General features: G+C 40.5%; 8 protein-coding genes and 2 non-coding genes across 15 annotated transcripts in view; 3 read left to right on the top strand and 7 right to left on the bottom strand.

Moving 5' to 3' along the window:
• The window catches only part of sla1a (Src like adaptor 1a), a 4,169-nt gene extending 2,426 nt beyond the window's left edge, over positions 1-1,743 (bottom strand). The window contains exons 1-5 of one of the 2 annotated variants that reach the window (XM_068333190.1): positions 1,566-1,743; positions 1,166-1,245; positions 796-895; positions 528-614; positions 323-453 (exon numbers count right to left, since the gene is read on the bottom strand). In XM_068333190.1, coding sequence (XP_068189291.1) covers positions 323-453; positions 528-614; positions 796-895; positions 1,166-1,238 — 391 coding nt within the window. In that variant the 5' untranslated portion in view covers positions 1,239-1,245; positions 1,566-1,743. The remainder of the gene's footprint in view (positions 1-322; positions 454-527; positions 615-795; positions 896-1,165; positions 1,246-1,565) is intronic. The other variant, XM_068333191.1, reaches the window with a different exon arrangement.
• A 14,902-nt stretch (positions 1,744-16,645) lies between these two features.
• ccn4a (cellular communication network factor 4a) lies at positions 16,646-21,753 on the top strand. Its single transcript, XM_068332304.1, has 5 exons — positions 16,646-16,911; positions 18,479-18,761; positions 19,330-19,584; positions 20,336-20,529; positions 20,614-21,753. Exons 1-5 carry the CDS (start codon positions 16,864-16,866, stop codon positions 20,911-20,913), a joined length of 1,080 nt encoding a protein of 359 aa, XP_068188405.1. The 5' UTR covers positions 16,646-16,863; the 3' UTR covers positions 20,914-21,753.
• A 324-nt stretch (positions 21,754-22,077) lies between these two features.
• Positions 22,078-34,149, bottom strand: ndrg1a (N-myc downstream regulated 1a). Of its 2 annotated transcripts, XM_068332302.1 has the most exons (16): positions 33,996-34,149; positions 29,558-29,632; positions 28,836-28,871; positions 26,691-26,796; positions 26,303-26,423; positions 25,783-25,845; positions 25,622-25,682; positions 25,087-25,173; positions 24,878-24,934; positions 24,679-24,782; positions 24,514-24,570; positions 24,368-24,419; positions 24,220-24,267; positions 23,831-23,866; positions 23,457-23,508; positions 22,078-22,808 (listed from the first exon to the last, which is right to left on the bottom strand). In XM_068332302.1, the coding sequence occupies exons 2-16, from the start codon at positions 29,612-29,614 to the stop codon at positions 22,579-22,581; spliced, it is 1,167 nt and encodes a 388-aa protein (XP_068188403.1). In that variant the 5' UTR covers positions 29,615-29,632; positions 33,996-34,149; the 3' UTR covers positions 22,078-22,578. The 2 variants fall into 2 exon arrangements, with proteins under 2 accessions (XP_068188403.1, XP_068188404.1); XM_068332303.1 differs by lacking the exons at positions 28,836-28,871; positions 29,558-29,632; positions 33,996-34,149 and adding an exon at positions 27,312-27,465.
• Positions 34,150-54,103: 19,954 nt separating this feature from the next.
• Positions 54,104-54,175, bottom strand: trnaa-ugc (transfer RNA alanine (anticodon UGC)). Its single transcript has one exon. It is a non-coding gene; the product is annotated as a tRNA-Ala (tRNA).
• A 340-nt stretch (positions 54,176-54,515) lies between these two features.
• On the bottom strand, positions 54,516-63,798 carry LOC137607309 (catenin beta-1-like). Its single transcript, XM_068332984.1, has 17 exons — positions 63,649-63,798; positions 62,642-62,691; positions 61,558-61,767; positions 61,201-61,451; positions 60,831-61,069; positions 58,324-58,525; positions 58,099-58,243; positions 57,833-57,936; positions 57,477-57,611; positions 57,170-57,373; positions 56,892-57,050; positions 56,684-56,803; positions 56,436-56,586; positions 56,224-56,345; positions 56,003-56,063; positions 55,561-55,756; positions 54,516-55,466 (listed from the first exon to the last, which is right to left on the bottom strand). The coding sequence occupies exons 2-16, from the start codon at positions 62,652-62,654 to the stop codon at positions 55,566-55,568; spliced, it is 2,307 nt and encodes a 768-aa protein (XP_068189085.1). The 5' UTR covers positions 62,655-62,691; positions 63,649-63,798; the 3' UTR covers positions 54,516-55,466; positions 55,561-55,565.
• Positions 63,799-65,795: 1,997 nt separating this feature from the next.
• dync1li1 (dynein, cytoplasmic 1, light intermediate chain 1) lies at positions 65,796-72,910 on the bottom strand. Its single transcript, XM_068332886.1, has 13 exons — positions 72,787-72,910; positions 72,474-72,547; positions 71,145-71,261; positions 70,811-71,041; positions 70,454-70,608; positions 70,061-70,154; positions 69,323-69,458; positions 69,057-69,168; positions 68,807-68,866; positions 68,637-68,681; positions 68,447-68,534; positions 68,241-68,363; positions 65,796-67,257 (listed from the first exon to the last, which is right to left on the bottom strand). Exons 1-13 carry the CDS (start codon positions 72,888-72,890, stop codon positions 67,139-67,141), a joined length of 1,458 nt encoding a protein of 485 aa, XP_068188987.1. The 5' UTR covers positions 72,891-72,910; the 3' UTR covers positions 65,796-67,138.
• Positions 72,911-73,410: 500 nt separating this feature from the next.
• trnaa-ugc (transfer RNA alanine (anticodon UGC)) lies at positions 73,411-73,482 on the bottom strand. The gene has a single exon. It is a non-coding gene; the product is annotated as a tRNA-Ala (tRNA).
• A 1,004-nt stretch (positions 73,483-74,486) lies between these two features.
• cpne4b (copine IVb) lies at positions 74,487-97,480 on the top strand. Its single transcript, XM_068332749.1, has 16 exons — positions 74,487-74,675; positions 78,436-78,626; positions 81,755-81,934; positions 85,000-85,071; positions 85,309-85,383; positions 85,948-86,031; positions 86,122-86,211; positions 88,189-88,287; positions 90,160-90,246; positions 90,470-90,529; positions 90,631-90,764; positions 91,307-91,361; positions 91,485-91,536; positions 92,102-92,235; positions 92,629-92,865; positions 96,546-97,480. Exons 2-16 carry the CDS (start codon positions 78,456-78,458, stop codon positions 96,675-96,677), a joined length of 1,662 nt encoding a protein of 553 aa, XP_068188850.1. The 5' UTR covers positions 74,487-74,675; positions 78,436-78,455; the 3' UTR covers positions 96,678-97,480.
• Positions 97,481-99,421: 1,941 nt separating this feature from the next.
• On the top strand, positions 99,422-107,940 carry mrpl3 (mitochondrial ribosomal protein L3). Its single transcript, XM_068332913.1, has 10 exons — positions 99,422-99,620; positions 101,336-101,517; positions 101,606-101,697; positions 102,483-102,581; positions 104,753-104,852; positions 104,976-105,036; positions 105,220-105,331; positions 105,463-105,540; positions 105,674-105,751; positions 107,697-107,940. The coding sequence occupies exons 1-10, from the start codon at positions 99,550-99,552 to the stop codon at positions 107,844-107,846; spliced, it is 1,023 nt and encodes a 340-aa protein (XP_068189014.1). The 5' UTR covers positions 99,422-99,549; the 3' UTR covers positions 107,847-107,940.
• Positions 107,941-118,457: 10,517 nt separating this feature from the next.
• cspg5b (chondroitin sulfate proteoglycan 5b) lies at positions 118,458-130,320 on the bottom strand. 4 transcript variants are annotated; one of them, XM_068333285.1, is made up of 7 exons: positions 129,868-130,320; positions 125,206-125,983; positions 123,972-124,160; positions 123,537-123,615; positions 122,973-123,035; positions 121,025-121,189; positions 118,458-119,118 (listed from the first exon to the last, which is right to left on the bottom strand). In XM_068333285.1, exons 1-7 carry the CDS (start codon positions 129,947-129,949, stop codon positions 118,519-118,521), a joined length of 1,956 nt encoding a protein of 651 aa, XP_068189386.1. In that variant the 5' UTR covers positions 129,950-130,320; the 3' UTR covers positions 118,458-118,518. The 4 variants fall into 4 exon arrangements, with proteins under 4 accessions (XP_068189386.1, XP_068189384.1, XP_068189387.1 ...); XM_068333283.1 differs by having other exon boundaries at positions 123,453-123,615; XM_068333286.1 differs by lacking the exon at positions 122,973-123,035.
• Positions 130,321-136,027: the final 5,707 nt, after the last annotated feature.

Genomic DNA, 136,027 nt, shown 5'->3' on the forward strand with positions numbered 1-136,027 from the left:
CATACGACTAGTGTCTGTGGATTTTTGTTTCACAAAGGAAGAGATGTTTTGTTAAAACCATGATGACTCAGATTCCAGTCAAAAAAATTTGCCACATTAATTTTGTCACATCCAACATCCTGAGTTTGAAGTTTATCACATATTCAGACCATTCTAGCAGGAAGTTAGTTCTAGCAGGAAGATGATTAAATGCTAATATAACTTTATGTTTGAGAGTGGCTAATATTATCAAACATGTTGTTTTACATTAAAATATGGAATAATAACTGATCTGAACCACTATATCTGACTGCAGACGCTGCTGTAAGGAAAAGGTACTCACCCCTCTCCCTGGAGTTCTCCCGAACCAGGAAGGAACCTATTTTGTTCCCAGGTAGAAGCAGCAGCTCCTCAGCTTTCTGCCTCTCCACCCCCTCAAACAGCCAACTGGCAGAACAAAAAAACTTTAGGCTGCTACATTGGGATTAAAACTGACAAACTCGGCCAATAATAGAGGATATGGATATGGTCAGTAAACTTTTACCTACCCGTGGTAGACTTTTGCCACGTGGGTGTTGGGTATATAGTTCTCCTTTTTTGTTTGGACAGAGCAGACTCTCCACCAGTAATCCTCCCTGACCACCATAAACAGAGGAAGAGAACTCAACACTGACCTTCTTGTGTGAACACTTCTCCATTCTGTGTACTTTGAGCACCAAAGAACAAAACTTCTTTTTTTGGTATATTTTCGTATCAACCAAGAGAATCTGGATAATGACATAGTTTTTAATCAAGACTGCAAAACTATAATCTTACTGAGCGATGACCCTGATCCTCTCTCCCATCCTGTAAAAGGGCTTTCCCATGTCAGCAGATTGGTAGTCCTGAATCACCATCACCGTGTCGTCTTCTGAACCTGCCAAAACATGTCAATCTACCAAGTTAATTTGAGATACTTTTTAGCATAGCTTTCTATATTTTCATTTTTCTAATGGCAGTGGATTTTAATCACTGCTTAGCATATTTTAACACACAGCATATCTATCACACATGAGGTCAGTGGCTGTTATCCATAAGTGAATGGTTGTTACTGATGTCACTGGCAAAACATTTCACAATTTACTCCAAAATTTCAATTCATTTTTTACCAAATGGTCTAATAACAAATTTATGAAGAAGGTTTTACCTTTTAGGGAACCATCAAAGTTGTCTATGTTGTTCTTGTCTCTGGCGTTCACACCTCGCATCGTGTTCCCCATTCTCTGACTGAAGGCAGACACAATGATTGTACTCCTCAAGTCACCCAGATTTATTTTTTGTTACTACATACAAACTGACCACTTATCAGAAATCAATGACGTTGAATTCACATACTGTAAAATTCATTCCCCAGATGACAAAGCCATGTCAGAAAGTTACTTTTACGCATAATCAAAAATACTTACCTTTCAACACATCCTGTCTGTACTCTCTAAAGTTAGCCCACTCTCTGCTTAGTCAACCAGTGTGGAGTAAGAGGCGATGGGCAGTACAAAACAGCTGGTTTGGTAATTTGTAAAGAAGCACCTGTTGGATTTGTAGCTCACCTGTTTCAGTGACATCAACCGTGCAGAGCGAGATGGTGGTCCAAACAAGACATGGTGGCAGCAGCAGCAGCAGTGGAGTGTTGCTCTAGAAGAGTACTGTGTTCACAGACATTCCAAAATTGAGCCGACAGAGTGTGACTAGAGCTCTGAACTGCACAGCAAGCTCACTTCCTGTAATGAAATGAGGAAGATGACTATCAAACGTGTTATGAAGGTGAAACTGACCACGAAAGAAGAGGGTACAAGTGTTTTTCTTGGTGATTAGGGTAAGACGTTCTGCTTTAGACTAGTTACGAAAGGCTACAGAAGGAAGGGAAGTCTATTTTCCTACATCGATTGAGATCATTGATGTTGAAATGCTTCATCTCTAATATTTTCAGTTGTGTATGTAAAGTCAAAAGATTAGCTTATTATTCCACCTTGTTTTTACAAGGTGGATACCCACTGTGCCACCGTGCTACCCCAAAATTAACATAAAGAAAACAATTATTATCTATGGAGCTGGCAGATATGGGTGGATCCAGGCTGAGACCAGAGGTGTTATGGACTTTTAATAAAAAGTTATGACATTCGTAATATATCAAATTGGTCTTGATTCGACAAATTTTGATTTCATTTCTTTGGAGCTGCACACGACTAGTAGGAAAACTTGTTTCAATTTTTCAGCCAGACTTCATTCCCTTCTCTCTCATGAATGACAAAGCCTTTCACTCCCTCTCTCCTCTCATTCATCCCATGGTTCATCATCTCCCACTCATTTCTGCCTTTGAGTTTTCCTTTAAGGAGTCTCCGCTCCACAAATATGCTCCTTTTTTTGATTACTTAGAGCCTCAGATCACTAGTTATATAAGAATGTTCCTTTATGACACATTTTATTATCCCTTTCCATTATAATTCAGGCAGTTTAGCTTCATTTTCCACTCTAAAATCCAGATTAGACTGCTGCAGACCATTTGGTTTCTTTTCTCTGCCACATTTCTTTTATGAGGTGATACAAAAGAACAGAGCAAAAGATCACCTTTATTGTTAAAGTGAATTTATCTATGGGGGTTTCATAAGTACCTGAATATATGTCATTCAAATCTGTTTCATGGTTTGTAGATATGGCATTAGACAAAAACACCTCCTTTTGCTGGCATTCAGCTACCTATGTTTGACAAGGGGAGACAGAATTACCAGACTTTTACTTCACATCACGTCTAATGTGAACTTCAGGAGGTTTTCATGATGATGTGGAATGAAAGAAGCCGCAGTGACGATGGGTAGCAGCTAGCAACAGATAGCAGTTACTAGAATGTTGTGGCTAGAAAGAAGGAAGGAAGTCTTCATCGGCTTAGGATAAAAATAAACACAAGGTCAACATGTAGCTTGTGTGGTTCCGGTGTACACAGCTCAGTTTTATCTTTAGAAGAGGATTTACTCCATGTTTTTGAGGCAAGTTCTATGCATTTTTTTTTTAAATTCCGAAGTGGATTTAATTTTATTTGCTGTGATGAATGTTGCAGAGATATTTATGAACTGTTCATTGAAAGTTTGCATTCTTCTGCATTACAAAAAAAGCAACACATTTTCTCATATACCTCAAAGCAATAATCACATGGATGCTCTCATTGTAATTTGACCTCGTATTTCTGCATTACATGTAGTTATGTAGGCATTATCAGAACAATGTATTTCATCAAGAACAAAATAAGATAAACCTTTAATAGTCCCACAGTGGGGAAATTTGCGAGTAATTTATTACTTGCAAAAGTAACAAGTAATTTATTATGAAGGAGCATTCCTCAGAAGAGGAATCGCCTTTGGTGTTAAAATCTTCTGAGGAGTCCTTATTTTTTTTCAGCATGTAGTTACAAAAATACCATATTTCAAAGAATTTTGCATTTTGTAGCTTGATTCTAAAACCTATTAAATTATCTTCAATAAGAAAATGAAAAGAAGTAAAAGATATTAAAGTTGTAACATCATCTATTGAAAAACCACTGACTACCAAAAAGGGGAAACTGTTAGACACTTTGCTCTTGATTAGCAGTACTGTGTGTCTGAATGAGTCAGCAGCAGACATAACACAGGTTAAAATAAAACCAACCACTGGGTCTGTCCCAGTGACCTCCTGTTCAATGCTGTCTTTGTAATGTTGGGATGTGACACATAATCAATATGAAGGTAAAATTGTTAATCAAGGCTTCTCATCATCATCTTCTCAATGGTCTTCATTAATAATTGATTGTAATTTGGATTTAATGGGTTTATTTAGCAAATTGCTTTCATAACAGTTTTTAGTCTCGCACAGTTAAAATAGGATAGGATAATTGGTGGAAATTAGCAGCCATACATGTCATTATTATCATGTTCATTGGTCCAATTCAGCACATAAATTATTTTTAAATTATTTTTTATTCCCAAAATGCTCACAAAAGCAGTGTAGCAGGTGTCACACACAGCATAAAACTAGTATTTAGCAGTCAGAGTCTCTCATGTGTATAATTGCTAGACTGGTGTTCATGATTGATGTCCCAGCGCTTGTTTTATAACACATGTTGGGGTTAAGTTGAGTTACAACTTTGAAGATGGTCAATGATTTGTGATGTTTTTTAGGCCAGCACACTCGTTCTCTGTCTCTCATAAAGACAGATGCGCTCTGTCTGTGGCTGATGTTGGCCACGGTTGCCGGTTGCTGCTGTGTAGGAGACAGGATGTGTTTGATCATTTCAGGGAGAAGTGACTTCCACACCCTCTGTCTAAAATTACAAAATTACTGACTGTCAGGAATTCCCATTATAATTTATTTTTTCTGGGAGTCAAAATCAAGACCCGCTTGTGTGGATTTAAGGCTTTTTGGCAGGGAGTGGAAGCAAGAGGTGTGTTGTTATAATGGATTTTTTTGCAGTTCCTCTTTTCCTAAAAACAATACACATTCCTCTCTGGGAGTTGGTACTTATGTGGTTGTTGTGTGCTCTGGCTGTAATGAGCAGTATCTAAATACAGAAGTAAGGCTGAACCCGACGAACTCAGAACCACAGGATTGACATGAACGGGACATGTGTTGGCTATAGGTGCAACTGTCTGCATCTGCAGCTTCCTTGCCTACAGTGTTTGTTTTGGCACACTTAAAGCCTAAAATACTCATATAAAGGACCCCAAATCCTCCACAGTTAAACCTGTAATCATCGATGTGATGCAGTTGCTGTATGTGGGTCATTCAGGCATTTGTAGCATTGCATCCAACAAACATCTGGGTAAGTAGTCAACCCTCCCTGTCTCTCACATCTATCAACACATCTCCTCATGCTTTCACATACAGTCCCCAGAAATAATCTGCTGATGAAGTTTAGCTTTTTTTTCTCTACTTCACATGTGTCAAACTCAAAACCCGGGGTCCAAATGTGTCCCGCCACAAAAGGTCGGATTGTATAAAAATAAATAGGTCAAAATTGTGTTTTGCCCAAAACTACATTACCCACAATGCAGTAATTCAGCCTATTTTAACTCTGACAAAAATGTTTCAAACAAAGTTAATCTCCCAATTTGTTCAAAAGTTAGGACATTAACTTTTGAACAATTTAATGTCATAATGTTGTTTTTCTTTTTTCACATGGATAGTTTTGATCATTGATTGATGGAGTTATGTGGGTTTTTTCATTACCTGACAAATTACAAAGATTTGTGTTATAACAGAGCAACAAGCAAACATATTTTTTCTGTGCAACTGTAATGTTTGTAACTTGAATAAGTAATAAATTCAGAGTTATTTAATATGAGGAGTAGTTACATTTAGTTACATTTAAAAGTTACATCTGGTCCTTTGAGGACAGCCACGATGCTGATGTGGCCCTAGGTGAAAATGAGTTTTACACCCCTGCTCTATTTGCTTATTTAGTGGCTGAAAAATAATGAAGAAAATAAAAAATAAAATTACAAGTTATATTATCTGCTCTACAAATTTCAGCAGAATCATTTTTGGGATCCTAATGGTGACATAATTGGATGAAATTGCATCAAGCTTGCAAACAACTGCCTCATTAAAGTAGAACTTGTGAGTCATTACACCAAAGGAGAGCAATGTTGTCGTCTGTTTATTCATTTATGTCAGAGAAATCTAATAAAGCTCCTCATAGGATCAACAACAACAACAAGTCTAAGACTGTAAAACCATCCCAGACCTGAAAAATTAATTCCTGTTTGCTGCACTAATGACTTAATGGAAAATATTACTCTTGCAAACTGCATCACTAACGTTTCTTTGAACCGCAGTACTGGTTCATTTGATGGCATGAAGTTAAGTGGAGGCACTTAGGGGAGCTGTGGCTATGGTCGCTCCTGGCAAAACGAACTCGCATGAACAAAAGATACAGTAATCAACATCTCAGCGGCTCCATTCTCCAATTTATTAATATGCAGTTCGTAGTTCATTCTAATCAAATAACCCCACCCATTTTTAATAGGTCTTTATTTATAGTCACTCTTTCATTAAGTCATTTAATGCCATTTTTACAAGTTTGCTCTTAAAATAAGGATTTTAAGCCAGTTTTAGAATTACTTTTACCTCATTGTGTTATTTTTTTCCTCTTCAACAGCTTCATTTCAATTTTATTCATTTAGAGCTAAACTCAACATGTCCTGCTGCCACTGATTCTCATCAAAAGAATTAAAACAGAGTGACTACCAATGCTACTAGCTATTAAAGCAAAGAGATTATTTGGCTTCAGACCACTTATTCTTCTAATCTAATTCTAACAAAGCAGCTGCACAGGTGTTTTTCATGATGTCTTTCCATTCCACACATCCAGGCATTCCGTTCTAAACTGTCAGCCTCCGAATCCAATCCAAACCCAGTCCAAAATAAACCTGATGAATTGTCAGGGTTGTTTTCTCAGACTCAACCAAACTCAATCCCGAGACATTATACAAATGTTTTCTCTAGCTACACAATACTCCCCACGATGACCAAAGTGACTTTGATGTGTAGAGCCTTTGGAAAGTACTTTAAATTCGGAAAAATCAGCATTTCATGTTCTTCCAGGACAGGTTTGACATTATGCATCCTTTACTGTAATAGATGAGGTGTTGCACTAATTGCACCATTAAATGATCAAGTCCCCCACAGATGTAATCCCCGAGGACGTTCTGTGCAAAGAGAGAAAAGCGGCTCTGATGTCATATTGTAACACCATTATCAGTGGTCTACCCTCCATCTCCACGTGCGCACTCACACGTGCACACTTCAAGGATAATGCCAGCCTTCGCATCCAGAGTAACTATTGGTTACCTCTCCAGTCAGCCATTCCAAGCCCATAATGAGAGTCTGCATCAGTGGATGCAATCGCTCTCTTCAGCATTTACTGCTGCATCATCATCTATTACAACAGTGATTATAGGCCAGCGAACTATTTATATGATACGTGTTTTCACTGTGCACCTGTGAGAGTTCATGCAGCACCCCGCTAACATATAGCAGCACAGCTGGTTTTTACTCATAAATTCCAAAATAAGCCCCACAGCTTAAAGCTATTGTCAACTTTGCTTTAACCATGTGTTTGCCCACTATAAACATATGTATTACAGTCTTTACCCCGTATCCCATGTATAATGTGAGAATGCCTGCCACATTATCTTCACCATTTTTACGTCTGTCAGTCACTTAGATGCAAAATTCAAACTAGACAAACACTCAGGAGAGTACATGCATCCCCCAAGGTGGAAACGATCCCTTTCAATTAATAAAATGCCATCCAAATTCCAAAAGGACATGTGCTCCATCAAAATAGCTGCCCTCCGGGTTCCTTTAAAGTTAAGGGGGTTAAAAAAAAAAAGTCATAGATTTACTCTGGATACACGCCAGAATTCAGTGGTTCCTTCTTCGGCACATGCCCCACTCGACGACTCAGAAGTGAAAAACCAACATGTACTTGTGGTGCTTTTGATGGAAATGCTGAATGTTTAAAAATGTAAAACAGGATCCGCCTTTTTAACCAGGACCATGGTGCCTCTGATAAAGCGTGAACTGAATAGAAAGATCTGTGGTGCTTGCTGTTGTTTATAAGGCTATTGATAATGAACAGTAAGGTATTCTGGCTGTTCAAACTCGTTCATGTAATGCAAATTAGTATACATGATCCCTATGTCAAAACCTTGTAGATGACACAGGATGGGATTCACTTCTTCTGTGCTGACATCAGGCTAACCTGTTAGCTTGGTGTTTCCTCAGCTGCACCCACAATCCAACTTTTTACTCCTTTTTGGATTAGTCAGGCGTTACGTGGAGTCGGTCGCAGCCAACATGGCATCAGACGGCCTGGAGCAGACCCCTTGAGCTTCACGTTCCACTCCTGAGAAACATGAGTGAGGTGAGGTCACCGTGGCTCCATCCACGACGGACCTGCCAAGCTGTACCTCTTCAGGAAAATGAATGCAACTGTTACATAATAAAGGAAACACTGAACATATTTTTTCCACTGGCTGGTTTTACAAATCTTTCACCTTCTTCTGGCATTCGAGGTACATCATATGGTTTATTACTTTTCTATGAAATAGTCCACCACGGAACTGTGAAAATTAACCGCACAAAATTCATACACGTATTGTCCATTTAGTGTCTGACTGTGGGTCTTTAAGCTTTCAGGTTTACTAGACTTTATAGATCTTATCGTGGCTGCACATGTGAACACATTGGTGTGTTTAACATGACACAGAACCAATTGAAATGCAGTGTGTGATCGACTGGCAAAGCTCAAAGGCCCTTTATGTGGAGGAAATGTCATTTATTGAGTTTGCAGGTTGAAATGAATGGTCAACGTATATTTATTTTTGTCTTTAAAGTGGAACCGTGTCACTTTTAAAGAACGATAATACAGTCCCTTACTTGCAAATGAATTTTGAATTCATAAATTTAAAAAACAAAACAAAAAAACCCCACACACTTAAATAATGCATTGGGTTTTTCTGTTGCATCCAGCTGTTATGGTGGTGAAAATGAGTTACTGCTAACTGCTTCTGATATTTATTGCTATGTAGGGTAACTAGCATGGATGTGTTGGGATGTGGACTCTGATCTGCATATACAGTATAGGTTTTAGAAAATTCCTTCATCTTATACTTGTATGAACACATGCAGGGTGTAGTCCAGCCTCTTGCCTGCACGTCAGCAGGTGATAGGCTGCTATAGATACAGGGATTACTTGAACTAGAGTTGACCTCATTGACTACAAGTAATTGTTTTGATATCTCTTGTGCATTTGGAGGTTCATTGCGGAGGGTGAAGTTGTTTGTACTGTAGTAACTGAACATCTCTCGCCACGCCCTCGACTATGGTGGCTGCTAAAAACACAAAGAGGCCTTTTCTTAGAGCTTGTGTTTTGTTTAGTCTGTTTTGGGAATCATGTAAGAGGGATGTAAATCCACTCTTAGATCCAAAAGGAGTGTTCCAAGGTAAAGAACACACATTCATTTCAAGTTTAATGTGATTATAGAAGTAATTATGAATATTATACTACATTTTTGGCCAAAATCAACTGACAACAAACTGGACCTTTAATCTATCCATCATAACACTGAATCTTGAAAGTCTTTGCAGTTGATTTAATCATTAGTTATAAAGCAAAACCATGTTCAATGTCTGCATTTTCTCTGAGTGGAAAAAAAGTGCTGTCTCTGTTTCATTTCACGGAATACATACATGTAATGCGATTCCTGTTATTTCCCCCCCGTTCCTGAAATTCCTGCTGGATTTTTTTAACCTTGGAATTCACCTTGTCATCTCTAAGGAATCGACTCAGACTGACCAACACTCACTCACATTCCTTTATCGGAGTATAAGATAAGTGATTCTGGGATATTACTGCTAACGAGATGCTCTATTTGATTTGTCTTTTTCACTGAAGAAGTTGTTGCTTTTAATTTGTTCATAACTAGACTTCCATGATTGGATGAATTGTGATACCAAGGAAAACACATAAGGCCACTATCAAGGGCCACATGGACTGAAGAGAAGAAGTGCTTTGCAGCCTTTTTTTATGCATTATACAATTCAACGGCTAACTGGAACCCTGTCATATGATTCCAAATCTTGCTTTCAGCTTTTCCCTACAGGTTTGGAGTTTGATTGCATAAACAGACACTGTGTGGTTTTCTGCTGTGGCAGCTTCTCCAGGGACGACCTCAACCCTAAATCCTGTTTACAGCCTCACTTCACTTTGAGAAAATCCATTCGGCTGCAGCATCTCCAAGATTTCCCCTTAGTTGTTGAGTTTCCCTACAGATGGCCAAGATAAGGCAGTTTTACAGTATTTTTTTTCCTATTCTGCTTCTTCTTGTATAACTGTTGTTGCAGTTGATCCTTTAAGTCCACCAGCATGATCAAAAAATGTGACCTAAATTAAAATTACCCAAACTTGTGCTATCATGGCAGAATGAGGCTAAATGCCTGCAGAGATGTCAATGACTGAATGCTGACAGGATGAGAAGCAAACGTAAGGAATCTTGTAATAAAATATTCCCATACCGTCAAGTGTTTCAGGCCTGTCAGTCAGTTGGATATCTAGAAGATCCAGAGGGATTGCAAGAACAGTTTCTGGAAAGATTGGACAGATACCTGAACTCTGCTCTATGTACACATCTGTAAGTCAAACAGCATGTTGTGGCAATTCTTGGCTGCAAATGTTAAGTTCTCAAAATCACATATCCCGGAGCAGCAGGCCTCCAGAGATAGCGGGTCAGCCAGGATAAACGTGGTGAGACAAAGCATACCGATATAGGGTTGGGCTAATGCATGCTGAGACTTAAATATATTAACCATTTATCAGTGACACATACCAAATACAGTTATTTTATCTGCCTTTGCAACTTAAAAGCGCTGCAAAAACTAAAAGGGCCTCAGTCAGTGTTTAGATTGAACTGCACCCAAAGGCATACTGAGCTGAACCATACACACCTCACTGAGCGGCTATGTGTTGACCCGCACATAGGTGTTCTACAGGGCGGCTTTTGTTCAAAGAATGATCTTGAGAGCTATCCAGATCTCACAGCATCTTAAATCCCCCGCTTTGTCTGTACGTCACCTCTTGTTTACCAGAAGTCACGCAAATGAACACATCAACACAAAAAACATGATGCCTTAATTCACGACTTGTGAATCACAACATATGGTGTGTTAAGGTATGTGTTCACACGTAGACAGTAATGACTAATTGCACATCTTTTTTCAGTATCACACACATGGAACAAGCATGTGTGGTTCATTTAAAAGAAATGTCTGAGCCTGGGCTTGAAGGCTGACGTGAGAGGAAAAATTTAATCTACATTACCTAAACACCAAAGCTGTATTCTTTCAGATGTTGATTTTTTGATAGCATACAACTCAGCACAATGCACCTTTAAGACATAAAACTCCATTCAGTCGGCAAAGCTAGCTCATAAAATTCTTTCGTAATTCGATTATAGTGTTTGAACTCTTAGATTTCACCTGATCTTGATCCAAAATTACATTTAAGGTTTAAAAATATAAAGACAGAACTGGAATTGATTTCATGCTATTCATGTTTATTGGAGTCATCAGCCTTGAAATATCATACAAATAATAGAATAAATTAGGTAAAGCTGGCACAAAACGAAGTCAGAACGACAAAAATGTTTCTCTATATAATATTTGCTGAAATCTGATTTTCATATTTAATTCCTTAAGCTTTTTATTTCCAATTAGTTTGACTGATGTCTTCACGATGTCTTCTCTGCAATGGCAAAGATTTAAAGATATGATACTGAAACAGGAAATGTCAGACAGAATTGTTTCCAAAAAGTTATAAGCCCAGCCTTGCTGGGTCAGCCAATGGAAACAAGATGCTTGAAGAGAATAATGATAGACATTAAAAGCCTATTTTAATCATTTGAAAATGATCGTTCAGCTTTGAGTGTACTTTTGTGGGGCGATGTCTGCACGAATTCGAATGTACAATGACTGTATAAATCACCTCTATCACACAGAGCCAGTGATACTGGACCTGAAACAAATGTTGTTGTTGGCAGGACTGTGGCCTAGTAAATGTTTGTCAGATGGTGTGAATGGAGACTTGATTTATACCAACATTTCTCTCCAGTAACTCCAAGTTATTATTGAGATCAGAGTTGAACAATGTTTCAGAAAAATAATACGTCATTGATTAAAGTATGTATTTAATAAACAGCTTTTCTCATATCTGACATGTTGAGAGAGTTTCGTGTCACAAAGCATTTCGAGAGACGACTGTGGGATCATTTCAGGGTGACATTTGTTTGAACTGTGCCTGTAATAAGCATGCTAACAAAGGCTTTACGTTGCTTCGTTGTGAGGATTCACCCACTATTAAACTGCTTTCAGTTCCTGTAGGTTTCTATCTCTGGAACCTCACAGATGTTTTCCTCAGTCCATGAATCTCAGACCACAGCTATATAAAGAAAGTATAATTACCGGACTGCTCTGAGCGCAGCCTGCCATACCCTCTCTCGGTCTCTCACACACGTAGAAACGACTCATATAGTTTAAGTACAGCAACAACAACATATGGAAAACAGAGTTGTTTGAGATCTGGGGAAACATGTAACCAGTTGTTCTTTCTGATGGCTAAAAAAGATCATGTCTGCATAGTGCATCTCATCTTAAATACAACATTGAGCTTAGCCTAGCGTGCAGGCAATGTCTATGCAGCAAAATGCTCTATTTTCTATCTAGCATCTCTGATCACCTGGCTAATTTGTACAAAAATACAAGGAAAGCAAGAAGTGTTGTTGCCATTAGATTTTATTAGGTGACAAATAGGGCCAAGGTAGTTGTCTAGGACCATTTTCCACATGTTACACAAGCTAACTGTTCTGGGATCTGACTGTTCACACAAGTTGTGGCTATCTTCACCTTAAACTGTCAAGCAAGGAACAAAAAGATTATTTTCTTACATTTTATGCCTGAATGAGACATTTTATTCTAATTATTCTTCTGAGTTTAAAAGAATTAGTTGCATTCCCAGCACATAGTACTAATTGCTGCATTTCATTTAGCTTCCCAGCTTCCCATTCCAGGCATGCAATCAGTATGTTTATGCAGCAAGACTGATTGCTCGGATCTTTATTGTGTTTCTTCAATTTCCAGAGAAAACACACCACGATTTTGATCAAATTACTCCCTGTTGTAAAGCAGCTACCTGCAAGTAAGTGATGTGATATTCAGAACATTTTCCCACACTAGTGTTGTGCTGGCATGGAACTTTTTTTTTAAATGTATCAGCAGTTTTTGTTCACCCCATGATGCTGTAACCTCCCATTCTAAGGAGGATTACTGCCTTCATTCGGCTTTGATGCTAAAAGATTTCTAAAACAGGATTTGACTTCAAGCCCTCTTTGTGGGTTGAGAGGACTTTAATGTGGAGATTTTAAATTTGACATTTTTTATACCTGGACTTTAAAGTTTACTGCCTCCCTCAATTAAACAGATCATGTTCAATTATATTGTCTCACATACAGGTATGTGATGCACCTGAAGAGTCCAGGAACACACATGCTAACGGCTGACATGGTGAATCAGTGGTTAGCTCACCCAGACTGCATGTTTCTTTCCAGATGTTTCAAATGTAGAATTTTGGACCATCATTAAGAAGAATGAGTGAGCTCTCCACCCAGTGCATACTAGAATATCTTCAAGGTCTAACATTTTGGGAAAAGGTTTTCTGGATGAAAAGATGATTTAGTTGTAATCTGTAGTTAAATGATTGTCTAATTCATTGATTATATGAAAAGCTCATAATTTTGGGACTCTTTCATTACTGTCTTAGAAAAAAAAGGATATAACAGCTATGATGCAAATAATGGGATGACTTTGGGGTGGTCCTCGACATTAACGGTCCATTGTTTCTATCAAACACCCAAATAATATGCTCATCCTTGTGTGTGTACATATTTGTGACTAAGTGTGCATTTTTACACATATTTTTAGATCTATTTTAATATATTTATTTAGTTTCTTTCCATTGGGGAGGGATGTCTTCTTTGCCATCAGGGGTTTTGAACTGTTAGAAAACAAATTAATATTTTGCTGAGGGAAAATACTATACTGTATAATACACTTATTCACTTTCTTTCCTTAACTTAAATGAAGAAGTTAATACGTGTTGCCACGTGTTGGCAAGGAAATTGTGTTGGAGTGGATCTTATGCCAATAAAGAAGTGAGAGTTTGAACGAGATCCAGGTGGTTATTGATGCTAAATGCATCTACAATGCTAGGAGTAACTTTTATTACATTGAGCCAAGCAAACCACTTTCTTCATAATTCCTGGACGGTTTTAAAAATTGCATCAATCTTCTCACCTAAATCATAGAAAAAATATCATATTGGAGTATGATGTCAAACTATATAGCTTTAATGAATTCACACACTGGTGCTCTTTGTCTCTGCTTCCATTCTAATCCTTCCACTAAAACAACCTTCAACTTTAAACCATGAGTAAATCAAACACCCTGAAATCATACTGGCTGACAAACTGAGCCCTAAATCCATTTCATGAGGGAATTTGGCAGCAATCACCTCAGACCTGGATTTCATCACAAACCGTTCTACAAATGCACTTCAACCGACAGAAAAACAGCACAGGCGATCTGGCATGCTGTGACACTTTGATTGACGTCACCTAATGATGCATAAAGCCCGTTCATGTAAAGCTCTGTAGTTAACACTAATTACTGCTATCGAATCAGACCATAAAATGAAGGACAGATGCTGACATGAGCCTGAATGGTACCACCTGCGGTTTGAGACTGTCCTCTCCTTGTCTTTGTGTTGCTAACGTGGACGATGGTGAGGTGTTTGATGTGTGAGAGAGACGCCATTACATAAGGTTAGAGGGTAGGAACAGACCATAAAATAAAGGGCAGGTTCTGACGTGGTACCCTAAGTGGTCTGAGATGGAAAGAGCAAGATTTGTAGTTCCAAATTAATCAGAGGTCTTTTTTTAATCATCTATTACTCATCATCTTTTGCTTTTAAGTTTTTTTTCTTAGCAACTTAAGAATTTTGCTGAAGAACATGAAAGTCTGAGGCAATCCGTAAATATTCATGCATAAATTTGTAGTAACTTTCTAGGACTGCCAAATCTTTTGACAGTCCAGAACAGGATAGAATGTGCAGACAATCCTGTTCTAACTGGCAATGAAATACAAGGATTTTCTATCAGATTTCTACATTTAGTCCCAGAGTGTTTCTAGTTGGCATATGAGAGAAGTCAAGTCAGATTTATCACAGTAGCACCAAATCACAAAAGTAATCTACACACATTTCCCAAAAAGAACAAGTCTGAACTGTGATCTTTATTCTTTAGACACAAAACAAGCTCCCATGAACAAAAATGTGGCGGCAGTGGCTATGAAAAACTCAAGTTTTATCAAGCAGAAATCTTGAGCATATCCAAAATTCAAATCTCTGCCTCATTTTCTCAATGAGGCAGAGCTGGATTGATGGAGAGAGACAAGAAAGAAATTTAACTGAATGAGAGAGGCTGAGTGAGAGAAGTTGAGATAGAGAGCAAGAGAGTAAAAGCAGTGAAAACATACAGTAAGTTAAGGGAATTTGTCTGATCTGAGAGACACATTGGGAGAACAGTGATGAAATAGGTATATTGTGCTTGGGGGGTCAGGATGTCCCAGTCAGAGAAATGATGCTCATATCAGCTCCCAGGCTGACAGATCTCTGACAAGAATAAGAGGGCGCTCCGTAAATAATAGGGGTTCTAACCTGGGGCACATCGCTCCGTGACAAAGGCCTCATTTCTCACCACTCTCTCCCTCTGTTTGCATTGCCATTACAGTCCCCGATTCGTGCAGTGTTAAAGGTTGGCCAATGAAATGAGAGCTCCAGGAACACATTCTTTTTTTCCCTTTATGGTTGAACGGCAGTTTAAAGTGGAATTCTTGCAGCTCCTTCCTGCTTCCGCACTTATAAAAGCATTCAACGCAAAACTTTGAGATGGATGACATCATTAATTTAACCTGGACATCTGTGAGCCAAACTTAAGTCTGTAGGTAGGAGGTAGAGACCAAATGTTAGCTATATTTATCGTCATCCTAAAAGCAAATGACCTTTTCAATAGATCATTGTTGCAGCAGCTACAGCAGAGTCACCCAGGAGCTCATAACAATCTAATATGAGCATTTCACATTAAACACTCATTGGGATGCTATTAATAAATAAAATACAGTTAATAAAGTTGCAGCTGGCTCAGGTTTATTAAATCAAGCATTGGTATAATTTAAACAAAATTTGTAACATGTGCTAGATCATCATTTAAACATGTTGAAAACACAAAACTTGACCAAATTAAACACGATCTTCACAGGAACTGCTTCCTTTCTGTATTTCTGAACCACCTCAACCTGATCAGTTGAACTCAGCCTGACATTCAGCTTATTAATGAGCCAGCTCAGGACCAAACTACAGTGGGTTATTGGAGGATTTGATAAAAATCTGAGTTGCAGCTTTGGTAAATTGTAGCCCAAAAGTTTTGATACACACTAATTTTAGATGTCGGTGAAACCAGCTCACTAAATATTTGTAAAAAGAAGGATTAAAAACTTATCTACACTTCGCTCATGCACACACACAAGTAACCATATCGGTTTCTGGAGACAGGCATGAATCTTTTTTACACTCCTCCTGGTGAATATTCCCTGTAGGCTATCGGTGATATAAGTTAAACACTTCACCCCTATTTGAACCCTCTTATTTATGTATCTCTATCTGTTATTCCTGCCTTAAATTTTTTCAACACCTTGTGTCCCCAAGGCACTTAGGAGTTTTCATTGTGTATTAAATGCCACACAAATAAAGTGTATTATTACCATCATAAAAGGGAAACTTGATGTGAATAGTGGCTTGAAATATCAAAGGAAAGAAGAAGGTGGATTATTAATTAATACTTTTATGCTGTAATTTCTAACTGGTGGTGGCTGAAGCGTTAAGGGGGAGGAGGACGACTCTGCTTGGCCCTGAGTGACTCCGGCTTTCGGTCACGCCCTGACCGCAGGGGCCGCCACAGCTCCGAGGAGGAAGAGGAGGAGAAGGAGGAGGAGGAAGGAAAGTGGAATGGAGGGAAAAGTGAAGAAAAACGGTCCCTACTCATAGGTATGTGGGGCTCGTCCTCGGGTCTTACGTCAGCCCGGCCTCTTTAACAGGCTGTCAGTCCCGGTCCGGCGCTCAGACGGCGACGCGCGGAGATGACAGGGACGGGAGGATGTAGCGCACGGAACTAATTCTGGACTCGATGCATTTGGAGCTCCTCACCAGTGATGAGTTGGCTCCTGTGGTGGATTCTAGCAGTTGGCGGAATTCAACAGGTGGGATGGAGGAGATTACAAAAAACAATATGTATCAGGCGCTTTTAGATGAATAATTAATGTTATTATGAGAACGTGCGTTTCTGTTACCCTTTAAAGAGTGTGAACTGTGAGAAATTAGAAACCTCCTTCATTCTTTTTTTTTTTTTTAGACTTTTTTATATTTCTTTTTCTCCTCCAACTCTTTGTGGTAGCCACGTCGTTCTTCCAATAAATGAAATAACACCAAAACTAGATGGGTATTACTTAATGATGCTTGATGTTTAACTATGACCTCATAGTTTTGGGTAGCTGATAGCAGATCCTTCCACCCATTATGTTGTTTCCATTGTTACTCATGCGTTTATCTGCAGATTTAGCTCCAGAAGATAAGTCAAATCTGGCTTAGCGGTGGAAAGTTGCATGAACATGGGGTGGTGAGGTAAACCTGACTCACTTGACGGGTCAGTTGTTGGTCTGTCCTCATCTCAGGGGGTAATTGTGCTGCAGCGTCAGCTCAGGAAACTGAAGCCTTGGTTTCCGTTTGTGATAGTTGAGCACCACCTCGTGGTCATATAAGAAAAAGCACATGCGTTGGTGTTAGTCATGGCATTAATTATGTTAATATCTATTATTATTATTGTTATTATTCTCTATTTACCAGCCCGATAATTTCATAACAAAAACATTGCCTCTGAATATTGTTATTGTGATAAGATGCTGGGTATTTAATTATGTCCCGTTGGCAGCTTGGTTATATATAATGGGATGTTATATTCATTTTTGGATGTGAAAACATTCAACAGTAATTGCATCTTTTAACTTCTGACAACAGAGGCATTACAAACATGACATCTATTTGATGACAAACAAGGAAACATTTAAAGACATGATTTGACACATATCACCAAGGAAGTATGAAGCCACCTTAGCGTGTGTTGTGATTTTTGCTGATAGAAACTTTTTTCCACTGAGACTCCAAACGCTTGGCTGCTGATGTGGCTCACGCGTCTCTTTTTTCCTCTTGAGCGTCTGCCATTAAAAGAATGAAAACACTGTGAGGAAGAGGTTTACAAAAAAATTGACTGGCACGACTCTGTTTAGCACAGCTGCTGCTTGTTAATATTGTCAGTGAGAACTCCTAGAGCATTAGGGTCATATCAAAATCACAGATTTAACATGATTACCTTCACTTGGTGTTTAATTCATTTCAATATTCCTACTTGATTATTTGCACAGCGTGATTAGACTTAAAGAGGTTTTGGGCCTTGTACTTCACACATCAGGCAGCGAAGCAGAAGTGCTCAGATCAGCTGAAATGGAAATGAAATAATTCTTGATTAAGGATACTAAAAGTGTTGCACGTGGGTTTATGTAATAAAAAATGGCATTATGACTTTGTGCACAGACAAAGAGTCTGATTCTTATTCTTTTATTGAAGGTTCGTTCATAAAGGTACAGACATCAAATTGCATAGCACAAAGGTCCTGATCAAGCATTATTGTAATTAACCCTAAAATGGATTAATTTCTTTTTAAGAAAGTTGTTTCTCAATTTGGTTTAATATCTGTTTTTTCAATCTCTCCAGGCCTACTCCCAGAATTCCACTGCCATGCCGCGAGCTGTCTCAACCCCAGCTGTGGACGTGTACAACCGGACACAGTTCTGCAAGTGGCCATGCGACTGTCCTCAGGTCACCCCCACCTGTCCGCTAGGCGTGAGCCTCCTCATGGATGGCTGCGATTGCTGCAAGACATGCGCTCGGCAAGTGGGCGAGGTGTGCAACGAGGCCGACACGTGTGACTACCACAAGGGACTATACTGTGACTACAGCTCGGACAAGCCTAGGTACGAAAAGGGAGTGTGTGCATGTAAGTGTCATTCACGGAAAGTGATCAAACAAACTGCTTTTCACACACAATGTTTGATATTCTCTTCTGACGTGGTGTTTTATGTGTAGCGTCTACACTGCTGTTCTATACATGCTCTATGTGACCAAATTATCATTTGATATCAGTTCTTTTCACATCAGTTGCATGTCCACAAATATGATTTTATTGCTAATTACATGTGAAAGTAACTTATTAATTGATTTTTACACAATGTGAAACAATATCCAACGAAGGGACATGCAGTGGAAGCTCTTGATCGTGTTACTTGTCACTGACGAAGGCCAATTTTATGCTTTTAAACACTTAATCTTTCATTTTTCATATCAAAAAAATTTCAATGATTATTTAATATTTTTAAATTTGTGATTTAATAGGCCTGCTTTACCTAAATTTGTGTGCATTGTATTATTTTGACAATTTCTATTCATGCTAATTTTGCAGGTGAGTATTTACACCATACAAGTTAAGATGTCAATGCAGCTGCAGTGTGTTGGTAGTTCTCTCTGCACGTCTCTCAACCAGACTGGTTGTCCATCCCCTCTGACAGATATGGTGGGAACAGGCTGTGAACACGATGGCGTGATCTACCGTAACGGGCAGAGCTTTAAGCCCAGCTGTAAATACCAGTGTGTGTGCGTTAACGGTGCCATCGGCTGTGTGGCGCTGTGCACAGAGTCCCAGCCTCCACGGGTATGGTGCCAAAACCCACTCCGGGTCAAGGTCCGGGGTCAGTGCTGTGAGCAGTGGATCTGTGATGAACCCAAAAGAGGGCGCAAGACGGCTCCACGACATGCATTAGAGGGTAGGAGCCCTTAGATACCAGCAGCTCTGATGATTGTGGGCTTTATTTTGTATACTTGTAAATCTCCTTCCTGCTGACTGACACAACACACAAGTTGTTCAATAGTTAGAAGAAAATATCCAGACTCCAAAACGCTGGGGAATAAAGTTCTCTTGTTTTAATAACTGGGATTTCAGGAATCTCGATTATTCTGACAGTTTCATTGTTTTAAAAGCAGGATTATATAAACTGATTAGTAACTTGATTTGTAGAAAAAAAAAAAAAAAAAGAGCAGCAGCTGTGTTTTGAATTGGCAGTCGAGACCGGGAGGATCATGAGGTTTGGGTGTGAATGTCTGCAGAGACGGACCAGCCCTTTTTTGTGGAAGCCCTCACACTGTTTTCTGAGTCCTGTTTAATTTCCATGCATTTAGTGCAGCAGTGCAGTGGAGAGAAACAGTTCAATAGGGATCTCCTCGTGTTGAATTAATCTACTGATCAGATCCAGATGTGTTCCAGAACTCAATCTGTACATGAGATTAAAAGCAGAGATGGTTACAAATAGAACATTCCTCAACATTGAGTATCCAGTATGTAGCTTGTGAATGAGTCACATAACAGCTTTCTATCTTTGACTCAATCTGCCATCCTGCACCAGTTTATGAAACCAGCAGTTTTTCATTTTTGTCTCACATTAACCAAGACGGAGCAGAAATATCTGTTGCGGTTTGTAGGCATGATCTCCTGACCTCACTTTTCTATGTTGAAACCAGCTTCCCCAGCTGAGACCAGAAGCTGGCACAAGAACTGCATTACCCAGACTACCTCATGGAGCCCATGCTCAAAGACCTGTGGCCGAGGCCTGTCCCTCAGGGTCTCTAATGCCAATGAGCAGTGTGAGCTGGTCAAAGAGTCTCGCCTGTGCAACCTGCGACCCTGTGAGGTCGACATCACCAAACACATAAAGGTAGCAGTTCTCTTTTGTATCTTGTGCTGGATGTTAAGTGGATTCCTTAGACTTAATGCTCTTCTTCTCCATCCCTCCGATCAGCCAGGAAAAAAATGTCTCAACATCTACAGGGAAGACCTGCCTTCAAACTTAACCATCTCGGGGTGCACCAGCAAGAAGCAGTACAGACCCAAATACTGCGGCGTCTGCACAGACGAGCGTTGCTGCATCCCTTACAAGTCCAAAACCATAGATGTAGAGTTCGAGTGTCCCAACGGGTCAGGATTCACCTGGAAGAGGATGTGGATCCAGGCCTGCTTCTGCAACCTCAGCTGCAGAAACCCCAACGACATCTTCGAAGAGCTGGAGAGTTATTATGGAGTACCAGAGGTCATGAATTAGCAGATTTTACCCTCCCTGTCAACCTGAGGGATCACCCCACCTTTTCTCATGCAATATTTTGGACTCACAATGTGTCTGATGATGGACATAGTCTTTTTTTTCCTATTGGAAAAATCTGTAAATATGAAAAAAGTAAAAAGGATACGTGTCTCCAGAACGGATTCATAAAATATGGTGCATCTTTGAAAAATATTTAAGGTGCTGCTTCGCTAATGCAACAATATAAAGTCTGTGTGTTAAATATTGAAGGCTTTAATTTATTTATATGGCTTTTTGCTTATGTAATAGCAGATGCAATGTTAATCAGATCCTACAGTTAAGTAAGTCATACTACATGAGTCTTTTCTGGACATATTTGCTTTTAAACCTCAAATGAAAGTTTATAAAAAGGCAGGACTCATATTTTAAAGACAATGTTATTTTAGTGTCATGTTTAAATATTCAATAACAGATTCAGGAAGGTTCAGTTACATGTTTTTTTATTGTCTTTTTTTTAATAAATACAAACTGTTATGTCATTGTAATGCTTTTCTACAGCATTAGAAACTTGTGCATCACATCTTTACAAAGCTGTGCATGTGTTCTACAAAGCATAATGTTGTTGTAGTGCAAGTAAAACAAGGGAGTAGAGGGTGATGGGCAAGTTCTATGGCTATCCTCATGTTAACATGCGGATCTACTACTTCACTCACCCCAGAAAATCACAACCACATAGGAGCATCACACCCAAAAAGTGAACGATTCAATGGCACGTCTTTGTTCTATTGTGGTTGATTGCATAGAAATAAATGTAAGGAAAAAGAAAAAAAAATTGCCTGAAGCCATGAGCCATTAATAAAGTATATGATGCAAAAGCTTTTGAATTTGTCTCTAGGATGCATTTAAATCAACTTAACCAAAGCTGAACCGCTCACATAGCAGATATTTTTGAGAATGAAACTCAAGGATAATGGACATTGTAAAGATTAAATAATTTTTGCTTTATGTACACAATATACTTGAATCCTTTCCCTTAATTTTCAAAGTTATGTAGGAATTTGTGAGGCAAAATGCCATCTATATTTACCCAAGTGCCTCACCATCCTGACCACATCTACAAATCTCCTACGTACAAACGATAACAATTTGAACATGGAAAAGAATAAATGAGAAAATTACAGTAAGAACAGAAAACAGTCATTTAATCTCAGGTATATTTGAGAAAGCTGTGTCAATATGTTGACAATGGATAAAAACAGGGAAATGGAATTTTTAAAAAAGTATGAGATTATGAGATGCATGTACAAGCTGATGCACTTGTAGCCACAGCTACCTCTTGACATTCTCTGCTTCAGTGTCCTCAGAGGCTGCGCTGCCCCTCACCATACACTCACCTGACTAACCAGCTCAGAATGACAATTCAGGAACACAATTGATCCTGATCTTTTACTCAGTATTTCCTATTTTTCTCGGGGAATCTCAGATGAGTAAATGGTCAGTTGATGAGTATCCATTGTGCGTCTTAAAAAGAAATACATATATTTCCAGGTATACCATCTTAACTTCACCGTCCACATTGTACGTGTGTGTGTGTGCATAGGAATGTGTGTGTCTGTGACGGTCAGAGGCAGCGCAGCACAAACTAAAAAGGACCTCGAGAGGTTCGGGTGTCTGGAGAGGTTTCACTTAGCAGGACACTTCGGTGGACTTGGGCACGGATTGGTCCACACCGCTGGTGGCCGTGCCGTCCACGGAGCCGCTTGTGTGGGAGCGGCTGCGCTGGTTGTCAGCCGTATGGCTGCGGCTGCGGTTTCCCTCGCTGGTTTGGGCACGGGAGCGATTGCCTTCGAAGGAGGTGACGCTGGAGTTGGAGGCGGTGCGGGAACGGACCAGGCGAGTCATGCTGGCAGACGGCACTGAGGGGAGAAGAGGAAGACTTTATTGGGCTTCTGTTGTTTTATGTTAGTCTGTGACTCCACTCCCTAACATTTCAGAAGTAATACTATTGTTTGCACAACGTTATCTAAAACTATAAGCTATAAAAATCTATAATGAGCATCCAAACTCAATTCATTATCAGTCAGTAAATTAAACCACATAGAAAACTTTATACACTGCATGTACTTGACTTATTAATTTATTTTTAAATATTTTTAAAAAGCTACAATCAGTTCCACATCAGCTAACTAGACCAATACAATATATATTTATTTATAAAAATATGTATTAGTAAGGGCTGTCCATGAATAGTAATAACTTATTTAGGGCTGACTGGTACAACCCCAGAACATTATCTCGACATTTCTAAAGCTGTCCTTTGTACATCTTGTCAAACAATAAATGTTTAGAGTCGACCTCCAGTCGAGTTCGAGTTGCGCCACAGTGAGTACATAAGTCATTTATTAACTGACACCCAGGAGCGATAAGGACAACGAGAGGCCTGAGGCTTCATCTCACCTCAGGGTGGCAAAAAACTCACCTTGTCAAGGTGTAAATCAGAATTTTCACACTCATACTTTCTGTAAAGTCAAATAAAAGAATGCTTGAATTTCTGGAGTACTTACTATATCCCATGCCCTGGATGAAGTACTTGAAAGCTTCTGTCAGTTTGGCAGGCTGTAGAGAAGAAGAAAAAAATAATTCATGATTACTACAATAAGTTACGTAACTCTGTCTAACTCAATCTCTCCTCCAGGGTGTGAGATATGACAGCTGCTATGAACAGGTGCAGCACAGGGTGGAGGATTACAACCTGACAACTGTGGTTTGTATCTGCCACTTGTTAATGCTCTTATGTGTAACCTTCTTATGCCATCCACTAGTCCATCTGCACCTCAGCAATGATTTTTTTTTCCATTGCTGCACACGCAACTGCACATAGTTAATAGATGTTTTGCAGCCCCCCCTTCATTTCTTTTGCACAAACAGACATACACACCTGGTCGACCTGGGGCATGCCGCCGCAGTCAGCCATCTGTTGAAGAGGGAAAACACAAAAAGAGGCCATTAGCATTTAGCATACTGGCCTTTGTACATAAGCACAGCAGTGGACACACGCCATTACCCCCACTATTACGCTCTACGCATCCCTTTTTAGCACGCCAAACACCATGTTCCTGCTAGTTGTGGCTGATAATAGGTTGCCAGAGGCCAACACAGGTAGGTCAGCTGCATACATACATCCAGTACATGCGCCTGCCTTCTGGGGGTGCATTCACTAAACCTTGTTTAATATGTCACTAGGTAAATGCTGAGCCTGTGAAGTCTTAGCCAATGAGTTTCAGCAAGGATTTTGTAATCTGAATGAGGACGTGACAGGACGTTTACCTTGAGGAGGGTGGTCTTTGTTGGGTCCAGCTTGGTGTTGCATTCAACCTATGTGGGGGAGAAAATGATCTCTTGAACAGTTTCTTATATAATTAGAAATCAGTGATATCATCAAGTATTAAGCAATGCAAATTATGCCATAACTCACCACAGCCTCCACAGCGGGAGAGTTGTCACCAACCACCAGTAAAGAGGGGCACCTACATGTAAAAAAAAAAGGCATGAATCAGCACTAGTGATTTTATAATGAACATAATACTGCTAAAAATTTACTGTTGATGGCCAGCGACTCACTTTAGGGTTCTGACATGACTTCCAGGGACTGGCCTCTCAATTTCCAGATCTCTCCGACTACAGACCAAAAGAGAGACATATTTTATAGACAAGGTTACATTTTATTCCCTTCCAACATAATCAACTTATTTAGAGCTTTCTGCAAATGCCTCACATCTCCTTTACCTTTCGTATGACTTGACAAAGAGATGCAGGTTGAACTGGTTCATGTCGCTGTTGATGTGGTGGCGGTATGTTCCCACCAGGTCCTGGTTGTGATGGATCTCTTCCTGTGGTGATCAGTTATAAAGTTTCAGTCAAAAACACACGGCCTTGTACCACTGGAGTGAAATCTGGGTGAAATCATGATGAATTGGATCTGTACCTTTCCAAAGAGGTGGCTGATGACCATGTCAGGCAGGTCATGAGTCAAGCCGCTGAGCTGTTATCAGACACAAAAACTAAATTTAGCTTTTGCTCAACATTCATTTCTTCTGAGCTTCACTAGTTCACAGTTTCCTGTTAGCTTCTGGTAAGAATTATACAAATAATTTACTATATATCTGCATGGATGAGGCATTAGCATTACGTTACCCTGTGTGCAGCCCAGTCCATCCATCCCTCAGCACATGGGTTGATGTTGATGAGCATCAACCCCTCCACCATGGTTGGGTAGTCCAGCTAAAAAGGCACAAAGACCAATATGTATAAATGCAATATTTTGTCAGTATTTATTTTAAAATAGTGTCTAAATGTTATTTTCATGGACAATGGGTCTTTAATGTAACATACAGACATCAGAAGGTTAAAAAAGGCTTTTTAATACATTTTTAAATAAATAAAATGCACAATGGTGCACAATTGGGGGTGGGGGGTGGAGGGTGCAAGAAGCTTTTAGCTGTTTATCTGTCAGCTTTGTGTCGACAGCATGAGACTTCCTACTGAGCACAGTGTTAGTGTTGAGCTGATCTAGTACATTCCTTCGGCTTCTGTGGCTCAGCAGGCTCAAGTAATAAGCAGCATTATATTTCCAAAATCAACAAAAAAGGAGAAACATTAGCTGACTTTGCTAATCCTAAAATGATTAAACCCCAGACCCATTACGTCTGATTGAAAATGGAAAACTTACAGCGAATCTAGTCAAAATGTAGGCCCCAGCTCCAATGCCGATTCCAATAAAGGTCTTGAGTCTGCAGTGAAATATACGCAGACACTGTTAGAACAACAGGTAAGAAAAAAATCCTAAAATAGAGTGGAAACTGCTGGGATGAAAACTGCAGGTTAACGTACCCAAAATGCTTCAACACCAAGGGGAGGGTCTCAGAGATTTGGTCCATTGAAGGGTATTCGTATCTGGAAAACATTGCAGCAAACTTTAAGAATCATTGTCATGTAATCAGTGATTTATGTTAATCAATGGTGTCGATATCAGCTTGTAGTAGTCATCTATGTTTTTAATTATGTTTTCCATATTACAATAAGTCTGAGCTGCTTTAAGGCAAAGTCCCGCAATCGGAGCAGAGATTAGGTCGAACAAGATAAACACACATCTCGAGGAAAAAACAAAACAAAACACCTGCCTAACTAGGTCGTCTTAAGTACATCCGCTGTGATCTACCTGTCGAGTCAAAGGTCACAGACTGCTTGGCATATATTAAGTGCATGCGAGTGTGTGTGTGCGTGTGTGTGTGTGTGTGTGTGTGTGTGTGTGTGTGTGTGTGTGTGTGTGTGTGTGTGTGTGTGTGTGTGTGTGTGTGTGTGTGTGTGTGTGTGTGTGTGTGTTCTGACTGTGTTTGTGTGTCTGGCTCACCCAGTGGAAAAGGTGTTAGCTCCCTCATGCTGCCCAGGGGCATCAACGTGACAAACAGCAAAGTGCTGCGTGATCTCCGACATGTCCTCGTGGTTGAACAGCGTGTCCCAGCAGGTTTTGTCTGGAATGAGGCGCATAAATGACCCTTAGCTTTTAAGTAGAAATAATAAGTGTGTCTTATAATGCGCGACACGCAGGTGTTCCAGCTCATCATCATGCAAATCAGGGTAGTTATTGGAAGATGTTTGATACGGTAATGTAGTAGACTTAACAGTGTGAAGTTTAATTGAGTAACCCAGTTGGCGCAAGCTTGGTGTTTCAAAATGGGTCAGGCTTTAAGCACAACAACATATGTTTCACTTAAATCTGCAGAAGGAGCCAGGCTTACGGTTCAGTCCAATGTCATGCATGGTGAGGAGGAATGGTCTCTCAGCCTTAGCAATCCCCTTCATCGTACAATGCACCCTTCCATAAGGAGTCTCCACATCATGTTCCTATAGGTGCAAGAAAATTAAACTCATTAATTTTCCAAATTCACTCGGTTAGAGAGTAATTTGATCAAATTCAGTGTAAACTTCTAATTTCACTCATCTAATTTCACTAATTTCCCTGCGGGGATTAAAATCAGTATGTAATAAAAAAAATAACAACTTCATGCTCAAAAATCGCACCAGAAAACTTTGTTAAGCAACAGAGTAATATTTCCAACAAGATCATATTCACATGTCCTAACCGATATGACCCGAATGAAGAGGATCTTTATTCTTGTTTTATGCATTTGGTTCATTTTATTCATGGAATCAAAATTTAAGCTTTAACTATTAAACACCAAATTAAAAACGAAACAATAAATGTTTTAAAAATGATTAAAATCCAGACAATTCCTTCCAAAAAAGCCTCATGAATGTCTAAATATATAGTAATTGCTTTGAAAACAGATTCCACAATCCAAGGGGTAATATGAAAATTACCACTGTACACACAAATAATTCAATGTTAATCTACTCACAGTCACTTCAATTTCAGTGACGACAATCATTTCCACGTCAGAACCCTCCAACACCATGTTTGTAGAACCAGAGTTCACTGCTGCTCGCTACTCAATAGGTGGAGTTGCACTTGCTCCCAGTGCTGTAGATCCAAATGTTGGTAAAGCCTCTGAGGGTTAAGCTTTTATACCCCGACTTACCAGTTAGCCTAAGCTGCTGGACTCCCATGGAGCATGCAGGCTGGTCAAAACAAGCTAACTCTGAACGAGGAGATCCCTAAATTGGATCAACAAAACTCCAGACAGAGGAGCATTGGCAACTGAACCGTTATGATGAGTAAGTGTTGGATGTTCATCAATGGGAGAATATGTTGAATGATTAAAGGAAGGGGAATATGAATATATTCCACACAAAAAAATATTTTTCAAGTAATGCTATATATGAATTTTTTTAAAATGTCAAATGTGACCTAAATTATATTTCTTAAGTCCAACTTTTTGTCAGAAACATTTTGCTTAAAAAGATAAAACGGTCATTGTCACAACAATGTTGTTATAGAAAAAATTGTATTTGCATAAAACCTATATTTTAACCTAAATAGAAGATGAAAATCCAATTATGTTTGTAGACTTAGGTCAGATGGTGACCTGACCTGTATGTCATGTAAAATATGTCATGACCTGTCAGGTTTTTTTTTTTTTTTAACCAGTTCGGACTTCATTGGATCTACTCTAAAAGGAACATCCTGGAGAGGCGTGTAACCTGTTTACTGGATGTAATGTACATGTAAACATCCGAGGATTCACCTTGCTCCACCTACCCTCCGCCTCTGCAGTACATGAGCACGTAAGCTGCACAGACAAGATAATCCTGCAAGAGCGCACGTCTGCAACTGCACACCGTTGTTTGTGAATGCATCCAGGAGGCTCAATGAATGTCTGGAGTAAATCCTTATCACAAATAAACATGTGGCTGAACAGATGACCTGTAAGCTCACGCACTCTAACTTTAAAAGAGTCATTATGTTAGAGGTAAAGGTCAGTGTGTCTTTGAAGCTGATAGGACACATGCTTAATACCAAGACTGCCTTGCGGATCAGGGGTCTGAGCCCTGTACAGTGTTCTGCAACATCCACAATACTCAATAAAAATGTGTATGTGTGTGTGTGTGTGTTTGTGTGTGTGTGTGTGTGCGTGCGTGTTTGTGTGCATTTGAGTGTGGAGGGGCAAGTGAAAAGTTTGACAAATCCACTCCAAAGTGTGTTTTATCATTTGCAGTCACTGAGTGAATTAGTGGCGGCCCAATTAGATTTCAGTCCTAATAAAATCCTAGAGGATGAAAGGTCATCAGCATGATTAATGATCCACTGTGATGGCGCTGCTGTTCAGAGGCCGGGTGTTTCTCTTCAACCACTAGGTGGTGCCAGACCAGGTAAATAGTGAATAGTGAACCAGTGGAAGTCCCACCAACTTCAAATGATACAGTTTGGGTTCAAAACCTTGGGGGAAATACTGGATCGTATGTCTTGTTTGTGCAAATCTCACCTTGATAACAAGCTTTTGGACGGCTTCTCTCAGGCCCTGGAAGAAAAAAACGAGGAAAGTGATAAAAAATAAATACAATCAAAGCAGTAATGTCCTATACTGCATATCATTATACAGTAGTTGTAAGCAAGCGATTAATGATTCCACCTTGTTCTTTGAAGCCTGGGGCAAATCGAACAAAGGTGAGTCTAATATCTTCACAACTAAGTCAAGGTGTACAATAAAATTCCCTTAAGTCTATTCATGCTGTGTTGCTTTAGAAGAAGAACAAAAACAAATTACAAAATGAGCAATTTTGAAAATTAGGATTCAGATAATCATATGTTTGTTACTGTACTTGAAGAGATTCAACATCTTGTAAGAGAATCTTACAGGATGTTGAAATGAAAATAGAAAATATTTGGATGATATAAACATGGCTGATAGCTTTATGTGAGGTATCAAAAAATTCACAAATTGCTATGTGCTTAAAAATCACTTGCTCTGTCAGACTGGCTTATTGCCTGTTTGAACAAAACAAAACTGGCATACATATGATTGTATACAGCTGTATTTTAATCTTAAGAATTTCACTGCTTTCCTCTCCAAGTTCTTACCACAGTAGCTTGAAAAATATACGTTGCACATGTATTCCATCCATTATTTCTTGCACAGTTAAAAAAATAAATAGTTGTAAAATGTCTATTTCAGACTTGGTTGTGTTTGGAGTACAGAGTACATACCGCCAAGTCCCTGTCAACCAGCAGGGGTTTGGACTCAATAACCTGGATCTCCTCCATTTCAAAGAGCTGCAAAGCCTGGTGAGAGAGAAATCAGAAAGTTTAGGCAGTGATTTGGTCACCTCAGCCAAAAAGAACGAGTTCTCAACATTCATTTGAGCATTCATGGAATTTCTGCTATATCACAAATTGTTATGCAAATTTCTGGCTGTCGTCCTCAGTTATGGATGAATTATTACAGATATTCATCAATATTGCCATGCTAAAATCACTGATTTTTGAAATAGATAATGGAACCAGGTTGTTTGTTTTTACAGTTCTTTTATCAATAGGAAAACCCTGAAGGGAGTCATTCTGACAGCTCAGTCTGAATAGCTGAGCGTCTCGTCATCTGAATTTGGGACTTTTTTTTTCCTTGTCAGAGATCTGAGTGTCCTTAGTTGAACCTGTAGCACCTGATGCTCATGACAAAGGAAAGGCAGATTTAGATAGTTAATGACAGACTGATTGATTTTACTCAGTCATCTAAGGGTGGTGTACAGGTGTTAATGAGAAAATATTTTAATTGCTGTTGCTTTGGAATTTGGTATTTAGAATTCCAACGTCTTGTTTTTCTGGGTCATTTTCAAGTACATATAGCCTGTGTTTCCCATCATACAGCATGTTTAGTGGAAGTCAAACATCATTCATCATCCATTCAGTCATCCATTCTACTACAGCGAGTAGGAGATCCTAGATGTTTAATAAGGTCTGATCCTGGACGTGAAACTCTCGTTCCCTTTTTCTTTGTCTTTCCCTTTCCAACATCAGTTTGATATTGTTGCATTATAAACCTGTATCATACCCACAGTGCTGCAATAGCAGCTAATTGTCATTCCAAATTGGTGAACTGGTCATCCCATTGGGCTAACATTCCTAGGAGGAGCAAAGGTTAATAAAACAAAAATTTTTTGGAATGCTTTTGTCCTCCATTGGTTCTTTTTCTTGCACATGCAATGAAGTCTCTTGCTGTCTGGACCTTGTATGCATTGTAAATGATAAATGGTTTGATTTTATTCCAGTTTATATTTTAGTTATATTTATTACAAAGATCTTTTTGTACCCATGCACATAAGGACCCCAAAAAGCCCCTTTCTGTGGCCTTCCAGCACTTTGCCGTTTGAGCCATAGATTGTGAAATACTATGTACTGCGGTAACACAAGCTACATCATTAGCATCTTTTACATCCCTTAAAAGTTTCATTTACAGGAGAACGTTCATGAATATGCAGTATGTTTCTGGATTGTATCTGCCTGCTCTTGCAGTAACTGTATTTAACGCACATGTGCTGCGCAAAAAAATATTAACGGGCTGAGATGTTATCATTTCACACAGGATCGTAAACCTCATAAAAGTGAGGCAAAGTTCGATGGGGCCACTGTTTGAACATTAGAACGGGTGTGTTTCTTAACTACACGACACTTATTTTAAAAAAAGGACATGAATAAGGTACGTGAGCACAGTCACGCACACAAAAGGTGTAGAGAGACAGGAGCATGCAGAGACTTGTGTCGAGTTCGGCGGTTCACATGATGGGCCACCACACCTTGAGACACAGACAAACTCATGACCCAAAGAGGTAAAAGTTGAAGCAGGAAAACGAAAAGAGAGAATCCAGACACTGACTTCTATCATGTGTCTAAATGTTGGAGATCAAGGAGACGACGGCTCTGCATACAAAGCAAATCAGTCAGTTCAGACGTCTCTTTGTCTGTTGGAACCAGCAGCTCCTAAAAACCAGAGCCTTGTCTTCCTTTCCCTCCCTGCTGAAGGGACACCCATGGTCCCCACCAACACACCCCAGTTCCTCACTTCCCCCTCTGTTGGCTTTCTAGCTCTGTGTGTTCTGCACATTCCTTTTCCATTTGTCTTGGTTTCTGCTTGCTTGCGATCAACTGTGTTTGCTCCTTCCAGACTCCATATATCTGTTCGGCACTCTGTTTCTGTTCGCCTTTGTTTACCGGTACCAGCAGAAACCTAATCACCAGCAGAAAACTGATCAACCTACAGGACCAGTGGCGTGCTCATCAGAGCAAGGTAGTCCTTTTAGAGGAAGTCATTCATTACTTTTATAATGCGGAGATGTTTTGCACAGCAGAATACACCCTTGACTCATGCACACACACACACACACACACAGACACACGCATACACCACACTGTCAGGGAGAACAGAGACCGGAGCAAACCAGATCGCACAATAGCACAGAGGAAGAGTATCACACAACCAGTTCATTTTTCTGCTGAGGCTCTCAAAAAACATGGCCGCCACCACCACACTGCGGGAGCTTTGTAAGAGAGGACATGAAATCAGCCCCCGGTGAGATTCCACAGCCATGTGAGAAAAGGGCTTGTTCATGAATTACAAAATGAAAGGCCCGGGGACGTTTCAGGTCAGGGGGGAAAAAAAAAAAAGGTGGGGGAGGGGAAAGAAATGACTTCCTGATGCCGACACATCACATCAGACCAGAGACAGCTAATTAACCATTATTTACCAACCACTTGAGGAACGCAGTGGTACATGCATACCATGCCACCTGTCAGCAGGTTGGCAGCAGAGAGAGTCTGGCTGGGGGAGTGAACTGAGGCAACTAGGTCGCCTGCTGTTTACACCAGCAGTGCGCCTCCAACCGTTCACATTGCTTAGCTAATGTTTCACCTGGCCAAGGGGGAGGGAGGTGTGTTAGTTTAAACCCAAGGGATCCAAATCCAAAGCAATGAGATATGATTGCAGCTGCCTTGACATTTCTTATGTTACAATTTTTCACATTAACTTCATAGATGATTTAAAATAAACACATGATCTACAGTTGGGACATGAAGTGTTTCTTTGCTGTTCTATTTCTCTCTCTCTCTCTTCACCAAGGTAGGGGTGGGTTTCTACAGCATAGGTTAATTCCAAACTGGCTTGGTGACAGCTTTAATCACACCAAACCAGTTCTTGTGGGGGGGGAAAAAGGCAAACTATTCACTCAAACATCTCTGGTTTGGCAGAAGTGAGACCTTGTTATGCAATCATGAACAGGAAACAGGGGGAGGATAGAGACTCGGGACGATCTGAAATGGATAGCACAATATCAGCAGACGAACGCACTGCAATGATTAGTGAAATAATGGTCATCTGTTTGACTTGAAGTCTCATGAAAGTAAGTGAGGCGCAACAGTTAAATTAACTGTCATTACAGGACTTCTGTACTCAAAATCCAACTTATTTTTCAAGCTTCAACAAATCCCATGAATATAATTTAACTTAAATGTCAATTCCTGAAAAGGTGCCTTTTTTTTTTTGATTGTCTGATGATTAAAGGTAGCAAAAAGATCATATGATTTGAGCTGAGAAGGGGAAACACTTTAGCAAAAATGCATTATTACAAATTTTGAGATATGACACCACTATAAACTATGTTTATAATCGGTGAGCCAGAACCAGGGCCGGGTCATCCTTCCTCCATCGACTTGATGCAGTTTATAAGTGCAGGGGGCCGCCGCATCCATCTGCAGAAACAATGATTGCTTTCCTAATCTTTGGGAACTCGTTTAATCTGTTAAATCCCTGGTTTTGAAACATCAACAGAGCAGCAGCAGGCCTGGTGGACTAAGCTGACTCAGACCTACATTTTCAGATTGTAAGAGATATCAAAATGTTGACAGGGACTCTGCGGTGTTACAGTAAATCTATGAGGAGGGTGTCAGAGTGGTCTGGGAGGACCATTGCTCAATAGCAATTCTTGTGATCTGTTTCTTCTAGAACCACCACGGCTAAGACAGAACACCAGAGATCAGGTTCTTTGGTTTCTGTTTTTAATTTGCAGATTCAAAAACAAAAGAAGCAACAAAGTATACTTTATTTTTGCAGATGGACATCACTTCAATCATTTACTCATCAATCACTTATTAATTGTGTTAAAGCCCCTTTCACTCGCCAAAATGCAAGTATGTTAACTTAGCTGGTTTTATATCGAGTCTATCATTAAAAGAGGATTTGTAATTAATAATTTGGCATTACAATGCTCATGTAGGTTCCATTTATCACAAACGCTTCCCTGTTTGGGTGCGCCAAGCGTAAAAAGAAAAACCCTATAACCTCTGATCCTCTTCCAAGTACACGCGTCAGAGACTGGAGCGCCTCACCTTACCACAAAAATACGCGCGTCATCATTCTAGAAATATGTTTTTACATAACTCACATTTTCTAGATCTGCAAATCATTAAATCAAAGAACCAAATAAGTTGCTTTATGTTTTGTGGGACGTGAGTTGAAACATCTCCTTGACGCAGACAGGAACACGCAACATGTCTCGACACGCTGACAAAACCAGCCAACACATGCAGAAGACAAGCGTCCAGTTCTCTGGGAAAAAAAAAAAAAAAAAAAAAAAACGGATTGGATTCGAAATCCTACCTGTTTTAACTTCGAATTTTCCCCGATCTGAGCACTTCCAAGTTCGCAAAACTTTTTTTTTTTCTTCCCCCCGCTCTTCAAACTGCGCAGGACGCACACCACTGGCAAAAAGTGTTTCTTTGTTTACACCGTGAAGCGCAAGGCGGATGTATGAGGGAATTTTATAAAGCCTTGGGGCGCGCAGGCCGGCCCACTTTCCCTGCTGCACTGTCTATTGGGCAACAGCAGCTGTGGGATTGACACAGGAGTTTGATTATTTCCAGCAGTTGCATGATGAGGAAGCTGAGGACACAGATGAGCCCTCATGATATAAAGTTATAACCCCCCTCCCCACCCGCTGTTCTAACTACAACTAATCTGTCAGTGAGACTTCCATGTCTACTCATCTCTACTTAAACTCTCACTTGTCTTTTCTGTTTTCTTGTTCTAGTTATCATTGGGTGTGGCTGTTTGTTTTTTTTCTGTCCACACGACTGCTGGAAGAGGTTTGTGTGGAAGTATCAGATGTCTTTACTCTCTGTGCATTGTCACTGCTGTCCTGACTTCTGGGGGGGGTTACTACGACTTCATTCACTGTGAATTCATGGGGTGTGGACAGGAAGCACAGCAAGGCTGCTTGCATATCATTTCATACCAATGTATTACAAGAACCATTTTTACTCACACTCACAGCAGAAGATGTATTTCACAATGTATGAATTATTTTCTGATTGCATAAGGTGAGGAGTCAGGAATGCGGCCAGCCACCCCAGACATGATTTGAAGCCAAGAGAAGATGAGTCTGCTGTAGGAAGCTCTTCACCCTCCCTTAAGTGTGCAGCTGCTGTCGTACAGGTGTAACAGTAAATACCACGGAAGGAACACAGCGTGACGGTATCGTCGACTAAATTACCCACTGTAATCTTCTGAAACTCACTTCTCTAGAATCACCTATTTTGTGGTTTGGAACACTTTCACATGCACACAACATGTGTCATCACAGTGCTTAACTTTTGTGCATATAAATGTCCAACACATCTTCAAACTACAGAGTTTGTGATTTTAGATCCTTACAAAGCATGTGCTACAGTCATGGATTTTACATGGAAATTTCAACACCTGCACAAGTCTTGTGTCTAACACTGCAAATCGGCCAATAAGCGCTACTTTTGGCGACGAGTGTGTGAAAGGTCCTTGTCAAGATACAATAGACGCACTGTGGGCTTGTAATGTGAGGCCTCTGATTGGACCACATTGTACAACAGAGGCATTGGATGACAAAAAACACTGCTAATTTGATGTCAGACTTTGAACATTAAGAAAATTCATCAAGAAATAAGGATAGAGGAAATTCAAACAGAAATTATTCACTCAGATATGCCAGTGCATGAAAACAATGTACAGTATAGTGAATGTGAAAGAGATCATGTGGCTGGCTCCATGCTCTCTGTCCAGCTATCATTGTGAAACAAAGTGAGCGATCAAGTGCAGCATATTTGGGCCACAGTGTCTCATTGCTTGATAAACCAAGTGGACTTTCACCTGGCTGATTGCAGTGTTTGTAGGCAGCTAGCTGTTGGCTTCTTAATATGTTCTCTTATCATTAAGCTTCGAGGTTCGTTTAATGTATTTTATTTATGTCGATAAAAATAAAGCTAAGATTATACTTGTGAACATTGTAAAATAGGTAAAGACAAAGAAATTGCTGGATGAGTTAGTGTTAAATCACAACACGTACTCAGAACGACCATAACAGGAATGAACTACTGTGAAGGAGTTTTACAGGAAATTAGATTTTTCTGTTTGTTATTTTTCTCGTCTTTCTGTTCTCGTTCCCTTTATGACAGTTCCTCTAATAAAATAGTAAACTCTACATCCAGCAGTAATTCTGTGTAAACTGCTTCTCTGCTGTGTGCCAGTTAGGAGTCACTCAGTTGAAGGATGTTTGATTTCTAAGTTCATGATCATGATGAACCGCTGCCTACTGCAAACAGTAGATAGACAGCCTGTGGCCCTGGGGGTCAAAACCCAACCAGTCTGGTCCCTATAGCTGAGCACCAAATATATTTACAATAAATATAACATGATTATGGGCTGTTTCATGACATCTGTTCTTCACCGATTCACAACATGGTCCTCCTCCAGGCTGGATTCAACCAGTCAGGTCAACAACAGCGCTACACATGAAATTGTACTGGATTTCACGTAGGAAAGTATTTGTGTTTCTTTTCTATTAACAAAAAAAAACTGTCAATGGTTAAGTGTGGCGTCCTGCTCAATCATTACCTGCAATGTCTGGCCCAGTTTTGTTTCTTGTTAAATATTCTGAGTCTGTTAATAAATGGGAAGCGAACCTGAGGTTCGTTTCACAAAGCAGGTTTAGTGGATAAGTTAACCCTGAAATCAGGGAAAACCAGGGTTTCCAGTTACTCAAAGGGAGGTATTTAACCCAGAGTCAGAGGAGGAGCCCGAGATTGTTTGTCAATTTCCCTGGAGATAAAACAGTCAGAATCATCAAGGAAGAGTTCCACAGGATTCCAGGTGAATGATGCAGAAATTTGATAAATTAGTTGGAAATTATATTCTCTTAATGACATTGTGTTGCAACCTCAGAATTGGATTAGTAACTTCAATTTCTTTTAGGATTTTCCAAGGCTCTCTCACATAATGAAGCTGATGATGTGAACAGGAAGTCCAGTCCCAGCATAAACGTGCGCGGTCATGGAGATTGACTACTGTTTAAACATGTTAAAGGTTGCATCATAGATAAACTAACATCTGTTCAGATCGTATGTGAAGCTACAGACTACATTTCTGATGTGGAGGTAAGGTGTTCTGGGTCGGTTCCTGACTCACGGACGTATGATGAGTCTTACCTGAGCAATAGACTGTAACATGGTCAGTAACATAAAGGTTTGCAGTAACTTACTTGTCTCTGTCCTTTAATCCACTTAAATATATCCACTATACATCACAGGACACTTTGATGGCTTTTTTTCTGGAGGACAGGGGCTACCTATGGCAGCCGAGGCTGTTGACCCCTGACACTGAAGCAGTGGCTTCAACCGCGGTCACTGCAGGACGAAACGTTGCTTTTTCTTCCAAAAATGTACTCGAATTCGGCATATGTGTACATTAAAATCTATACTTCAACTTTTTGTTCTAGTATAGCGCGGAGCGCTTCTTGTCCGTCGTCATGCTGACTCGTCAAATTGTGGCTCCATTGATATTGCCTTATTAGAGTTGTGTCGCACCTGCTAAATTCCGGGTGAACTTACCCTGGGCTGCAGGGTTGTTAACCCTGCTTATTGAAACGGATCTCTGAAGGGAACAAAATAGATGCAACTAACTAACTAACAAAGTATGTGTTAGTAGTTTAACATATTCAGCAACCAGCCAGTAGTTTTCCCTTGTTTGAGCAGGTTTGCTAACACACTCCTGACTCCATCTTCACATTGAACAGACACTTACACAGCTTGTTTCGACCTTCTCATCTACTCTCATAGGAAAGTGAACAAGCACATATTCAAAATGTGAAACTATTTCTTTAAAGACTAAAGATGATATGTTCCATCCCATTCACGTTTTATTTAGTCATGTTTTGATTAACAGCCATATCTTTTCCCTTTGCAGACAGTGCTTGTTGTAATCCTCTTGTATATGATAGCTGTGGTTTGTTGTCCCATAAACCTTACTAACAACACCCATGCGTTTTAATTGATCGAGCAACATCCTGTTCAATAAGCTTCTGCATGGTTCCAATATTAATTTTTTTTTCTTATCCTGTCCTACATTCGATGTTGATAATCTAAATAAGGTGCAATAACTGCGATAAGACTGTCCTCTTTTCTCTTGATGTTGATAAGGTTGGTACTGAATGACTGAGTAAATGTTGCTGTTGTACAACAGTCATCATTAAACAGTAAAGCTTTACAATGAAGTTTGTTTGGTCTGACTGCTCCTGGGGACAAAGGTTAAACTAACTGGTCAAATAAGGAATGGGAGCACACCCCCTTAGTCTATTTCTACTCCTGTCAAATGCAGGTCAATGTTTAAAACAATTTAAAGTTATTTCGAGTCCTGAAATTTGTCAAAAATCTGTTGATACATTCAAAAAGCAGTGTGTGGAATAAGTCTATCTAATTATTAAAGGCCTATCTTAAAAATGCATAAAGAATGTTTGGTGTTTTCTCAGAAAGCAAAGTCACAAGACTTGTAACTAATTAACATGTGCTCTTTCGTGTATTTTAACTGCTGAACTTAACCAAAAAAAATTATTTTATACAGTCGACTGACATTCGGTAAGTTCCACTCCTGTGTCCTTCAGAAGAATATCATGAGGACATTAGTGAATAAGTGAAATTCAGCCAGAAATGCAAGGGGAGTGGTGGTATGAACAAGCTGCCTGCATTCATTGTTGCCTAAGAAAAGATAAACAAAGAACGAGTGGACCTAATCCTCCCAGACCTCCAGTATTATTTGTTAGATTCTGTACTGTCGCCTCGTCTTTATCATTGGTGTGTTTTTTTAGATGTCATGACAGAGTGAGTACTGAAGACACAATAGAACAAAAATGATGTAAGACACTGCATTGCTTTCTACACTGTGCATTATTTAGATTTGTCTATATTTTAGATCTATGTAGCAGTAGCTGTGTAGGCATGACAAGGGCAGTAAAAGATTAGGAGACGTTAAATTCAGTTAAATTGGTAATGGAAGGAAAAAAAGGAAGGAAAAGGAAGAGTGTTGCATGACTTTTAGGAAGGAGTTAAGACAGGCTCTGGGTGGTCAGGAGGACAACTACAACTAATCTGATCAGGGAGAGTATGTGGTGTGTCATCTGGAAGGACAGTAGAGGAGGAGACTTGGTGGTGGAATGAGGAGGTACAGGAGTGTATACAGAGAAAGAGGTTAGCTAAGAAAAAGTGGGACACCAAGAGGACTGAGGAGAGTAGACAGGAGTACAGGGAGATGCAGCGTAAGGTGAAGGTAGAGGTAGCAAAGGCCAAACAAGGGGCTTATGATGACTTGTATGCTAGGTTGGACAGTAAAGAGGCTGACAGACGAGGTTAGATAGGAATCTCCATGGACTATGATGTTTGCAGATGACATTGTGATCTGCAGTGAGAGCAGGGAACAGGTGGAGGAGAAGCTAGAGAGGTGGAGGTTTGTCCTGGAAAGAAGAGGAATGAAGGTTAGCCGCAGTAAGACAGAGTACATGTGTGTGAATGAGAGGGACCCAAGTGGATGAGTGAGGTTACAGGGAGAAGAGATCAAGAAGGTGGAGGATTTTAAGTACCTAGGGTCAACAGTCCAGAGCAATGGAGAGTCTGGAAAAGAGGTGAAGAAGCGTGTACAGAAAAAGAGAAAAGTGTCAGGTGTGATGTGTGATAGAAGAGTTTCAGCTAGAATGAAAGGAAAGGTGTACAAAACTGTGGTGAGACCAGCGATGTTGTTTGGTCTAGAGACAGTGTCACTGAGGAAAAAACAGGAGACAGAGCTGGAGGTAGCAGAGATGAAGATGCTGAGGTTCTCTTTGGGAGTGACCAGGAAGGATAGGATCAGGAATGAGTACATCAGAGGGACAGCACATGTTAGAGGTCTTGGAGATAAAGTCAGAGAGGCCAGACTGAGATGGTTTGGACATGTCCAGAGGAGAGATAGTGAATATATTGGTAGAAGGATGCTGAGTTTTGAACTGGCAGGAGGCCTGTGAACATGAAGGTAGTTGGTGTGAGAGAAGAGGATACAGAAGACAGGGTTAGATGGAGGCAACCGATTCGCTGACCCCTGGAGAAAAAAGCTGAAAGGAGAAGAATAAGAAATTCAGTTAAATTGGTAACGCATTTTTGCGTGTGCTACAAAACGCATGGTGTTACTGCTATTTTACGCATGTACAATTATAAAGTATTTTTACTGCATTCAGTCCTGGCTGGACTGCATTCCAGCCCTCACAGATAAAGTTGGACCAGTTCCTAAAGTGGAAACTACACCTAATCAGCCTCTGTTTTGATTCCTGAGGAAAATATGCAAGGTCAAGTTGACAGGAACTTTAGCTTTTGGGCGACTGCAATGCATTGGATTATAAACTCAAAGTACAAGAGCAATGAACGCAGTAGTATAGAAAAGTGTTATTCATGTAACTGCTTGGTTCACTGATGCAGTCATTTTCTTTAAGACAAAACAATCTTTAATTGTCTCATCTTCATGGTCTTCTGAATCTGGGTCAGGGTTTAATGCTGAAGCTTGTCCCGGCTGTGAGAGGTGGGGTACACCCTGGACAAGTCACCAGTTTATCGCAGCACCACGTAGAGAGACTTGCTGTGAAGCGAAAGTGCCACCATCCTGCCCATAGTTTAATTCAATTCCCATCAAACTAATTGGTCTTATAATTAATTTAAGTATGGTAACAGCTACTGCTGTGTTGGAGATGGGACTCCATTTTTTTATGTACAGTACTGCGGAACAACATGGTTTGTATGTAAATGGTGAACCTGGCTGTTATTAGAGTGAGTATGAAATAGATGAAATGGTTCTGGTGGTTTGTTGTGGATAGAGGAGAGGGACTTCAGTAGAAATAATAATGGAAAGGAAACAGCAGGCAAGGAGTCTCATAGACATAGATAAACAGTGGAAGAGTCAACAGCAGACTTTCCTTTAAAGAGTTCCTTGACATTTTGGGAAACACGCGTTACTCATGATAATATGAACCCATAACCCACACGAGGAGGAAACAGTCCCTTTACCTCTGTCTGACCACCTATGGGTGAAATTTGACTCATCCTAAACCTTTAAAGCAAACTATTGCATTATTGTCAGAGGTTGTCAGCAGTCACAAACTTCAGGAACTAATCTTCCTGCTGAAATATTCAAACTTGTCAAAATTTATTACATTCAATAAATATATAATTAATGTAATAATATACATGGAATCAAAAAAAGTGGAGATCTCTAAGTGGGTTTTTTTTTTCAAGACGGGACTGTCAGACTTTTTTTTTTCCTCCTCACCATTCTTTTGAAGTTTTATGAAAGGTGATACAGAAGGAGGAATGAAACTATTTGTGACTGAGTTTTTTGAATGGCAATACGTCCTTAAGTTACAAATTTACTGTCAAATTAAGTTAATAGTGCACACCAATCCAGACTGCAGGGGAGTGAATACTGTACAATATTTTCAATGATTGATAGTTTGCTCTGGGCGAAGCCCTGTGACTGTGTTGCTTCGTTCACAGTCTGAGCTATCGTTAATAGTTAGTAAAGATTTGGTTGGGGACCCACATAAACCTGCTGTTAATTATTCTTTGTTAACCTTGTAGAAAGGATAAACAAATGTTGAGTCTTCAAACGGCTGGAAATATAATCCCACTGTTGTAAATCAAAGGTTACTCCTACACTATCGGAGGACAAAACATGTGTCAGCTTTGTTGATGAAAGTTTAAAAAAATGTAGATAAAACTTAAGTTTCGTTAATCATGATTAGTGCATTTAAAAGTTCCCAAATTTCTACTAAAGGCCTCCGTGTGATGGGCAAAGTTCAGAGTAGGATCAAAGGTTAAAGCAGAAACGAATAAGATGATGCCTTTAAATGAATTATTGTTATAAAAATTGTCATTGGCCTTATTTATTAGCAAATTGTGTCAAGTAGCGTGATATGGCCTTCAAAAACAAAAGTTTAAATGGATTGAGCCACTGTATATGGTTTTTACGTGCAGTACCTGAACGCACCACAGCGTGCTGATTTAACAGTCTTTACAGACGATTATCGATGACATCATCAGCTGTGGGCTGGAAGGGAGGAACCGGGACGAGGAAGACGAGCTCGACGTGACTTCCCTGATTGATTGTCGTGAAGGAATGCCAAAGAAGAGCGTGTTTATTTAGTGACATTCTTCCAAACAGAGCCACGCCTTTAAAAAACCTCCAGTAGGCAATGCTTTTTCAGGGCATGGCAGGGATGAGAAGAGAGTTCAGTAAAGATGATTAACTTTATTTACAGTTTAGAATTGTTAATGTTCTGATAGTTACCGGAATAACTAAGAATTATCTGAAAAAGACATAACACCACCTAGATTCTGCAAAGAAGCTCAACAAATGCACCAATAATCATTTTACAAGTCTGAAGTTTATATTTATTCATTTACACAAAATAGAGCAAATTCAAAAATGAAATTGCCATAAATAAAATTACTTAGATAAAACTAAAATTTGATGCTAAAATGTAATTTTTGTGAGACATGCTCTGATACAAATGGCAACCTTCAGAGTCACCCAAAGAAGCATGTTTCCATGGATACAACAAAAAATAACTAAATAGCAAGTACATTAATTTATTATAGTTAATATATGTGTACACTGGTGATCCAAATATGTTACATTATTTATTGTGAGCAATAATGACTGTAATTAATGAATTAATTGATTTCTGTCATGCAATTCATGTCAAACCCCTTGACTGTGTGTATAGAAGTGAACCAAGGAGATTTAAAAAAGGCTCTGTGGTGTTCACTTGCTTAATATGAAAACAACCAGTAATTTGTTTCTTATTAACTTGTAATGATCTACTTAATCTAATCAGTCACTAAAACAAGGGGAACCAAACAAAAACACAAGCATCATCTATCACAGGTGATGCAACTGGAGTAAACATTATCTTACACAATACGTGCATCCCATCACCACTGATTACAGCAGTAATCCTCTTCCGCACGGACAGGTACAAACTGCATGATGTTATCCTATTGCTATCGCTCTCTCAACCAACGCCATGTTTTTCATGGGGTTTAGATCAGGGCTAATCTCTGGCTAGTCCAGAACAGTCCCGTCTTTGTCTTCCAGAAACTCTGCACACAAGAGACAATGTCACACCATCAGCACAGCACCAGCATAATGCCATCGAGTTTGAGGTCCATTACTCGTCAACCGTTGGGCAGATGACTTTCTCCCCAGTCCCCAATAAAGCAGTTCCCCTAAAAATAGTTTATTTCAGATTCAAGACCCCTTAGAAAAAAATAAATCACATATAAGAGAGAATGTATTTCTCACATCGGGACAAACTGTGAGTACATTCTAAGACACTGACAGTGTCTTGTCAGTCACTGACGGTGACGCTGAGTCACTGTCAGTGACTCATTCCCTATTAAACTGTTAAAATGCTGTTCATTCATACAATGTGGCAGACTTAATATGTACTCAATGTAAGTGGAAGGACAGTTTGTCATGATCTTAGAATAAAATAAAGAATAAAGTGCTCTGATAACATCAATGCAGGACAATGGAACAGATTTTTTTTTTACACTTAACTTCATATATCTTTTCAAATTACAGTTCCAAGGGTTGTACTGTAGTGTAAACAATACATTTCTTAATAATTTTCCTACGGGGGTCCATAAAGTAAATTTAAATTTTAAAAAAGCTGGGGGGAAAAAAAAACAAAAAGTTGACTGTTTCAAAATAAAACATTTATCATTTGTAAAAGAAAGAAATACTACACATTTGTCTAGTAAATATAATTGTGTACATACATCATGTAATGATCTTTTGCTTGAAATGTATGAAGAAAAAACAAATACAATTTAAGGTAGCTAAATGTCTTTCCCTGATTTAGTTATTGCACATCCAGCTCTGGATTTAGGTTTATGGTTCATCTAGATCTGCACATGTCTATTCACTCTCACGACCATTAACACCTTTCATGATGAATGAATTATTTTCTAGGAGATTAAGCAAAATTGTGGAACACTTGTATGTGTATGTGTGAAAAAAACAGGCCCATATGAAAACAGAACCTCCTTGTCAGAGTTAATAATAGATCATTATTTTCCTTTAGATGTGTTATGAATGCCTTCTTAATAAAATAATTCTAACTGTAACATTTACTTGTTATTTATTAACTTTATGTTGCTTTATAATGACTTTATATTCAGAAAGGCATCTGCACACCTCTTCCATAGCTGAGCATTGCTGTTATTGTACTACAGTACTCATATAAATGTATTTTGTACTATTTTATAGTATGCTCATGGGATTAAATTGCAGTTCACAAGTATATAGCATTTTTTACAAGTAATTGCAAACGTGTGACATATAAGTCACAATGACACAGATATAATTTCAGTAGCAACCCTGCAGTTGAATGGGAGGAAGTGGAAGAGCTAAAATTAGAGCATTTGTCCCCAGTGCTGCAGCGTCCCATGGTGTTGCCTGGCCTACATGTATACAAGCTGCTGAGCAACTGTCTAGGATTAACCGGAAACACACACACACACACACACACACACACACACACACACACACACACACACACACATACACACACACACACACACACACATACACACACACACACACACACACACACACACACGCACACACGCACACACACACACACACACACACGGCGTGAGAGCCAGTGGCAATCAGAAAATATGTTTTTACAACAAATGGACAGCTTTTTTTTAGCTGGAGGGGGCACTTCCACTGCGCTATGATAAAAACAACACTCACAACATGCAGAAATTCAGGAAATTGGTGGATCCAAAGCTACAATGGCCTCTACAGCAAATTCAATGGGGGTCCTCAGTGCAGTGGGCTTCCCTCCCCCGCACACTTAACTGCTTTTTCAAGTAATGGCCTAATTTACAGATGAACTGATGCTAATTGAAACCAACTAAGTACTCTTGACTAGTATCAGGTTGGCTACAGAAATTCCAGGAAATCCTGGTAGTCCTAGTGTTTAACACAGGTTTCTCAGTCAGTAAACAAGCCATCCTTAACAATGGACACACAGAGAAATGCTATTTTTATTCAGTCTAAACTCCTATATTTTCTGATTTACCAACATGGATGAGATAGTATGCGTCGCATTAAAATCTAGGAGTTGCATGCATTTAATGCAAATAATTTGTGAGCTCAAGCTCTTTTTCATTCCAGGAAGTAGTGGATATAATATGAATGTCCATAAAGAGATGCACTGTAGAAAAGGGAAGAGAAGTGTTTCATTGTGCTCCGTCTCAGTGTTTCTCCCAGTCAGTCACATGCTCATCTGTTCTGTCTGACTGCCAGGCTCTCTGAGTGTAATCTCAGCTAACCAGTCAACTGGGGGGTGGGGGTGGGGGCTGCATTACAATCTAGGCCGTCCACCAGTAATCCCAGTGTGTCATGGCCATCAATGCCAAATGGTGACCTCACTTATCTTCTCTTCATTCCTCATGACAAACTTACCTTCAGCTACAAGGAAAAACTCCCATTCTGTGCTTTCTGTGAAGAAATGCCTGATCTTGATCAGGGCTGTCAAGTACAAACTCAAAATGAATAAATGCTAATATCATTGTCTTTTAAAATCAAAAATGAAATACAACGTTAAGTCTGAAGCAGAAGTTTCTCTGAGACTGAACAAGGTAGAAAGGAGAATTTTGGACAGCTCATAAAACATTATTTTTATAGCGTGTGGGGTTTCGATCTAAGTGGACATTTATTCTGTATGTGCAAATTCTCTAACACAAAAAATTGTTCCAACTTTTATGTGAACCAGATGTTTCATTGGCATGACATCCATCGTAAATCATTAAAACCACTCGTCTGCAGTCTCTGGTGTTTTTTGTGTCCCCAAGCTTTAAAAATCTCTAGAATTTCTTGAAATTTGCAGCAGTTTACAGCTTGACACACTTTCAATAACCTGTTTATCAGGTTCACTTGAGGTAACCTGACATCAAGCACAATGAATTAGAGCACTAAAAAAACATGAATAAGGGTACATGAATATCAATTGCTGATCTGAGTCATTCCTTCAGTGCATGACAGGAAGTCTGCTATTTATCTATTGTCCGCTGCCTGGTATTCACCTGGCTTATCACTCTAAACCCAGTTTAGTTCATTTTTCTTCTTTTATTGTGAATAGCTGCCTTGTATCTTCATGCAAACTGCGGCCCAATAGTTAAGAGACACACACTCAGATAGAGGTCATCTGCCAGAACATGTACTGTCACAGATTTTCCAAATAAAGAAAAGCAAATAGTTTTCATCATCAGTTTACGCAACTTAACCTTGTCTCTGTGGTCAGTCAACTTGGCATTACATCAACCACAATGTAGGGTGACCACAGTTTCAAACAGGGCTTGAAGTTCAACTTTAAACCAAATTACTCTGCTGTTCTTTATAATGTCAGAGGAAGAAAAAAAACAGAAGGTTTGGGATGCAGGGGGAAATTTATTTATTTTTTTGGTTTACAATTTATTGTTTTGTGGGTTTTTTTTGTTCGTTTGCTTGTTTCATGTTTCATGTTTCTCAGAAAAAAATAAAAAAAGGTATCAAATTTCTCACGTTTCTTGTAGGTTTAAATCGCAAGGAAACGGGTGGCTGCTTAAGGGTAGAGAGGGAAAGCTGGGGGAGGACAGAGGGGCCAAGGCTGAGTGTGACATCGGAACAGCATCTCAGTGGGGACCAGGAACAACGGATTGCTGCACATGTTAAAGGTAAATTCACGGTGTATACCGCCATCTACAGGGAAGATGGGAAAATGTTGAGGCGGAGCCTGCGCAGAGGGGGGCTGACGCGCCTCTTCGGATCCAGGGGCCTCCTCAGAAGGACCTGCGCTCTCCAGGATGGTGTCGATGGCAAACGCGCCCGTGAACTTCTGACCAGCTCTGGGTCGGACATGTGCGCGGGCTTCTGGTCGTTTGGCATCGTTTTCCATCTTAATTTTGGCAACCAACTCAGGGAAGAGCTGCAGGAGCCCTTTGAAATGACGACGCGCCATCTTCCCTGTGATGTGTTCCGTGTCCAGTTTCCAGTAGTTCCTTTTACTGGATGGTAAATTTGGAACCACTGGAACCTAATAAATAAAACACAGAATGAGTTGATGGAATTAAAGGGGTTGCTTAACAAAAAAACAAAACAGGAACAACTCGGGCACAACTTCATGATTGGAGTGAGGCAATAACATTGTTAAATGATTGTGGTATAATTTATCAATTCATTATAATAATAACGAAGATTTGAGGTGGAAAACGCACCTTGACGAAACATTTATTGGTGGTTAAACAAACTCTGACTTTGTTTTCAGTCGATTTTCTGTCTCCAGGCATTTGAGGTGCCAACTTCTCCATCAACTAGAAAACAAAAAATTGAAATCAGGGTTTCCATCATCATTTATGTTCAATTTAGTTTTTTATAAGATCGTTAGAAGTCATGATTCGTTTTTACCTTAGTAAAAGTTAACATCTTGTTCTGGGTGCCCTGGAGGACGACTGCAATCTTAGCCAGGTAGGTGGTGTTCCCGGGGGGAAGATGCTGCTGATGCCCGCGGGCCTGCGCAAATCGAGGCCCCTGGTTTCCAAGGTCCTTCATCCAGTCCTGCTCTTGTCTGCTGGGGACATAGAAAGTCCAGCAGTTGGAGGAGTAGAAGTGGGGTATCGGGCTCATACATGAATTTAAGTAGGGACAGGACCTCTGATGAGCAGATAAGCCCAGATTTTGAAGGTGGGTGGGGTCATGAAAGCAATGATCCACACCTGAAAGGTCATCAAAACCTCCCATTGGGTGTTCAGCTGCAACAAGCAGTTTAAAAGTAAAGGCATTGGCCGCTGCTTTATTCATTTAAATGTATAAAATATGATGAGACGAATTTTATCTTATTCTTCAGTAGCGTATTTGTGGGTTTAAAATGATGTGAAACAAGACGAACAAGAAGATCAAATACGAATCAACGAATTAAAATACAAATTAAATATAAAGATATATGATAGTGAAATAAAAACAAATGCGAAAGCTACATTTTATTATATTTTCCTCGGATAAATCGCTTCAAAGTAACAAAAGCAAGCAATGAAAAAAAGTTTAATTTGGCTAAAAAAAAATTGCACTGAAGGAATACTTTCTAAGCAGATCTACAAAACTACTAAATTTGCTTTTTAATTCTAAGTGAGCAAGATATTCAAAACACATCAAAATGCTTTCTTTCCAGTCTTCTCGAAAGTAATATTTATCATTCAGACTGTAAACGACACTTTAAGTTCCACCTCAAGCTTTGTGAAGTATTAATGCAAACCAATCGGAAGAACAGTGAAACAAAAAAAAAAAGTATCTGAACTGGAATCCTTAAAAGTCAATCTGCGATCGGTGTGCATGGTTTCATATTGTATTCTTTTCCCATTTTATGTTTTGTTGTCTGTAATTTCACTCTTAAACCCGAAACCTTGAACATTTTTTTATTTCACAATATTTTTAAGACTAAATGAGTGTTATGTTTTCATTTCTATCGAACCACGCTCTCATGATAAACAAGCAATATTGTCCCGAATGATCTAATCTATGAAAAAGAACATAATGGCTTCTTATTTTCTACGTTATGCGTTTGACACCAGTTACTGCATACTCATTCAGATGCAGCAATCCAGTAAACGTGATCACGGGTATTACACAAAAAAGTGTTTATCAGTTTAACAAACTGCAGATTTCTATCAAATCAACTGCAAACCCTTAAAATGGAAAAAATGCTTCTTAGCTGCTCTTTGCCTTCATACATGAAGCATTTCTCCAGACACAGTATCCCTGTCGGCTTCATTCAGGATAGTTTTGATAAATATGAAATTTTTCAATTTATTCCTCCTAAACTCCAGCTGAAACTAAATATTAAATGGATTGTTTTCATTTTCAATGAAACTGTATCAAAAACAAGATTAGGGATACAAACATCACATCAAACTCATAAATCAAGTAAATTTAAGATAAGTTTATTCAAAGCCAAAAGACATCGGAGAGGAAATAGAAAAGTGTGGATAAATGAAGAGAGACTTATAAAGATCACATACAGGCTTCATTTGAAGTTCATATAGGCAGGCCAGGAAGGTTGGAAAAATCCCAGAAATGACCTGAAGTTTCACATACAGGTTTAAATCTGAGTATATTCTGCATGAGAATATTCCACAAAACAGGAATCAGACCTCGAGCAGAAACCTCATTCAGTTAAATGCACATATTTCTATATTGCCTCAGTTGAGATCTGGTGTCTGAACTTGAACAGATTTATAACAAGTAGAGTTTTAGTTTTGTGAGCTGTTGTGGAACTAGTCTGCTTTGTAGTGGGGATGAAAGTTCATAATTCAAACAAATAGAACAGAGGTGCCATGGATTCACTTGTTAAATAGATGACATTCTGATAGCTTCTTCCATAGTTCTCTGAACTTCCACATTGATATGATAATGATCGTTAAAGGTGGATCGTTGCTGTTGATGCTGACTTCTCCCTTAGCATACCACACTTATCTCACGCAGGTCTTCTTCTCTATTGTTCCAACAGGACCTGTGTCAAAACATCCTCGTCTGAGTTTGGGGGTTCACTAGTTGACAACATTCGGAATAGGTTGCAGATATCTGAGCAGAGAGGTTTCTGCAGCGTTTGTTAGACAAAAGTCAGCTTTAAAATTAGATTTAAGAGCTTGTGTTTTCCAGTTAAGGCATACATGAAATTTTGGCTAAACATTCCATTCTTCTTTCAGTGGTTTCAGGGCAGAGATGAAGAACATGCAGAGATCATTTCTGGAGCACTATGTCTGTGTGGAAAAATTTGCATTTGAACATGCACAAGTTTCTTTGTTTTAGAGGAAAGCTAATGCATATTCAGACGATGCACAGACCTTCCTGTGCTTTCAGAAGTAACTGAGTCACAAGCATCAAACATGGTGAACACTGGGGTCTAATAGGACATGGTTGAGCCAACATGTGGACAGACTTCAGAGTTAACAGCATTTTGCTTGCAAAAAGAAAACAAGTCGGATTCTTAAATGCCGTCTTATTTTATGTTTGTCATAGGAAGAGTCACGCACAGAATTTTTTGCTCAAACAGGAAAGGATAAAATACATCATGTTTACCCAGATAAAGGAAACACTAAAAATACATAAATTAGTACACATGAGTGTTAAATGTTCTGATTCATCCAAGTCATGATTATCCAAAAGGCATTTAAATCAATCCACTGGACTTGTAGAAAGTTCCTTGAAGATGTTTCACCTCTGATCCAAGAGGCTCCTTCAGTTCTGGGGGAGGTTGCTAAGAAGAATAAACATTATTTACTGATCGCCCTGTGGGGAAATTATTTTCTCCGGTGTGGTGTTTGCTCTGTACATGAGTACAGTTGGATGAGGCCTTGGTGGACATGATAGTTAAAGATGGTCAGCCTTTTTCTATTGTTGATGATGAAGGGTTCCAAAATTTCATTAAAATCCTGGACCCATCATACTCCATTCCAAACTTTAAAGACAATGGTGGAAGCAACATACACTGTAATCAAAGAGAAGGCGTTGGCAAAAATAAACAGACTTAAGCTGTTAGTTTGACTGCTGAAATGTGGACATCAGTCAACATGGATGTCGACTGATGTTCCATAAAGAAAGCAGCTAAATTAATGCCCCCTCTCAAAAAGCAATTAGCAATTGAATTCTCTTTTCCTTGGACATGTTTGATATCAAGTGTCAGTTCTTGCAAGGGTAATCCACTGTGCAGTTAGCAAAGGGAGATTGTTGTAGAAACCACCAAGGGATCAGTTTAAAGAAACCATTTGCTAAAATACAAATACTGTAAACATAGGATATCCAGCAAATAAATATGGGTAGATGAGGCCTCATAAGGTATTGTAGCACATTACAAGAGCGGCACACTTTGACTGTTTTTCTCTGGCTTTGGATGAGAGATGTGATGTACGAGACACTGTGTAGCTACTCATCTTCTTATGTGGGATAACTGCAGACAACCACTGATAATGATTTGTTCACAAAGTAAATGAATGTTAGGACTGAAATGGGACAAGCTGGCAAGTGACAACAGACGGTTGTCCAAATCTTTTGGGGGAAAATGTTGGACTTTTAAATAGAATGCAGGATAAAGTGACAGAAATGACTGCAGTGTATTATACATCAAGAATGAAACATGTTGTTCAAACCCAGAACAAACTGGGTTATTGTCACTGAAGATGCAAAATGAGGTGGAAAACATTAAACGTTATGTGCTTTGCTGTATTTCTATAAATTTGTCAAACTGTTTGTAGTTCTTCCATTTTTGTGGAGATTAACAAGTTAAAAATAAATTGCACTGATTCAATAAATGTTTTTGTGTTCTTATTTAACTATATCCCACAATTTCTCATTGCCTAATATAAATATTAACAGTGTTTTATTCTTCTAATTATCAGTACCAGCTATCCATTATACGATGGAAGAAAGTTGAGCAGAATTAAGTTCAAGTTATCGTTGTTGTGGCCAGTGTAGTAGTACCATTCAAGTTTTTCATGTGGCCCATTGTAAAAATTAATTGCCCACCCATGGCCTAAGGTATTTATGGAGGTGTACTGCTATCTGTGTGTGTGAATTTGAAGCCTTATGTTCAAGCTGATAAAACATTTTCATAGTCGTAGTAGTAGTGCAATTTTATTGATTCTTTATGGAGATTCCGTCAGGGAAACTGATATTTCCGTTGCACTACACAGAGCACAGTGATCGCACAAAAAAGCACACAAAAAGAAGTACCAACACCTAAAAAGAATAAAAATAACACACCATAAAATATTCAAATAAAAAGGACATAAATAGTCATAAGAGTTAAAGTGCTTATACTGTTTATAGTGTTTATGGTTTATTGTGGGTATCATCCCTCAGCTCTTGTGTAGTCCCTCTTCCTCTTTTTCTACCCCAGTGAGGAGTTGAGCAGTTTGATGGCTCGGGGGATGAAGGAATTCTTTGTCATCGCAATGACGTTTTCTGACTCTTCTTTTTGGACAACTCCATTGTAGCTTGATGGAAAGGATCAAGAACAAGAACTGTTTCTCCTATGATGGTAAACTCATCAGGCAAGTGGAGCTATGTCTGTTCTTAGTGGGGCAAGGGATACCCACTGGTTCCTTCTCATCATGTACTGTAGTATTGCCAGCATTTGATAAGTACTTTTCCAGCATGTTGTCATTTTTTGTACTATAGTGACACCTGTAGGTAAATTATTTTTCCACTCATATTCCACACACATGTTACAGGCCATATGGGACAGAATGATGGTAGTGGCAGCCAACGAACAACTTGCGGGGGATGGTGGATTACTAAACAGCACTCGGCAGTGCTCAGGAGGTGAACTGGCACCTCTCCAACTACCAGTTTCACATTCCAAACTTTTGCTGGTCTTGAATCGGCCACCCTCCAATTCCCAAGGCAAAACCCAGTAGACTGCGATATTCTTGCCCCATTGAGTTTTGGCTGTTTTATTTGTTGCTACACTTGAGCAAGCTTCTCTTTGGTCATTGTGCTATATTACAAAACAATTCACCTAGATTTGTGTCTGAGTGATGTCAGTGCAGGGATTTGATCACATAATTATTTTTTTTAATTGTGCAATGCAAATGGAAGATATGTTACTAATCCCAAAGGGAAAGGATGTACAATCTGCTGAAGAAGTCTCTTAGATGAGAGATGAAACATCTTCAAGAACTTTCTTAACGTCCAGTGGATTGACTTAAACAGCTTTTGGATAACCATGACCTGGATGACTGAGAACCTACACAGACATCTCGCATATAATCATATATTGAACAAGAGTACACATCCCACAAGACAGGTAACAAGTAGATATACAAAGAGAAAAACAACTACACTACAGAAACAATGCTGAGCAGGAAACGTGTAATACCAGATAAATATACCGATGCAAGAACATATAATACAAAAATATACAAACACTACCCCTAGCAAGCAAAAAAGAAGAATGCAGAATGAGGGTGGGGGTGAAGGGCGGTACCGAGGCCTCATATTTGGCAATTTGTCCCAGATCCCAGTGGATCATGGGTAGTATTGCTATAGCTTTTAACCTCTGACCACTTCAGAAACTGTTATTCATATTCCAACAATCATTGCCAAGGTATGTCTGGCTTCTTAACGATTGTTAAATTTGAGTGTCAATGAAGGTAATTAAAATGCACATTTCCCAGAGGTCGATAACCCTTCGTATGCTAAGGGACATCATCATAACTGACCTCACCTGGGTAAATCTGCAGAGTACTTCTTTTGGGGATTCTCCTCACTTGTACACACAACTCCAAGTTGTAAGACTAGTCCAGTCCACTTGCAAAACCTTTGCCTGTACCCTGGGGATGCTATTCCACCCATATATGGCCTCCCCGAAACTCATGAAGAAGGAGCCCCCCTCAGACCTATCGTTAGCAGCATTAACTAATGATGGGCAGATGAAGCCCCATGAAGCATTGAAACTTTCCATTCCAATCGGTTCACGCTGGTTCGAAGCTTCGTGAGGCGTCATTTGCTCTAGCATGACATCTGCTGGACGGTAAAATATCAGGTGGCATGAGTTTGACGTGTGTGGCATTTAGCAGAAAGCCTGTGAATAAAACTGTCAGCAAAATAAAGAAGTATGCAAAACATGTATATTTTAGTGATTGTAATATACATATATAGGGTTGTTTTACAATCACTAAAATATACATGTTTTGCATACTTCTTCATTTTGCTGACTGTTTTATTCACAGATGTCATATTAGAGCAAATGACGCCTCATGAAGCTTCGAACCAGCATGAATCGATTGGGATGAAAAGCTTCAATGCTGCACGGGGCTTCACCTGCCCATCACTAGCTTTTGACTAGTGGCGCAGGTAGGAAGTGACATGCCTCTGCAGCCTACGGGTCACGCAATGGGACAAATTTAAAATGCTTGCACATTGACTTGCCACTCTCGATTAATTGCGTTAATTTTTATAGCACGTTAATTTGCAGCGTAATTAATTAATCTAACGCGTTAAACTGACAGCCCTAATTTTAACACATCTCGGACCGTCCGGTGTTTCAGATCACACATTGAACACTACACTGTCTCAGCTGGTGCATGGGGCGCTTAGTGTTTTGGCGCACTTGTGTGCCAAACGTCATCAGTCACGTGGTTTCTCCATGTTTGAAGCAGGCTCCGGAGCAGTGCTTCACATGGGAACGCCCAGAGTTCGGGATGTGTCGGAGCGCCGGAACAAAGCGGACATCACTAAATCGGATTAAAAACTTGTCGAGAGGTCCTTGAAATGTGTTTTTTTCTTCTTATCAATGATCAGATTATAAGGAGCCAAAACTCACCTTAAAGAAAAAGCATAACTGGAGATGCCGGGGATTGAACCCGGGGCCTCATACATGCAAAGCATGCGCTCTACCACTGAGCTACATCCCCATAGTATTTTCAGTGAGAAAATCAAACATGTAGAGCTATTTTATTCTTATCATATTGATCCCCATTAGAAATTTAGTTTTTCATTCTTTTAATAAATCCAGATACATGTACACACACTTACGCTTTATTTCTAGTACAGAAAAAGGACACTGCAGTACAAACTGGTATTTAAAGTGTTAGAATTCTGATCTTTAAAAGATTGATGAAAATCCATAAATATAAACAGGACATTTTTGTCCTTCAATGATTAGAGCATAATCCATCCTAACTGTGGAATTTTTCAAACACAGAACCCATGAGAAAAAACATCAGTGATGTAAAGAAGACACGGGACACGGACTAAATGAAATGCCATTTTATTGTTCAGCCGTGTCATGACCTCATCTTCAAAATAAGCACAGCAGGACTACAACTGGTTCATCAACCTAGCTACCATTGATATCACATAAAACTGGGTTTTATTTGACCACCAATGATAGAGGTAAAGACATTTCTATCAGACATCCAATTATAGCATACAAAATAGTTGTTAACCTACCGGTGATACTGTATATAAAACACTTCTAGATTTATCCCCAACCACCCTCAATTTCACCCACATCCCTCTTTAGAACATTTGTGACACTGACATATTTTATGCTTTAACAAGCACATATTAAGAATGCATAAGTCTCCATTTTTGAGATTATAAAAAAACTACACAATGTTACACTTTAAGTCAGAGTACAAGTCAACTGATTATTAGTGTTCTACACATTCGGCCATAAACGAAAAGAACATTGTATATTATCACTATAACTTAACACTACATGTAATATACGTTTTTTAAAAAATACAAATGATTAGCATTGAAGATAAAACTGAAGATGGCTAGTGCGAAGGCAAGCTGGGTCAGTACCTTAACAGAGAATGAGTATACAAAAAGAAATAAAAATATAAAACAGATTAAGAAAAATGGAAACAAAAACTGATAAGAATACAGGCAAGGCTAAAACATATGTGTTTCAAACTTTAAAAGATCCATCTCATGTGCGCTCATCCATTTAGGGAACCTGCTCCAAGACCTCCATTGTAAGATTCCATATCTCTCTGATATTTTGCCCCCCACTCCCCTTTCCCACATCAACTTGCTTTAACTTTCCTGTGGCAACCATCTTTGTTTTCTTGTGTCAGGCACTTTCCAAGACCCATTATTCCTCTCGTTACCTTCAACAACTCTACAGGCCAATTATAATGCTGATCCAGACAATACAGGCCAATCACGATGCAGGGTGTTTTTTTCAGAATACAACTGCAAAAAGACCACAATATAATATTTGTCATCAATACATTTTTTAAATTTACCAATAATTTAGCGATGCAATATTTGTGTGGGAGAGTCTTACCAATCCTACAGGTCTGTGTCAAACCAGGCCAGCTGGTTGCTGTCCATCAGGTCCTGGGTGTGCCCAAGGTCTGGCAACGGATCAGTGTGGTGGCCCAGGTCAGGCAGAGTGTCAGTGTGGTAGTCGGCACTCTCCATCATGGGGTCCAAAAGGGAGTCCTGTCCATAGGCTGCTGGATATGCCCGGTAGGCCCCATCTGAAAACCCAAAACAAAAGTCTTTCATTTGAAAAAAAGCACCATGATTTGCTATTACTGCATATTGAAAGCATGAAGCATGACAATAAATGATATACCATTAGCTTAATATTTCTTCAAGTGTAATTGTATAAATAAACAAAAAAGACTCAACTTAAATCTGTTTCAACACGCATTTCAATAAAACTAAGATCATTAGGTTACAAATTAAATAGAGACTTCAATTGAGAGAAAACGTGCACTCACCGTCCTGCCTGTAAGCCAGAGGGTCTCCCTGAGCTCCAATGTCCAGTCCCAGGTCTCCAGTCTACAAAAAGCCAAAACAGTGATGACAAAAGCCAGCCTGCATTGGACTCGGTCTTACTCCATAGTCTTACATCATAGAGTATATCGACTGGGTCACATTCATTGTGATCACATACATAAAAAAATGACAGCTCTTTATTTAATTCTCCTTGTATGGTTACCTCATTCCAGGCCATTGGCTCTGTTCTGAACAAAGAGCTGGTGAGCTCCACTGACAGACGCTTCTTGTAGTCCTGGGGTTTGTCCTCAGACATGCGGAACAGGACGGCTGCAGCATAGGTTGCTAGAAGAACCCAAAGCACACGATTCATTCAAACTGAATGTGCACAAGTAATGCCAGAGTAGATAATGTCTGATGTGCACGGACACTCACCTACACCTTCATTACGGGAATGCAGTAACTCTGTGAGGGGCGCAGTGGCTCCTTCAGCTTCTATTGCTTCAGCAGCTTCCTTGTCCTGAGCCAGTTCACACAGCACACCTGCTGCCACACGCTGGATATTCTCCACTGGAGAATACAGCAACTGGAAGCAATGAATGCAAGAGGGAGGAGGTAAGATTTAAACAACTATCTTTACATGCAGACAGCGTGTTTCTCTAGCATCAAGACTGTGACTTTACCTGGACAAAGAGTGGAATGGTGTTGAGACCTCTGATGACAATTCTGTTATGAACGTCCCTGGCCAGGATGTGCAGAGCTCCTGTGCAACCTTCAACTATTTCCTCCATACGTACACCTTCCTGGATGCGTTAGAGAGGGGATAGGATAATCAAACACACAAACGTCTACATGTTGAATAATAGAAAGATCAATGACTTGATTACACACCACAAACTGCTGCTGATTGCCTCCCATGCTGGTACGCCTCTGGGTATCCTGGTGAGCCCTGACGAGCAGTTGGACCAATCGGGGGATGGCTCCTTGCTCCCGCAGAGCACTGTGATTGGCTGGACAAAGGGCCAGGTTGCGAATCAGACCCACTGTGGCCTAGGTAGAGATAATAAGTAATATTTATTATGTGGGAACAAAACCATGTTCATGATGTCTCAATGGACAAATCCTAGAAGATATTTTGATATTATAAAAAAACCCATGTAGCACAAGACCTTGATTAGTGGCCAGTGGGATGGGGGGTGCAGCAGTTTGACCACTACAGGCAGACCATAATGAAGGCGCACAGCATTCTGAGCCATCTCAGCATCTTGGTGGCGGGAGGTCAGGTGACGCAAGGCACAGACTGCCGGCTCTGTGATGTCCTCTCTGTCTCCAGCTCTAAGCACCGTTCGCACCAGAGCCTCAATACCACCGACCTAACGCACAATCAATCAGCGGATTGTGTGAATAATTATTAGACCTGTTTTATGTAATGACCATCATGCTAAATTTCCAAAAACCTGGAAGAATCATACAGACCTGGCACACCATGAGTTTGTTACTATAGTTGTTGCAGGTCAGGTTGGACAGGATTCCAGCGGCACATGTCACTACATTGATGTCATCACTGCCCAACAGCTGGACCAGCGTCCCTAAGAGACCCTCCATTCCCTCCTGGAAAGGGTGGACGATGGGTTGGACGGGGCACGAGGAAACAAATTAATGGGAAGGAATTAATGCAACTGTCAAATTGGCTCAACAAACCTAAACCATACTATGTGTTGGTTGTATATATTACAACTGTGTCCCACATTAGAATCATTTTGTTACATATTACAGGCATTTATCACACAGAATACAGCTTTTAACGTTACATCACTGTGTGTATGCCGCACCTGTTTAGTGGCTGCGTCTGAAAGATTCCTGAGAGTCCAGAGGCAGTTCTGGACCAGGCGTTGGCTGGGGTCTGTCAGGTGGAGTCCCAAGGCCTGCATGCCGCCTACACACAAAGCAAAACAACTCATCACTACTCAGAGGAATTTTGCTTTGGAAACAAACTTTATATCATAGACCTCTCATTATACTAGGAGTTCTGCATGGAGCAAGACCAGTCACTGTGCGTTACTTTGATTTTATTTCTCTACCATGATTATGTACGTACCAGCCTCAACGATGGCAGGCTTGTTGCTCGAGCAAACTGAGAGCACCTTGAGAACTCTGCTTGTGGTCCACAGCAGCTTCTCATATGTGAAGGTCCTCATGATGTTGACCAGCGCCTGGGGACCACCGCTGGCCAGAATGATCAGCTAGAACCAAAACAAATTAGACATGCTGTCAATTGCATCACAATGATGACAGAGGACGTGGAGACTTCATAAGGTAATACCTTGCTTTCCTGGTTGCCGTAAGCCAGGATCTGCAGGCAGTCGGTGGTGATAGCCAGGAACTTGACATTAGTATTAGACAAAAGAGCCACCATCTTCTGCAGTCCACCAGCCAGGCGCACAGCCATCTTTGCCCCCTCCTGATGCAACAAAAGGTTGTGGAGCGTAGTGATGGCGTAGAACAAAACACTGTCCACTGGAGAGCTAGAAAAACACCCCAAAAGATAATCCAGAAAACAGTCAAAACTAGGGCTGCTGATCTGTTTTATATAAATTGAGACACACAGGAAACTTCAGGTACATTTAGACACATTTCATTCATAATTTTGATCACTTGAACACTTGAGGTCTATACTCCACTCATAGAAGCAGAAAAAGGCTGCTTTAAGACATGGGGCAGCCCTCTGCAATTATCCATTTTGTGTGTCATGTGGCTCCAACAACAACATGGACATACGGAGAGGAAACAAATGAGGTGGTAGAAGAGAAAAAACAAGTGTCTTCATTAACTGTACTGTGGGGAAAAACCTTGAATATGAGGGGACCAAATGTCAAATTTAAAATGTGCTGAAAAGATGTAAAACACAGCACAATGAAGAAATAATGGGAAAGACGCTTTGAGGGACCCAACAAAGCAAGTCTAAAATTTAACTGCACTCTTACATATGTAATTATAAATTTTTCACATTTGGCTACTATGCTAAGTCAATCCTATGATGACTTGGATTACGTTTGTTGGACTGAGCTCTAATATAAGCATGACAGTTTGCTCAATTTAAGATGTTAGCTGCCCAATGAATGTTAGTTTATGAAGGCATTTGTGAAACTTTAATTGCAAGAGTCAACAAAGCAATTCAACCTTGGGTCGCACGCACTTTAATTTTTAATCATGAACAATGCCCCCCCCCCCCAGGTAACCATCAGCCCCTCACCACTCTGCAAAGACAGTTTACTGTTGGGACTTATTTTCTTCACCCGCAATCACCATCCTTATACAGTATCTAAACACACCGTAATCTGAATAGTAAATAGTTTTTGTATTCTTATCCTATTCCTCACTCACTACTATTCTCTTCCGCCTTTCTATGCACCGACACCGCATCAAGTTCCTCGACAGTAATTTTTACTGTACTTGGCAATAAAACCTTTTCTGATTCTGATATGAATTAATTTGTTGTACAACCTGTACAACAACTGCCATTTCACACAAACACACATTTTGGTTAGACAAGCTGCCCAGATATATTAACAGTTCCCACAGTTAATTTGGGAAGCAATTTATTTTTATCTGTCAGAGAAAACACTACCGTAAGCCATCTATTAAGTAGTGTTCTTTTCCTCTGTCCCTGCCAAATGACAATCCACATGATCTGCAGAAGAAAAAGAGTCCTTCTTATTTTGTTATGTAAAGACCCGTTATTGTTACTCGTTAGAGTTGATGTGCTTTGGTATAACAATGGTCCCAATAAGCTCAGTCATTCCCAACATGTCTCCACGAGCAATATTCCTGCAGTTGTGACATGCAGTAACAGTTGACAAATCCCCTTCATCTTTCTTAGAGGACTTTGTCTTTAGGACATTTTGTAGTGAGAGCAAATACTGAGAAAGAAACCAAAGAATGGGTAACGTAAGTCGGTGTGTTTGCTTATCAATTACTATTTCTTCTTGATAGGTCCATTTTGAGCTTTCAATAGGTGAATTAAATCAAACATGGATAGCAATGTCAATGAACTGGTAATTCTTCCACCTCATACAAGATGCCAGAGACAAAGCTCAAGTTTTACTCCACGCTGGCAATTGTAAGGGAGATTTGATGCAGCCTGAAAATGCCAGTGCTCGGCCAGATGATTTTTGTGCATCACCAAATGATGTGCAAAGTAAAAACTACGACGAAAAAGACAATTGGAATTACAATGGTAAAATAAGCAATAAAGGACTAATAGGATGATTTATGAAAGTAAATACTTTAAGCCAGATAACTTTCTTGCATGTTTCTACTTTACACAGAGACTAAAAAAATGAATTACGGGCAACATTTCAATAACAGCACAAGGGTCTTTGGGCTTTGATGTATGGATTTTGCATATTCTTCCAGAGACTGCGTGGGTTCCCTCCAGGTACTCCTGCCTCCTTCCACCACCAAAAATGTGTAATAACAGTGAACTGATTAAACAAATCTGACTGTAGGAATGAGAAGGAATGGCCATTTTTCTATCTGAATGAATGAATGCTTTAATAATCCCTAAAGGAAAATATTCAATTATTATTCTGGTGACTAAAAAGTGACTCATTGAATTTATAACTTGTGTAACACATTTTTGCCCTTGTAAACTGTTGCCAAAATTAACCTGTAGTGTGAAAGAACTGGAAAGGGAAGACAAGTGTGTGTCTGACACACAAATGAACAAATTAGTTCATTTGTGTGTCACATTGGCTGTTGTGAACTTCAAAAATATGTGCACAGAGTTTCTCTAATTTCGATAGGACCACAAATTTTTGAGTTTCCTACCCAAGCATCTTGACCAGAGCAGGGATGCCTCCAGACTTGAAAATTGCAAGCAGCCCCTCACGATGGTGGGAAAGATTATGCAAAGTACCAGCAGAGCATCGAGCTGTCTCCACATCACCGGTGTTCTGCATGGCGCGAACAACGGCCGAAACCATTTGTGGGGAGCGCATTAGCGCATGACGTGAAGCTTCCTTCTTGGACAACTGATGCACCATTACAGCTGCTTTATTTACAACAACCTAGGACAAAGTACATCTTTATGAACAGATGGTTTAGGATCTGATTTAATCAGCATTGATTGTATATAATATAAACAAAACCATGTTAATTAGCAAGTACTATTTTACTATTAATTTCTTTGTAGACATACTTGGTCCTCATCGTTGAGCAGTTTGGTAAGCTCAGGGATGGCACGAGTGGCCAGCTCAGCATCATCTTGATAGTTAATAAGGTTGACCACAGCATGCTTTAGCATCTGAGAGGGTTCTGCTAGGCGCTGAACTGCAGTTGGGTGAGCAGCATCCAGCTGGGTTGGTGGTATTTGGATGCCCTCCTCCAAAGTCTCAGGAAACATGGCAGCACGCACACGCTGGGCACGAGTCATGGCATATCCCTCTATGTCTGAAAGTGATGATTGACACGAAATTAGAAAAATTTGTCTATCAATTACAGGATAATTTGCGATAACATTTGTGTCATAGTAACAACATAAATCAGTCTTGTATACCTGGAGCTTCGGGAGTGAAGGGCTGATTGAACTCCCAGTCATATAGAGTTGGATCATCCTCTTCAGCATCAGGATTTCCCTTGCCACTCAGGGACGGCGCAGTGGTAGTAACACCAGATTGAATCCCTGAATCCAGGTAAGACTGCTGCTGCCACTGGCTCACTGCAGCCTTGCTGTCCCCCATTGCCATGTCCAACTCCATCAAATCAGCTACACAAAAAGAGGGAAAACAGTGAAACTCAAGTAATGGCTGACAGTTAAGTCATTTTTACATGATGCATAATTTTTTCTATTTTAGATCCAATATTTTTAATGTTTGCTCTTTTAAAGCATTCTGCAACCCTAATATTAAAAAATTACTGTATATATGAGATACAGTAGCCAAAAATTTAAAGTGAAATATAAAATTAAGAGTATCAAACGCAGTCATCCCATGAAGGCAAAAACACAACTAAATGAAGATGTGCAAAAAAAAGGCTTGTTGCCTCAATGTTAGTGATAATAAATTTAAACTGTAAACATTCCATTACAATCAACAGAAATATTCTTGATCAATGAAAAATCTTGATGTAACAAAAGGAAACTGATCATTACAGTATTTTCCAAACTATAAGGCACACTGGACTGTAACGCACCTTTAATGACAGTATTTTCCACACTATAAGGCACACTGGACTGTAAGACGCACCTTCAATGAATGGCCTACTTTAAAGCCATTTCATATATAAAGGCACACACTCGATTAAAAGGCACACTTTTGGTTTTTGAGAAAATTAAAAGCTTTTAGGTGCGCTATGCAATTTCCTCCGGGATTAATAAAGTATCTATCTATCTATCTATCTATCTATCTATCTATCTTTACAGTGCAGAAAATACTGTGCTTGGGATACTGTGACATGTGCTCACTTCACTCCCATTTCATCCTTTTCCACTGTGCCTTTCAGCTTTGGTAAATTTGCACAACGTTTTCGTTTATTCTTGTCAAAGGGTTACAGAAACTTACTTATCAACGTAGAAGAAAATTAAGAGTGGTCGTGCTCCTGAAAACACAAAACCAACTCAGACCTAAGTTTTTCATACTTACACTGGGTAGCCATTGTTCTTGCCTGCCCTCAGTCCGAACAGCAGTTATGTCTGCGTAAAATGATAGAGTTAAACAGGAGGAAATGACACAACTTGCACACAACCGTAATACATTGTTTGCACAAGTCAAACCTGCGCTAATGTTTGTGCATTTCGCTTTCGTGGGTTTACTCAAAGAACCACTATCTACTGCTCTAACTGTGTCAGCTCCCTCTGATTCAGACGCTTGTTAACCTTGCCAGCGTAGGTATGAGGGGAAATACCGAGCCTCCACCTCCAGCGAGAGAGCAAAGCGGTGGGTATTTCCAGGCCAGCATGAACACAATTCACCATTCAGCGGCAAATAACATCAAAGACATATTTCTCCCCCTCCCCCTACCACGGCCAAGTTCCGACCCCGCAGCTTGGGTTTCCAATGAGAGAAACTACTCCCTCCACCCGCAATCACTTCCATGACTCCTCCTTTCATGATGGGTTTAACTACCAGCGTAACAGGATGTCCAACCACAAGTTAGAAAACTGTATGTTTCATCGAATAACAACCAGGAATCAAGATCGACACGCAAACATGTAGCCATCACCGCTAGCTAACAGGTTGGCTAGCTTACCTTGAGCGTTTGCTATGCTAAACCTACCTAGCTAACCGCTAGTTAGCTAACATAAACAAACACTGCTTACGGGCTCACTCACAAAAACCAAGTTGTTAGGACTCGTCGCAATAACAATCAGTACTATAAATCTTTAATGTTGAACATCAGTTCATTTTTGGAGCTGTGGCTTTCAAACGAACCCACCAAATGTTTGATTCTGGTTCGAATAGCTTAGCTAACCAGTACGTATGAAAAGTAGATCCAAGCGCCACCGTACAAAACCTGCTTTCCTGCCAGCCAAATCTGAAAACCCCACCGGACCCCCTCCCAAGCAAAAGATGATTTTCTTCAATGAACTAAACACTGACGCGATGTGTAACCATCATATGATAAATGCAGTTAAACATACTACTGTTACCAGAGTCGAGGGGCTCCTCCGTGGTTCCTGTCAGGAAGATTTTGTATTTTCTCTTGGATGAAAATAGGAAAACGGCTGCTAGGTGAAACACCCGTAGAAGACCGAAGCACACCCACTGTTGCTCCGCCGAAGATTCTGCATCCGCCTATACGATCGAGCATCAAGATGGCGAAGGCGAAAATACAGTATTCTGCCGCACTTGAAAAAATAGGGCGCATTTTTTTAATGTCTAAACTATGACTGTATAGTCACTAATCGAATTTGAATTTTATTATTTTGGGCAGAGAGGACGTATCCGTTTTAGTGTTTTTCGTCGTCGTAAATGAATGATGGGGTACTTGGTGTAGTGGTGTGGAGGGCGAGGTGCATTCATTAGAATGGAATGTGCCTCATGAGCTGGTGTGATGGAGGGGTTTGATTTAATATGCAGTTAACTCACACACAAACCTTTAATCTTTTTCATTCATCTTAATTCAATGAAGTAATAAATCGACAAAAATGAAAGTTTCTGGTAAACCATTTATCTCCTTACGCACTTTACTCATAAAAACACTAATAGAATCTGTCATATCATTCTTGAATTTCATGTAACAACCTTTCCTTTCTTTCCTTTCCTTTCCTTTGAATTATCAAAAAAGAAAAGATCAGATGTTAGCTAAATCCTTCATTAAATGACTACATACAGAACTCACAATTATATGGACCAATGTGTATTGCTTTCAAAGGCACGGACATCATGTTTATTGTGAAAATTGCATAGTTGTTATTTTTGCATTGCAATTTTTATAAAAAATTTATCATAGGAATGACTGCAAAATCCAACCCATATCTGTAAAACAACCATCTGATATCTAACCTCTCAAATCCATCAACTTCATGTTACACAAACATAATTCACCTAAATCAAAATAGTTTGTAACACTTGTAAATTCCATGTTCATGCGGCTGACACATGCTAAAGACAACAGAGGTCAAAGTCCAAAGTTTTAATTACATAACTACAAAGGGTATAAATCACCCAGATATCACAAAGACAACACTAGAGCAAAAAGAAGTGTTTTGTCAGTTACTGCTTACAACTAAAATACGGTGAATGTTTATTTTAGTGACTGTTTATGGATATTCGGCCCACGTTTGTGAAACAGTTTGCCTGAGGATCTGAGGAAAACAGACTGTGGACATTTTTAAAAACAAACTCCAGACCCACCTTTTTAACTTGGCTTTTAACTAAAAATGTGTTTATCTATTTATTAAAATTTTTCATTATTACTTTTAACCTTTTAGTCTAGCTTGTGTGTGTATTGGGGATGAGGGGGATTTCTCTTGTGTAAACTGTTTTTGTATTGCTTTTATTTAAAGCACTTTGGGCTACTCACTTTGTATGAAAAGCTTTAAGTAGAATAGGTGTAAGTATTGTATTGTAAGTAGAATAGGTGCTTACAACATGTCACCTTATTAAAACATCCCCTAGACACTTCCTCCACAGATAAAATGCTCACATGTGTTTAAAAAACACAAATGCAAGCCATTTCTCATACTCATTTGACAAAACCTCTTTCTTGTAACATTAGACAATAATGCCATTCTCATTTTCCAAATATACTGCTCTCATCTTTCTTCTTATAGAGCTAATAAGAAAACAACAGGAAGATTATTTTAAGGGATTCCACAAACAGTATTATTCTAAAGATGTGATTTAAATTATTCAGATAAAAGACGATGAGGGCTTCTAGGAATATATTGTACATAAATATGAAGCACTCAAGCAATCCTTGATCAGAGATCAGGATTGACAGGAGAGGAGTGAACCCAGTGTGGACAGAAGTTACTTAATTTGTCTCTTCATAGTTTGGACTTCTAATGATATTTAGTATTGTTTTCCCTCATCCTCTTGTTTGTGAGCTCTATACATGCACAGCAACACCTCTATAAAGTTCTTTATTTCATGAAACCATGCAAATATTTTGTAAATGAATTATCATCTTTTCATTTTTTGAAATGCAAACTCACTATGGCAGGTGTTCCTTCCACTCCACCCAGCTGATGTCATGGAAGTAACCTTGACAGTGAGCAGCTTTTGTCCTTTTGCAATGATTTATTTCGAGTAAAGACAGGACAGGAAAATAAAAACAATGAGAAACATGGTGGATGAATCCAAATAAATACACCTTTTATTTGACTGATTAACAGATCTGATTATACAAACGCCAACACAGAGCTCTGAAATAACAGGACCAATCCGCGAGACAATGACTGTACATTCCTGCTGTGATTCTCCCTAGTCTGGCCCCTCCTGCCCACCCACCTCCCAGCTCTGAGTAACTATGGAACTGAATCACTAGCGCTTCTTTCCGAACACGTAAAGCTCAGCTACCCAGCCCTGACTATCCTATAACCCCTACTCCAGCGCACTGGTTGTTGTCTACATGTCTGAGCAGGATGTACATCAGGAGGACGTTTGGCCGATAAATTTGAGTGTTATGATGGACTGCAGAAGGTCCTTTCTGCACAGGAGTAGTGGTTGAGTGTATGAAGTATATATAATTTTGTCATGTTTTGTTCATGTAGTGTAGCAGAAAGGACCGTGTGTACCGCTTTAATAGCTTAGAGTGTGAGAGCATAGTAATGTCTTCTACTTTTGGTTGACAGAAACAGAACAAAATCTCACAACATACGCATCTAGGTTGAAGTCACTTCTATATATCCTGTGCCTCAGTCACACACACACACACACACACACACACACACACACACACACACACACACACACACACACACACACACACACACACACACACACACACACACATACACACACACACACACACACACAAATACTGGTACGCTTGTCCCTTCACCTTAAAAAAAAACCAATAAAACAAGTTTGTAACAATTTTTCTTTCAGGCATTTTTTTGTTCTGTTTGTTCTCAATCTCTTTTCCTGGCCAAAAGACATTTGTTCCACTTAAATTTAAACACACAATCACCCCTAGAGAGTGGATTCTTCAACATGCATCCCTCAGCAGTTCCTACAGTAAAAACTAGCTTCACCATTGCAACAATCGAATGGACGAGAAGCACTCACTTTCATTCTTGCGATCAACCTTTTTTTAAACGCTGCTCTCATTCAATGAAACCTCCGCACCCCTGTTGGTCCCTCATTTCCATTTACCCTTGTGTAACAGACAGTCTTGAATGTAATAGTGACAAACACTTGCCCTCAGCACAACAGCCGAAAGAGAAAAAGAAGTGGTGAGGTGGGACAAGGGGTAGAGGGAAGAGACAGTGAGTCCTTCCTCTTAAAGAGAAAGTGAAATATGAAGGGGACGCAAAACTGTGTGTCCATCACCGACTTTACTCCAACACCCCTCGTTCTCCCTGCACCTTTGTGATGGAGTGGAGGGTTGGAGGACAAGGGCTGTTCAAGATGACTGAGGTGGAGGTGGAGAAGGAGGGGAGAGAAGAAGTACAGGGGGAGTCGTGTTGGTCTTCATGTATCCTGGCCGTCAGTGGTGGGCGTCTCATTGGCATTGGACAAGTCAGCCTCAGTCTCCCGGTTGGATATGCGGTCCAGCTCTGCCTGTACATCGCCCAAACCCAGCTTAGAACCTGGGTGTGATGCAAACGGTAAAATTAGCAACTGTGTCGCATTGAAAACAAGGAAACATTCCAGACAGAGTAAAAATAAAAGCATTGTCACAATTTTGAATCACAAAGACAGTTACACATGGTTCAAATAAGAGCTGGATGAAATACTGAATGTCAGCATTTCAAATTATAGCAGTGGGATATTAATTCAGGGTTGTATGCAGTACTAAAACCACGATGTACTGACTTCCTGTTGTTACCCAACTATAACCAGAACTAGGATACATCTCAAATATATTTCTGACTGCATCCATCAGAATACTTTTCTCAGATTGTCCAGCCTTATCAATAATCATGTGCAATTTTTGCAGCAAGTCTGACTTATGGGAAATGCAATGCAGCATGCCAAAAAAATAAAAAATGCAGGGTAACAAAATGGGGACAGGATATTTGGAGGGGAAAGATTAAGAGCGTAACTGATCTTAAACCATCAGCCGTTCAAATATACTGGTTCTGGTAAAATTGGCGTCGTCAAACCTCAAATCGATATTGATTATTACAATGCATATACGTTAAGTCGTGCTTGCATAAAATAAAAGACAGACTCGACTGAGGGGGTGAAAGGAAATGAGAAGGTTTTTTTGAAAAGTTAATAACATGAGAAGCAATAATAATTATGAATTTTCTCTCTCTCACACACCTTAACGTGGCCAGCATCCTCTGACTAGTGCATATAAATACACACATTGTGAATGACGTTAATGGTGGCACAGAGTTACAAGACAAGCATAAAGACAATGAGTGATTGCATGTTTGGTAGATGTATTCAGACCCTTCTAGGATTTGTTTCACCACGTGCTGTGTTAAAGTCATGAGAAGAAAACAGAAAGGTGGAGCAGTGAGACGAACAAGGATGGATAATGGGATGAGAAGCCCAACACAAAAGGATGCATGATGAGGTAAAAAAATGGTGATAAACCATCATACTGATTGAGAATTCTCACCTGACTTTCGAACTGTTCCTGGCGTGTTGTTACCGCCACCCGGTGTCCCTGGCCCCCCTGTCCCTGCTTTCTTTGTCAGTAGACTGTTGAAAAAGTTGGCCAACACACCCTCACTGGTCTGACCTGCAGGGTATATGAAAGAAAAAAGTTACACAAAAAACACACACAGGTAAGCTGTATGCTGCAGACAAATGCTATGACTGTACCCGACTGTGGCATGGCGTTAGCTACATTAGCTGCTGCAGAGCGATTACTCGTCCTGGGGGAACCGGTGGGAGCTCTGCTGGTGGTGTCCTATGAAAAAAACAACAGTTTTTCACATGTGAACAAGGGGAGTTGGTTTTTTTTAATCCTATGAGATGGACAAAATAAAAAGCATACAAACAAACCACTCACCACTGGCCGCCCTGCTGTCACAGCGGGCTGTTTAGCGAGCAGCGACTGCAAATTAGAGCAGAATATGAACTCATAACAATTAGTAGTGATGTCAGGACCCTCAAATTTGATTTAACTTCACCCACAGGCGATAACCAACTGGCATAAACACAACACGAATGTTCTCTCACCTGCAGTTTTACCAGAAACACTTGGTCATCTTCTGCCTGAATCTCCTTTTCATGTACAATCTGGTGAAAAACAAGACATTACTTTTCCAGCACTCCTTCTCAGGCTCCACGTCACATGGTAGATTTAATGGAGTAAAACCTCTAATTCCTGCAGAGATACTTCCAAGTGTGAAAAATGATCCAATTAATGACTTGAAACACTGACGCATTAATCAATCTATGATGGCTTTTTATTTTGTTAGACTTGTACCTTCCTGACGGGCGGTTTGACGACTATGTCCTCAAAGCTGTCGTCTGCCTTTACTGTCTGGAAGTTCTCATGAAGTATAGCTATCTTTTTCTCATTGTCCCAACCTGACGGACTGAAAGAGGTGAGAGAACGAGTTTTAACACACGTAAGAGCATCCTCTGTCTTGGCACACACACACACACACACACACACACACACACACACACACACACACACACACACACACACACACACACACACACACACACACACACACACACACTTACATGAAGACGGCATCTCTCTCCACCACTTGTGCAGGGCTGTGGAAGGGAAAGCCATAGAGTCTGTGGACCAGATATTTGTACAGAATGTCCAGGTTTTTCATCTCCTTCACTGAAGTGTAAACCAGAGACGCTCCATCTGACACGGTTGTCAAGGATATTTTAAACGCCGCCATTTTTAATTACAGCAGAAAGAATTTTTTAAAAATCCACAGTGGAAAATAAAATCTGCTTCTTTTAAAATAACAAGAAAAAAACAGATCTTGCGCAGGTTAATGGCAGAGTACAGTCTTTGTGAAATTGAAATACAATAAGTTTTTTTATCTCCAATATTGCACTCCAAAGGCGAATACACACATTTTCAAAAAGTATTGGGCAACCAAGTATTTATCCACTTATTGTTTCAACAAAGCAATAATCAATCACTTTAGTTATAGCTTCAGGGGCTAAAATACTAATGGGAATTTGTAGTATTGTCTGAGAAGAAGAAATGCTGTAATAATGGCCACTACGTTGTTTCAACATTAGACCAAACTAATGTTGAAATCCCATAAATATTAGCTTCTCAGAGGGACATTTTCAGCGCTATTGATTAACTATTACACTAAATGGCTGACTACAGCTCACTGTACGCTACCGATCGATAGTTTCGCTGTTTTCAGACACTTTAAGTTTGTTATTTTTAAACCATTTAGCTCATGAAAACAAAGAAGCGCAGAAAAAACGACTGGTGAAAGATACACTGCAGACAGAATCGCCTGACGTGAGACTGTATGAAGTCCAGGTGCTCGTCTCTGTAGTCGTGTTCTTTCTCCAACGTGCTGATGGCGTCACACTGACAGCAGATAATGAAGTGTTACACAGATTACATTCATTCTTTCATGGCCGATATCCGCTTTGTCCGCTGCCGTGGGTCGCGGGAGACAGATTACAGAGGTTGTAAAGATACAATGCAAAAAAGTACTTTTCTTCAAGGAGTTAAATAATTACAGAAAAAATTGCCACAATAATCGCACTTACACATCACGTGGAGGACTGCTCACACTTTTTAAGGTAAAATATATTTACACCCATACCCCATATTCATAACACAGCAGTGAGTGTGAGTCTGTGGGTGTGTGTATGTGTGCGTACCTTGGTGCAAACAACCACCATTGGTATTCCCAGATTGTGTGTCAGTGTGTTATCTCCTAACGGCAGTAGTACACTCTCCTCCTCTTCACTCCTCCTCTGTGGGGTTCCATCCTCCCCACTGCCTGGCTCTGTGTACTCCTGGAACTGTTTTACAACTACACACACACACACACACACAAACAAACAATGATCAGCAAAATGTGAAACCTAGGAAGACTCACAATATAAAACGTGGAGGTGTTATTATTCTACGGCTCCTAAGATACAGCTAAGAACACTTTTTGGTTAAAATCATCTCCACTCACAAACACTGACGTATGTTTCATTTTCTGCCTGACTGCTGTCAGTGTGACTCACGTCTGTGCTCCAGCTCCCGCAGCGTTTCTGGGGCGACCCGGAGTTTGTCAATGTGTTCCCTAGCGACGGCTGCCCACTTCTGGAGAGAATCCAGTGCATTCCAAGGCCGCGACATGTCCACAGTTACCAGAAGCAATGTGTTGCTGATAGAGTCCACCGGCACGGCGACTCCCTGCAGACCTTTGTGGTAAAGGTCGCCGTCTAGCACCCAGGCGTTACACCTGGTGTGATCTAAACACAAAAACATACCAGGGTAAAGACAGGCTTCTGCTAATATACTGCTGGAGGTGTGCAGTCAGGGAAAAAAAGAGAGCAAAATGGAGTGACTGCTCACCATCAATGTCATCGTCATGGACACTGAAGTAGAGGTATTCTAGGCCGCGTCCTTTCATGTATTCTTCAATGCCCTGTAACTTAGCAACCAAGGTGGTCTTCCCCGAACCCACCTCACCTGGACATGCATAAAGTCAGTAATTAATAGAAAATATGGGTAGAAACCCTATCTATGCCACCGCTGTCTGTCGTAACGAGCACACTTTAAAATTTCAATCATAATCTATTGAGAAATAAACTTATGACAAACTTGCACAATTTGTCCATATTTACTGTCTATAGCATTAATGGGTAAAACACAGTATGCAATACACACTAATCAACATTACATAACCTTAAAATGTTTTTGTTCTTGTCTAACCAGCAGCCCAAAGATCCTTAGTTTACCTGCACTCATTGAGCACCTTCTCTATTACAGTCAGATTCTAACAATTCTAAAAACAATTACAATTTTGTATGTCTGCTCTAAAATATTGTCAAGAACTCATCACATGAATGATCTTTTAGATTTTATTTATGTTTATCAGTTTTAATTTGACCATACATTTCACCATACATTAAACTGTATATAATTTCAATTTTCCTTCTTTAATAGACTTTCTAACCTCCAAAACTCGTTTCTATTTTGTTGTATTTTATCATTTGAAAACTGCCTTCCTCTTTCTTTGCATTATTACACAACCCTCAGCGTGAATCTGTTATTGAAGGAGTTATAAGGTCAAGGCTGCACCCATTTTTTTTTTTTTGCATCATTCCATATCATCTCATCCGACAGGGGGACGCCACACACCCCAGAGCGGAGCGCGCTGATGTCACGGAGCACAAAATACAAAATAGTTTACGAGCCACGCTTTAAATCACTGATAAACTGGAGTAGATAACACGCTGCAGGATTATCTCAATCGGACGCGTTTGTGAGCGTTCAGCAGCGGGACACGAGGATAGAACGGAGACGCGGAGACACCCGTGTCCGCATCGGTCACATTACGCCCCGTGGGCCACGTCTCGTCCATTCAGCATCATCCTTACCTACATACTCCTACCATAATCGCTCATGGACTTTCAAAACTGCTCATCTCCTTTAAAGAGACAATGAGGAGAAAGCGTGTGCGCGCCTGTCCGTGCGCCCGCGTCAGGGAAATACACCTGTCCGTCTCTGCTATCCGACGCACAGTACGTGATCACAGAAACACCGTCAGTCCAGCACATGCTAGCTTTGCTAACTGATAGTATCTAACGAGGATGAGACAATCAAGCCTCCAGCTAGGCTATACGACATAACGATGCCTCCAGGCTAACAATCAGACCGCAGACGCGCACAGATACCCACCCATGACCAGGACATTCTTCCCAGACGGGAGCTTCGATCTTGAATGGGTTGAAACTTCACTCAGGATGGTGGACCTGCAAAAAGGACGTCACTGTTATAACAACACTTAACAAAGCTGGTTCATTCATAAACCACCGCTGACAAGCGCGTAGCTAGTGTTGCTGTGTCACCAAGTGTCCAGGCAGTCTGGTGCTGATGCTAGTTATTCCCGTTAGCATGCTAGCTGTCAGCCCATCTTCCTCTCAACACAATGGAGTCTGCGCCCTTAAAACGCTGCGCGTAAAAACCCAGCTTTAATAAACGCATCGCCCACCATAAATCCTGTCCGTCATCTTCCTCCGGGTTGGAGCTCTCCAGTGTGTTCTTAGGCCCGGATGAGGTGGAGGATAATAATGCAGTCCTCCCTGAAGTCGCCATCTTCCCAGGGTTTGTAAACCGAGCAGAGCGCCCGGATGTAGCGGCTGTGCGCTAACCGAGCCTGGCGCACCGCACGCCGGGGCCGGGGCGTGGTCCGTGCGCACAAAGCTGGGGTGTCTGTGGCCCAGAAATAAAAAAAGAGCGCATTCGAACAATCTCAGGTCTGGACTGAGCATTACAGGCTGTGGATGGAAGTCAGCAGAGTGAAAACATTAAGGAGAAGGAACGTTTATGTATTTATGTAATGTTTGTCTTAATATATAGGATGATATAAGAACTACGTTATTCTCAAATATATTGTTGAACATTTTATTTGATCTTGTCGATTTATGAGAATGATAAACATGCATTCAAAAGTTCCAAACAATTCCATATCAGATTACATATCAATGTGACCGAATCGAACCCATAGAATAGAGAAAGCGGCAGGCAATAAAATAGAAATTTAAAAAATCTGACATTCATAGAGCAGATGAGAGGAGAGAAACTGAGATTTAAAAAAAAAAAAAAAAAGCATAAGTGGAGATGCCGGGGATTGAACCCGGGGCCTCATACATGCAAAGCATGCGCTCTACCACTGAGCTACATCCCCATGGCAACATCAGCTAGAAAATGAAATAATATAAAGTAAAGCAATCAATGAAAACTAGCTTTATTGTTTTTTTCTAATTATATTAATCCCCATAGGAAATTATTTTTCAATTCTTTTTGTAAGTCCGAACACACACACACACACAAGGGGCCTGTAAACTGCAAGAAAGATGGGAGAGGATGTGGTGGTAGAGAGACAGGCAGCCAAATGGCGCCCAATCAGCAGCTTGTAGGGGGTCTGTGCTGCTCAGGGGCACCTCGGTAGCCCTCGGGAGGTGAGCTAGCGCCTCTCAAACTACCAATTTAAAGTCCATCACAAGGTCCAAGACCTTGTGGATTGAGATACCCCCTCTTACCCCCAAATTTAAGTGGAGATGCCGTGGATTGACCCCGGAGCCTCAGCATGCGCTCTACCACTGAGCTATATCCCGCTATTAAATACCGTCACGCAAGTTTGTGTCTGTGGCTGCTGATAACAAGGCAGAATAAATATTAATTTCAAAATTTCAAATTAAACAACAACAAAAAATCATAAAAGTGAAATATGCAACCTGCAAAATAGATTGAAACATATGGAGACCTGTGAGCCCCGAGACCTTTGGGACTGGTGATTTGTGGTTATTCCAGAAGTTAAATCGCCTCATACATTTAAATTCATCTGCACCAATGAATCTGGTGAACTTTAAATTAACTACCAGGTGGTCTCAGGTGTGCGGTCACCGCTTATTATTAAACCGCTCAGGCGCATCGCGGCCAATCAAAGGAGAGAACCAGATAATAACTTCCACAGGCATCAGTTGTCAGGAGCCGCCACGAGATGGCGCTGATGCGCTGCGCTCTGCCGCAGCTGGTCCATCAACTACGTTCTTTTGCGGCCCCTGATGGAGCCAGCGGATTACAGAACTCCAGTTAAGTGGCGCACCGTCCTCCACCTCCTCCCCATCTTTCACCTACAGTAAACCCAGGCGCAAGGAGCGCATTCTCTCGCACGCTAGGAATAAGAAAGAGCAGCTCTGTTTGACTGTCACTGTCACCGCCACTGAGGGCTGCAGTGTAGAGGATTGAGGAAAACATAAAGACAAAGACATTGAGGAGAGGGAGATGGGTCCGGAGGCTGTCAAGTGTCCGTGATTGTCAAGTAAACGGCGGTGAAGTTCCTCGGCTCTGCTTGGATCTTTTCTCCAGGTCGTTGAGGTGAGTTGCAGCCCGGATGGTGAATTTTTTTTTTACCTGACAGCTGCATCCAAACATTTTGCCTGGACATATTTTTTCCTGTTTTGTGCCAAAACGTGAAAGACATACAGTATATTATGACATCAAATATGCAGAGCCTGATGTATCTGTTAGAAACATCTGTTTCATATTTACTGTTTGGCAGCTTGCATGACTTTGTGTGTTTATTACTATTCATCAGAAGGACATAGACAACGAAACAACCATTTTGGGAATAACAAATCACTCTTAACAAGTCTGTCGTGACTTTATTCAAGACAAATGCTGGAAAATACCTCACATCTTATTCCTAGAAAGCCTGTGTCTTAATTTTATTCTGCTGGAGTGTCATAACACAAGATAAGCCCTCCGACAGGGGTCGATCTGTATCATTCCCTGTCCCCTCTCCCCTCTGCTTCCTTCACTCTCACTTCACTGCCTTTCTCCAGTTTTTTTTTTCTCTCACTCCTTTTCTCTAATCCCCTTCTCACAACCTCTATCTCCCTCACTCTTGCTGGTTCTCTCTTGCTGTCAGCTCTAATAACAGAGTTTGAAAGAGCAGACTGCTTCATTCCTGATACTCTTCTCCCTTTGGTCACATCCAGTATTCGTGTCAACACTTGCAGCAGAGCTATACTGCTTTCACCCACTATATAAATCTAATGGATCAGATTTATTTAGTGTTTTTAAAGACACTCAAAGTGCTGGTTCCATTATTCATCCACTCCTCATTCATACTTGGTGATGGTAGATGGTAGCCACAGCTGCCTTGGGGCAAACTGACACGCCAACAGCCTCTCTGACCAGAACGTTTACACACGCTCACACACCGCCAAGTCCCTCACGGGAGGCAAGGAGGGTAAAGTGTCTTGCCCAAGGACACATCGACAGATAACTGGGGGGGGGGAGCGGGATTCAAACAGGCAATCCTACGATCATTGGACGATGTGCTCTCCCACCTGAGCCACTGCCCCATTACTCACACTTACACACACACATACACACATACACACACACATACACAGTTAAGGCTCATTGTATTCAAGCCCTGCAATGATTGATTGTCACAGTGGAGAATAAAAACTGACAGCAATGAGCCTTATTAAGAGAGCTCACAGTGCCCAGCAATCAATCTTTACTGTCCTGGTTTTTGTCACAATGGATTATGATACACACACACACACACATTTCTCATTCTGCAATTTTGATTCATTTATTTGCGACACAGCAAACCGCTGCAATTTTCTACCACCATATTTCACTTCCAATGTTTGAAACAAGCGCTGCGAGGGAGTTCGAGAGCAAAAACAACATTAATAAAGGACAAATTTTCACTTAAATCCTCCTCACCACCCGGTTAACTGTCAACCTTATCACAAAATGACTATTCCGGACTTCTTTGCTTCTTGAAAACTACTGCAAAACACTGTGACTAAGTGTGATGTGGAAAAAATCTTTTTCACATCCAGCAATGTGTAACACATGACTGCCAGCGAGCTCTTTTTCACAGTTGCTGTAGAACTCTTTGACATCCTCTGTCAGTATCAGTGTCATCTGCTGTCAACCGGAAACGACAGGCATCTGCTGCATCCCCCCCCCACACACACACATATACACACACACACACACATACACACACACATGTGCAGACCTGAACTATTGCAGATGGGGGGGGGGGGGGCTAACATGGAGACAGCACCTACACACAGGTCTGTTGTACGGCACACACCTGCCCTCTGGCTCCGTCCACGCCGTTCTCTGTTAACGACAAATTCAATGTGCTAAGCTAAAAATATTCACCAACACACACATGGAACATGAATTATGGAAGACAGAGGGAGAGAAAGGGGAGAGAGAGACATTCAGGTCAGAGTCAGACCCAGTTCCAAGAGCTCCGTTCCCTAAGGATGATACTACTAGACCGCTGCATTAATATTCAGTTTGTACCATCTAGCATATCAGACCTGCGGTTATCCTTTAGTTTAGACTTACAGGATTTGAGGCTACCCAGGGTTTCAACCCAGTTATTTTGTACATTATGGAATGGGACAGTAGATCCATGCATTTTAAGATTAATTATACATGCATTACAGTTGGCAAATGCATTTATTGCTTGGTTTAAGCAAGTGTCAGCTGGATCCTGCATGAGAAATAAGAGGCTTCTTAACAAGGTATTAAGGTATTGATGTTGGGCAGATATCAAAGTATTCCTGAGGATGCAAGAATGTCTTTTTATTGTGCTGCTGCAGTTCTCTTTGAGCAGGTTGATACCCCTGTCACATCATTCCACTAAACATGAAGATGGACAGGAGGTTATTTAGCTTTCCTACGCTCTTTAGAGGCAGTAACATCTTAGTCAGAGTTTGTTTGGGGGTGTTTTTTTTTGAGGGGGGGGGTAGGAGGGATAGTTTGCATGAAATAGAGCAGTAAATGAGTGGCTCAGTGGTTCACACTGTTCCCTCACTGCAACTGGGTGAAACCAAACCTGGGTTCATGCATGGGTTCCTCCATGAGCATTCCAGCTGCCTCCCACAGTCCAGAAACAGCTGGGACGGACTGCAGCCCCCGTGTGTACCTGCAAAGGATGAGCAGTCATAGAAAAAAATCAAAAGAATAATTTTTTAGCTTTAAAGGCAACTGGTTATTTTAAAAGCTTTTGACGGAGGTATCTTTATGCTGAGGTCACATAGGATTCAAACTGTTATTTTAAAAAGTCCTGCACACCCACACAGGTATTTTCAACACATCTGCGTAATTGCATCTCTGTCTAGGTTGTAGGTGGGTGGGGTTACACCGGGAATTTCATTAACCCACAAGCATCCATGTGGCATTAAGAGCCGTAGGGGTATACTGAAGGATTATTGTGCACAGACAGGTGCATCTAAACTGGAGATGAGTCTGCAAACGCCCACACGGTCCTGAAAAGTGCTCTAATTAAGCAAGGTGATTGTAAACACCATTGTGGGTGGTTAATGTCTATGTAAGACCTTTAAGATTTAGACCACCATCCCCTGCAACATATTGGCTGTTCCTGGCATGCATGTGTGATGGTGAGCATCATTGCTCCTGTGAGATATCTCCAACCAACAGATTTAGTTTCCAATAAAATTAGCTGGATAATGGATGTTATGGGAATACAGGAAGTCTCACCTTGAACAAATGAAAAGCAGGTGATTTTCCGAGCCATTATTGTGATGAGGGGTTACAGTAAAATATGATTTAAACTCATTTTGTGATCATTAACAGTTCATTCTTCATGATTATGAGGAAATTGTCTGTGTCACAGCAATTAGATTTGACAGTAATCTATTTATGGAATGTGAACACTATACTCTCTGCAGAAACCTGAGGAGAAACCTGATGATTTTTTTTTTCTGGCTACTCAGCAGAGCATGCTGTATAGATGTGCGCGTGTGTGTATGTGTGTGTGCATATGTAATTTTTTAACACTGATACGTATAAATAATGTGTGTATAAATCAAAATATGCTGCGCCGTCATACGTGAAGTTATTATTTGCTACTGTAAGTCTATATTTTTTGTATTTGTGGAATTTATGTGATATTCAGTAGCTATAGAGATAATTGACCTTGAACAATTTGGGTGTTGTCTGCTTAGTCAGGGCCACTGCATCCGCAAACAATAGCAGCATTACTGTCTGTCTATCTGTATGTCTTCTATCTGCTGAATATCTATGTATCTAACACATCTCTTATCCTCTCTGTCTCTCCCTCTCTGTCCAGGGTGTGATTGTGTGTCCAGCATGAGTAACATCTACGAGTCTGCAGAGGCCACACTGGGCTTCATCAGCTCTCCATGTCTAACCAAAGTGGAGCTGAGAGTTGCCTGCCGGGGGATCTCGGACCGTGACGCCCTCTCCAAGCCCGATCCTTGCGTGGTGCTGAAGATGCAGTCACACGGACAGTGGTTTGAGGTACAATAGCCTAATGGGGAGTGATGGAGGGTGTCATTGCATCTCCTCATCTGTTTCATATGATGACACGGTCACATCAATCCGAATGTTCTCACTCAAGTACTCTTCATCCCTTCTCACACATTTTGAATGAGAGCAGAAGTTGCGAGTGTGTGTGTGTATGTGTGTGTGTGTGTGTGTGTGTGTGTGTGTGTGTGTGTGTGTTTGTGCGTGCGTGCATGTGTGTGTTTGTGTGTGTGGGTCTAGATACAGTATTAACTTTCTCAAAGCAGCAGGGGTCCATAGAACTCATAAACCTGTGGGTCTATTGAGTTGGACCTTGAACCTTTCAATAACTACATGCCTTATCAACGGAAGGTTTTGCTTCTGCTGTACAATAAAGTTGATCCAAGGTTTATAATAAGTTTCAGTGAAAAGAGTTTTTCAAGGTGACTTGATACCAACACTACAGTCTCATTGGATGTACCAATCAGAGAGAATCGTTGTCGTCCTGTGCTCTTCAGGCTCAGCTGCAGGAGAAAAAAAAAAAGTCATCCGACCGTGTCATTGAATTCATGTTTGACTGACTGATTGTGTGTAATCAAGGCTCAATGCTGTTCTTCCCAGCTGTGATTGTGTCAGTAAACTTCTCACATTAAACATGTTTGATCCTCTTAAAGTAAGGACACAAAATGTAACAGGCGAATTTTGTGGATCATTGAACTTAATGTGCCTCCATATTTATCTACATACAACACTCTTGCTGTGTGGGTTCATCCTGGACACCTACAGTCCATCATATAGGTGAATTTGTGACTATAAAATTGTTCATTTTTCATAAATTTGAGGTTGGATGGTTGCTTTCAGCTTATCCAGGGCGTACCCCAATTTTCATCTTGTGTCATCTGGGATTGGCTCCAGCCTGTTGTGACATAAGAACAGTTGTAGAATACAGATGCATCAGATAGAATAAATTTTTCATCTTGAGTGGAAATTGTGCTGCTTTTGTTTCCCTGCCTATAGCTCTCCAGAGCAAACTGTGTTTCTCAGTTGCATTGATCATGAAAATAATGAGAACATCAAACTTGTTTCTTGTCCTGGAATCCTGATCCATTTATTGACCTCATCATGCACAGTAAAATACGTCAAATCAATAGAAAGAACGTCCTTCTAGAGGAAATATTGTTTAGCATTTGATGGAGAAAAACATTAAAACACAGCACTTTTTAAGATCAAACCTGCTCTATTGGCGACCAGCTGGAATCTCCTGCTCCCATTCTCATTGAAGTCCCAGCAGAGGAAGTATCACCTGCTCAAAGCTGAACTTTGTAAAAATGCAGCATGATAAGGAAGAACAGAAATGTAGATTAATCCCTTCATTATTTTTTGGTAAGAGAGACAAGAGTGCTGAATTGTTCCTTAAATTATGTGTATGTATATACACACTCCCACACATACAGCGCTACAGGGACCTACTTTCAGATACATTTTTGCATGCACTTGGTTTTATTACACAACTGGGTGCAGCCGCAAGCTCTGCACCACACACAGATATGCACACATAAAGGCTGAGGATCAAGTGCTGTGAAAGTAGTGGAAGATTAGGCTGTCTTTGGAGACCTCAGAAAAGACTGTGAGTGTGTCAAAGGGTTATCCATAATAACAGCGACCCAGCCATTCCTGCAAGTGTTGGATAGGTTTTGTTGGCCGCTCTCAGACACACTTTTGTTCTGTGTCAGGCAGTTAGAGGGAATAAAATGTGAGATCAATTCTGCAACTATGGTTGCTTGTCTGTGTACTCAAACACCACGCATCAGCGATCAACAAAAATCCATATTTTCAATTCTGTGTCTAACACAACATGCTAATAGCTATTTTTTAGGTGATTGCCATAGTGATGAAAAGTTCTGTGAGGTTGACAATCAATGCCCAGTGCTGTTTGTGTTGGTTGTTGATTAAAACCTTCAGCCATTCATTCTCCTCAGAGGGGCTGTGAGAACAAATATGAATGTTGATTGATTTTTTTTATCAATATACTGTATAATAAATACCTCAATGTTTTTACAATTTAACATAAAGTAGTGGATTAATTGATCTTTGAAAGCTCAGATAGATTTTTTTTTTAAAAAGACAACTAAGGACAGCTGGTCAGGATTTCTATTTAATTTGACATAATTCAAAAAGGAATAATCAGTGGAACCCATAAATTAATTTATACAGTAGTTTTATAAATTGCATTTTTATATAGCATTTTCACTTCCTCTTTTTTAAGCTGATCCCCAGAACTTCTTCTTTTGACAAAATTCAGTCTTCAGATCTTATATATAAATCATTGAATTTAAAGGCTCGAAAGGCAAGGCAGGTGTATTTATATAGCACCATCCAGGACATACGGCTTTTCAAGGTGCCTTACATATGAATAGAATTAATTATAATATGGAATCAAGAAAAGTAAATGCAAAGAGCATGAAGTGCCTTAAGAAATAAGATGAAAATGCTAGTAAACAAGAATTAAAACAATGTGCAAAGACAAGCAATTAAATAGATATAAAACTAAGACTCAAAAATAAATGTGGATGAGAAGTGATTGAATTTATTGCAAAGTTGCAGCAAACAGTAAAGTTTGAACACTCAGTTCTAATCAGATAACTTCAGGTTCTTGGGTAACTTGATTCACAGTCAAGGATCGAAGAAACTGAAACCTGCTCCAACTCGCTTGTTTTTGATTCTGGGAACATGGTGTTAATCCAGATCACCCATGGGATCTGGATACCTCATTTTATAGACCAGTAGCAGGATTTAAAAATCTATCCTTTAACACACAGGAAGCTGGTGTAGCAATCTGAGGATTGGTGTAATGTGCTCCGCTTTGTTGGTGTTGGCTATAGCTCTGGCAGCAGCTTTCTGGATGAGCTGCAGCCATGTAGTCTACTGGGAATCAATGCATGAGCGAGTTCATCAGTACCTCACACAGACGGAAGTTCTTTAACTCTTGCTGTACATGTAAGATGATTGATTTAGTGATTGTCTTGTCATGAGTACTTTATAATACATGAATGCACACCATCTGTTTGGAATGTAGGGTTAATCTACTTGCATGCGTATGTGCGTGTGTCCACTCTTGCCTCTGTGCACACGTGTGTTTTCAGGTGGACCGTACAGAAGTGATTCGTAGCAGCAGTACCCCAGTCTTCTCCAAAATCTTCCTGGTGGACTACTATTTTGAGGAGGTCCAGAGGCTCCGGTTTGAGCTTCATGACATCAGCTCTGGCAACAATGGCCTCCGAGATGCTGACTTCCTAGGAGCCATGGAGTGCACCTTAGGACAGGTCGGTACAATGGAGAGTTCAGCCATGTGATTTAAAAGTGAGAACCAAAGAGAATGCTGGTACAAATATTACACTCTATACTACTAGCTGTTTTTTTAAACAGATGGAAATAGAGGCACAACAATTAATTTATTAGTATTTTACCCCTAAGCACAAACTTAAAGGCATAAATTTAGTAGTGAAATACTTTTTTTGGAAGATAACATGATGGCCAGGTTTGCACTGGAGTCATCGGGATGAGCTCTGTTTGTCATAAGCATGAACCAAGATTGCTGAATGACAGCCGTCCGATGACAATAATCTTTCAGTCAGATTTATTCATTAATTTTATCGAAGGTTCTAAACTGCCTGGTAACGCCTCATCAAGGCATCCACCTCAATGTCCTTTCATTTAATGGCGTGCTCTGTTCATACAGATGTGTTGCTGTTGCTGACTTTGCTGACATTTTCAGAGGTAGAACAACAATCAGCCCTTGTTACGTCTTTCTAAAACAACTATAAAGTGCAATATTGGTGCAACCTTGAACATCCTTTGTAAAAGAGGTGACTGTCTTCTTCCATTGTAATATCTTCAACAAACAGACACTCCTCACAAATCAGGCTTTCAATTGATAATGAAATAGCAATGTGTACATTTGTACACTGTGCCAACTAAGTGGTGCATGTAAGTGACTTCAGCCTGCATGCTCCGAGTCTGAGAGTTAAAGAACAGGGTGCATAAGCCTCTGTAAATGCATCAAGGTATGCTTTAATTAGGGTGAAAGAGCCACTTTAAGTTATGCAAGGCCAACTTTAATCATGATTTGAATCCTAATGTGATCACTGTTGCTATCTGCATTTACACTGATCTTTTATCATCCTTGAGTCAATATATAAAACCCTGATGGTACTTTATTTTTCAAAGTTATTAATATGTAAGCATGCTAGTGCACATGGACCTGTTGTGTCCTAATTATATAGGTGCAATCAATGTTTGAAGCTTTGCAATTGTCCAGTATCCTTGCGATAGTCCTCATTAGCAGGCTGAGAGAGTTCACTCAAACAAATTACCAGCTAAGTCACACTGAGCAGAGGGCAAGAGAGAAAAAAGCTAAAGCTCAAAAAAGGTCTACAGTGCTCGTTTCCACCTTTCATTGTCAGAGAAGCTATCAGCAAAATAAAGCTGGGGGATTTATAATACTTGGAGGAACTGAGAAGTAAGAGGTGGGGGGTTGGGGATGGGAGGGGGGTAACTGACATTGGATAACATGATGTTGTAAAGAAAAAGGCAGCATTACATCACGTCAGTATAACAGCACCATGTTGTTTTATCATGTTAAATTTGACTGTAAAGATTTGGAATCCCCTATTCTTTCTCTGTGTTGCTCTTGTGTCAGCAATGTTGTCACAGAGAGCATGTTAGCATTTATATAAGGTGTGCTTTCTTTAATCCAGTGGTGTGAGCGCTTACACAAGCTGTGTCAATGTACAGTACTTTAATAATGGGGGATAGCTTACATCAGAAAACCCGCTATGTAAGCATGTAAAACCAACTACAAATCCAGCGTATCACTGGGGGTCAGTTTATTGAATTGGAGACAGGATTTTGTCATATGCAAAGCTTTTTTCTTTCTCTTTTCTCTTTCAAAGACACCAAAACTGAGATCAGCTTTAAAAAAACCCAATGTTAACCACTAATTTAAAAAGATTTTTTTGGAAGGAAGCCTCGAAGGCTAACTTCTCCCATGTGTTAAAATGTACAACTGTACTATTATTTGTTGTGACCCAATCTTTCGCTACGGTTGCTCTCCCCTTCACCTCTGGCAATCCAATTATTACTGCTGTTATAAAATGTTTTGCTACCAACGTTCCAGCACAGAAAAATCCCCAAAGATGCCAGATTTAAAAACTCTGGTAGACTGTTTGGTATAAAAGACAGTGGTAGGCTTAATAAGAATTCTGTGAATTTGTTTGGCAAGACCTCAAATGCACTGGATTTACATTTATATGTGAAAGTCTTGCTCCGCATTTTAAAAATGGGTGTAACAAATTAGAGCACTGGTGACTGCAGTGAAGCTGATCACAAACATGTGATTAAGCCACAGAGAATTATCCCATCCGCTCTCTGCAGAGGTGCTGATGTGCTTCTTACCTTATAAATATACTTTTTATAGTTTTTTTAATCAAAAAAATAGCAAATATGATTTTTTTGATTTGATGTTTAATTTGATTTGATTCATTAGGTAAATATAAAAACAATTACAAATGCCAAAGCTAAAGCTCCTCTGTGTCTGTTGGGTGTGTAGATGGCCATCTGTTTATTTTTAGTCATTATTTTCACTTATAAATAAATTTCTGCGACCAAAAGATTTGTTTTTCTAGATTTAGACTAAGTAGGAAACCAAGAATGCTATTTTCTTCAATCAGATGATGCAACCAATAACAATCTATTTATTTTACATTAAAATACATTTAAAGCTATGCAAAAAATAGTCCCTCCTAGTTAATTACTATATACTACAAGTGTGTCTGTTTCTTCAGAGACTTTTCCAGTGTTTTATTTTCATTTTGCTAATGATTATAGTGGAAAAATAAAGTTGATGGTTGAATCTTATTTTCCATATCATAAAGTAGAGAATACCTGTAACAAACTAACCCAAACTTCAATGCACAACAACTCTTTGAACTTTGAAAACATTTCCACTAAGTCGACCGAATCATCCCACTGAGACCACATGTGTCACTTTGCAGTTTTTGGAAACTTTAGCCTCATGATTTTAGTTCATATGACACCCAACTGATCTTTCCTACCACCTTCTGTATACCTGAGCAGCCACTCATGCAACACCTGGCCAGCCCAAAATAGCACTGGGTGTAAAGAGTCAAAGAGCCTGCAGATAAATCCGTTGATGCAAATGGGAGCATTTCACACAACAGATAGTGAGAAGGACTCGACTATATTACATCATGTCCTTCAAATATGTGGGCTCATACGACAACATTGATCACACTGGATTCACAGCAGCATGGTGATTGAAAAAAAAAAAGTCCTGATTCTGTGGAGTTTGTGCTTCTTTTTGTTTCAGATTGTTTCTCAAAGAAAATTGAGCAAAGCTCTACTCAAACAGGGAAACACCGCTGGAAAGTCTTCCATAGCAGTATGACGGTTTAAGAGCGCGCACACACACACACACACACACACACACACACACACACACACATACACGCACACACACACACTGAACACTCAGGCACTCAGACGATAATGAATTTAATGATGTCAACTGTTTGACTCCTACTCGTTGGCTGTTCTGTGCCTCATTTTCATCTCATTTTGTCTCACCTACTCCTTCTCCCCTGCTGTCTGCACCCCCACCCCCCCTCCATCTATAAAGGTGACAGCAGAAGAGTTGTCCGGTAATGATGATTACGTTGAACTCTCCTTTAGCGCTCGCAAGCTGGATGACAAGGTTTGTGAGCTTATAAAGAAGACTGGAAATTTGTCTCAGTCTCCCTTTAGCCATTCGGCAAATTAATATTCAGAGATGATAATTGTTTTGTGTGTGTGTGTGTGTGTGCGTGCATGCTGTCAGGCAGGTGTGTGTATGCCTGCGTGTGTGTACTGTCAAGCAGGTGTGTGTGGGTGGCGGGCTGTGGGATTTAATGAGGAACCAACTCACACCCATACACAGAAGTACAATCTGGTATTAGAGGAGGCCCATTGAGATAGGAGGGTACCCCCCCCCCCCCCAGAAGTATCTCATCCACCCCACCACACATTAAGATAACTACATTAATTTTCAGCCTTCACACGCAGACATGTGAGCCCGGCCACGGATGACTAATCCAAACAACTCCAGCCTTCAGGGAAAGACGGATCAAAGCAGGGGAGGGCGGGGAGGACAGGAAAGGGATGGGTGTAAGAAAGACAGAAGAAAGGAAGAAAAAAATTATTCTGTTATCATATGAATGATTTATGACCATCAAAAACAGTTCTGAGGTATGCCTAATATGAATACTTTTTTCTTCTGAAGGATTTTTTTAGTAAGTCAGACCCTTTCCTGGAGATTTTCAGAATAAACGATGACGGGACTGAGTCGCTCGTACATAGAACTGAGGTAATCACACACACACCAAATAGAAAATGCTTCATCAGCCACTTCAGAGTTGTGATGAACTAAAACGGTTTGATATTTTCTACTGCACAGACGATCATGAACAACCTCAGCCCAGTTTGGAAATCTTTCAAAGTTTCCTTGAACACGCTCTGCAGTGGTGACCATGACAGGGAGCTAAAGGTGAGTCTGGTTTTTTTTTCACAGGTTGCAGTGAGGTCAGCATGATTTTATTTAACCTTAGAATTAATCTGTGACAGTCTGACAATGCTTAAAGCTCAGCCCGGCTTCCTTTGTTATTTAAGATCCCTCAGGGACACACAGTGCACATTTGGAGGAAAAGGCCAAACGGCACCTGAAGGCCTGCAGGTGTTCTTGCCAGGGTTTTTCATTGTGCAGCATACATATTATGAGATTTGTAAAGCATAGGCATTGTGAAAGTGTCATGTAACCATATAAATGTAACTTCATCAAGCCAAGTCACAAATCTTTGTCTGTTTCGTTCCCCCCCTGAGTTGAGTTCAGGTCATGTTCCACTTTTTCTGATGCTGCTGGGTAATTTAAAGGGCCAGACGAGTGTCAAACATCTCAGTGACCATCATGAACTCACTTTTTATTTACCAGAATAGATCTGTGTGCCCACATCCGCATGTGTGTGTGTATATGTGCCAAAGTGGCAGCTGCACACCATCGTTAAACAGTTATTCTTAACCATGAATAAACATGAGCCTGTTCGTTAAATATTCAAAGCCGTCACAACTCTGCGTGGCTCCTGACAGCAGGAGAAAAGGACTCACACACTCACACACATGCATGCCGTCAGCTATGGTTTCCAGGACTACTCGTTTGAAGCAACAGAGCTATAGTGAGAGATGGCAAGGCAGAAATTTCTATTCAGACCAGTGCCTCCTTTTTCACCAGGCTGTTAACTGACCAATGCATAAATGTATAACCCTCCGCTGCAGCGTCTGTCTGTTTCCCTCTATATATGTTTTTTAATCTGGTTGTCAACCTTCGGATGTCTGTACGTAGCCCGATTGGTCCTTTTCTCTTTCCCCTTGCCCAAGTTAGTATTCAGTGAATGGCATAGAGGTCTTTCATTGTTTCAGCTTTACATTTACATTTTACAACTCTCAGAATCTCAAAGCAAAAGCAAGGCTGCGAGTACAAACGCTCACCCCTACTCACATGCAAAGATGGCAGACACAAAAACATAGACGTGCATGCAATGAGCAAGTGATGACATACACAAACACACACACACACACATACAGAACAGACTTCAGGTGCAGGCACTTGACAGCTTAAGTGGGAGACAGGAAACAAGGGGATTACTGCCGGTGGTTTTTAATCAAGCATTGTTGGATTGCTTCTGATCACTACTTGTTAGGTTGACCTCACACAAGGTCACAAAACTCAAGAGCCAAATTACTCATTCACTGCCATTACATAAAGCCCCTGGGAGAGACAGGAGTATTTTTCTCTATGCGTGTCTGTATTGATCAAATTTATTTATGATTATTGATTGTAAATCCTCCATAGGAGTGTCCAGTTCTTAGTACCACCTTTTGAAACGATGGAGTTGTTTCTTTATGAGGCACTAAACCTTGGCCTCCGTGACCCGCATTGGTGATTGAGGCCGGGTTTATGTCTTACAGCATCATGTGGAAACAAACTGTTATACCTAAACAAACACACACACACACACACACACCACACACACACACACACACACACACACACACACACACACACACACACACACACACACACACACACACACACACACACACACACACACACACACACACACACAAATAAAGCTGTCTCTAAAGCCACGTCCCTCTCAGCATCCACAGATTAATATTTCACCACTCCATTGCCCCCCCGCCAACTCCCCCTTATCAATCATTCAGCATGGCATTTCCCTGCATGTCATAAATGTGCGTGTGTGTGTGTTTGTGTGTGTGTGTGTGCGTGTGTGTGTGTGTTTACGTCTATGTGTAAGTAGGTAACAGCGATAGTGTTGCAGCTGCGGCCTAACTGAATGAATGTGTTCACTTGTGTGTGTGTGTGTGTGTGTGTGTGTGTGTGTGTGTGTGTGTGTGTGTGTGTGTGTGTGTGTGTGTGTGTGTGTGTGTGTCTTTGTGTGTGTTCCAGTGCACAGTTTGGGACTGGGACTCTAATGGAAAACATGACTTTATTGGAGAGTTTCAGACCACCTTTAAGGAGGTGAGGGCAGAGCAGGAGGGCAAGCAGGTAAGCATGAGAGCACGCACAATGGATGGACTAGAAAACAATCCACAGGGACTCGCCATAGATTTATGTTGTTGTTTTTTTGTTTATCAGCTCAAATTTTGGATGTTAGGTTGTCACACCTGTTAATATATTTATATATCCACTCTGTGATGAATACTGTAGCGCTCTCAAATATTCAAGCTGCTCAGGGAATGATTACATTTGGAAGTGTTTGCAATTCAAACAATGTAAAATATGTAAATATATACAAAGATGACAAAGATATATGCATATGCAACTGTTATGAGTTCTAACATAAAAGAGAATATACCAAGTAAAGAATATACCATATTTCATTACTGACTAGATGGTCTCATGAAAGAAAAGAAAAAAGGAAAATGGAGGAAATAAATTAAATGGTTATATTTATCCAGTGATGTGTATTATAAAGATATTCTCCATTTAACGTCACCAATTTTAGATTATTTTTACTCAAAATCGCCAAATTTTCACATTTAACGCTGAAATACTGAGAAGAGACCTGAGCTGAGCCTCACCATGGATTGTGCAATGGTTCAACTAGCTGTGCTGGCAACTAAACAGTGAGATTGTAATGCTATCTCTCTATATGTCGCTATTAAAATGCTCAAACACGTTTGCTATATGAACTAAATTTCCATAGTTTAGCTAATGTATATAATGTACAGTGTTTTTTGTCAACAACTGTATGTGTGTAACGTCTTTCATGAGTTGAGTGGTCCTAAAACCGCTGGGAAAAGGCACAAAGTGAGGCACGCAGTTCTCCTGCCTCATGGTAGGGGGCGCTGGTGATCCTAGGGATTTTTCTTGGGACTCCTCTGCCGCAGAATAAGTGACAGCAAACTACAAATCTATAGTCAGCAAGTCAAGTGCAGCCATTTACTCTTTTTTTCCCCGCTCGCCTTGCCTTACTATAAAAATGGAGGATTACATATCTCAACTCAAAATTTTTTAGATGCTTTTGTTCAGAAGGAGCTGCACATGGACTTCATTTATAAGTAAACAGAACATAAACAAACATGTAGGTAACAACATAACGTTTTTTTTTAATCAAATGTGCTTATTTGTGTGTTACAGTTTGTACGTGTAAATAATTCTGCTATGAGACTTTAAACATAACCCACTCACTGTTACTAATTAAATAGTGAATAAACTAAACTGTAGGTTCATATGTTTGTACATCTGATTATGATGAAGTCAGTGCCTCACCAGCCATGAACCTCACCGTATGTCACTGGGTTTATATAAGAAGGACAAGTGTAACTTCCTACCTTAAAACTGATGTAATGATTGATAGAGAAAATGGATCAGTTTCTAAATGTTTCACTTAAATTTAACCAGAACAAAATAATACACGTATCCTGTCAACAATATGGATACGCAATGTGGGGAATAGGTTGATAACAAAGAAGCTTCTTGGATGACTTAACATCATCTGATACCAGCCAATCACAATCAGATGTATCCGTGGAATCCCCGTATGTCTCAGAACAGACTTCAGACTATCTCCAGACTTGTTATCAGCAGCGTGGAACCACAGCTGATTCACTTGGATACACACACACACACACACACACACACACACACACACACACACACACACACACACACACACACACACACACACTGAGGACTGTTTGCAGGCTGAATTTTGGCTACATAAGTTCTCGTGATGAGACCTACTGTGTTCTGCTGGCAAAGTCGTTAAATCTAAAGTGTGTTTTTACTCAATTAGAAAAAAGCTGTCCAAAAAATCTAATTTTTGTTTGTCCTCTTTGGCACTAAACTCATATGTCTGTCTGTACATTCACACAAGAATGCAAAGTGTTAATTCGAATGTGTGTGTTTGCCCAGATTCAGTGGGAGTGCATCAACCCTAAATACCAGATGAAGAAGAAGAACTACAGAAACTCTGGTGTTGTCATTCTCAACCACTGTAAGGTGAAGTAACTCACCCTACCTCATGTTGATTCTGCATTGTTAGAATCTCTACTCGCCAGCAGACTTAATCCACACAATTCGGTTCCCCTCGGTGTGTTACTGATCCTCATGTGAAGGAATGAAATGAAACCAGTGGCTGCATTGTGTGTCACATTGCCTTCATGCATTCTAGACCTTCTAGAGCGCCACTCATTTTTTTCACAATCTACATTTCTACTGACAGATCATAAAAATGTATTCCTTCCTGGATTACATCATGGGAGGCTGCCAAATTCAGTTTACAGTGAGTTTTATCACATATTACCTCCACCATATTTACAGCAGCATCTGTTCCAAGCCAACTCACGCAGTACGAGTGTATGCTCGTTCCTGTTTCTGTCCCAGGTGGCAATAGATTTTACAGCATCCAATGGAGATCCCAGAAACAGCTGCTCCCTCCACTACATCCACCCCTACCAGCCCAATGAGTACCTTAAAGCACTGGTGGCTGTCGGGGAGATCTGCCAGGACTACGACAGGTATAGCACATTGCGTTCCTAATGCTAAAGCTAATACAGTCAGCTTTCGTGGATTTTATGGAAATTTAAAAAGGACCCCATTTAGCTTCTGTTTACCAAGTATACAAAAAACTAACAAACCCTCTATTCTTCCTCATAAAGATTCACACTCAAACTGAAATGGTTCCTTTTCTGGCCCATGCTCATCCTTCCACCAAATTACATAGAAATAAATCTGTTTTTGAATAGCACTGATAAAAAGATAAACAACTAGAATCCCCATTCCATTTCCTGCATACCTTCACCAAGACCCAACAGATATGTCTTTGTCTGGATCAGAACCATATATTAATATGGGCTATTCTGGTTAAGACACATTTTTCAAAGAAGTCAGTATTTTTCTGAGTAATCCTGCCGACAGATCAGCAAATGAATGGATATTGAAAGAAAGAAAAAAACCCAACCTCCTTGGCAGAAGTTTCAAAGCTTTCACACATTATTTTTCCCTCCCTCTGAACCTCTCTATAGTATCTTCTCCACATAATGTCTCCCTCTTTCTCCAGTGACAAAATGTTCCCTGCATTTGGGTTCGGAGCGCTGATCCCACCTGATTTCAAGGTAGGCCTGGAAACTTGCTTTTCATCACCTAAATTGGATGGAGAATGTTTTGCTCAGAGTTTGCTTTAAGTTGCCACTAAGAATCTCTGTGTTGTCTAACACCCCCCACAACCCCCGCCGAAGGTGTCCCACGATTTCGCCGTGAACTTTGACGAGGACAATCCTGAATGTGCTGGTGAGCTGCGTAACGAACAAACTTAACACCATGACTCACAGAAACCTTCACATTTATACACCACAGGACCCAAATCAGTCCTCCAGTATCTGTGCTGCACATCTCTCATCTGCCCTTCACTCTCAATACCGTATTTCTCCACTGTCTTTACCCACCGTGTTTCTTTCTTTAGTATATAACACACACACACGCACGCACACACACACACACACACACACACACACACACACACACACACACACACACACAGCTGGGATGGTTGTTGCCGTACTGCAGGAAGTATTTCAGGCTCAAAGATGCAGCAAAAAAAACAACACTAATCTGGACGTGTGAAGTGGGTTTCTGTGGTCTTCACTCCACATAGAAACGTTCCTGCCGTGTTGGTTTGTGTGTATGTGTGCGATTCAACTTTTGTTAGATGAAAAATGCCAAACGTAACCTTGGGGTGTAGTCACATGCAGAGAGTTTGACACATTTATCAGCAGATAGAGTAACTTTGACTCTGTGAGGTTTGATGTGACATGCAGACGGGTGGACAGAAAGTCAAATAAAGTGTTCGTTGCAGGGATCCAAGGTGTGGTAGAGGCTTACCAGAATTGCCTTCCCAAGATCCAACTGTATGGGCCCACCAACATTGCCCCAATCATCCAAAAAGTGGCCTCATCTGCCTCGGAGGAGATGCACACCAAAGAGGCCATGGTGAGAGTGAGGCTGAGAAAGCTTGTTTCTGTTTCTGTTGTCGTAGCCTTTGGTGTTTGGAACGGCACAGAGAGAGACAAGGGGAAGAAAAATAGAATGAATGAAAAGAAAAAACTGAGACATAGAATGTGGTGAAAGATGGAACACAGAAGAGCAAAAAGAGATGACTTGAAAAGCGGGGGTAGAAGTGATATTAATTTAATTCCAGTCATAAATTTTACAGCGCAGATTTCTCCCTGCCTTAATGCCTCTCGCTCCTCTCTGTGTCTCGAGTGGATTACAGTGAGTTTTATTCAAATAAGCCTCTGACAAGAAGCCATTTTTAAAACATAAAATTAATTGAACATTCCTCCCTCTCCACATCCTCCTCCACAATTTCTCTCCCCCCACCAGGAATACTTCATCCTGTTGATCCTGACGGATGGCGTCATTACCGACATGGCGGACACGCGGGAGGCCATCGTACATGCCTCCCACCTCCCCATGTCTGTCATCATTGTTGGCGTGGGCAATGCAGACTTCACAGACATGCAGATATTAGACGGGGATGACGGGATCCTTCGGTCGCCAAAGGGAGAGCCCGTCCTCCGTGACATCGTCCAGTTTGTCCCCTTCAAGGACTTCAAACATGTGGGTGGCAGTTTGGGGGGGGGGGGTTAAAAGGTTAAAAAAAGGTATATAAATCACAAATCTCTGGGAGGAGGTTTTATATAGATGCATTAAATCCTTTTGAATGGCAAGAAAGGTGCATCATTTTAGCTGTATATCGGTGGAAATGCTATATTTCTTCTTCACATATATTGCAGACAAACAGACAAACTAATGTGGCTGATCACAAAGCCTCTCCCAGCTCTCACTGCCAGAGGTAATGAGGCAATATATAAAAATGCAGCAGATGTAGTTTTCTCAGCTATTCTGGTGCCTTGTCTTCCTACTGATTTACAACAAGCATTACATTGTAGCAGATACCAAACTGTACATCAACACAAATGATGTAAAAAGAAACTCAAAGGAATAAGCAGTGTGAGATTATAATAGATCATAATAGAGTATCTCATCATGAAACAACAAGAAAGTTCACATCAGAGCCACAAGCTTAAGGCCAGGCCTCACAAAGAGGAAGCTAAAGAGCACTTTGAATTTTTCAATACTGTTACAACACCTGAGGTTCTGTACTTATGTTAGCATTTTTGCATTTCTATAAACTTTCATTTTTTTGTCTAATGCAGGAAAATTGTAATGTGAAGCAGAGCAGAAGTAGGTTCATAGCATGTTGTGGCTTGAATCCTCCACCACAGCAAAAATATCTAGCCCCATGAAAAATGTGCATTTACTAAACTTACATTAGAACAGTGTTGGTAGCCAGAGCGAAAATTAAAACAGCTTCATGGTGGAGAAAATGACTCTTAAAACATAAGCATGTGTCACGAGTGATGCTGAACACATTTTTAAGGCCACAAGAAGTGGAGCACTGTTATGCAGTTATAAATCCAGCAGCACACGGTCTCTTTTGATATGCGCGTCGATGCAGAACATCACATATAGAAGGCGTTTTATTAACACGTACTAGTAGATGCATGGATGAAAACCATAGTTTTAGCCTTGGATGGATAAACAAAGTAAGAAAACGCATTATAGCATACTGTATACTATGTGCTATGACTATAACACGTTGGTTCACCAGTGAAAATGTTAGAAGTACTGACCTATTGATTCTAATTTAGAGTGGGAAAAGTCAGACCAAATATCATATGTAAATTTTCAAATATTGACAAATGTCAGTACTCAGTGTTTCATCGTACGTAGGTCTGGGAGATGCTCATAATTTTACCTGCATCACGGTGGTTAGATTTTCACGTGTGTCCACATGTAATTTGTTGGTTGAAACTTGGTGAGAGGAAGGGTTGTGGACCAGAATAGCCTTCATTTGGTGTCAGTGGGGGATAAAGGATTTGTTTGTCTTTTGTTTTAACATTAACATAGATACAGTGACATTTTGCCTCAGAGACTAATACACAATGAAAAAATTTAACATATTTATGGAATTAGTATATATAAGTCTGTGCAATTTGGTGTGTTACACTAGAGTTAGAAGACAATGAGACTTTTGAAGGCTCAACTGCATTAATGTATACTGTTTGGTCTTGGTGTAGGTGAAAAGAAGAGATTTTTTTATTTCCTTTCTGAGATATAAATTTCCATCTGAAAATATTCTAAAACTTTGAAAAGAGGACACAAAGAGCTCTGTTTAAAGATGATGAATCTTGCTACAAATTTTAATACCATCTTTAATACTCAATCAATGATTTTTGAAAGGTACCGTACTTATTAAATACATTTTAAAAAGTCTGTCAAATTAGACTTATTCAAATTAGGCAGACCTCTCTTCCGAATCAGTCACTGAAAATTAGAACTTAGCACTTAGTATAAAGCAGCAAATCATACAAAAAATATTTGCATGATTTGTTAAAGTTTTATTAATTTGGTCTTTATTGAAATTGCTCATCCTGTTGTGTGGCTGTTGCATAAATGTGCATATGTAATGTTGATGCTAAAATGACATATATCATATATCATAAAATATTTCTCTTTTATGGTTGCATTTATTGTAACTTAAAGTACTCAAAGGGGTTGACGGAGCTGAATAGTTTGTACACATGTGGTGTGTTTGTTGGGTGGGTGGGTGGGGAGCAGGGTTGTACTTAGTGGGTAATGAGTGTGAATGTGTGGGCGTAATGTGCTTGGTGTGCTCGTCACAACACATCAACTATCTGCTCGCTGTGTGTTCGTGTGTGTGTGTGTGTGTCTGTCTGGTGGCATAAATTTTTTGCTGGGCTTTGACAGGGTCTGTTTGGCTGAGTGTGTTATGGTGCGTTAAGGTCTGTGACACATTGAAAAATCAACCAATTATATCCTTGCAAAACAAGAAAAGATGTTGGAGAAGGCAGTAAGGAGTTTACCCCAAACTAAATAGAGGGTGTAGTGAGAGAGGAGAGGTGAAGAATAAAACTGGAGGAAACGATGGAGACATCCCCAGTGGTGGTGTTAGAGCTAAAGACAAAAGGGAGTGAGGGAGTGTGTGACAGAGGTGGAGAGGTGATTTTCTGCTCTGTCGTTTCTTTTCAGAAAGGATTAGCCGGACGGAGCTGCTATGTGACAGGCAGGGAGGGGAATAACAGGTAGATAGGAGGAGAGAGGGAGGGGGGGGGGGATGAAAATGAGAGAAAATGAGGGACGGGGGTGGGTGGACTTTGATGATGCATTGTCTCTGGGAATTATATGAGACAGAGTACGACAGACTCTCTGACTTCAAGGAAATGGAATTGTCCGCGGTGTCAGAGCACGAATTTGTATGCAGACATGTCAGTCAACTTAATGTGTTACGTGTGTGTCTGTGTGAGTGTGTGTATGTGTGTTTTCAGAACTCTTAAACCTCCTGATTGAATAAAACATTTAATAAATGAGCAAAACTCGACCTGACTTCTCCTCAACAACACACTAAAGAGTTGTAAATTACTTTTAAGTGACCATCATTAATTATTGCATCATTACATGAAAACACAGTCAGGAGAAAGTTATAAACAGATATTTCGAAGTACAAGGCTAAGTTTTGAAGTGCATCGGCACAACAAATCCATCTAGAGGACATAATGATCAGAATTTTATGACTCGCCAGCGAACAGTCAGAGAGCACACATTGTACCGTCATCACTGCCTTTGTCACTAACACCCAAATAATTGGAAAGTAGTTTCTGGGATTTGTTGAAACAAATTTCTTGTACCGTGTGTTTTATCAGCGTCCTAGTGAAGAGGGCTCACTTATTAAAAGTGTGCATATTTCATTATCTGCAGTTTATGAGCTATAAACAAAAATCTGGTTTCTGTCAAAGGTGGTGCCACATCTTTATTCATCTAGCTATAACTTGCTCGTCACAGGTAAATGAAATCAATTTGAGTAACTCTGAACCTTTTTCTTACAGCTTTTTAGCTTAACAAAAACATTCCTTCATTCATTCATTCATTGTCTGCCGCTTCATCCACCGAAGCGGGTCACAGGGAGCTGGAGCCTATCTCAGCTGGCATAGGGCGTGAGGCAGGGGACACTCCGGGTACGACGCCAGTGCACCGCGGTTAACAAAAACATAAAATGCAAAATTATGAACAGCTCCGATTAGAAAAGAAAAGTGGCAATCCATTGGGATTTTGCAAGTTATAAGGCTGTTTCGCAGTAAATGCTGGATTTCTACAGTCATGCATGGATGGTTGTGTGTGCATTTGTGACCTGTTTCGGTCTGCCTCTTTGTTTCCAGGCCTCCCCAGCTGCACTGGCTAAGAGTGTTTTGGCAGAAGTCCCAAACCAGGTGGTGGATTACTACAACGCTAAAGGCATCAAACCCAAATGTATGTCAGACTATGAGACTACAAGAACCTTCAGCCCCTGACAATGGAATACATGCAAACTTACACTTACAAATATATATACTTATAAATATTTATATATACATATATATACATATATATGTGTGTATATAAAACATTATGTATTATATAATACATATGGCCATGCAAACGCACACATATGCACACAGACAAACATGTATACAAAACTGCATACTACATTTTATGTACGATTGTCTAGTTCAGAGAATTAGCTCGTTCTGGTGAGACAGTTTAGCTACTCTATTGATGATGCTTGCATGTTGACCACAATGGCATCACCTGGGAAATTATTTCTATCTACGGTATATCTCAAAGATGTTTATAGGAAAAGTAAGTCTTCTGGTACAGCATGCAGACTCGGACCACTGGCCGCCCAAAGAAATGACACTCCTACCTTATTTTAGCTAGCAAGTTCTTAGACCAAAAGATCTGGGCATAGAAAAGCCAAAATGTCTGATTGCATAACTGGAAATGCTTAGAATTAGCATTGCAAATGTTATTTATGGGAAAGGTCCCTGTTAGTGTTCTGCATAAATGCATGCGTAATCCCGCTCCAGCTAATAGCAATCTTCAGTAGTCGCTTGCTAGTTATAAAATAAAGTATCTCTGTCATTTGAGTGACATTCAGGGCTGTCTTGGATTCTTTTATACAGATTTTGTTGGAGATTTTGCTAAATGAAAACTAACAACAAAAGAATTGTAATAATTTCTAAATAACCTTCTTACAATTTAAAAAGCTTTGAGAGGATAGCAAAATGTAGTGTTAGTGAACACTTAGCTGTGAGCTGAGAACCAATTTTCTGTATTCTGCATGTCTATTATAATAAAAAAATACCTTGTTTTTTCTCATTCTGTGTGACCTGATGTTTGTGTTCACCTACTTGTGTTAATCACAATATGATCAGCTCATCATAAAGGGGTGATGATCACACCTTCTCCTTTGGAAGAAAAATATGGATCTCATGGTCACCAATAGATAGATAGATAGATGGATAGATAGATAGATAGATAGATAGATAGATAGATAGATAGATAGATAGATAGATAGATAGATAGATAGATAGATAGATAGATAGATAGATAGATAGATAGATAGATAGATAGATAGATAGATAGATAGATAGATAGACGCATAAATTACATAATTAGCATAATGACATAGTTACACAGCAGAAAAAACAAGGGAACCTAACATAAAAAGGAAGTGTAGGAACATGAAAGAAGCGTGAGATGAAGACGATGTAGGATCAGAAGGATGGATGAACTGAGCTGTAAACCGAGCTGTAAACCGAGCTCTAAAGCGACACTAAGGACCCCCACAAAGTATCCTACAGGGCATCCCCAGTGTGTCCCAGGCCCCCCTAGTCTACCCCTTCTACGCCGGCCTTGATGACCCTGCGGCTTCAGACCCTCTCCTTCTGAGAGAGTGGTTGTGCCCCCTGATGGCACAGGGCACAAAGGAGGTCCTGAGTCTCTCAGTGGAGGAGCTTGGTGACAGCAGTCTGCCACTGAAGGAGCTCCTCTGCTGGGCAAAGGTAGTGTGCAACGGGTGGGTGGTGTTACCCAGGATCAATCTAAACTTGGACATAGTCCTTCTCTCCAAGACAGTCTGTATAGTGTCGAGTTCCTGACCGGTCACAGAACCAGCCCTGCGGATGAGCCTGTCTAGGCGCTCGGTGTCTCTGTGTCACTACAACAGTGATTGAGGCTTGTTTGTAAGTAAATGCAGATGTTAGATGTTTGATGAAATAACAAAGTCAGAGCTAGTGGCATCTTGTCAGTCGGTTTATGTTTCTCTTCATCATTCAGCTTCCATCTCTTTTTGCCACTGACTATCCAGATTATCAGTCCATTCAGGTTATTTAACACTGTCAGCTGCACACACCTTTATCCAATGCATCTCTAATTCAATGTTGTTGATTTTTGGTTATTATTAAAATGTAAAAATAAATAAATTCACTAATGTTAATGTGGAAAATTAGAGCAATCAAAATTTTGCTGTACTGAGAGTTCACTCCACATGGAGTCTGTGAATATCAGATCAGCATTCAACACATGAGCCTCTTAATATCTCATAGACACTGAGAGAGACTGAGAATAAAAAAACTGGGAAAAAACCACTTAACACTAACAAAATTGCATATTCCATTTTATTCTATTCTAGTACAAGGAATGTAATTATCTGAAGCAATTGTATGTTTGAAAAAGAGAGAGAATGAAGTCAAGATATTGATGATGAATTAATAAAATTAATATATATATGTATTTATATTTATATTTAATAATAAATATTTTTGCATTAATTCAGGATGTATCTATTCCGAAACTAATGGAACATATTTACTTGTCTACTAATAAAGTAGGAAAAATGTAATCATCTACATGTCAGTGTTTAGTGGGAAAACACTATCAGTTATAGAAGTCTGCATAGTATGACAGACAGCTGGAGAATTTATAAAAGACTTTCATTTGAAATGATTTCACTGCTTATAGTAACATCTAATTATTTACTTTGACATAAGGCATGTATTGCGTTTTGCTTATTCGTCTGCATCGAGTTGTGTGTAATATTAACTTTACTATAAACGCATAAATATAGCATTGTTTATTTGCTTTCTGAATAATTGTAATATTATCTTAGCAATACAGTGAGATGAAGTATTTGCTAAATTCTTTAACGATTCTGTAGCGGAACCTAAATTCATTGGTCCCAGTATCGCGGTACTATTTTGGTAACGGACAGGAAGTAGCCAGGGTGACATTTGTAGCAGGCTGGAAATAGAAGGCATGGTTTTCCATATCGCATCCTGTGTCCTCTCCATTAGTGTGTAGCTTTTTTATATACATAAATATAATATAAAACTAAAGAGCCCAATGGCGGTGTGGGGCTGTCGGTATCTTCTTCAGCGAGGAGCACGACTCGTTTCTCTACGAGCAGCACAAAGGTGACGTTTGCTACCCTCAATGCTAATCGTTGTTAAATCCATCTTTCTCGACTAAACCGGTCGATTTCTGGTTATTTAAGATTCAATATAAGGCTGTAATATCTCATTTATCTCTAATTTCTGTATTATTTGTTCATTTGGACGCTATTAAGGAACTGCAAACATCTATGAAATAGTGCTGATGCTTTAACCGCTATGCTTGTCTGTGTAGCCCTAGTAGTTATCAACCACGCTTTTTTTTTTTACAGGTTTCATAAATATAGCAAGCATACCACCATTGGACAGTTTATAATATAATCTAAAATTAGAATCCCTTCTTTTAATTGACAAGTTTAAAACCATCATGAAGAATGTGCTTAATGAAGTGTATAATAAAAAAGCATTCAATCATGAATTCCTCCGTCATCTTGTAATTAAAAACTAAGGCCAAAGTTCAGCTATGTCTGTGTTCATAGAGACTTTAATCTCTGTGTGAAACATTAAAATGTTACATTAAACATTAAAATGGATCTGTGTTATGCTTTTATTAAATTCTAATTTTCCACCAAATAATGATTAATGACAAGACATTTACTAGAGGATGAAACTGATGAACGACTTATTCGTATCTGGGGTGTTATGGGTAGACTAATTTACAGGCGTAACACGAAACTTAAAGATCTGTCTAATTTTTCATGCTACGGTTGTGCATTCTGGAAATCATTTTTATTAAATGAATTGACTGATCAGAAACAAAGTAACGACTGATTGAAAACTAGTTATAATCCACCACAATATGCAGTTGTTCTAAATCTGTATCGGTGTAAATCTTCCATATAATGATCCACAGAAGGTAATGCAGTAACAGAGACATGGTGGTGCCATTGATACGTACAGATTCATTAAAATGAATATAATGCATCTGTGAAAGCTGAGTAATTATATCTACCCAACAAAAGATCTCTGACACCCATTATGGGAAGTGATATTTTTGTTGATGACTCCTAAAGTGATTATGACAAAAAGACAATTCAAAATGATAGGAATTGATTTCCAGGCTCAGGAGTTATGTGATAGTAGAAGCAAATCTGATTCAAAATGACAGTGGTGTTGGAGGTGTGTACTATCAGATTGCTTCCAGGTTTATTCTTTGGAATAGCAGTGAAGTTATTTGCTCAAACCGGATTTGAATGTCTCTTCATGTGTGTTATTCTTAAACAAGGACACTGTAGTGACTGTGCTTGGTATTGATTAATTATGCCATTTTGAATCCTCAAAAGGAAAATGACAAAACAGAATGAAATGCAAAGCAATTTGTTGTCTATGCAAAACCCATGCTGGAATTAAAATTCTCAAGCAGGGTCAGAGAGGACTGCAATTTTAACTGTGCTGTGTGTCATGCATATGGTATATTTGACAATAAAGCTGACTTTGACTTTGACTTAAGGGGCAACTATTTGCCTTAAATGCAAATGGTTGACCATTGCAATTAAAGCAAATGGGCATTTAAGTAATTTACATGCCCATTTTTACATGACTATGTAATTTGTCAAAATGTACCACTCATTTATTGAACAAAGGTGTCTTTTAGGCTTCTGAATTTTGAAATTTCGTTGCTAAAAATTGAATTAGTTTGGGACTGTTTTTCAGACAAAGCAGTGCAGGTTATACACTTGTGTGCAGGTTCTCCTGATGAAGACCCGCACTTCAGTTCCTAAATTTTCTTTTTCTTGCAGCGCTGCTGTTTCAGTGAGTTATATCAGAACAGTGAAAACCACAACATGGTTTGATGAACACCTCACAGAGGATAACACAGAGTACATGAGGAAAAGCATGGCAGAGGAATACCAAAGGCTAACGGCTGAAAGGCTAAACCCTCTCAAAGATGAGCCCTGGGAGCGACACAAGTGGACAGAGGGTGGGTGTCTTTGTCAGTGAGTGATGTGTTCAGCTTCTTCCTTTTGGCTCCCATCTAAGCAATCTTTTCATCTCTTCGTCTTATCCAGGTAGTCGAAGAGTTGGGTTAGTGGTGGTCAAGTTGGGGATGGCTCCCATCTGGGACAAAAATGGACAACTGCATCCTGTCACTTTGTTACAGGTACCACAAAATTACATCTGTTGTGTGGTTTAACTTGGCATGAAAACAGTTGTGGGCTTTCCATGGGAATGATATTTGTTTATGATTGTCATGCATAATGATTTGACCAGTAGAATATAAAAGAAGTCAGTCACATACGATTTTTCTGCGGTGTGCAGTGGAATAACACCAGATATTAACCTGCAAGCAGTGATTTTAAATATGAAAAAATGCCTCTGTGTTCATTTGCATGCAACACCTCCCACACAGCAAGGTGTAAACAGGAGATGTTCGTTGAGATTTATTCAGATCACACTTTTAATCACATGGGCCAGTCTGTCAGTGGAGCAGATTAAAGCAATACTAAGCTGTGGATGTTTGCTGTGTTTTATATTGTTTCAGTTCCTCTTTGAGTGTCAGAAAAATTTCAACTTAAACTGACATCATCACTTTTTAGATCATACAGAAACAACTGTTACTAAGTCTATTAGTATATTTTTCTGTTTGTGTCTTTTGGTAACATGTTTTCTAAAGTGAGCCTATAGATGTATCGAAACAGATATTCAGACTTTTGCAAGGTACATATACCTGTTCCTTCCTTCTCTTGATTGGCTATCAAAATATTATGAATATCAAAATGACTGATATCGTCAAGCTGTGTTCCACCAAAATATAATTTCATTATCACTGGGGGTTTTTAGCTGCTCATTGGCCCCATTAAATTACTTTCATCTATTTTCATAATGTTTTATGGCTTATCCCTGTTGTAAATCCGGTCTTTGTTCTGTTCACGGTTTGTTTTTCAGGTGCAGGACTGCCATGTAATAAAGTACCTTTCAAAGGAAGAGTTTAATGGAAAGACCGCTGCTCTCGTGGTTGGAGGGAAGAATGGATCACCATTCTATGTAAGAATTAGCCGTTGAAATATAATACTTAAAGTGAACGTGTTGAAGTTTAACATTTCTCCTCAGCTGTTGAGTGCTGAAATGTAATTTGGTCCAGTTTATCTTTACAGTGATTACAAGTTCTATCTTTATTTGACAGGGATTACATAAAGTGAAGTGGTGAATGACAGTTTTTACTAAAACTGGGTTATTTAGTGCTTTATAACCAGTTTCATCCTGTTGCAGACTCCCCCCTGCTTCTAGATGCAGTAGCAGCTGTTTTCAGTGAAATCTGAAGTCTTACGCAGCTCCTGCACAGCATAACCCAGACATTCAGTAGTTGTGGATTTAACGGAGCATTTAGCAACTAAAGAGCCAAAAATTTCTCGCTGCCGTTGGTGGAGACCCAAAAAAATCACTTGTTAGAATTCTGGAAAATAAAACATGACTTGAGTTCAGTTTTTGATCAAGTGTAAAAATAGAATTAGGATCAGTAAAGAAACTTAATTTGCCATGGGATTTGTTGTACCATGGCAAACATTAGTCTTCATCTATCAGTGTGAAATAGTGATGTATCAGTAACATGAAATAAAAATAGCAAATTTGGAAGTCATTTCTCTACCTGAAAAACAACCAAAATGGATTCTAGTGATATTTTAGGGGTTATGGTAAATGAAGAACACCATTGTATTTCACAGTAACTCCACGGTACTATTCCAGCACCTGTAGAGAACAATTACAACATCAACATATTTGCTGTTGAACAGTTATGCTAACTCAAGTTTGCTGTCTGGTCACACAAAACGATGGTACGTGCTGTCTGAATTCAACTCATTGATTTGTAAGAGGGTCAAAGTGTTATTTATTCTTGCACGAAGTAGATGCAATCTGTTTTTAAGAAAAATGAGATGCTTTGATTCCACAGCAGTTCTGCAAATGCCTGTCTTAATTATTTTGTGCTCATTTTATTAAACAGTTCATTTTGTTGTTTTTTTAAACACTCACGGAGCTGGTCCATTAATTTCACCACAGCTTGTGACGATAACTGATTGCTGATTTTGTCTATAGAAGAGTGCATTAGACCGTTAGTGATTATTTTATTTAAAAAAAAATCAACATACATAACCGCCTGAAGATTAGATTTTTATCACTAATTGTGTGAAGGAATTGTCAAATTTTGGACTGAACTGTAACGTTTGAGATCTTTGACTTGGTATTAGTTGATACCACAACTTTTCAGCCACATCTTCACCTACATTCCATAATCATGCAGAAGAAAAAAAATCAAATCAGTTTGACAGTTTCATGGAAACGTAACTGAGTTTTCTCATTCCTTTGTAGCCGTGAGCTCATATCAGGCCTCGCGTTTTGAAGACCGTTCTATGAATGCGGTTCCCTAGTCAGGAAATTATTCTCGCCCACCAACTATGAGCGACTATATTTCATTAGGTTTCTAAATAAATGGGATTGGAAAGATTTCATTGGTCCTATGTCCCACTGACAATGAGAGGCGCAAAATCATTTGAAAAGTGTATTTCAAGTTTATAATAAACTGTTAGAACCCATCACTGTCTCAGACTGCATATCAGAACTTTATGAACTACTTTCCATCTTTACTTCCCTTTCAAAATGAAGCAGAAAGTCCGAAAAAGAAGTCTTTTTTTAAAAAGAATTTTGGGAAATCACCTGTCAGTATGTGTGCAGTGGGGTTTGGTCATTAACTCCATTTTTCAAAATGAAAATTCAGAAGAACAAGGAGGAATAAATCAAGGTGTAATGTATTCATCGGGTTGATGTTGATTGATGCTCTAACTGCTGTTTTGGGGGTCCCTTTTTCATCAAAGTCAAACTTATTTTGAATCCGCCTCACGCAGACGGTTTTGTTCTCCAGTCGACGGCAGATTGTGTTGAGAGTACGAGGCTTTGGCAGGGGGATTTCAGTCAACAGAAGGGGAGAGAAAGAGTTTAGAGTGACTGGAGGGGCTGAGATGAGCCTGAGCTGAGTGAAAGCAAATGTCAGAGATAATGACTGCCAAGTGTGCATTCATTCGCCTGTTTTTATGTGTCTCTGGCTCCCCTACAGTCTAAGCAGACCCCACTTTAAAATGCCAAAATCCAACAGCTAGGAACTTTTTGTGTATTTAAAATTTCAGTTCTCTGTATTTCTCTCCTTCCATCATTCTGAACGGCAGATTTCTGAAGAGAGAATGGAGATGTTCAGGAATGCAGGCGTGCCTCCGAAACAAAAGATCTCTATGTTTCATATCACTGACAACGCCCGCATCAAGCCAGGTACGCTTGAATACTCATTAAGATAGTGTTTGTGCACCAAGCTGGACTATAAGATGTTATGATGGCTGCCACAGCGAGTTCTGTATAGATTTAATCATGTATTCCTGTTTGTGGTGTGTTCAGGCACTCCCCTGTATGCAGCTCATTTCCGCCCAGGCCAGTATGTGGATGTAACAGCCAAATCGTAAGTTCTGCTCTGCCAGCTTCCATCCTCGCTGCCATTCTTTCCTCTTGGCTTCCCTCTTTACTTCGAGCCATCTTTCAATTTCAGCTTTCTTTTTTCGTAGACAGATCAGTTATTGACTGTCCAAGAAAAGTCTGAAAGAATGTCGTGTGGAAACATGAATTTTCTCCTGTTTGTGCTCAGCATTGGTAAGGGGTTTCAAGGTGTAATGAAGCGATGGGGGTTCAAAGGTCAAGGAGCTTCCCACGGTCACACCAAAACTCACCGTAGACCAGGATCTTCTGGCCCTGGAGGGGTAAGACACACACACACACACACACACATTCGCACACATGCTGTGTTAGGGTCTCCCCTGCGCCAGACATGAACAGTTGGCGTCCTGTAATCCCGTAATATGAGTATGCGTCGTTCATCATCTGCGTCTAGGATCCAGGCAAAGTTTTCAAAGGGAAGAAGATGCCCGGCCAGATGGGCAACAGATTCAACACGTCTTACGGACTGAAGGTTAGCACACGGACACACACACACACACACACACACGAGCACAAAGACGTGGTCTCGCACTCGTTTGTCCTTGACTGTAATTTCAGTTCTATATTCTCTTATTTTGCCTCCTCGGTGTCTCTAACCCTTCCAGATATGGAGAATCAACACCAAACATAATGTGCTGTACGTACACGGCTCCGTCCCCGGCCACAAGAACTGCTTACTGAAGGTAAAACTCATTCACACATCCTCAGGAGCAAACTGTGAATTTGAAGGTCGACCTCCGAAGGCTTATTGCTCTTGACGATGACCTTGCACCTGTAAAACGCTGTCACACCTCTGAGACGTTGTCATCTATCTTCATGGACAATGTGCTGCTTCAGCAGTGTGTGAGTGTATGTGTGTGTGTGTGTGTGTGTGTGTGTGTGTGTGTGTGTGCGCGTGCACCTCTTCTTTTTCGTGAGAGAATGGTAGAGCGCCTTAATAATCTGACAAACATCCACTGCATCCCTCTTCCCACTCCTGTGTGTGTGTGTGCGTGCGTGCGTGCGTGTGTGTGTGTGTGTGTGCGTGTGTGTGTGTGTGTGTGTGCACACGCATGCATGCACGCATACACACACACACAGAAGACACCCAGCCTATTACTTGTTTGCAGACAAGCAATAATGAATACAAATGCACATTACATTGTCTTACACAAACAAATACACACACACACCTCTGCAGGATACACATGCAGGTTGATAATGTTTGCTCATAGGCTTTGTTTTTATTCAGCTATGTAGCCTCATGTTTTATTTATACAATGACCCCACCTTAATAAAAAATGTAATTATTGATTAATCTTTTATTATTATACAATTAAGCGATTAATCATTTAGCCCCAGTGGTTGTCAGGTTGAGGTCAGAATCCCCTCAGGTGCCGAGAGCCATTAACCATTATGGGGGGCATACGCCAGGGGAAATATTGAATGAATGTATTTTTAATTTCAGTAGAATTTATCTTGGCTGGTTTTATTCACCATTTCCAAGTGATGTTAACGGTTGAATCACATTAAAGACACATCCTACTGGGCGACGCCCACGCTAACAGCGGTCCACTGGAAGTCAAGTGGAATTTAGAGCAGGAGCCGCTTCAGTAGAAGCTGCTGGATGTGGTTACAGCACAGCCAAAACAATCTCAAGGTGTTTAAATTACGAGGCAGTCAATAAGAACCACAACCACAATCTGATGCCCCACTGCGGATGGCAGATGGGTGCAGACGTGTTGCCGTGCAGCCTGATCTTTGGCTTGCAGTATGGTTGCTGCTTGTTCACGACTGTTTTGCAGTCATGGGTGTAGAGCTGTCTTACAGAAATATTGCGTCACATTCCTACATCCCATTTGGTCCCAACCAAAGCAGCAGATAAAACAAATTCTCCGTCTGTCCTTCAGCGAGGAAAAATATTCCAGCTTTGATCGTACTGCAAGGCTACGATACGACCACGTTGAATGCTTTTAATGTGAAGCAGCAGCAGTGTGATATAAAAACGACTTTAACAGCGAATCCGTGAGCCTGATGTCAACGAGACAAAATTGCTGCCGGATTACACGAACCCCTTGTTTTTCTTATACTTATCTGAATCCTGTTGGGAATTGCAGACTCTGCCGGCAACAATGAACCATCTATCTAGAGAGGTAATTATGTAAATCAGCCGAGGAGCAATTACCAGTCAAATACAGGATGGTGTCAAAAAAATAAAGATTTGATGTGATAAGATTCTGGGCAGCGGGGGCAAGCGGGAATGAATTCCTGCTTCTGAAGGGGCCGACAAAACATTTAAGTGCTGATCTAATCTTCAGAAAAAAGAAGGAAAAAAATGGGAAAGTAATGGTGAAAGCCAGCAGCGTATTTCTGAAAGCTCAAGGTGACATTTCCATAGTGCAGGTTTTTACCAAAATGGTTGATAATAGCAATTATCAAAGCTACCAGCAAGGAGAAACTCATTTTCTCTCACTGTATTCTTTCATCATTATTTCAGACAGTGTGTGTGTGTGTGTGTGTGTGTGTGTGTGTGTGTGTGTGTGTGTGTGTGTGTGTGTGTGTGTGTGTGTGTGTGTGTGTGTGTGTGTGTGTGTGTGTGTGTGTGTGTGTGTGTCTGTGTGTGAATCGGTGTGTGTTTGTGTGTTTCAGGTGAAAGACTCCAGACTGCCCACCAGGAGAACCAGCCTGCTCAACCCCCCCTTCCCGACTTACTTCACGGAAGAGGAAGGCGACCTGGATGAAGACCTGTATGATGATGACATTTTCATTCATTCCGATCCCTCACTAACACTGACCTGATCTCTCTCTCTCTCACACACACACACACACACACACACACGTTCACATTAACCCACGATCTACATCTCGATCATAAATAAAAAAGTAAAACCTTTGAGCGTCTCTCATTTCAGTTTGCGTGTGTGTGTGTTTGTGTGTGTGAATGTTATAATAGCTCCAAGCCTGTCTGTTTGATCCAAATAGTTATTACAGCCCTTTTCTCCCGAAACCATGGAAACTGTTGGAGTGATGATGTCACTAGAGGATCCCCAAGCAGTGAGGGGGGAAAAAAATGAAACAATGGAACTAAACAAACGAGGCAGCTACTGTGGAGCAATGTGCAATATCTGCAGGACGGGATGATGGAAGAGGGAAGGCAATTGAGGTGGAGGTGCTAAGCTACAGGGGGCGGTGGTGTGGTGTGGGTTGGGGGGGGGGGGCAGACAGTTAGGGCTGCTGGAGCAATGAATGGGGCAGAAGGCAGGGAAGCAGGGAGAAAGGAGGAGAACCAAAAAGGGAGAGAGAGATGAGCTGGTGGAGGTGTGGAGGGTGACAAAAGGGGGGGGGGGGAGAAAAAGAAGCGGCTGACAAAGGCTGACATTTGTGAATAAAAGGATAAATGAGGACATAAATGTTGCAGCAGGAACAGCTCAGCCTTTTAGTCAGTGTGTGTATTCAGCAGTATTTAAATCTCTTTAAACACTGCTGGTTCTTCAGACCCCTCCTTGTCTTCTCAGGCACCAAATCATCAAATGAGAACCATCTTGTAATCTTGTTAGTGTAAATGTGTCCTCAAAGGCTCCACTGTTTATTCAGTGTCTGCCAGCCCATCATACATCTGTGCGTAATTAACAGGAACAAAAATGAGGCTTTTGTTGAAATCACAGATGAGTGTCAGAGATGCATCACAGCATTGCCTGTAACACCAGCACACACACACACACACTCAAAGACACACACACATTGCACTGGTGCATTTGTTCCCTAATTGAAGTAGATCACAACCAGGAGAAGGAAAAAAAACAATGAATCCCAGAACAGTTTGTTGTTGTAAGATGTGAGGCGATGATTCAGTTCTACTCTATATAACATGCCACAGCTGGAAGGTCCATAAGGCAACAGCAGGTTGTTTGAAATGGTAATGATATCGTTTGAAAGTCCTGCTCTGTGGAGTCTGCACATCGTCAGGCTCTTGTGGGGGCGGACGAGAGGGGGGAAGAGTGAGGAAGAGGAGGAGGGTGGCTGCCTATTAAAGCAGCAGAGCAGAAACAGGAGGATGAACTCCCACCTGATGTGCGTCTGTGTTTTCACAAGTCAGGAGTTCAGGAGACCCCAAACTTTCCAACATGGGGATCCACCTGATGAGGTGATGACATTTGTGATGGACACGTCTCTGGAATCTGATCATGTGTTCACCTTAGAGATGTGCCCCCCACCCCCACCCCCCAGTCCCACACTGATGAATTCTAAGACGATCCATTCCACTCAGAATTTCATATTTGACTGCCTGGCGGTCTTAACCTCATTCCGACCAACGCGCAAACGCAGAATGATCATTTTTGTGTGATTATTTTCTTTATTATGAAGGAATTTCTTAATGAGACGTCTCCTTGTGGGTGCTGTGTTCTTGGTAGAATAATCAGCATACAGGTGACACGAAATGGAATGCAGCCAGTTGTGTGGCTATTCATTATCTTTGTAAATGGAAAATTATTTTCATGTGACTAAAAATATTTTTTTAAATTCAGGCTGAAGTGAAAATCTGATCCCAAACAAACCTCATGTAGAAAATGAGTCGATAACTTGTTTCAAGTGTAGATAAATGCACACCACACTTTTTTGTTGTTGTTGTTGTTGTTGTTGTTGCGAGTTTTCAACGTGACTATTCGACCCCTAATAAAGATAACATCTGTTTTGTGTGTTTCATTTATAATAAATAAAATATGTATCATTTTTGGATCAATAGAATAAACTATTTCGCTGGAGCCTTTAGTGACTTGAACAAAGACTTGAACGACTCATCTTTCCGCTTTTGAATCAGCTGTTAAGGAATGAGAGACGAGATGTCCTCCAACCCTAAACAGAAGTCCGTTTTAATCAGATCCTTCAAGGATTCCATTTAGATGAACGAGAATCACAAGAAAATATCCAAAGAAATGTGACGACAGTTGGAAACGCGCACAGGTGCGCAAGGAGAGCGGTCTTTGTTGAAGCCTTTATCTCCTAATCGAGCTTTTAATTGACGATTTGATCGATCAATTGGCATTTTCACACGTAAAAAAAAAAAAAAAAAAGAATACAACTTTTTAAAAAAATTATTATTCAGATGTCTTTCCACTGTCTTTCAATTTGCTGATGGAGTTGTTTGTTTCCAGACTTTCTCTGGAGAGACATGAACCCTTCTCCCAAACCTGAAGTCACCGCTCAGCGGGGGAAAAACACAACAACTTTGCAAACAGCCTCCTCCACCCTATCAAGCTGGCTGACACGTTATCTGTAATCCATTTGCATTTATTAATTAACGAGCTGGAGTTCTGGGCGCAATCCGAACGAAATTACTCGGGAGTGTCTGGTGAAGGTCGGCCTGTGAGTTTGACCCGCACGACATGATGGATCTGCTGCTCCTGTTCTGCTGGCTCAACACATAGGAGATCTGATTCCCATTAGTGGAGAGGACACGGGCGCGCACGCACGCACGCACGCACACGCACACACACACACACACACACACACACACACACACACACTTTATTGCCTCCTTAGCAAGCAAAGATTCTCTCATCCAAGACTTGGTCAGCATTTGCGTTTCCACTTCCTTATGGAGATCCACACGAAAGGCGTCTGTCTGACGCGGGGATGAGTGTTGCGTGCTTTTTTCTTTTTCTTTTCTTTTTTTTTTTTTTTTGCGAGTTATGTATTTCTTTCTTGCAGTATGAATTATTGAGTGTGTTATTTGAGGGACAGCTGGTCCTTGAACGCATCAACTCCCACAGTCAGACAAGCCAGGGAAACTTAATGACACCGTGTTGATGCAATTTCACTTCAGATTGGGCAGGAAATGATAATAAAGTGTTTCTGTAAGCTCCCAAGTTAATTAAGAAGAGGAATTAAACGAGTAACTATCACCAGGGTATTTTTATTACCCCTCGACTGTAATCACTGTCTGCAAACACAGGCGCCTGAATGACGTCTGAAGTTCATAATAACCACTTGTGAATTGGTTGTTGGAGCGCGGTGTCATTTATTGCATAATGTCGTTCAAAAAGCGGCTTGTCGGAGTGGAAAAAAGCCGCATGAGTGACTCGGGTCTTTATGCCGTCGCAGCTTGACAGCGATTAAGGGATTCCAGTTATAGATCTTTGTATTAATGTTGTTTATTGGGACTGAATCCAATCAGAGCCGTTTGAATAGGAAGAGACAAAACCCAGCGTGAAATTTAACACGCCCGATTATCACCAGCGCACACGCCTCTAAGCCGCTCTGCCGGTGGTCCTGCTGTGGCAAGCCTCTCTCAGTTGCGCACACCTGCGTTTCAGTGTGTGTGTGTGTGTGTGTGTGTGTGTGTGTGTGTGTGTGTGTGTGTGTGTGTGTGTGTGTGTGTGTGTGTGTGTGTGTGTGTGTGTGTGTGTGTGTGTGTGTGAGATGATGCCCCCCACCCACACTGGTAAATTTGGGTTCCTTCCTTCAAGCGCCACCGGGTGAGAGCAGGGTGCCGCCTTTGGGCATCCACCTTCCTCTCCACAGGTGTGCTTATCCTGCCCTCAGATATCTGTGACATCTGCGTGTGTGTGTGTGTGTGTGTTATACTTATTTGACCTTACTCTCTCATTACCTTCCTGCCTCTTGCTTCCCTTCAATTAAAACCCACATCTCCATGTTAGAAAAGGACCAATGGTCAATTGAGGAAGCAGTGTGGGCATTAAGAGCAAGCAGCAGTGATGAAGTGAAAGTGTGTGTACAAAGATCAACCAACATGTTGATTGTTCATACTTGTGTGTACATGACTCACATTTCTTAGATACAGTAAAGTGGCACCTTCCACCTTTAAATGTTCAAAACATCAGCAATCATCCTCTGACTCCGGCAGCATCGTCTCGTTGTGTAAAAAGTGTTGACTATTTTGTGTGGTTTAAATGAGCTGTGATGCGACCAGGAGGTAAATGTCAGCGTTTTTCAGCCGGAAACCTTCGCCACAAGAATGTGACCACGGGATGTCGAGTAAATCAATATGGAAGTCAAGGGAGAAGGCTGCAGGTGGGGGGTAAAGAGGGAGCAATGTTACAAACGACAGCAGCAAAAAAAAAAGGAGAAAAAAAAGAGGAGAGGCAGAGGAGAAGAAGTGGGAAGATGAGAGAAAGAGGACACTAATAGAGGAATTCAAATTTGAGGGGGAGATTGGCTTTTCTTCTTCTCTGACCTTTGCATGTGGTGTGCGCATTTGTGTGTGTGTGTGTGTGTGTGTGTGTGTGTGTGTGTGTGTGTGTGGGTGTGTATGACCTCATTACTGGACAACTCAAAACAAAACCACTAACAAAAACACTTCTAAAATTGGAAATATCTCTAATTGAATTGAGTGTGTGAATAGAATTGACAACATTTGAAGGACTATTGAACGCTGACGCCAGTGAATCACTGAGGCGACTGTGTCTGATGGCCATTTGTGTGTCTCTGATCAACACATCCTCATCTTGCAGATGTCAAGAAGCCCATTCTCATTAATTTAGTCGTAAAGTTTTCTTAACGGCGTAGGATATGACAACACACACACACACACACACAGACACAAACATCACAGGTGTCCTTGACGTTATAATTTTGTCACGAATTATGAACAAACATCAATGCTGTTGTGTGTCTGCATATTTTGTCCCAGGCATCAAAATCAGATCCATAAATACATCAGGAAACCTCATTCCTGGCCACGCGTTGATATCAAATGGACCTCTTGGTGTTTTCACTGTGAAGGTCGTGATTGAGCCTCAACTTCCTCTCTTCCACAAGGGTTTGTTTCACTCTCACTTTTCAAAGGTATCCAAGCTGCAGGGTGTTCTGCTGCTCAGAGGGAACACGTTCAATCTCCATCTGATCGCTATCTCCGTTCACTGATGAGAGGTCTAACCCAGCAGCGGTGCCGGCGAAAAGTTTTTGGGAGAAATGACTGAGAGTGAGTGAAGGTCATCCTGTGGGCTTGACCCCAGTTTAATATGATGGTTCTTCTGCTGGATGAATACTTAGGAGATCAATGATGATTTAGAAAACGTCTCAGAGCAAAATCAGAGCAAGGAGGTGACAGAAACGTTCATCATTGCGAATAAATGTAGCCGATCCTGTTGCTGGGAGCAACCCTGCTGTGATTGGTTGATAGAACATGGATGTAAGAATGATAATGAGTATAGCCTGCAAAGTAAAGCCAATGGAATCATTTCTAGTGTTATGTACTGGTGTAATTATGAATATTGTATGTAAGGAATGGATTGTGAACCATTTATTCATGTGAGGCCTACTTGTGCATGCAGAATATTTTAGAATCATTTTTATATTTAATAATATTTTAAACCATTTCTAGCAGGAAATTTTAAGCCCCAGAATTGAACATCAACCAAAAAGGAGAATATATCTCAGTCGACTGATGGCTCATTCCCTCTGGTTGTGTGCAGCAGTGAGGAGTATGAAAGGCTGTAGCTTCCAGAGCCAGGAGGAAGACGAGGCTGTAAAGCACTATAATTGTTTCCACAATCACTCTGCTGATGAAAAGTTGCAGCAGACCCAAGTCGTCACTGCTGCACCAGAGTAGTATTGTTGCATGACTATATGGTGGGAGTTGCGATTTGAGTAACTTTGAACCTACCAGGATTTAATCCTTTATTAGTTAATTCATAGAAATGCATTTTAAAAAAAAATATTTTGGATTGGAGTGACGTTCCCTCTGGGCTTTGTTTTTAGTGGCTCAGATTTTTTGAATTTAGATATCATTTTCACAAGTCAATTACAACTGATAGATATAATTGACTTTTTAACTTAATTGAATTTTAATTGAATTTAATTGAATTTAATTGAATCGTCTTGAAGACAGGATCGCCCAGCCATCGGGGATTCGAATCCTGCTCCCGCCAGAACATCCAACTGAATGTGAGTCGACGGTGGGAGGTGTCGGCTCACCTCCCAGCCACTGCCGAGGCACCCTTGAGCAAGGCGACGTCCCCCCTACAAGATGCTCATTGGGGCGCGAACCTTGTGCGACCCTCGTCACTCCGCCTCCTTTGTACTCTATATGTCCTCTCTAGACTAATTGCATGCCTACAGGCCCCTAGTGTGTGCTGTGTTCAGGGGCCTGTAACCGTGACCCTGTGTGTGTACCGGTAATTAACACATATATATGTACATGTGTGAAGTGTGAGTGTAAAAAAAGTTTCCCAAGAGGGATGATTAAACTATAGATTATTATTATTATTATTATTATTATTATTAATAATAATAATAATAATAATAATAATAATAATAATAATAATAATAATAATAATAATAATAATAATAATAATAATTCATTCATTTATAGAGGTTTGGGTTTTTTTTTACAATAATGAAAAGAAGACAAAAGATGAGCAGACCTTGGTGAGATTCAGAGACGTGTGCCTCTTGGACTCCTGTCACCAATTGAAAGGAGATGAATGTAGTTTTGTTTCTAACGTTCAAAATAATGGAATTCATGCAATTTATTTTGTCATTTGGGATGAAATAACCTTTCAGAAAGGTGTTTCTGAAAGCACTCACGCTTATGTTTACACCCAAAGTGATGAAATGTCTTACTCGTCAATAGAAATCATTTTTTGCCTGAATCAAGAGTGGGAGGTGGACACAAAAACAGAAATACAAAGAGAGTAAGAGGAATGTTGAGTAGAGGTCTCTTAATATTGTGCAGAGTAAAATATATTGAATAGCATCAGTTTGTAATCCAGTAACAGATGGAGTCTCTGTGTCTGGATCCCACTGATGGTTCCTGTTGGAGGTAAATAAACGGATGAATCAAAAGTTTAGTCACAAATAATTAAAAATTAAATTGGCTTTTGTGTATAACCGCAGTCAGTTCATTGCGTGGGCATTCAACCAATTATAAAAACCCTGCTCTGCCATGAAGGTATCTCAGGAGATGAGTGTGTTTGTGTGTGTGTGTGCGTGTGCGTGTGTGTGTTGCCTGCTGGCAGCTTCATTACTGCCTCTTTAAGTAAGGCTTTAAAGTATTTTTGCTGACCTAAAACAGATGTCATTTTCTGTCTCTCTCTCTCTTTTGCTCCCTCCCTTCCGTCTCTAATATAAATAATAAAAACACGTTCGCGAACACCCGGACGCGCGTACGCGCGCACTAAACCCAGCTCTAATCTTCAAATCCCGCTAAGCGTTAAATATTGCGTGGGATCATCAGAGATCACCCAGATATCTGCATGATAACAATATCAATTATCGCAGCATTCTCCCCCCCCCCGGTTGATTCTGGGTGAACGCTAATGAACATGCAGATCAGCGCCTTCAAAGTGGCGCCAGGTCGGCCGTGGACTGCGGGGCAGCGCTGCCGCTCTGTGGTGCATGCGGGATCTGCACACACGCACACACACGCACACACACACACACGCGCACACACACACACACACACACACACACACACACACACACACACACACACACACACACACACACACGGAGGTGAGGGGTGGACATGTCTGTGGTCATATGCAAGGTTCAGTTTTTGCATCCAGAATATTGATTTTGTGTATTTTAGGGGAAACTGAATGACAGGAGACATTTACGGCAACTCCCGCGGCTCAGTTGATGTGAAATTGCGCAAAAAGTACTGATAAATGGACATGTTTGCTATCAGATTTTGAAATGTTCAACGTTTTTTTTTTTCCCACGGTGAGGGAATATTTTATCAGTCCTGTGCTTCAGACAGACAGAATCAGGCCGTGAGCAGTTTATAGGTCAAAAGTCTGAGTTTGGAAACAGACGGGGCCTGTTGTTTGACCTCAATTCTTGCCTTGGAGATATGGATAGAAACAAGTTAAGTTTAATTACCAGGGGTAAACAGAGACAGATTGCTATGTAAAAATTAATATTTTACTTTTTCATTCTCAAATATTAAGAAGTCTACAATAGGACACCTTTTAAGAAAAGGACAATCTGCTACACAAGCAGGGAAGGAGTTAACACGCAGCTCACAGTCCCAATGGCAATCAGAGATTTTAAAGACAGGCCCTGATTGCTGAGGGGATTCAGATACAGGTTCTCTCCACAGCAGGTGGATGGGAGAGGAGGTGTAACCGGCAGGGGTAGGGCACTCACATTAACACGTCATGCGGAGAAATTATACTAAATACACCTGCAGACACTAGAGTTTGAGGACAGTAAACATTATAATGACTGCAGGAGTTTTCTCTGAGATCTAGTAGAGATGTGTTAACTTCACTGTTGTTGCTCTGGATTATCGGATTATAGAAGTTATAAGGACAATAAAAAAAGTAAACATTAAGCCTTGCAGAAGACCTAAACTCACTAACTTCTTTAGTCTAACAGGGTTTGTAGGTTTGTTTTTCTTTACAGTTTTTTCATTCTCTTTACTTCGTTCATGTGTAATGAACATTACATCTGTCATTGCTCCTCAGTGTCCCTCTTGGAGATGTGTCTCTACATCACAGCAGCAAAAGGTAGAAGCACTTGCGGTTAGAGGAGAAAGAGTATTTCAAAGAGTATTAACCCTATACAAATCCCTATAGGATTTGTATAGGGTTATTTTTTCAATAACTCACATTTAATCCAGATGCATTTGTCATCTACTATATCTATTACATGGATTTAAAAAGGGCTGCATCATCTATGCAAACACAGATGTGTGGATTATTTTGGTGTAGCTAAAATGTAAGTAAATGTTTAATGAAATGCTTATTATATATATTCTTCCTTGCAGCACTATAGAGACACATTTTCAGAAAATCATATGGAGTCTCGGTGGATCAAACTGACACCCAAGGACCTGCTGTGAGAGCAGAAGAGGAGAGCTCCAAAGAGGGCTGGAGTGATAGAGAAACTCTCCACTTTAAAATCTGTCAATTACTTCCAACACAGGCTATTTGTGATAAATGAGTACAGCAAGAAGGATGACTTCACCTTCACCTGATCTGGAATCTCAAGGTGCTTTTCATCCTGCTGAAAGTCAGAGAACTAAAGAACTGCGTCTCTGCAGCCTGCAGCTGCTAACAACAATGCAGAAGGTCACATTGTGAGAAATATGTTCGATGTTTGATTTGAATTGCCTTTAGGACCAGAAACAGGTTTGCTGCCAGAGATGAGTGAGTTCACTTCCTCAGCACAGACAATGATAGAAGCCCTTCCACTGTCGTATGAATAATACAGCAACAACAGATGGAAAGAGTACAGGAGAGACTTGATGTAATAAATCTCAACTGAATGCATATCAACAATGCTTTGTTTAGTTTTGCTTTTTATAAAACCTTTTAATATATAGCTTACCTGCTATATAGCCACTCTGATCAGTTTATATCATGGATGGGTCTCACTCTTTAATGCAAATTAAACTCAACAGTGTTTGTCCTTCGCATTTCCATTTCTAATTACTTTGTACTCCTCCTGAAGCTCAGGCTTCCAACTCACCCATCAATCTTACCTGGACAACAACACACCTCTTCAGAGGCTGACAGATAAATAAGGGATGTTTTTCTATTAAGATAATGGAGCAATAAAAAATTACTTAAGTTATGATCAGCTCAGACCTTCATATTTAGGAGTTTTTCCTTCACGGCCATACTTTTGGTATCCAGTGGTTAGATGTTTGAAAACTTAAATATTGTAATTTAATTGACTGATGATTTTGTACATTTTGTTTGATTATTTAAATATTATAAACAAACTGAATAAAGTCACAGTTTTGAACCTGTGCTTGGAAGCATGTCCACGAGGGGGCGATAGATTCCCTTCTATGTTTTTTAACATGGGCTTGGCCATACTTGAGGAAAATTCTTGGTCTCCTTATCCTTGCTGTCTCTTTTGTTCTTCCGTTTGTTGCCTCCTTGTAGCTCTCTCCATCATTAGAAGACAATACCGCATAAATTCTTGCATTGTGTATTTATTGAGGGTTAGAAACATGAAAAACATACAAAAAAGCCTGTGAAAACATGATGTCACAGACTGAATATCAAAAGTATAAATCATTGATAACGCTACTACTAACTGAGTAAACTTCTAGACTCATTTACAAACTATTATCCTCAGCAGCTGCTGATGTTGGCACCATGTAGGAGAAGGTATTCACGTGCATTGACTTGTTTTGTGCTTGTGTGAACAGTTGTTTGAGTTTTCAGAAGCTGGTATTTACATCATCATGTTAATGTGACAGCAGTGACTATGCGGTATTTCAATCTTGCATTTTTGGTGCTTACATATCCGAAATTTAAGCCTGTGACACTCGTGCAAATCTGTTTCTCTTCTAATTTTCTGGCTCCATGGACCAAGACCAGATGGTGTGCTCGTCTCTTAGGTGTAACTTTTGAGAGACGGTGCAAAGATGGATGAGAGATGAATAGATAAATGGTCTATAAATCACAAATGGAAGAGTTAGAGTCATGATAGACTGATAGTACTTTATGACACATGTTTGTGTGTTTGAATACATGAATGCTGAGTCCAGTCAGGACAGCTGTGGCAGAGACCGGGTGCTGACAGGGCTGCACTTTATCCTTGATGGAGAGGGAGGCGGTTGGGTGAGATGAGGAGAGGAGGGTGATGGATGAATGTATCTGAAGTTGTACTCCCTGCCAGCGACAGAACGCTCTGACGCGTTAGCATGAGACCGACCTCTAGGCCTGCGTAGCTGAGGTGGGGTGGAAGAGGAAGTGGCCATGCATTTATACTGGAAGGGAGAGTGGTGGGGGGAGGGATGGCAGGTGGGGGAAGACTCACAACCAGGTTCGGGGTGATGACTGGGTGATGGGTGGCACCCGGGCGAGATGTGCCTCCCAGACGAAGGTTCATGGTCACTGGTTGGGTGTTCCTTGGTGTGTTTAGGTGACTTGGGTATTTTGGGTGACTTAGATGTCTTGGATGATTTGGAAATGGGACGAGAGGGGTGATCGTTGGCATGAGAGGGAGGGGCTTTGCTGGGAGAAGCAGAGTCTCCACTGTTGCCAACTTTGTAGAGGAAGACGTCGTACTGAATGGGTGGGCTGGTCTCTGAGTGGAGCTTGGCGTCTTTGGGGAGAAGCACTTCCAGGCCAATAGTAACTCCGTCCTGATGTGGAAACACAGTCAGTACAGAAACAATACAACTCTGCATAGAGTGAAAAAATAGTGGCGGATATAAACAAAGAAATGCATAGATAGATAACGAGAGGAAGGTCTCCCGGGAAACGCAGCTTCTTCCACTAGGGGGCAGAAAAAACAAGTTTGATGTGTTGTCCTTTTTTCATGTGTCTTATTTTATGTATCCAGCAAACACACAGACACACGTTTATTTGGTTTGATGTTTCACCACCCAGTGACTGTAAGTCTAATATTCAGTTTCGCATTAGATCTGTAATAGTCTTCACATTGTCCACAATAGTCTCTAAGGGTGACACCTGGCTCTTTAGCTATTAAATGCTGCACAATGTTTGATAGCTTTTCCTTGAATTATCTGTTTGCTGAGTGATGCTGGGCAATACAAAACAATTTACTGTACATTATGAAAGAAGCACTGCAAGAAGCAGAGCCACAAATTTTACTGTGATCACAAATTTCCCCACTGTGGGACAATAAAGGTCTATTATTATTATTATTATTATTATTATTATTATTATTATTATTATTAAAAATATGATTGGAGCATTTCTGATTTCTTTGTGTTGTTTTGGAGAAACTGACAAGATCACGTATAATGCAATGTATGTTTAAAAATATAAAAATTACAACATACTAATTAAGCTAAAAAAATTAAATTGGTTTTTGGTTTGAATAGAAATGATGGGTTGGTGAATTAAGTGTTGTAGTAATGATGAGATATGTAGTTCTATTTGTACAACATAAAAAAATAGGATAATCAAAACTGATATTTTACATCTATGTCTTTTTCTTCTTCATTGAGAAGAGGCAGAGAAGATTTTAATTCACTTAAAATATTGTTACTATTGTGGTATCTTCATTTTGTGCTGGAAAGTGACTGTCATTGTTTGTGCAGTTCCCTCTTTGAGCAGCCTAGTGTATAACAGAATTAGGGGGTCGGCCGTGCATTTGGTTATTGTTAGCACAGGAGTGATTGGGAATGAATTAGTTTCTTCATAAGGAGACATGCAGAGAAAGAGAGGGAGAGAAAAAAAGAGAGAGAGAGAGAGAGAGAGATAGGCTGGAAAGTAGCTCATAGCAACACACTTGGACAAACTGGATAAAATTAAAAAGATTTATTCAACAACTGTGAACTATAATCCTCCATGTATACCCAAAAAAGTACAAAAGAATCCTCAAGTACATTAAAATATTAGAAATCACATTGAAACCAAGACACAGCGTGTGTAACATATGCATATAGATCCAAATATCAACTCCAAGCAATTACTTTGACCTCATGTAATCTAGACACATCCACCTATTAGCGATGTCAAACATGAATATTTAGCAAATGCACATTCACTTAGTTTCCACTTACATCTTTTGCAAATATTATGTTTTCAGACATTTTTTCATTGATAACACCAATGCATGCGGGCAGAGAGACAGTAAGGCGGGGCAGGCAGAGTTGAGGGCAGGATTCGGGGGTAAACAGGAGAGGAAACGATGAAAAGAGCGAGAGTTCATTGGCCGAAGACCAAGGCAGGGCATCAGTAGAGAGAAAAGTCAGTCGTAAATTGGTCTAAGCCAGAGATTTTAGTCCAGCAAGAGGCTTACAGCAGAGAGATGGGAGGAAGCGATGCTGCTATGTGATCAGTACTGGCATGGCAGCGGTGTAAACAGAGCTGTTGTGCTTCTCATGTTGTGTTCTTATATTCATGTTGTGCTTTTTAACATCAGGCCCAATTGGACACTTTAAAATACTAGTTTACAATACTTGCCTATAATGATTGTTTTGTTGTTTTGCGTCCTCTTTAAATACTATGGTCTAAATCTCCAGCCGCACTCTTCAACAGACGACGACATTATACCAAGTTGTTCTGAAGCATGTTTACCTCAGCGTTTTCCTCCGTGTTGTTCGGGGTGTAACCTTGGTCGTGGACGACGGAGGTCGGGCGGTTGTTCTCGTGTTTGGGGGAGTGAGAATTAAGGATGTTCATTGAACCCTCCTCTTTGGGTTGAGGGGACTTTGCTGGGTCCTCCTGCTTCAGAGGATCATCCTGTGGGGAGAGTTGGTGACTTTGTTTTTATATTTCTTTAAATTCAACCCATGCATACATACAACACACGTAGAATAAGATCTGCAGCCAGAAATGACATCAGATCATCATCTTTGTGCAACTAGCTGAGCGTTGCTGTGTGCATCTGCAGAAAAGGCTACAAACAGTGTTATAGCATATTGATTGCTGACTAATTGCATTCCCAGCATAATCTATTTGTTAGTATATAATTTATTATGGATCTTTTGATGTCTTGTCACTTTGAAAGGAGGTAGAATTTTTCACTTTGCTGAAGTCATTTAATTGAAAAATGAAAAAATTGTCCTCTGGTAGCAAAACACACATCTATCCAAAGGGTGTAAAAGACGGAGCCTCTCTTCCTTGTCTGCTATGGGAGTCCGCACACACCGCAGGCAATAACCAAACTGTAAATGACAAGTAGGACTTTTGCAGGGATTTTGTTCTGATTTCGTTTTCAAGTGCTTTTAATAAGGCAAATGTCCATGTAGGTGAAAAACTACACTTAGAAAGTCTGCAATTTAGTAAAGCAAAATGCAAAAACCTCTTTGACAAGATAATTCTTGAACAAATACAGGATCAAAGTTGTTGTAGTCATTCTTCAGCCTTAAAACAATAAAGCAGATCGGACATTTGACATTTAAAGAAGCTGCATTTAAGTTGGTGTCATGGTGTTTTAGCATACAAACCGGAGATCAGCTGTTTTTATCCATACAGTATAACCTTTACATTGTGTTCAAGCAGACCTCTGAGAGCTTATGAAAAAAATAAAATTCAGTTTCACAATTTCCGCTGATTTTGTCCAACTGAATATTAAAAACGGTTTAAACATCTAGCTGTTGTTTCTTTATCAGTCATCTTCTGAGATACAGAACTGTTGTGTCTGTGTACGTCTGCGTGCGAGTTTGTAAATGTTTAAGCGATTGATTGATTGGCTCATAACAGACAAATGAAGGTCATGGGCACAGCGGGCAGGAAGTAGGGCGCTGTTGATCGATCGCCAAGGCAACAGCTGGATAAAAGTCACAGAGCACACTCTCACAACTGGTTCAAAACAAAGTACTCGTTGTTTTCTCCCGTCAATCCAAAAATCTTTATACACTATGTGTGTTTCCACCTGCATGCATTAATGCAGTTCTACTTTATGATATAGTTTATTGACTTCCTATACATGCATCAGTGGCTTTATATATTGTGTGTGAGCAAACAGGGGCACACATAAATCTATTTGCAAACACAACACCCCCACAGCAAGCAACGGGAATTAACACATCAATAAAGTAAAGCAGGTGCATATTCATGGATACACACACACACACACACACACACACACACACACACACACGCGCGCGCGCATGCACTGTTTTTGGAAGACAACCAGGTGGAAAGCAGACAGACTGCAGAGAAAACCTAAAATGGCTGTTCTTTAGCCATCCTTACAACAAAATGGCAACCCCCTTTTTCCTCAGCCAGCTTCTCAAGAAGATGCAGAGGCACAGGTAAAGAGAGGCAGTAAATGTCAGCACCCGCTATTTCCTCACCCAGCACGGGGGGGGGGGGCAACAAATCACCCAAGTGGTTGAAGAAAGCCTTGCAGGATTAATCGTTTCATATGGAGAATGCAGCTGAAACAAGATCAGATGCAGGAGGAGGTGTGCAGCTACAAGGAACACCGGGATGTGGAATCTAGATGCTGCAGAATGGGGGGAGTCGGGGGTTGGGGGTGAGTGGGTTCGATAACATAAGAGATTTCCGCTCTGCTTACCTGGAAGTGATTATAAGGGTTTCTAGGTTTATATTCCCAGGTATAGCTGGTTGTTGATGGCATCTGAGGGGGATCGGTGATGGTGGAGATTGTTAAACACACACACACACACACACACACACATACTGTATATTTATGACTTGCACGGAATCCCAATCAGAAGGTAGTCATCTAGCAAGGTACCAAGGTCATGTGAGTCGTACGCATCGTGAGCGTAAGCTACGTGTTAGTATTGCGAGTCGGAATGGAAAGAAGGACACACACACACACACACACACACACACACACACACACACACACACACACACAGAATAACAGAATCGAAAAATCAAAGCATCTCGTCAATCGGCGGAGACGGAACACAGGTGATAAACAAAGAGATGGTGGCAGAAAAAAACAGACGGTGTGGATGCGAATGAGCGGATGGGATGATTTAGAATGAACAAGATGGGAAAACAACATGAGGAGAGTGGAGCGTACCTGACAGATAATGTTGTCATAGTACGCCAGGTTGTGAGTGTGAGCTTGGGGAGCGAGTGGAGGGGTGTCACACAGTTTCCTTACGTTTGGCTGCGAGCCGTCGACCGTCGTGGAAACCGAGAGGCCATCTGTCTGAGGCTCGCTGTTCTGCGGGCGATACTTACTACAGGAGGGCAGAGAGAGGGAGAGATGTTCGTGATAAATATTAATACATTTTTTTTAATAGCTTTTGCATTAGTATCCTTCCTCAAATACATTTTCCCACATCGCTTTGCACGGTGTGAAACTGGGGTTAAAACGCTCACATATCATGCATGAAAATGACAGTCAGAGAACATAAATAATTAAATGGAAGCAAAAAGGAAATTTCACTGTTCAGTGCTTATTCTACTCTCATCTCCATCACCATTCAGCTCTGCTCTCCCATCTTTCCCTCAGGCTTACAGTAATTAGATTCTCTCAAAGTCTAAATCACAACTCAGATTTTATTTTATTTTTTACCCCGAGTCACACTCCCACCTGCGTTTTCGAAGACGCTTATTCTCATTCTTGAGGTGATGCAGCCGCTTGGCGAAGAATACAATGATCATGAGGAGGAGGAGAAGCACCGCGGAGGACACGCCCACCACCGCACACATCACCTGGAACTCTGTGACCGCCCAATCGCAACGCGTGCCTTTGTTCCAGATGTAGTCCTGCACATTACACCTAAATGAAACGACACAACACTGCAGCATTGGCCTTTTCTGGTGGATGAAACACTTTTTGTCATTAGAATTTTTGAAAAAAACATGCCCCTAAGGTGAATATGAACTAACTGGAATAGAAATTGCCTCTATTCCCCTATCAACTACTGATAAGGCTAAAACCCAATGCCCCCTTTGATTGAGGCATAAAAAACCAAGAGGTTTGATGGTGTGTACTTGCTGCACCAGGCGTTTACCACATTAACAGCTGCAGTGTGTCCTGCATGTCAGAGTAAATAGTGTACACTGGTACTCAGCGCTGATAACATGGTGACCTGAGGACTGGCCAGCAAAGAAGGGATTCGGTCTGCAGCCTAACGTTTAATGAGATTAAGGGATCAGGGCATGTGTGGGCATATGTGTGTGTGTATGTCTGTGTATGTGTGTATGTGCATATCTGTTGTATGCCACTGCTGCAACTGCATGCTAGTATTATAACATGCGCCTAGACATGAGTGAGTGTGTGTATACGTGAGGTTGCTCTAGCCTATTAGTCAGCAGGTATGGTGAGATGAACAGTTCACGTCCAAGCTTACTCTGAGGCTGCAGGATAAGACAGATGGTGCAATCGAAGCATGACGTATGGGTGTGTGCACTCGTGGTTCGTTTCTCTATCGTCATCTTCCTTATATTTTCAATGCGTGCATATTGTGTGTTTTTGCATCAGCTGTCATCAGCCTCCTGAGCACGAACGCACTCTTTACCCCCTGCCCCTAAAACAGAGTTAATCCTTTGGCAACCCTACTGTGATGTTGATGAATGACACATTAAGCCAACATTCTAGCTACTCTCTGCGTGTGTCTGAAGTGTCCTAAATCTTTTCCTTTGTGTTGGAAAGACAACATATTGGAAGTATGACAAATAAAAATGGGAGCTTTTTTATCAAAGAACAACCCGCCCTCTCGTATTAAAAGTATGCCAGTGCACCATTTTCACTCTAAAAAGTTCCTGCCTACCCGATAATGATAAACCCACGCTCTAAATTAGCAAATGTTTGTGTTTTATACCTGCAAAAAGCCCCCATTCCTGCCACCACAGTGCACACTCCTCCATTGAAGCAGAAATTGGGTTCTGTGTCACACTGAGGCACGCAAACTCCAGGTCCAGAACGCACGAAGCCCAGCCTGCAGCCGTCAGCTCCCACGGCGCCACCCAAGCCTAAATCATCACCATTCTTTATCCCGGGCCCGGATGGAGCTGATAAAGAGGGGCCGGTATCGATGCCAGGCCTCACTTTGTCAGGAACAGCCACAGAACCATCCAAGAGTGGATTCTCATCCTCCATGTCAGGCGGGGGTGAAGGGGTGGGCTCGGGTGCTGGGGTCGCATCCAACGCCGAGAGGTCGTCATCGGGGGACAGGTAGTCGTAGAAGTCAGAAAGAGTCCACGCGGTAGGGTCTCCCCCTTTTTGTTTCTGGGGTTTTAAGGCCTTTGCCCAACCTAGCGCAACATCAGAGGGCATAATATCTGGTGCGGGGCTGTGAAACTCCACAGTGATGACGTCATCAGATGACTGGCTTCCGGGTTGGTCTGAACCCGCCCCTCCGGCGGTAAGCTCCTCCCCGACAGGTGGGTCCTCTTCTACGAAGTCTAGGAGGGCGTGTTTGTGTAAACGGTGATGCTTGTTGGAGCTGAGCGGAAGCTTCGCACCGCGCCCAAGCCCGGCTCCGATCAGGTGTTCTCGCTCCGCAGAGTCTTCACTGAGCACCATCCTGGCATTCAAGGTGTCTTTGCTGACAGATGATTGGTTGTGGTGATGATGGTGCCTAACCAGTGAATGCCTCCCTGTCAGTCAAAGACAAAGACGCATTTAATGGGGAAAAGACAGATTTGGTGTTGCACATCCTTCAAGTCGAACAACCACGATCTGAGATTTTGAGCTTTACACTTATTGGATTTAATGGTGCTGATGTGGATTTTTTTTTTTTTGATACAGGGATTAAACATTTTTTATCAGACTGTGCATTTCCACGCCATTAATGCAGCTGACTTTAACAAAGACATTAAGGAAACAAAAAAAAAAGAAAAATACAACACATTTTTCATAAGAGATCTGACAAAAGATACCGTTAGATTTAAACGCTGAGCAATGAATTGTCACAAAATACACAAGCACTGAAATCTGCTGTGTAATCAGACTGTGGCAAGGCAGGATTGTGTAGTTGACTGATATGCTCTGTTGTCCAAGACTGGTGAAGGATGAGATTAGGATTTAGAGCTATGGGTTAGAAACACTTGACCATCTGCAGAGAAAGATGCACACACACACGCACACCTACACACACACACACACACACACACACACACACACACACACACACACACACACACACACACACACACACACACACACACACACACACACAGTCACAGAGGCAAAGAGACAGACTGAGAAAGAACAAGCAATCGGCCACTGAAGGGCCCGTCATTACAAACTCATGATGTGAAGCCACCCAGACTTTGTTCAAACCCAAGGAAGTCTTTTAAATTCATCTGGAAATCCTAAAGTTTCCCAAACCCATCCAAATACTTGGCTGGAGTATTTCTCTCCCACTGCCACACTGAGATCCCTCAGGCCAATGAGATCGCTGCTTTCAGTGTCTGGAACTTCATTCAGAGCTAATGCTAAAACCATCTGAACGTGACTCGCGTCACGAAGACTAGTGGCAGAGAAACCCTACGATTCACCCCTCTCTCTCTCTCTCTATCTCTCTCTCTCTCTCTCACACACACACACACACACACACACACACACACACACACACACAAACTGCAGTTGCCATGGTGAGATGTAAAGAGATGCCATGTTGAAAGGAGGTGTAGAACGAAAGAAACAGAGAATCCAATGTTCGTGCTCTCTCTTGTTTTTCAATCAATCGGCCAGCTAGTCGGTGAGAGTTGAAATGCCAACTCCATCTCTGGGAAAACCTGAGATGGAATGAACTTCAACGCTTCATAGTTAGTGAAAACATTTTAAAAAAGAAACATGTTCCACCAGTGTAAAGTGATTACAGTTGATTCAAATTTGATTTAAAGGTTCGATTTCAGAATTTACCTCCCTGTCGACTTACATGCAGCATCCCAGTAGCAGCTGGCAGCCTTGTAGTGATTACAAGAGCAAAAGGGAGCATGAAGAGATTACAAATTGATTGACAAATTGAAAGCATGAGCCCATGAGCTTAGCATTTTGCTTTATGTGTCAGACATTTACGCCTTTAGCTGCTGTTCGGTCCTTCACCTCTGACATTACGTCAAGCATGTCACCATGACAAAGTGCTTTACCCGCAGAAACTGTGATTGGCCACAGCTCAGATTCACACCTCGCCAGCGGGACACAATGAAGATGGAGGAATAAGTGAGTTGTCCCATGTAGTGACTGCACCTGTGCATGTGCGTGTGTGTGTGTGTGTGTGTGTGTGTGTGTGTGTGTGTGTGTGTGTGTGTGTGTGTGGCAGATGGTTGAGCACCTGAGTGTCTGGATTCGATCCATATTGCTTTGCATGTTATTTGTACATGCATGGATTGATTTCTTGGTTGTCTGCAGAGCTGAAATGAACAGTCTTTAATACAGATTTTTGATGTGTGGTTTAAAGCTATACAGAAAATGTTGGTTATCAAGTAGTTTAATAATATTAACACGGGATTTTAGGGTATGATATGATGGCCAGTTGTCACTCATTTTATAAGGCAAGAAATACGTTTTTCATAAGAGATGCAAAATTTCTTAATTTACCTAATGACAAATGTTTAGTTTTATATATGGACCACAAATGTTATGTAACTTTTACCAATCATTTTACTGTACAACAGAATCTTGTTATTTTCAATTAACCCCATTCACACTGTTTTTTGTTTTAATGATTAAACTGATTCACTAATTTAATAAGGTAGCTAGAGAGTTTTTACTCTAGCACTAATGTTAGAAGCTAAAAGAAAATGACATCTATTATTGTATGGTGATGTGTTAAGCAGGATGTTGAAAAAAGCCACAGTATTCTAAGAGGTGAGATCTTCTCTCCAGATGTGAGTGAGGCATGTGTTGACAGATTTTCAAGATTTTGCCAATGCTACTAAAATCTTTTAAACTTAACTAGCTAGTGTTATTGCCAATGCAAAGTTCACTTTAAACTAGATATGAAAACAAAGTCAAACCCAATGTAATTTATGTCTTCAATTCAAATATCCTTGGTGAAAATACAAATACATTTAGTTTTCTTGTTCTAAATAAGGTCATCTTAATTTGAAATCATTGCTTGGTAATTTGGTGGTGACAAAAAATATCTCACAGCATATTGGTTATAGGAGCATCTAGTTTAGTGAAACACATTTATGGGAACATTAAAGGAATTTTTAATGTTAAATATCCCAATAAAATATTAATTTCAATATAAATGCTACATTTAACACGGTATTAGTTGTGGTTTTCCTTATTACTATCTCGAACTTTTTCAAATACATGTGAGGACAAAAAAAAAAAAATACTCCGACATCTCATTAGATTTTTACACTGGCGATCAATGTAATGATTTAAAAATTCGCCAATATTGCTCTTACTTGATCACATGGTCTATCGACAGTCACGTGCTCCCTGTGGCTTAAAGCGCGAGAGACAGGACGCCATTTACCGGTCAATATGTCACCGCGTTAACGCCCGGTTACACATTGAGGGCGCGAGATGCCGTGAGAAGGGGGGCGGCGGGGGGGGCTGTTCGGTGGCAGCGCGTTCCCGCGTGAACCTCGGCGACCCTGGACGTGCACGAGCCACCCTGTTGCTGGGCAGCGGCAGCGGCGCTCATCTCTACAGTTGTACGATTTTGCATATCCTCAACGCTACGCGTAGCCTGTGCCACAAAATACATACATAATAAATAAATAAATAAATAAATGAAAATACATAAAATTAAATAAAATTAAAAAAAAAAAAAAAAAACAAACCCAGACACATTTTCGTTCCTACAACACCTGGCGAAGGGTTTTAGACACTTAATGAAAAAGGGAAATGGGAACACTGGAGTGCCTTCCGGGGGATGTCTGGTGGAATTCGGTGTTTTACGAGCAGGTCTTGGTCTCCTACAGCCTGGATACGGTGCACCTGATCCCGCCTTTGTCCGCTGTAGTGGACGACTGTTAATTGTCTGTCTGTTCGCCCACAAGGCCTATATTTCTATATTATGCATATTTAGGCTAATCTTATGATATTAAGAATAAGTCACTTATATTCTTACAGTTACAAAGGAAGAGGTTTTTTTAACCTTTCATTCTTAATGGACATGAGATTGAGACCACAGCCAGTGAGTCAAGTGATTATCGATGCAGCAGCCCCTGTGCATAAGAGGAAATCATTTTCATTTTGTGACAGTTGGGTTCCATGGTATTATTAGTGTCTAAATGAAATTCATTATTAATGCAAATGATCAAATCAAAGTCCGTAAAGATTGCATTTACAATTATCTTATCCATACCCAATTACTATCAAGACACTTCCAGCTTATCAGTGCCATCGACAAATGGCATTTGCATCTTCTTGCTGCATGCACGTAGAATTACATTTGTAATTCCATATATCACATGAATGTAAACGCATGCACCTGCACGTTTTCTCGTGCAAACCCACGCCTTTACACACTCACATGCAGGGTTAGGGTGGGACTCCGGCTGGGGGGGCTTACCGTGAGCAGATAAAGGGATGATGACCATTGAGATGGTCAGGAGCGCCTGCCAGGTCCCCAAACGACCGTCACCGCCCGCCATGCCGTAGACTTCTCTCTGACACACTGATTCAGACTGTGCCCCCCCGGTCCTCCTCGCACCGCACCGGTCAGATCGTGTGTTTGTTAATCCACCCGGTGAATCCTCTAAAGTTCAGATCTTGACCGTTCTCGCCATGTCACCGTCACGTTCCCTGACGCTTGGCTTCCCTCCCTCGCCGCCGCCGCTGCTGCCCTGTGTGTGTGTGTGTGTGTGTGTGTGTGTGTGTGTGTGTGTGTGTCTGTGTGTGTGTGTGTGTGTGTGTGTGAACCGTTTACCGGTGTGTGTTCGGTTCCATTGTACCGAGCGTGTGCCCCCCTTCTCCACACCTTTTGGTGCGCGCCTATCAGTGAGATTTGGGGTCTGTCAGCGGAAACCGCGAATAACCGGAGGCGGGGATGCGCGCACCCGACAGACGGTCTGCAGAAGAGATTCTAATGAAGCGGGTCCGCCAAAGCACCCCCCCTGCCCCCCCCCTGCCGGTCAGTTAAGCCTCTCTGTTTTGGAGGCGCAGGTGATGACAGGCATGACCGAGGGTGGCACGGTGCGTCTGGGTGTCAAGGTGCGCACACACGCGCACACACACACACACACACACACACACACACACACACACACACACACACACATTAACACACACATTAACACACACATTAACACACACCTGAGTCAGTGCCGGTCAGCGTCCAGACTGACCCAGGAACAGATATAAGCAGCGTGTGCTTCATTTAATACCAGGGGCGTTTGCTCCACTTAAGGCTCTCTGGGGTCACAGCCCCCCCACCCCCCCCACCTCCATTTCTGCTTGCATAGTTTTTTTGTTTGTTTGTTTGTTTAGTAATTTAGTTTTTCCAGGAATCGCTGCTTTTATGATTTTAAATGTGGCATAAAAGTCATTCCCTGCAAATCCCGAGTAAATAATAATAAAAGTCAATTGAAGATTAAATTACAACACTCCATAAAAATAGTCGTGTTAAAAATGCTATATCAGAGCGAAGAATGTGCAAAAATCGAAAAATTCTATCACGATGTTTCGTTCTGATAATTGCACAGTATTGTTATGTCATGTACACTTAAGGTGTGTGTATGATTTTATTGTTAATGTTAATACTGGCCCCTGATGAATGAACACTATGTCCGAGAGTATCTGTCTCTCGCTCTCTGAGTGGTGTTCCTGTATCAGGTAGTGTTTTGGGTTCATGTCATGTTCTCTTTAATGCACAAACATTGGTGTGTCTGTGTTATGTGTGTGCACAGTGGGTGGATAATCCTCTTATTGTCATACTACAGTGTATTGTGACATAGACCCCAGACAATATCCATCTGCTACTCTATTAAACCCCCCCCCCAAACACACACACACACACACACACACACACACACACACACACACACACACACACACACACACACACACACACACACACACACACACACACACACACACACACACACACACACACACACACACACTTAGTACTGCTAACATAAAGGTCAAATGAAATCTTTTTTTTACCTTGATTGCCTAACAAGTGTTTTAAAGATGACATTTGATAAACTTCCCTCACTGAGCTGCTGAATCTGCAGCAGTGTCTAATTATACAGTATTAAAAATATAACATAAAGGTCAAAGTATTCAGATACAAGGATTTCCATCATGTTTATCAAATTTTTTTTTTACCAACAGTAAGAAAAATTAGTGATCCATTCCTCTCGTCCATAGAGGAATGGATCACTAATGGATGCAAATTCTTAGCAAACTTGATTGATTTATATTAGCTACTTAATATTACCATGCCTAGGTCCTAATTCTTATTTCAAACTGATTCATGGATTGCCAAGTATGCAATCTGCCTGCTAAAACATGCACACTGCAGCTAAGGCTGTGGAGCTCAGACCAGACCCAGAAGTTGTGCACCTCAGAACTTGAATTTTTGATTAAATTTCTTTTACTGTGTAACATTTTGGGTTGAAAATTACTTTTGTTTTAACTAACCTCAATAAATCTGCAGGCGTAAGGCCTGTGCTTCTCCCAAATAGATTTGATTGCCTATCTATCAACCTGTATGTCATCAATTTAATTTGATGTCGATTCCAAATCTATACATATTATCATAGCTCTCTGACACTTATTATTTACAGTATTCTCTGTTGCTTTAACAAAATCGCCTGTGGAGTAGTGATTACCCACTCTTAACCTCAATGAGGTTATGCCAACTATGTTATGACATATTTAATAACACATTTCAGTCTTTACTCTTTGATTGAGAAGTGATTTGAACTCAATTCCTGCTGTTTCCCATCAACTATCCTCCAAATCATCATCTTACCAAATTAACTCCATACTCCAAGACTCCTTCTCAGTGATTAGAAGGTAGCAATTATTTTGTGAGAGGATGAGTGAAAGATGGAAAAATAAAATGGCCACAAGGGGGAAAGAGAGACAGAGGATGCGTTTGATGGGACTCAAAAATGGACAGATACAGACAAACACTGAAGAGAGAGAGAATTAGAAAGTTGTGGGGATGCAGAAACAGAAGAATGTTCTGCTGCACTGCCAAACAGAGCAGAACGAAATTGCATCCACACCCGACTACCCCCCACCCCCAAAACAAACATGCTGTATATGTTCTAATACAGGGGTACTCACAGTTCTTCAGCATAAAATGACAACATCAAAATGATCTACTTAAAGCAAAAATGCAAAACACATTTATTGTAAAATCTATTTCGAATTCTTTATTTAATTTTTAATCTAATTTAATTTAATACACTGCTGTAATCCCCGAAGAGAAATTAAGAATGCACGCTCAGTTTTTGTTAGTCAATCAAATCACACGCTGCATATTAGTGTGTACAAGTCCCTGTATGGACACACAACCACACACAGGGGGGCCTATAGGCATGCAAGGGAGGTAGAGTGGCAGGCAGCTCGTTCTTGGAGCTGCCTGCCACTGTATTTATGTTAACGTACCATACGTAACCGCACCAGCCCATATTCTTTTAATGTCATGCAATCTACTTGAACTACTGTCGGGATTTACCACAACTACCATGGAGATAGACCGATCGATCTTGATCAATGCATTGAGCACCCCTCCTCTGAATTCCTGCCAGGTAGGAGGCCTAGAGGAAGACCAAAGAGGAGGTTTATGCAGTGAAAGAGGACATGAAGGTAGTTGGTGTGAGAGAAGAGGATGCAGAAGACAGGGTTAGATGGAGGCAACTGATACAAGCAAGTAAGAGTATCACCATGTTTTACAGCATTTGAACTGGTTCCACTGGATTTTTTTACAGGCTGGATAGTCTAGATTTCAAACTGTTTGGGGCTCAAAGAGAAGTGTTTTTAATCACAGTGTGAACAGATGGATCACACTGAGGAGTAGGACAGAAGAATAACTCCTTAGTTGATGCCAAACTCTGCACACGCATGTGTTTAAGCATATTGAGTTCAGTATTTTCTACAGTAAGTATAATCAACCAGGGACCAGGAGGTCTGTCTGGCACGATTGTAGAATGATGAACCGTCGCTGCCTGGTGTCTGGTCTTGTCTTTAGTCCTGCTCACTTTATCCCACACATGACATTCTTGCAGATATTATTCCTTCCCCAACCTCTATGCCTTTCTGTTGTTACCACCAAAATTTAAAATTGAGAAAATGTTTTCAGAACTGCAAATATAGATGTGTTTCTAAAAACTGGAGCTATATGAAGATAAAGAGTTACCACCACATGAGCCTGATTGGAGAGTCTTCAATTATATAACACAGTATTTCTCATTTTTGAAGCAGAACTTCAATTGGGTGGTGACAAAGCCTTATATTTGAGTCATGGTACATACCTATGTTTGTTTAAAGAACAGCATAATTCAACCAATTCAGAGGAACTTAAATGAATTTGATGTATTTGTGAAAAGTGAGAAGTAATATCCATGCAAAAACACAGATTATGGTCTGTCTTTATGGAAATCATATTTCTGTTGGTATACAATGAAAAGCATTGGATTCTAAATGCCTGTAGGTTTCAAAGTCAATGAACTATATGGTATTTCGGAGTAAAACAGCATTGTCATTGTGATGTTACCATAGTGTGTGCTATTTCCTGGATTTCCTTGCTTACTGCATACTTTCATTTCACTTAAAGTTCAGATTTAGGCTCAGGGACACAATGGTGTTGTAACAACACTTACTTTTTTGCTTTAAAAAATGTTCCACCATACCGATGCTCCACAAACTGCATAATTCATTCTATGTTTTACATTTTTAGCATTTGTTGAAATATACCCAAAAAAATTTGTAGTCGGATTTTTCATTTTAAAAAATTTCTAGAGCTGGATCTTGGGCAAAGCATTGGTCAAATCTTGAGGTGGACCTGTCACACTGTCTGTTTTTCAAACTGCTCATTTTTATTTACATTCTGATCTTAAAAAACAAGAACAGGCCAACATTACAGTTAAAGAAAATCTCCAAGGTGTACTGTTGTGTTTCCTTTAAACCTTTTCATGTTGACCCATCAATTTTCCTTAATAGATGCAAAGGAAACACAAAGTTTATTAAAGATTTTATGTCTAGTTTTTGAGGGCTGAACAAGTGGATATAAATGTACAAAACAGTTAATTGGAATACATGACTCAACCAGGCAGCTGAACCAGTCTGAGATTCATCCCTATCAGAGGTTAAATCTGTTCACAGTGAAAGACAAACAAAACAAGATTCTTTTGTTTCCAAAGGTCAGCCCAATAAATGAAACTATGTTCTTGTGTATATTTTAGCTACACATGAACAATAACGTGACAACTTATCACACCACAGTTGCTTCCAAGATTGGGCTTGGCTTTATTGGAATTGGTCAAGAAGTGGTTAATATGCACCTCACAATGGTAAAGTCAGAAACAGAAAGTCTTGGGATCAGAAACATGCGGATGAGTGAGAATCTACAAAGTAAATTGTGTTGTCCATTGAAATAAAAGACAAAAAAACCCCAACAAACCACACCTCCGTGGGCGGTAATACAGGATAGCTGACATAAAACCGTCAAATTGAAACAGAAACAGAAATTCTCATTTAACCTCGTTTCTGTTCAACACAATCTCCTCTGAGAGACGACCAAGATATCCAGGATGTCTATAGAAATGTGAGTACGTCTAACATCCACTGGAGGTGGAAAAGCTCCGTTAAGTTAGTTTTGTTCATCATTAGTTACTATATATATTTTATGGTTCTTCTGTAGCGCCTGATTAAGGCCCCTGTCCACACGATGCCGGAACTTTTTGAAAACGCAACTTTTTTGCTGCATTTACGCCTTCTGTCCACACGACAACTCAACTGAATTTTTTTGAAAACGCTGGGTCTGGGTCGTGTGGACGATGTATCCGCAACTTTTTCTATCCGGGGGGTGTCACCCTGAGGGGAAAACCGCTGTGACGTCATGCTTGTGACCTGTGTCTACATGTACAAACGGAGCTAAAACCGGGTATTTTCTGATGTATAACAGCTCCACGTCGAAGATGTGTTGATAAACGTGCTTTGCACTTAAACATTTGTTTGTCTGTTTCTTTATTTACGTGTCATAAAGTTTGAATATGTATTCATTCATTTGTTCATTCATTCATTCACATTCCTCGCCAAAGACGCCGACGCCAGTTCTGGGTCAGACCGGGATGCGCTGCCTGCTGGTGGGAGAACTCTGCGGTGGAGGTCCTCCTCCAGGAGGAACAACGTGAATATTCACACATCCCGGTCCTCTCTCCTGTCGTTTTTAGAGTTGTTGTGCTTATAAACGTGTTAATCAACGCACAGATGCGGATACGTCTGGACGGAGATCTTTTTAAAAATGCTGCCATGTGAACGCGCATCGTTTTCGATGCGGGTTGAAAAAAGTTAAGTTTTCAAAAAGTTCCGGCATCATGTGGACGGGGCCTGAGTTCTTGTGATAGAGACATGTTGAGGCTACACATTATGAGGGGATCACATATACCAGAGGAAAACTCATGTTATTTTTATGACAAGATTAAAAAACATGACAACATCCTCAAGGTTTCTCGTCAGAATGTGTTCGGTTAGTTGTAATAAAATGCAAATCT

The sequence above is a fragment of the Antennarius striatus genome, chromosome 14 (assembly GCF_040054535.1).
Source record: "Antennarius striatus isolate MH-2024 chromosome 14, ASM4005453v1, whole genome shotgun sequence".
Classification (NCBI taxonomy): domain Eukaryota; kingdom Metazoa; phylum Chordata; class Actinopteri; order Lophiiformes; family Antennariidae; genus Antennarius; species Antennarius striatus.

Bases quoted from the DNA above. Each gene is read 5' to 3' on its own strand.
- ccn4a (XM_068332304.1), top strand. From the start codon at position 16,864: ATGAGTTGGCTCCTGTGGTGGATTCTAGCAGTTGGCGGAATTCAACAG. The intron at 16,912-18,478 runs GTGGGATGGAGG...CAATCTCTCCAG, and splicing joins CAGTTGGCGGAATTCAACAG to GCCTACTCCCAGAATTCCAC. The intron at 18,762-19,329 runs GTAAGTGTCATT...CCCCTCTGACAG, and splicing joins CGAAAAGGGAGTGTGTGCAT to ATATGGTGGGAACAGGCTGT.
- ndrg1a (XM_068332302.1), bottom strand. From the start codon at position 29,614: ATGGAGGAGATCCAGGTTATTGAGTCCAAACCCCTGCTGGTTGACAGG. The intron at 26,797-28,835 runs GTGAGATTTGCA...TTGCACCTATAG, and splicing joins TCCAAAAGCTTGTTATCAAG to GAACATGATGTGGAGACTCC. The intron at 22,809-23,456 runs GTAAGTACTCCA...TTCTCCCCTCAG, and splicing joins CATCCAGGGCATGGGATATA to TGCCGTCTGCCAGCATGACT.
- LOC137607309 (XM_068332984.1), bottom strand. The intron at 57,937-58,098 runs GTACGTACATAA...CTTTGTGTGTAG, and splicing joins GCCTGCCATCGTTGAGGCTG to GCGGCATGCAGGCCTTGGGA. The intron at 55,757-56,002 runs GTGAGTGCACGT...TTGGGTTTTCAG, and splicing joins TCTGGCTTACAGGCAGGACG to ATGGGGCCTACCGGGCATAT.
- dync1li1 (XM_068332886.1), bottom strand. From the start codon at position 72,890: ATGGCGACTTCAGGGAGGACTGCATTATTATCCTCCACCTCATCCGGG. The intron at 69,169-69,322 runs GTAAGTGTGTGT...CACCTCTTTCAG, and splicing joins GAGAGAGATGCCGTCTTCAT to TCCGTCAGGTTGGGACAATG. The intron at 67,258-68,240 runs GTGAGAATTCTC...CATCACACCCAG, and splicing joins AGGAACAGTTCGAAAGTCAG to GTTCTAAGCTGGGTTTGGGC.
- cpne4b (XM_068332749.1), top strand. From the start codon at position 78,456: ATGAGTAACATCTACGAGTCTGCAGAGGCCACACTGGGCTTCATCAGC. The intron at 90,530-90,630 runs GTGAGTTTTATC...TTTCTGTCCCAG, and splicing joins GCTGCCAAATTCAGTTTACA to GTGGCAATAGATTTTACAGC. The intron at 92,866-96,545 runs GTGGGTGGCAGT...CTTTGTTTCCAG, and splicing joins CCTTCAAGGACTTCAAACAT to GCCTCCCCAGCTGCACTGGC.
- mrpl3 (XM_068332913.1), top strand. From the start codon at position 99,550: ATGGCGGTGTGGGGCTGTCGGTATCTTCTTCAGCGAGGAGCACGACTC. The intron at 105,037-105,219 runs GTAAGTTCTGCT...GTTTGTGCTCAG, and splicing joins GTGGATGTAACAGCCAAATC to CATTGGTAAGGGGTTTCAAG. The intron at 105,752-107,696 runs GTAAAACTCATT...TGTGTGTTTCAG, and splicing joins ACAAGAACTGCTTACTGAAG to GTGAAAGACTCCAGACTGCC.
- cspg5b (XM_068333283.1), bottom strand. From the start codon at position 129,949: ATGGCGGGCGGTGACGGTCGTTTGGGGACCTGGCAGGCGCTCCTGACC. The intron at 124,161-125,205 runs GTATAAAACACA...CGTTTCATTTAG, and splicing joins GGAATGGGGGCTTTTTGCAG to GTGTAATGTGCAGGACTACA. The intron at 121,190-122,972 runs GTAAGCAGAGCG...CTCTCCCCACAG, and splicing joins ACCCTTATAATCACTTCCAG to GATGATCCTCTGAAGCAGGA.